Source organism: Pan paniscus, chromosome 14 (genome assembly GCF_029289425.2).
Source record: "Pan paniscus chromosome 14, NHGRI_mPanPan1-v2.0_pri, whole genome shotgun sequence".
Taxonomy (NCBI): Eukaryota; Metazoa; Chordata; class Mammalia; order Primates; family Hominidae; genus Pan; species Pan paniscus.
Window position 1 is genome coordinate 55,330,040 of NC_073263.2, and position 144,179 is coordinate 55,474,218.

At 36.4% G+C, this 144,179-nt stretch overlaps 1 long non-coding RNA gene across 1 annotated transcript in view; it reads right to left on the bottom strand.

Moving 5' to 3' along the window:
* Positions 1 to 136,143: 136,143 nt before the first annotated feature.
* Positions 136,144 to 144,179, bottom strand: part of LOC130540751 (uncharacterized) — an 8,509-nt gene continuing 473 nt past the window's right edge. Inside the window, exons 2-4 of the long non-coding RNA XR_008954741.2 lie at positions 142,646 to 142,843; positions 139,092 to 139,237; positions 136,144 to 136,575 (exon numbers count right to left, since the gene is read on the bottom strand). This is a non-coding gene — a long non-coding RNA (uncharacterized LOC130540751). The remainder of the gene's footprint in view (positions 136,576 to 139,091; positions 139,238 to 142,645; positions 142,844 to 144,179) is intronic.

The following is a 144,179-nucleotide window of genomic DNA, read 5'->3' on the forward strand; positions in this document are numbered from 1 at the left end:
GCACTCTCCTGTTACATGAGAGAGAAAAACACTTTTATATCATTTAACCTGCTGCATTTTGTATCGTTTTGCTTTGGTAACCTTTACTATATTAAAATGGGATTTTTTTTTAACCTGAAAGAGCGCTCCATGGTAAAGATCTAAATTATATGGCATTGACATAGAGGGCAAGTAATGGATGGTAAGAAAAAAATATAGCAGGTTGGAGAGCTGCCAGTTCTTGTTATGCCATAGAAATAATCTATTACAATGTTGCCTTCCCTAATGCGGAAAGCAGAATGCATGCCAGAGAAAAAGCCTTCACTAAAGTGAAGTGATTAGAAAAAAAAACAAATAAAAAACAGAATTTTTGGGTGGGTTGGTTCCACCTTTCTTTTCTTGCCAAATATTTATACAATAAACTCAATAAAAACTTGAAGGGTTATATGCAGAAATTGGAAAAAACAGAATCCACATCTTTAGACTGTTTCAAGGCTGAAAGATCCAACTGCTTCTGTTCCCCCGAATAAGTCATGTTCAGCACCTTTCTCAAAGGCTTTAAGACTTTTCAGCCAAATAAAGGGATCTCCCTGGTGCAAATATCAGATTCAGTATATTGTTCCAAATAAGCTTATTATTTTGCAGAGCCAGAAAACAGCGACCACTGCAATGATAAAATGATGGTTTGATGGGTGCAGCAAACCACCATGGCACATGTATACCTATGTAACAAACCTGCATGTTCTGCACATGTATCCCAGAACTTAAAGTATAAAGAAAAAAAAAGAAAGAAAGAAAGAAAGGAGGAGTAAGCTGAGCAAATACAACCGTAAATTAACAGTACAATTCCCTAAGATGGAATTGTGCCCTTAATAATGTATCAAGCCAGGGTGGCCAAAGCCTATGATTACCTTATTCCCCCTGAAAATGCTTAGTTCTTCATGTGTTCTAGTGAGAAAGAGTTTCTCAAAACCCCAGAGCCCCAAGTAAGAGTTATTCAGTGTCAGCCACTGCATAACAAGATGGACAGAACCTGGAATTCAAAGTAGGCATATGGAAGAATTGTTTTGCTAGTGTGGATTACTTAAAACACTGCATTTTTAATTCTCTTTGGGATAGAAACTTAGGCTTTACCTTCACAGGTACACTAGGTTTCAAATTCTGTATGTTAAATCTGTGTACTTTCTTAGTATTTTACTTTCTGAAATGATTTATCATTTGTCTGTTAGCTCCCTGTTTGTGGACATTTTCTACAGGGAATCTTAGACAGGTCTCAGCCTACAGAGCCTTGATTGTGAATGGTTTTGCATTTATTCAATGATTATATATCAGTTTTTATATTTGTTTCTCAGTTCATGAGTTTTGCAACATGAAGATAACGTATTTTAAGATTCCATGAATAATCTGTGCAGTTTTATGTTGGAAACATTCCCTATTTTTACATACATGTTAAATTTAAACTACTGGGAATAAAATTTTCAATACCTACTTTTGGTTAACACAATATTTTACTGACTGCTTGTTTATGTAGGGAGCCACTTTCAATTTTCTACTATTCTTGCAATTGCAACACGATATAGGCATTAAAACCTTAGAAGTAGAATATATAATAGCAGCCTTGTCAATCCTGTGAGATGTGTGGCTGTAACTCCTGCCTATAACTTTATCTAAATGTTTATTCTTGCTTCTGGAATGGGAAGAGTTCTTGTCCTCTTCCATATCTTAAAATATTTTATCTTGCATGTGGTTGAAGAGAAGATTTTCCTATCTGTTTAGTTCACTTTCCAGACCAGGAGCTAAGATAGAAATATAAAACTACAGAGTATAGAGGATACTTTCCAATATTCCAAATCTTTTAGAGATCCAAAGAACTAAAGAGAAAGGATAAAATGCTATATGTGACAAAATAAGTACAAAGAATTGTAGGAATATAAGGAAAACATGAGTTCAAAAGCAGGATCAATAAAAGAAAATCCACACACTAACTACAGCTTGGTGAAACTTGAATGCATCAAAGATAAAGACAAAATGCTAAAAAGCATCAGAGGGCAGTAAATTACCGAAAAAAAATGAGAACAAAATATCAGAAACAATAGATGCAAAAAGACATGTGAAATAGTATCTCCAAAGTACCAAGGAAAAAAATTAGCTGGAAGTTCTTTAGCCACAAATACTATTAGAAAATAAATGTGGAATAAATATGCCCTCAGGCATACAATAATTTATACACTTTACCAACCATAGATTTTAGATGAAAGAACTACTACAATATCTACTTCTTTAAAAACTTAGGAAAAATTAGTTCATGCAAGAATCAATAGATCACACTTGCCAATTTAGCTTATATATATATATACACACACACACATACAAATAATAATTTCATGACATTATTATCAGTAGAAAATAATAGTGTAAAGGGATAGTTTTAAGTAAATAAAAATATGTTAAAATTCTTACATTTGGAAAAATAGAGATGCTGATTAATACATAATTATCAGTATGAGAAAAATAAAATTAATGTTCCATCTTATATCATGATAAAAGTTCCATATAAAAATATAAAAATAAAAATGGTGAAAGGTATATGGTTATCTAACCTGGGTCCACCTGATCCATCCCTGCCATAGACTCCACTCAGCTTTCTGTTACACTGTTATCTGGCTTTCCCTTGCAAACACAGCTTTGCTTATTATTTTAATATTTTCTATTTTAATATTCTGCTAGGTACTAACCAGGATGTAGGTGTTCTTGCTTAAACGATTTTCAATAGGGATCCTTGTGACAGTACTCACAAAGCCTTGAGCTAAAGCCTGAGTTATTAGATCTAATGCTAGTTGTGTTATGTTACAAGACAGGTAAGGGTGCCTATCTCTGGATTTTCAAGGCCCTTTAATATCCCTTGACAATTGTCATTGAAAACAAAAATCCTCTTCTTTCATTTTAAAACCTATCACTGAACAAGAATAGAGCTTTTGACTCTAAGACCTTAAGGTGTAATGCCAAAAGCCTACTATTTGTCTCTCTGTGAACATACTAGGCAGAAAAGTAGATATCCTTTTATTGAAAATGCTATGTTTTTATCTGAAGTAGGACTTCTGCTATGCCTATCTTTTAATGCACATTGGTTTGCACTAATTCAATGTGATGAAACTCTTTTGAGACTGTGACTGTGTCTATAAGAGCGTGGAAAAATCAAATTAGGCCATAAAATTTGGCCCATTCAATTTACATTAAAAGAGAAAAATATGCTAAGCAGGGTTTTCTGTTGTATGTTTTACTGTGTTGAGGCTTTGACATTTTTGGAGGAGTTGTAATTGATAAAGTTCTCCAAGACAGCTCCTTGAATATGACTAAACAAATATGGAATAATTTAGTTTTTTAACCAATTCTGATACAATATAATTAAAGTAAAAAAAATAGAGGGAAAAATAGGTACATACTTTGGACTTAAGCCTGTTCAGCGATGGAGAAACCTGATCACCTGTCAGTTTATTAGGTGATAATCTATTGACTTTCTTTGACCTTGCTGAGGCATTCAAACTTGTCTTTTGAGAGGTTTAGAACTAGTATTTATTTTCACCATATGGTAGCATCAATACATTTTTTGATGTCTGATGGTATATTTTATATCTTGTTTTGCTCTGCTGAACACATTTCTTTGAAAAACTTGTATCTGGCTAATGCATATTTAGGGATTTTTAAAGCCAAGACACAGTGAGGGAGATGATTTCCCTGTGGGTACCCAACAAAGGTCTGGTGAGGCTGTTGTTCAAGATTTGTTGTTAATGCTAGATCCACCAGCCAATAATGTGGTTAAGAGCAATACGTAGTTCTTCCAACAGGAAAAGCTTTAACTACTAAACCTCAGAGTATCCTTAAGTATTTTTTAAGTAATCATTATCCTCTACTAGATTTTAAAATATCATCCTCCAGGATGAATATTCATGTAATAAAGGCAAATAATGTGATAAGCCACACATATGCATTAGATGGCCTATTTCTTTCATTTCCACCCAATTCTGTTATAATTTCTGATTTGTTATTTTAAAAGGTGTATAATTTTCTAGGATGTCAATAAATAATTGGGAGTAGAATATAAAATACATGTTCACAAAAGTATTGAGCTATTCCACTAATACAACTACAAGATCAGTAGAGTCACAATAAAGAAAAGGTAATTTTCAAAATTTATTAGATCCCTTTATCCAATGTATTTATTTAATATAATCAATAATTTTATGCATGTACAATATTAAGTCAGAATATCATGACCATCACATTTTTAGATTCTATAGAGAGAGAATTTGTATACTTTCTCATTCTTACTTTGCTTCCAGATATGTAAAATTGCCCCTAAATATATTGTTTAGAAGACCTTCATAGCTAATTGAGACAAAAATCTTGATATTTTAACATCTGTACACTTAATTCACCTTTACTTTAAATGTTTCAACTTAGTTGTCACAACATTTAATTCAACACACTGTCTTAATATATTTATTCTTCATATAATTTAATGTGACATATAGATATATGTATAAATAATATGGTATGACATAAAAATAAAAAAGGAGAAAAAAATGAGAGTTAACTAAACCAGAATAAGTTAGGACAGAAAGATTCATAACATAATGTTTTATTCAGTCGCTAGAGGTCAATATCAAATTTGATTCTCTGATCCCTGGCAGCTAAGGAAGAAGAAAACTTGAATAGCCACAAGATTCAATGTCAGTAAAAGAAAAATATGCCAGGGACTCATGAGAGGTAAGGCTTTATTTGGCACTAAGAATTAAAGGAATAAAGCCTAGGGCTTTTCATAAAGATTATTCTGGGGAATAACCTCAAAAATATCCTCATCAAAATTTCTATAAATCAATACAACCATAAAACTACAAATCTATATCATGTCTCAATTGTTCTAGGTTTTACTGTACTGGCATCGTAGATGCGGCTCATAATAACCCTGTTGTATAGTAATGCCCCTCAATATTTGCAAATGACTCATTGACAATGTCACTTCAACGATTAATTTTTTTGAAGAAATCATCTACTATTTTTCTGTATAACTACTTATCCAAATAAATTATTTATATTAAAACCAGAATGATTAAAATTAAGAGATGATTAAAAAGGTACTCATCTTCATGCTATAATCTTCTCCAATTATGTAGCTTACATTCTCCAACTATGTAGCTTACATAAATGTAATGCAGTAGTCCATTCTCGCATTGCTATAAAGAAATACCTGAGACTGGGTAACTTATAAAGAAAATATGTTTAACTGGCTCATGGTTCTCCAGATTGCACAGGAAGCATTGTGGTTTCTGTTCCTGGGGAGGCCTCAGGAAGCTTGCAATCATGGCAGAGGGCAAAGGGGGAGTGAGCCACTTCACATGGCCAGACCAGAAGGAAGTGAGAAAGGGGGGAAAGTGCTACACATGTTTAAACAACCAGATCTCATGATAATTCACTCACTCACAATCATGAGTGTAATCACAGCACTACGGGGATGGTGCTAACTCATTCATGAGGACTCTGCCTTCATCCAATTACCTCCTACCAGGCCCCATCTCCAACACCCGGGATTTGACATGAGATTTGGTGGGGACACAGATACAAACCATATTGCTAAATGATTGGGAAACTAGATGAAAACTGCAAACTGATAAAGACAGTATGAAAGCCCAAATGATTATTTTTCCCAAGCATCTTTTTTTTTTCCATCTGCTATGGTTTGAATGATGGTATCCCCTTTGAAATTCATGTTTAAACCATAATCCTCAGTGCAACAGCATTAAGTAGTATGACCTTTGAGAGATGACTAAAATATGAGGGCTCTGCCCTTATAAATGATATTAGGCTAAAGAAAGCACTCTCTTGCCCTGGGTCGTCTTCACCATGTGAGGACACAGATTTCCTCCTGCCTGGAGGATTCAGCAAGAAGGCACCACGGTAGAAAAAGAAGACAGTCCCGATCAGACACCAATCAATCCTACAAACACCTTGATCTTGGACTTCCCAGCCTACAGAATCAAGAGAAATAGATTTCCATTTTTTTAAAATTACCCAGTCTGTGGTGTTTTGTTATAGCAGCACAAAGGAACTAAGACAAAATTTCATACAGAGAGGTGGGATTGTTGCTTTAGCAAATATCTGAAAATGTAGAAGTGGCTTTGTAACTTGGTAATGGGTAGAGGCTGGAAAAGTTTGGAGGTGCATACTGGAAAAAAAACACACAGATTGCCAAGAACAGAGCATTAAAGGCTATTCTGTTAAGGGCTCAGAAAAACACAAGAGCTGTAGAGAGAGCCTCAGTCACCTTAGTGATTATCCAAGTTGTCATGATCAGAATGCTGGTAGAAATATAAATAAAATGAAATAAATAAATAAATAAATAAAAGAGAAATAAATAAAAAATGCTTCTGATGCAGACTTAGACGTAAATACGGAACAAGGTATTGGAAACTGGAGGAAAAGTCATTCTTGTTATAAAGTGGTGAGGAATGTGGATGAATTGTATCTATACCCTGTTGTTTTGTGGAAGGCAGAATTCCACAATATCCTTAGCAATAAACTAGGATATTTGGCAGAAGAAATCTCTCAGCAAAGTGTTCAAGGTTCTGCATGATTTATTTTAACTGTTTACAGTAAACTACTGTAAGATAAAAGATTTAAAGACAGAATTTATAATCAAAAGGGAAACAACATAAAGATTTTAAAATTTTTCAGCTTCGCTATGTAAAGAATTAAAAAGCATGCTTAGGGCTGGGTGTGGTGGTTTATGCTGGTAATCCCAGAACTTCGGGAGGCTGAAGCAGAAGGTTTGCTTGAGCCCAGGAGTTCAAGACCAGCCTGGGCAACACAGAGAGAATCTGTCTTCTAAAAAACAAAAAAAAACAAAAAATTAGCCAGGTGTGGTGGAATGCACCTTTAGTCCCAGCTACTCTGGAGGCTGAGAGGGGAGAATTACTTGAATCTGTGGGGTCAAGATTGCAGTGAGCTGCAGTCATACCACTGTACTACAGCCTGGGTGACAGAGTGAGACCCTGTCTCAGGAAAATAAAAGAAAAGAAAAGGAGAATGGAAAGAAAGAAAAGGAGAAGGGAAGGAAAGGAAAGAAAGAAAGAAAATAAAGAAAAGAAAGGAAAGAAAGAAAAGAAAGAAAAAGAAGGAAAGGAAAGGAAAAGGAAGAGGAAGAGGAAGGAAAGGAAAGGAAAGGAGGCATGCAAGCAAGCTTAGGAGAGAAAAATCAAGGCTGTGGCCAAGTGGTTATTTGATAAGGAAATTATCAATAGAAGGAAGCTAGATCAAGACAATGGGAGATCGACCATGAAGGCATTTGATGAGCTTGCAGGCTTGCCATGTCTATCACATGCCCACAGTGCTAGAGTCTTCAGGGAAGGACAGTTTCAAAAGAGGGGCCTTGGGCACCTAATGGACCTCAGTATTCAATGCTCTATTCTGCCTTAACTCTCTGCTCCCTGCATTATACCTCTTTATTATTACTATTTTATGAATACAGGCAATTTTCATTTAATTCTATAACATTTACTTACTCAAAGAAAACTAAATTTATATAAATTGGAAATGCTTTGTAACTTGGTAAGAAATTAAATGACTTTTTATGTAATTTACACGTAATTACAAATTGGTGAATACATACAATGTATGTTTGTCACGCAGAATAATGACTCCCTAAAGATGCCCATGGCTTAATCTCTGGAACCTGGGAATGTTTAGTTATGTGGCAAAGGGGGATGTTTGTGAATCAGTTGACATTAAGCAGGAAGAATATCCTGTATTATCCAGGTAGGCCCAGTATAATCCCAAGGTTTGTTAAAAGCGTAGAGGGTGACAGAGTCAAAATGAGGCACTAGGAGAAAGGCTCAACCTGCCATTGCTGGCTTTGAACAGAGGAGGAGACCAGGAACCAAGGAAAAGTAGAGTCTCCAGAAACTGGAAAAAGCAAGAAAATGCATGCTTCTTTCTTGTCTCCAGAAAGAAATGCAGTCCTGCTGACACCTTGATTTTAGTTCAGTGAGGTCCTTACTGGACTTCTAACCTGTGGAAATGTAAAATAACAAATATTTGTTTTAAGCTACTCAATTTGTGGTAATTTATTATATCAGCATTAGAAAATTCATTCAATATGCCTTATATAATATAGCATTATGCTTGTGTCTGCAATGTTTATATTTTTCTACATCATGAAGATCTCCATAAATGATAGCATACATTCTCTGCATGAACAGTGTGGCATACAGATAAGCTGTATTAACAGCTTCATTTAATAACTAAATTAACAACTTTTAAAACCAATGTCCTGGCTGGGCGCAGTGGCTCACGCCTGTAATCCCAGCACTTTGGGAGGCCAAAGCAGGTGGATCACGAGGTCAGGAGTTTGAGACCGGCCTGGCCAAGATGGTGAAACCCCGTCTCAACCAAAAATACAAAAATTAGCTGGGCGCAGTGGTATGCGCCTGTAGTCCTAGCTACTAGGGAGGTTGAGGCAGGAGAATTGCTTGAACCCGGGAGGCAGAGGCTGCAGTGAGCCGAGACTGTGCCACTGAACTCCAGCCAGGGTGACAGGAAGAGACTCCATCTCAAAAAAAAAAAAAAATCAATGTCCTTATCTTTGATGGTTTAAAAACTGGTTCTTTCAATTGATTTCCAAATATTCTTCTGTAAAATATAATAAAAATATTTGTTGATCATTCTGTCACCAGATTTAAATTATTCTATTTAAATTTTTGACACTCAAAAGTAGGTTTTTCAGGAAAAAAAAAAAAGTTTAAATATCTATTAGTTCCCGGAAGCCACAATTTTAATATATGAAATATTTAAAAGGAAAATGTAGGTTTTATAAGTATTAATTGATTTAATGATAATTGATATCTTGACAACAGAGGTGTTTTTCTCAGACAAAACATGAATATTTTTGTCTTAATTGTCTAGAGAAATATATCTCACTGAACCATTGTAAATATTTTAATAGTAACTTTACTTCTACTTGGCTCTTGTGTATTAATGCTTGCTCCTACTCATTATTAGCCAAAATGATAATTCAACTCTTTCTAATGATCTCAAATGTGTCTGTAAGAGAATTGAGTGATTTGGTCTAAATAATTTGTCATTATCAGGTAAAACTACAGAAACTCTGAAGAGACTTTTTCTTATCTGCTTGTGCGGTTATTAATCTTAAAATTTGCATAATAAAGAATATAATTAAATGAAAAAATATATCACCCTCTTGCATGATGATTGCTATAAGAAAACAATCAAGGGAAAACAAGTCTGATAAAAACAGAATATCAACAGTAAGGAGACAAAAATGGTGGGGGATAATCATCCATTCACAGATAAATAAAATCAAGAAAGCAATGAGCAGATGGAAAAAAAAGTCCAGCAAACAAGCTAAGAAAGCCTAAGTCCCAGAGATGTGCTCTGCCTCCATGGAGACAAATTATCATAACTTTCCTCTTAGATCTAAATGAAGGCATGATTTAATCTGTGAAGTTGTTTTTCTCTTAGACAACCTTAGGAAAAAAACTCACTTTTTAAATCTATCTTGTGGAACAAAAGGAGCTGACTTAGTGTTTTTCAACATTAAACTTAGAAAAATTTACTCTTGATATAAATGGAGATGGATATGACTTTAAATTCAACCTTTAGAGAGAACAAATTAAAAATGATCTATATTGTTTAAAATTGATCAGAATTGATAAACTGATCCAAAAAATACATTTTGAATATGCAAAAGCAAACCACTTTCTCAAATGACAATTCATTTGTAGGACCAGGAACTTACATTCTGTTAAGGGGATAACTGTACATCTTTACCCTGTTCAAAGAGGGATGGAAATAGTCTATTATGTAGTTAAGTAATCTCTGTCTGTTCTTGAAGATATGATTGTCAAGCCCTCCCAACTCTGCTTTTATATCTGAGTCACTCTCCTTTTTTATAGCTGTGATTGTCTTAGCACATCCTCAACTCTTCTTGTATAAATTAATCTAGTAATTTCCTAATTAATCTTTCTGCCTGCTCTTACCCCCTCTGAAATCCAGTTTCCACACTGATTTCAGAATAATCTTTCCAGAGACAAATCTAAACTTTTATTCGCCATGCTGAGAGTCCAAGGATGGGTCTCATCACCATCAACTTTCACCCAAACACTGTGGCAGACTCATATAAAATCCTGAATCAAATAACTCCTTTCAATATTTCCCATACACTTTCCACACTGGCCTTCCGTGAATCACACTTGTATTTCCATATTACCATTCTATTTAGTGCATTCAGTCACTTAACAAACACTTATTGAACATATTCTCTAGTAGCTCCATATCTTTGACATGCTCTTGGTTCTGAAGCATGTGCTCTTCCTTTTGTTTGACTGGTATGTTCTCCATACTCATTTCTGCCTCCAGGGAGAGGGCCTTCATAAGCTCATGATGGAACTTAAATTTCAGGGTACAGCTGTGCAACTCTATACGACATACTGAACATTTTGTGGTACCTAACGAGCCCACACACCCACCTGCCTTTTCTGAAAACTGCCTGTCAAATTGAGCCATGGCAACCAGCAATTGCATAATACCGGGTCTTGCCTCCAAATTCCTACATTTAATTGGACTAGGGGTAGATTCCTTATCCATGATTTAAACCAATAAAATTTTCTGTCCCCAAAATTGTAATTCTGACTTACTTAATAGGCTTTAATTTCTTCATCTATAAAATGAGAGCACAAATAATGATTTATCAGATTCATTATAGGGCTTAGATAAGAAATGGAAAGTAACTAACACAGAGTAGGTAATACGTAAATAGTCCCTGACTAATGTCTGTTGGTTTTACTTACCTTACTTGTGGTTTCATCTGATGAGAAAATTATGTTTAAGGACTTTGCAAATTAAGTGGTATGCCAGTAGCTACGGTTTTCTAATATATATCCATAATTTCCAAACCAATATATGTTAATTCTTGTGACTAAAGTATACAATATTTTAGGCCACAGGCCAAGAAGAGCCATCAGAAAACCCCAGTACACGTTCTTGTGATGTATATTATAAAACTGTCATAAGAGTTTAACCATGAAACCTCATATATTATAAAAATATAAATATATTTATATATGTATATATTTAAATATATTTATAATATATATTTTCACATATTTAATATATATCTCATATGTATGTGTGTGTGTGTCTGTGTGTGTGTAAAACTGGAATTTTTCTTATATTCCCAAATGTTCTAGGGTATGAATTTGTTCCCTTTGGTTCTAAACAGAACTTTGGTGATAAAAGCTTAAAATAATTATCCAAAATGTTATAAAATGAACTGTTAATACAGTAGTTAGGAAGTTGCCTCAATTTTTTAATTCTTTTATTCTTGCATTAGAAAACATAAAGAGAAGGCTTCGGAAAGCTTGCATCCAGAAAAGGGAAGTCAATTTCCTACACCACACTTATCTTTTTCACTTTCTTATAATTTATATCCCCAGAGACAGCAGGAATTTATTTTTTTCTCATCTTCAACAACATAGAGTTAGCAGTCTTCAAGATGCAGAAGTGGGTCAAACTAGGATAAAGAAAATAAATCACAGTTCAAGGTCTATGAAGACCCTGGCTCTGTTTCTTCAGAAAAGGAAGAAGTTCATAAAACATCAGACCAGAAGGTATAAGTAAATATTAGGAAACTGATATAAAATGTTGATGCAAGTTTAATACTTGAGTTATACATAGCTTCCAGAGGCTTCAGTAGGAAATGTGACATTTTCACTAGGAAGAGCAATTATTACATAATACAATTGTATAGAAATCCTGTAAGACATTGCCATTTACTAAAATATTCGGAAGAAAACTGAGAAAAGAGGCAGCAGCCACAACAACAAAAAAAGATGATGGTTGAAAAAAAGTATAAAAATATCTTTCAGTTTTACTTTAATTTTATTTATTTTTGAATAAGCAGAGCTGTCACATGGTTCAAAATTCAAAAGATTGCATTGAAAAGACTCCATGCCACCCTTGGCCCTCAACCACTCAAGTCCCATCTGCAAAAACAACCAATGTTACCAATTTCTCATGTGCTATTCTAGAAATATTTTCTGTTTATATAAGCAAATATGCTCCTATAATTTTTATTCCCCCTCTTTTAGATAAATAATATTTTATTTTAGCATTTCATAAAACTCGTCTGCTCCTTGCTTTCTTAGCTTGGCAAAAATCACTCCATAATATTACAGTAAGTGTTTCCTCCCACTTTGAAATCTGAAGCATATGCCATTCACAAATGTACAATAATTTTATTTGTCCAATGAATGAAATACTTCTGACTTTTCACTCTAGCCTTTCAACGCACATCTCCTCAAAAAAGATGTGAAACGAATTTGCTGATCGGCCCTAGAAAGCCAGTTTCATGCTCACACTGGGGTCATCTACTCCACCGGACTAGGTTAGGGGAGGTGAGGGGATGCCCAGCCTCCTCCTCTAAGCTCATTGCTTCAGGAATGGCACATTTTCCCCCATCTTACATATTATTTTTTCTGCCTATTCACAAAGTAATTAAGCTCATTAAGATGGTTTGTTGAAGCTCCCCCAAACTCAAATGAAATCTACTCACATGAATTATTAAATTTTTTCTTCCTACAGAAGAGAACAGTAAATGCAGTTTCAACTGGTGGTACAGCTTTTCTGAAAAATAACTGATTCCATTTTGAGACACAAAAAGTTACAGAGATATTTTCATGATGGTATTGGTATTTTAACACTATCTCAAATTAGACATCCTGGTTTTAATTTGGAAGACACACATATATTTCTCCTATTTTCTGATATACTCTAGTTCACAATTGGCAAAAAAAAAAGATTAAATCAATTGCCTATGCAAACGGAAACATAAAAAAACCTATTGGAATAAGACTTTGGGAGAAACCATTTCTTTTTGGTTACTTATAAGCATCTCCTTAAACTACTCTGCTAGATATTATTAAATAGTTATGTTTTATAAGAAAAATATAATTTAATAAGAACATCAATAATAATCATAGCTAACAATTATTGAATGTTTGACATATGCCAGACTGTGCATACTTTTTTGTAACTTTTAGAATAGCCCTATGAGTTACTAATATTACTATTATTATTTTTTTGAGACAGTGTCTTGCTCTGTCACCCAGGCTGGAGTACTGTGGCATGATCTCGGCTCACTGCAATCCCTGCTTCCCGGGTTCAAGTGATTCTCCTGCCTCAGCCTCCTGAGTAGCTGGGATTACAGGCTCACACCACCACACCTGGCTAATTTTTGTATTTTTAGTAGAGATGGGGTTTTGCCATGTTGGCCAGGCTGGTCTCGAACTCCTGACCTCAGGTGATCCACCCGCCTCGGCTTCCCAAAGTGCTGGGGTTACAGGAATGAGTCACTATGCCGGCCCGCCTTACTATTATCATAGTCATCTTACAGATGAGGAATTTTCTCAGGATCACACAATTAGTAAGTATGAATAGCAGAATATGGAAATGGACAGAGAATTGTCGATAGCAGGTCTTGAACCCCAAACTATCATTTTCTCTAACTTAGATTCTAATTTGGCTAATTGAAATTCTTATTATTATGAGGTATAACTAATTATAATGTTGCTACCTCAAATACAGGTATTTCCCATTTTGTAGTATAGATATTAATTTAAATATTTCAAGAGCACTTATTATATGTAAGGTAACTTGCTGGATATTCAGGAGGCAATATATGGACTAAAGTCATGGCCAAATCTTTAAGCGCTCATTATTGGCTTGCTGTCAGGCCTGCTTTCCAACTGTGTACTCCACTAATCAATCAATTCAATTCATTGCATATTGCTTCCACCATGTTTTCAGACTGGGATTAGAGAAATTAATTACCATTAATGATCATGGAATTGGTGAGAGGATTTCTTTTTTTATGTCTATTAAGAATCAAATATCTCAAAATTGCACAGTAATATCCAACAAGGAGTATTTTTAAAAAATACATTGTATTAGAAAGGAGGCATTGGGAAATCAAGAAAAAAGCATCATCTTGGTTAATAATTCACCTGGATTCAGCTCCATCCCTAGGCTCAATGGACTCAGTTTTATCAACCGAATTGGAAACAATATACACCCCCTTCCCTTTTTTCTACCTACTGGTACTGGAAGCCTTGCATGTGCACAGTAAGTAGATGGTACTCTCATGTCCTTTTCTCTAGATGCTGCATAACTGAGCCTTGGTGCACAGCTTGGTAAATATACAGGTTCTCCTGCATATTGCACAGTCTATGCAACTGAACATACTGGCCTTATCTAAATCAAGTTTAAATTCTGATACAAGCTGTATGATCTAGACTTAGGCAGTAAGTATCTCTCGTCCTCACTTTATTCTTCTGCAAAAGAAGTTAGGTAGATTATTTGATTCCCATACTCCTTATATAGCTCTAACTTATGTAAGCTACAAAGTATCTCAAAGCACAAGTGGATTAAATGAGTGCTGACAATAGCTTGAACACTGCCTGTCAAGGAACATAAAAGCAAAATCATATGTATGTTGGGAGGGTATAACTCAAAGTTAAATAGTGACTTTCCCTGTGTGGCGAATTTACAGGTGACTCCAAATTGTGTTTCTGTATGTAGATGATGTATATACTAAATTTACATGCAGTGTATTGGGTTTCTCAATATTATGATTGGAAAAATTAATTACTTTTAACAAAATAGGTGTCAATAAGTATAATGAAAGAGGTAAGAGGACACTGGAAAGGAAGTAACTATCACAGGTGACACTGAGCTTGGTCTTGAAAAAAAAATAGGAGGTAAAGAAATAAAGAAAGGAGCATTTTAGGAAATAAAAGCCTAGGTCAAGATAAAGAGTGAAATGTGCATTATTTAGGCAAGTCAAGAAGTTCAATGTGTAACACACTAGGGAGTGAGATGGCCAATATGGGAGAGGTCACAGCTGAGACTTGATAAGAAATTGCAGTGTGTCTTTGAAAAGCAGTTGCGTTATGGATAGAGAATGTGACAGAAGTTTCGCAAAGATTTTCAGACAGAGTTTTCTGCTTACGTAGTGTTTCCTTCTTGCTTACATCTTCCCTCCTAGCTGTTAGTTTCTTCATCTGGAGAAATCATGAGATGTTTGAGAAGGCAGCAAAGAGAATGGAAAGACAAAAAGTAAACTTTCCTTAACCAATTCACTCTTGCGTGTAGGTGGCTTTGTCACTTTTCTAGGTGTTTTGAAAGAGGAACATGGGGTGAGGGAAGCCTTTAACAAGGAGATCGTTTCATATATTGTGAAATTTTAGTTTCCATTGGTGGTTATGGCAAAATTGCATCATCTAGTCAATCACCTGTTATCATCACCTTGAAAATTGACATTTTATGTAACATTGGCAATGATGTATATATATCTACAAAGAGGATATTTCAGTATTTAATCTTAATGACTAGGATAAGCTAACTTTGTTAGAAGTACAATGATGATATTTTTATTTTAATGTTTAACATCACTGTAGGAATTCTAGGCAGCTATTAACAGGAAGTATGGCATGACCCTAAGAGACACTGACCCATGTTATTTCTGTTTTAAAACTTTCACATTTATTGGGGTGGCCTCAGGGGTCTCCAATAATTTAAATCCTACACATTCCATTTATGTGACAAACACCTACTGTTTTAGAGAATCTCAAGCACAGTTGTGACAGGTGGCCATGTAATTCAAACAAGCTATGGTAGTTTTTAGGTCAAACAATGCAGATTTAACTTTTTTAGAGTCTCTCTTAACACAGATGTTGCTTTCTTTTTATTGCCTAAGCTTTACCTGTGGAAACTATTTTTGTTTATTTTATGCAAGTGCACCTTGAGGCAACAGCAACAGGGAGGGTTAAATCTTTACTTTTCACTGTCAAAACTGATAGCCTGTATAACACCCAGTTTTTTTTTTTTCAAGTGACATTCAATCCATAACTTCTCCACCATGCAGTTAGGAACTTCATAGAGTGGACAAAGATGGCCAACCTGGATTGTGATGCATAGAGTTGACACAGGTGGCCAACCTGGATCGAGGGCAGGTGGAACGGAGTTCAAATTTAAACAATATCAACTAGAATGTTCTTCACATACTTAACAATTTTATTTGAAATAGTTATTTTGAGAGTATTTAGATGTTAAAAAGGGACAAGCAGGTTATAACAGTGTTTGCTAATTAGCAGAACTGACAGAAGAGATATATTATTTTAATTCATTTTGAGCAGTTTATTTGCTAAAGGGTCAAATGATAATTTTTTTCTGTAAGTGAACTCTACATTGTAAGGATAGAGATAACCAGGATGGCACTTAAGAATTAGGGTAACCAGCTCATTTTGGTTCTCTAGGACTTTTCTAGTTTTATCACAATCCCACATTTAGGGACACCCACTGAGTCCTAAACAAACTGGGGTACTCATTCCTTTTTTCCTTTCTCTTCCCTGTTTTTACCTTCTTCTACATAGTTCATCACAGTCTAACCAATGCACAATACATTTAATCAATTAATAAGTAACTGAGTTGTATTTTGTTTTTGAACATCTGCATTAAGCATAGGTTCAGGGTACACTGTGATACCCATCCACCAAGACCCTTTGAAGTATCAGTTCAAAGAGTTGTTGGCCTTTTTCTGCTAAATGTAGAAGCTATTTTTCACCCTGAGAAACTCAAATCTGCAAATGAGTAACTTCGAGCATAAACTAATGAATCTGCAAGATGATAACTGCCAAATTGCTCGGCAGCATGCTAGAAGGCTACTTAACAAGAAACTACTATGAGTTCTTGCTGAGCCGACTTATCAGGGCTTTTAAAAATGGAAGTGCCTAAAGACAACCTTTCTGGACCTGTTATAGCAAAGCCTTATTACTACAATATTTGTGTGCTATTTTTCATGCTGGGTTCCAGGAAGGGTGCTCTGAAGACGGTGAGGAAATCTCTCTCTGTCAGTGGACGAAGGCATGTAACTTTCCTAAATCCTACCTCCAGGTTGAAGTTGACAGGAAAATCTGCAGAAAAGTTACCATTTTATCTGGGGAGCTGCAGCATTTCAGGAGACTATAATAGTTTTCAGTACGAATTTACAGCACAGCAGCCATCAGATATAGATAACCTGGTAGGGGTCCAGGAAGTTCAGTTATTCTGAATATCTAGGGTGCTGAAAAACTATAAGCAAGACAAGCACAGATATTGTTCCTTGGGTGACTTATGCTGACAGAATTTGCTTTTTTTATTTCCAGTGTCAAATCAGTAAAAGGGCATTTATTGCAGTGTGCGGAGAAAAAATCAAAACAGTTCTAGAGTCAACAAACTTGAAAGCCTTCATTTTTTAGACTCATCTGTTACAGCTCATAAAAAAGTACGGTTTCTTTGAAGAGTAATAAGCCATATTAATGCTATAGGGGGATGCTTTTGCATATGTAAAGCAAATGTTCCCGTGAAAACAAATCTAGGAGACTAAGGTAAACTTTGCTTCAATATATTTAAAGTAAAAAATAATAATAATAACAAAGGCAAATGGTGCATTATTCAGGGCTCCTCTCCTTTGCTGTAGAAAACTTTCAGTTCAAACAATTGGGCTCTAAAATGAGCAAACTATTTTAAGTAGTTAATTACCAAGCTGAATGAGAAACATACTCTCACCTCTCACACCCCAAAAAGTTCTCACACTTTGTGATTTCAACTGTGCAAAACGATTTCAAAACAAACTCGTGTTTTGCTTTGACCCTTAAAAAATTCTTTTAAACTCTTCTCCTTTTAAAAAATTCTACAAAATCAGCTCTCAAAAAGATTGTTTTGGTAGTTGTTGGGATGGGATTATACCAATCCCAGCAAGGTAATATAGTAGGTTTCAGTTGTAGAAGATGATTAGAACTAGTCTGTATTAATCCTGGACTATAATTTGGAGGGTGTTTTCCCCCTTCTTAATCCTCCACTTTAGTTTGTTTTCTAGTAGCTTGCTTCTAATTCTTAGAAGCAGATTGTAGAAAAAATTAGTGTTAATTAAATGTCTCATATTAGTTAATCAATGTTTCACTGAAAAGACCTTTAAAAGAACTGACAGGATTCCATATTTTTATTGTTGTAAAAATTGCTTTAAAAAAAAACAGGGAGTAGTATCATTTTCTTTAGGTAAATTTTTTCCTTTTATTATGGCATTGATATCTCTTATATTTCTGATATACATTTTTAAATATTGTAAGAAATATATTTTTGTTTGTTTATTTGTTTATTGAGACTTTGTCTTGCTTTGTCGCCCAGCCTCCCAAGTAGCTGGGATTACAGGAGCATGCCACCATGCCCGGCTTTTTTTAATTTAATTTTATTTTTTATTTTTTATTTTTAGTAGAGACAGAGTTTCACCATGTTGCTTGGACTGGTCTCAAACTCCTGACCTCAGGTGATCCACCTGCCTTGGCCTCCCAAAATGCTGGGATTACAGGGTTGAGTCACCATGCCCAGCCAGAAATATCTTTTATAGTTTAGGATTGTTAAGGGATAATGTTGAGAACTGCATTAAAAGTTACTCTGCATTATTGTATCTTAATAATGGTTGAAAATGTAAAATAGTTATAAATGCAACATTAATGACTTATAACCATTAGCTAGAAGATATCCAGAGAAACATGGAGAACTTAAATTTGAAGTTAGAATAAAAAGTATCACTCAGACAACTTTAAACAATTACACATATGAACTCTGTAGCCACGTTGTGCTCTCTGATCTTGAATGGTTTCATGGTCTATGATTTACTTTGTAAACTGTGTGATCAAAGTATAAAGCATTAGCCATCCATCTGTCAGAAATATTGTAGAAGGCAGCACAGTAGATTAGCATACATATAATATATTTTAAAACACCCTATGATAACAAATTGAGATAGTATAAAAAGTTAACACACAGTTGAGGACATACAGGTATTGAGAAATTCAGAGGCTGTGGCAAGTAGCAAATAAGTAAGCTCCAAATTTTCCTTAAAATGAAAGTATTCCATGTACATTATAAAAATACACCACACACACACAGTTAAATAATTTTTCTCATTCCTGAAGGTATACATGTGTTCAATCTTATTGTTACTATTGCAAAGTGCTTTTTATTTTGCTATTCCTTCTGTAAATATTAGCTTTAAATATTTTATTTTTATACTTCTGTTTTGGATTGTATTTTCATTTTTATCAGCCTAATTTATTTTACTTACATTTGGATTTTCAAGTTTTAAATTAAATGCATTTATCCTGTTTTGGTACCAAAACAGAGACATCCACCAACAGAACAGAACAGAGTCCTCAGAAATAATACCACACATCTACAACCATCTGATCTATGACAAACCCAACAAAAACAAGAAATGGGGAAAGGATTCCCTATTTAATAAATGGAGCTGGGAAAACTGGCTAACCATATGTAGAAAGCTGAAACTGGATTCCTTCCTTACACCTTATACAAAAATTAACTCAAGATGGATTAAAGACTTAAATGTTAGACCTAAAACCATAAAAACCCTAGAAGAAAACCTAGGCAATACCATTCAGGACATAGGCATGGGAAAGGACTTCATGTCTAAAACACCAAAAGCAATGGCAACAAAAGCAAAAATTGACAAATGGGATCTAATTAAACTAAAGAGCTTCTGCACAGCAAAAGAAACTACCATCAGAGTGAACAAGCAACCTACAGAATGGGAGAAAATTTTTGCAATCTACTCATCTGACAAAGGGCTAATATCCAGAATCTACAAAGAACTCAAGCAAATTTACAAGAAAAAAACAAACAACCCCATCAAAAAGTGGGCAAAGGATATGAACAGACACTTCTCAAAAGAAGACATTTATGCAGCCAAAAAACACATGAAAAAATGCTCATCATCACTGGCCATCAGAGAAATGCAAATCAAAACCACAATTAGATACCATCTCACACCAGTTAAAATGGCAATCATTAAAAAGTCAGGAAACAACAAGTGCTGGAGAGGATGTGGAGAAATAGGAACACTTTTACACTGTTGGTGGGACTGTAAACCAGTTCAACCATTGTGGAAGACAGTGTGGCGATTCCTCAAGGATCTAGAACTAGAAATACCATTTGACTCAGCCATCCCATTACTGGGTATATACCCAAAGGATTATAAATCATGCTGCTATAAAGACACATGCATACATATGTTTATTGCGGCACTATTCACAATAGCAAAGACTTGGAACCAACACAAATGTCCATCAATGATAGACAGGATTAAGAAAATGTGGCACATATACACTATGGAATACTATGCAGCCATAAAAAACGATGAGTTCATGTCCTTTGTAGGGACATGGATGAAGCTGGAAACCATCATTCTCAGCAAACTATCGCAAGGACAAAAAACCAAACACTGCATATTCTCACTCATAGGTGGGAATTGAACAATGAGAACACTTGGACACAGGAAGGGGAACATCACACACCAGGGCCTGTTGTGGGGTTGGGGGAGGGGGGAGGGATAGCATTAGGAGATATACATAATGTAAATGACGAGTTAATGGGTGCAGCACACCAACATGGCACATGTATACATGTGTAACAAACCTGCACATTGTGCACATGTGCCCTAGAACTTAAAGTACAATAAATAAATAAATAAATGCATTTATCCTCATTCTTTTATGTTTAACAATTAAAATCATTTAAAATTACACATGTTATTCTAACTACACCTTTCTCCACTACCCAGATAAGTTTTGATAAGTCATTTTCTAAATGATTTGTTATGATTTTTTTCCTGAAAAAACCCTTTTTAAAAATTGACCATAACTTCCTCTTTTAAAAAATTTTCTTGGCTGCATAAATGTCTTCTTTTGAGAAGTGTCTGTTCATGTCCTTCGCCCACTTTTTGATGGGGTTGTTTGTTTTTTTCTTGTAAATTTGTTTGAGTTCATTGCAGATTCTGGATATTAACCCTTTGTCAGATGAGTAGGTTGCAAAAATTTTCTCCCATTTTGTAGGTTGCCTGTTCACTCTGATGGTAGTTTCTTTTGCTGTGCAGAAGCTCTTTAGTTCAAAAAACACATGAAAAATGCTCATCATCACTGGCCATCAGAGAAATGCAAATCAAAACCACAATGAGATACCATCTCACACCAGTTAGAATGGCAATCATTAAAAAGTCAGGAAACAACAGGTGCTGGAGAGGATGTGGAGAATTAGGAACACTTTACACTGTTGGTGGGACTGTAAACTAGTTCAACCATTGTGGAAGTCAGTGTGGCGATTCCTCAGGGATCTAGAACTGGAAATACCATTTGACCCAGCCATCCCATTACTGGGTATATACCCAAAGGACTATGAATCATGCTGCTATAAAGACACATGCACACGTATGTTTATTGCGGCATTATTCACAATAGCAAAGACTTGGAACCAACCCAAATGTCCAACAATGATAGACTGGATTAAGAAAATGTGGCACATATACACCATGGAATACTATGCAGCCATAAAAAATGATGAGTTCATGTCCTTTGTAGGGACATGGATGAAATTGGAAATCATCATTCTCAGTAAACTATCACAAGAACAAAAAACCAAACACCGCATATTCTCACTCATAGGTGGGAATTGAACAATGAGATCACATGGACACAGGAAGGGGAATATCACACTCTGGGGACTGTTGTGGGGTGGGGGGAAGGGGAAGGGATAGCATTGTGAGATATACCTAATGCTAGATGACGAGTTAGTGGGTGCAGCGCACCAGCATGGCTCATGTATACATATGTAACTAACCTGCACAATGTGCACATGTACCCTAAAACTTAAAGTATAATAAAAAAAAAATTTTCTTGATAAAAATTTTATAGCAATGAGGCTTTTTGAAAAAAAATATGACTTCAAATGACTCAAGAGGATATAGAAAACCCTAATGACTCTCTATACCTAAAGACATTAAGGAAGTATCAAAATTGTTCAGAATTGTACCTGGTGCAGAAAAATTAAAATATTTCATAGATGTGCTCATTCAAACCCTCCAAACCTGACATTTGTTTGTCATTGAAGTGTCCTGGCATTCAAAAAGAAAGAAAGAAACCCCTTTGCCAAATCCCTCTAACTTTGAACAAAATCTAACAAAATGAGAATAGAATTATGAGAAAATGCTAGAGACAAATATCTCTGTGAATGAAGTTGCAGAATTTCATAGTAATATATTACTGAAAAAATCTATGCATACATGAAAATCCTAAGTGAAACATGAAAAGGAGAGTTAGCCTTTGAATGTTACTGTCATCAGAGAGCAAGTGTGACCAATATCATTATATTGATAAAAGTATGAAAAACAAAAATAAACAATTTAAAAATGAGATAGAATAATAGGGCTGATTAATTCAACATCAAGCTCTAAAAATCAGTTGTGTTCTTATAACATACCAGTGACTACTTAGACAATACAAAAATAAAATATTTTACTCAACAGCACAAAAAACGTAGAACACTCTAGGATAAACAAACCAAGGTATACATAAAAACTATATAAAAACAAGCAAATTATGAAACAAAAAGGGTTCACTCAATCTCTCACAAGATATAAAATAGTCTAGAATAAATGGACCAAGATATACATGAAAACTCTACAAGAACAAGCAAACTATAAAATATTCCAAGAAGAAGAAAATTTACATCAAATAAATGGAGGTTGATTCATATTTTTCTGGGAAAATATGTATTGATTACATTTTTCAATATTGAACATACGTCTCCACCTTTATTGCAATATTATCACATTTATTTCAGTATACGCTAAGGTGCTCTAACAAATATCAACATCTAGTGACTTGAGGGAGAAAGTTTATTTCTCCTTAATCTATCAGTTGGGAGATGAGAGACTCAGAGATGTTAAGGTGATTCTGTTAACTTTAGCAGGTAGCTTCCAAATTTGCTGTAGTTTTTGTAATTTCCTAGTAAGCCAGAAGGAGGAAATAGGCTTACTAGGAAGCCTATTTCCTAGTAAGAAATATGTAATGAGTTGCATTAGAATTTGCACACATCTCATTGGCAGGAACTTAGTCGCATTAACACATCTGGGTGCCAGGGAGGCCAGGAAATGAAATCTGTAGCTATTCAAAAACAGGGTGGAATGCTTAAAAGCAAATCAACTCAAAACTTAGTGACTCAAAACATCAGCAATCATATTATTCATTTCCAATCTTTCAGAGGATCAGGGATTTAGGAAGGGTTCTTACTGGGTGATTTTGGCTCAGCCTCTCTCAAGTTGTGGTTAGAAGGTCTCTGGAGGTAGCATAGAGCTGTAGGTTAGTGGAGCAGCTGGTGGCTGGCCAGACATTTCTCTTGTTATCCTTCAACTTTTCCATGTGGTCTCTTCACATGAACCAGTTGGTGTTTTCTTCCTGCAAGGCAGTTCCTGGGGAATTGGACTGCTTACAAAGCAAGTCCAGGCTCCTTAGGACTGACTCCCTAGGAATGGAGTTGTGTTCATTACAGGGAGTGAGATACAAACTTCATTGCCTTAAGATGGTACCGTAAGGAGGCTTACAGAAGTCACCGAGTGTCATTTCCATTGTATTCTACCAGTCAATATAGAAAAAGCCCACCAGATTCAAGAGAAGGCATAGAATGCACCTTTTAATGGAAGAGTATACAAAAAAATTGGGTTGTATTTGAAAATTGCCATGCTTACTAAAAGGAAGAATGAGAAAACAAAAGTTGAGAAATGTCTATCAGTCTCTGTCCATGCACCTCTGACTTTCTAAGTCTGTAAACATATACCCTGGTCCCCATACAAAGAAAACACCACACACACACACACACACACACACACACACACACACACACACACTGTCTCTGTCTCTCTTTCTCTTTCTCTCTTTTCAGAAAGGTAATTCAAGGTTCCACTCATCTTTTGCATTCCGTTCAAAGACAAAAATCCATGGGTAAGGCTGCTTTCTTTGCATTAATTTCAAGAATGAGTTTTAGGGATTGGGAAAATAATAATATCAAAGAAAAACACAGTCTGTTCAGGGAAGATTAAGAATTAAAAAGCTTAAATAATAAGCAAACTATTGTTTGAAAAAGAGAAGCTTTGAAAACACTCAGTTGTCCATCACAGGTATCAAATCTTACTTGGCAGAAGACTCCTTACCCCAGAGGAGGTAAGTTCATTGGTTAATCCTGTGTTGCCATCAACCCTGATCGTTCTCTCAAGAAGCAACTTCCTTTTCACTGTCCTTCATGGCTCTTGTTTGAGCCATGTCCTTCGCAAGTCCTTCCTTGACCATTATACTAATGGTCACTCTTTCAGTGAAAAATGGAGAAATTCAAGACTATGGAAGTTTGACAATCCAGAGCTGCCTTGGAGGTGGAACAATCATAGGCTTCTCTTATTAGGTTTGTAATTTATTGACCAACATTACTCCTGCCAAAATTCAGTACTCTCTGGTCAACTTACTTCCAGCTAGTTGTATGTGAAATAAATAATCCCAAAGAGCTCTTTTGCCTAAACTTGTTCAATCTCTTCTTAGATAGGATAGCTTCCGAGCTCAGTTTATTATCCCGCTATGTCCTATAATGGGGACTCCCTTCAGGCATCTGGAACCATAAATTTATGTGGTAAGGCAACACTCTTAATCTCTTCTTTGCTTCTGGCCTGCCTTTTGGCAGTAATCTTAATTCCTGCTGTTTGAATTCAGAAGCATTTGTAACTTTTAACCTATTAATGCCTCAAATTTCTGGCTATTCAATCAGTTAGAATTCCAGTTCATTTCCAGGGACAGGATCTCCCCTAAGCACAGCTAATTTCCTTTCCATTTTTGCTTACAAACTGGCCAATCTGTGGCTGAATGTCTCTTCACTATATATTACTAAAAGCAGTGAGGAGCAGCCATCACAAATTAACATTCTGCATTTTCTCAATCAATTTCCTTCAGGCTACAGCCATAGTAAGTAATGAATCTAACTTCTAGGTGATTGCCAGCAAGTGTTCTGCAGATAGGTTCCCTGGTCATAAAATGGGTGACCAAGTTTCAGGACTATAATAATGTCTGTGTCCTTTCTAGTTTTTAAGCTATTCTTGAGACAACTCCTTTTATTCCAGGTTTTTTGTCAGTATATTATATTCCAGAATGCAATTCTATTTGTAAGGTTTGGGGCTAAGATGGTAGAAAAATATTCAATCATATACTATCTTAAATGAAAGAGAAGTTTGTATTTCTGTCAAGTATCAGTACAAAGATGAATGATCTAGGGAAATATATTTTTTAAAAATGACTTAGGAGTGGTACCCACCAGTTACACTCACTTTCCTTGTCACTAATTTAATCACATAGCCACAATAAGTTGCAAGGGTAGGCAGCTAAGATTCAGCTAACATTCTGGGGCTTCTATTGAAAATGGAAGAAGAGAAAAAATGAGTAATGAGAGATATCTAGAGGTTTTCATGACATCCAGATACATAAGTAACATCCTTTTTTGTTTGTTTTTTGTTTTGTTTTGAGAACTTAAATCATCCTGACATTGACCTGGAATAAGCAACATATGAAAATAATTATAGAATTCCTAAAAACAAAAAGAGCAGAGTTGGAGACAGTATTGGAAAAGGAATTTACCATAAAAGATATTTCAATGTATGAAAAAATTAAAACGGTATGTTCCTAGTGCAGGAATAAACAAAAAGGTTAAAGGTTATAAGGCAGAAACATATTTCATCATTTGTAAAAAGCATAGCATATGATAAACATGTTTCAAATCATTAGTGGATTTATTAGTAAATGATATATATTAGAATATTTTCCATACAGAGCAAACTAAAAAAGTTGCTTTTTGTTGTTGTTGTTGTTGTTTTTTTCCCAACACGGAGTCTTGCTCTGTCACCCAGGCTGGAGTGCAGTGGCACTGTCTCGACTCACTGCAACCTCTGCCTCACGAGTTCAAGCAATTCTCCTGCCGGAGCCTCTGCAGTAGCTGGGATTACAGGCGTGCACCACCGCACCTGGCTAATTTTTTGTGTTTTTAGTAGAGAGGGGGCTTTACCACATTGGCCAGGCTGGTCTCGAACTCCTGACCTCAGGTGATCCACCTGCCTTGGCCTTCCGAAGTGCTGGAATTACAGGCCTGAGTCACGGGGCCTGGCCTCCAAAAGTTCTAATCGAATATATAGTTGAATATCTGAATAATCATAGAGTAGAGAGAAATTTTGTAAAGGTGATAACAAAGATAAAAACCATAAAGGATAATATTGATATAAATAATTAACAATCTTTGCAAGTAAAATAGTCACCATAAGCCTTATTAAAATGCAAGTGGAAATCTGGGAAATCCATGTAATTTGTATCATATAAAAATGATTTACATTGTTAAAGAATGTACAGTTATTACCAATGAATGATGAAAGGCTGAACACTATGTATTAGTCCATTTTCATATTGCTATGAAGAAGTGCCTGAGACTGGGTAATTTATAAAGAAAAAATATTTAATGGATTCACAGTTCCATAAGGCTGCCATACGGTGATGGCAGAAGGTGAAGGAGCAGCAAAGGCATGTCTTATGTGGCGGCAACCATGTGAGTGGGTGCAGGGGAGCTGCCCTTTATCAAACCATTCGATCTTGTGAGACTTATTCACTATCAGGAGAACAGCATGGGAAAAACCCACCCTCATGATTTAATTACCTTCCACCGGGTTCCTCCAAGGACACGCGGAGATTATGGGAGCTACAATTCAAGATGAGTTTTGGGTGGGAGCACAGGCAAACCATATCACACTGTTATGAAATAATGGCCAAGGATATAAATAACAAAAGGATATACAGAATGTTCTGGAAACTTTTGAAAAATGTAAAATCCTACTAGTTATCAAAGTACCAATTAAAACAATGAGACCCTTTCTCAATTAACAGGAGGTAACCAATTGAAATGTCTACCATTGGAAAGTTATGGCGAAATGAGAGCATTCATGTGCTGCTACAGGAAGTTTAATAATTTTTATACAACATGGCAATATATATCAAAATCCTTCAAATATTTATACTATCTTAATGATCAATCACAACTCTTTGAGAGTTATAAAAATGAACAGAATTATGCACATTTATAAAAACATACATGTAAGAATGTTCGGCCTGGCGCGGTGGCTCACACCTGTAATCCAGCACTTTGGGAGGCCGAGGCAGGCAGATCACCTGAGGTCGGGAGTTGGAGACCAGCCTGATCAACATGAAGAAACCCCATCTCTACTAAAAATACAAAATTAGCCAGGTGTGGTGGTGCATGCTTGTAATCCCAGCTACTTGGGAGGCTAAGGCAGGAGAATCGCTTGAACCCGGGAGGCGGAGGTTGCGGTGAGCCGAGATCATGCCATTGCAATCCAACCTGGGCAACAAGAGTGAAACTCCATCCCCCCAAAAAAAATAAAAAGGAAAAGAAGAATGTTCATCAGACAGTTTTTTGTAATAGCAAAACAATACAACTTCAAAAAGGTTACCCATATGGTACATGCATAGAATTAAATTCTTGACACCATTAAAATTTGTGCATGTGCATATTTGTTTACACAAAATGATGCTAACATTTTTAAGTGAAAAAATTACATTATGTGAAATGTACATATATACACACCTGTATACATATTCATGAAAAATATATATATTTATATATTTTTTCTCTAAGATAATCAATGTTTGAGAAAGTTTATGGATTAGGGAAAAATAATCAAATTAACTAGCTGAATTAGGTTAAAAATGGTCTCGTTTTTATATATATTTATGTTTATATATGTTTGTTTTTACATATGTATGTGCATATATATTAGTATATGTGTGTAATGTACCCATAAAAATTAAAAATCACAAAATTTTAAAAAAGTATATATTTACCTATTTAAAACAAATATGAATGCCTTTATTTTTAGATATAAGCCAATGCTACTTTTTTTTTTTTTTTTTTTTTAAAGACAGAGTCTTTCTGTCGCCCAGGCTGGAGTGCAATGGCGCGATCTTGGCTCACTGCAATCTCTGCCTCCCGAATTCAAGCAATTCTCCTGCCTCAGCCTCCCCAGTAGCTGGGAGTACAGCCGCCCACCACCACACCTGGCTAATTTTTGTATTTTTAGTAGAGATGGGGTTTCACCATATTGGCCAGGCTGGTCTCAAATTCCTGAACTTGTGATCCGCCCATCTAGGCCTGCCAAAGGGCTGGGATTATAGACATGAGCCACTGTGCCTGGCTCAATGCTACATTTTTTACCATTTTATAGTTTGGCTAAGGTTAATGCATGTCATTGCATTCTATTGTATCCATCTTCGATTTGAAATGTGAAAAGTATGCCATCTAGTTAAATGAAAGCTTGATACGCTAATGTAACAAGCTTGAACATCAGAAATCAGCTAAAATCTTTTATGTGACAATTGGCTCACAAATGTCTGTCTGGGCAGATGGTGTTGGTTTTAAAAGAAAGACATAATTTGCCTGGAGAATTTCAGAGAAATCTGGGCATCATTTTCAGATTCTGGTAAAGGAGAAAGGTGTCATTTTCTTGACAGCCCCAGCGGTTTCCCTGTTACTGTTTGCATGACAGATGCCATGAACAGATTGATGTGTAAAGAAAGGCAAAGTACAAGAAAAGCATACATTAAAACTCATTAGCTAGAGATACATATTTTCTGCAGGGAGCCACTCAGCATTTTTTTGATGTATAGAGAATGTTTAACATTCTTAATATATGTGCTTTTAAATGTGCTGGGACTAGATTTACATATGTGGTGCTTGCCTAAATGGGAAGGGAAACATGTGGCTCGATGACAAATAGACTTCTATGAACACATAGCAGAAATGAATCAGTCTAAAATACAGCTTCCAATATAAAATGCACTTTATTATTTCATTTATTTATTCTCTTTGCCTAGGATTGTGGAACTAAACCTAATCATGGGACTATCCACTATTATAAAAAAGAAAGAAACAAAAACAGAAAATGCAAGCATCCACAAACATATAACATTTTGAAGAAAAAGAATTGAAAGCCACATTACTTTTGTGTTCTCATAAACTCTTACGTTTTATTATTTTTCCAGAATGTGAAACCTAAGAATGTCTGATCAATTTATGAAAGTAAAAGAGTACTTTTTGCTAAGGTTATTGTGTCATTGACTGAAGATATTGTTAAGGATATTTTCTTTGCTGGGTAAAGAACTGGAGAAATAATTCTTACCTATTAAGCTGAAGAACAGTTGTTCACATTTACAAATTTATAGATTTCTGGTACCTACACAGTACTTGAATGGGTATTTCAGTCACGATATGAATCAATTTCCTCGATGCTAATAGTGATATTCCCATGTCAGTCAACATAAGCACTGTTCAGAAGCCTAGTGCCCTGCTTAAAGTCAGCTTGTCACTCCATAATAAAGGTAGTCACAAGTGCTAGGTCTGCAAAGGGCCATGAGACTGTAGCCCTGGCAAGTCAGGGAGGGAGAAATGTTAAAAATGCTGGGCTTCATTCACCACACACAAAACAAGGAAGGAGGGAAGGAAGGAAGGAAAGGAGGGAGGGAGGGAGGGAAGAAAAGGAGGGAAGGGAGGGAAGGGGAGGGAAAGGGAGGGAGGAAGGAAGGGAGGGAAGGGTGGGAAAGGGAGGGAAAGGGAGGGAGGAAGGAAGGAAGGAAGGAAGGGATGGAGGGAGGGAGGGAGGAAGGAAGGAAAAGGAAGGAAGGAAAGAAAAGGAAGGAAGGAAGTCAAGGAAGGAAGAGAGGAAGGGAGAAGAAAAGGAAGGAAGGAAGAAAAGGAAGGAAGGGAGGAAGGGAGGGACGGAGGGAGGAAGGGAGGGAGGAAGGAAGGGAGGGAGGGAAGAAAAGGAAGGAAAAAAGGAAAGAAGGAAGGATGGAAAGAAGGGAAGAAGGGGAAAAGAAAAGGAAAGAAAACAAAGAAAAGAAAAAAGAAAAGAATATAAGATTAAAAAAGAAAATAAGAAAGCTCCTGTGAAGAATTTCTACAAATTATTTATAGAAATAGATCAGCTACAATCTTAGATTGTCTAAGGTAAATATTAATGCACAATAACAGAGAGTAAAATGATCTTCATCTTCTTTGCTCCCATTCTGAATATTATTCTCCTTAGTGAAAAAAACGGAAGCTAAGTAATGCATGCTTATTTCTGCTTCTTCTCTGTCTTTTAACATCACACCACTTTATCCAGGCAATGAATGCATCATTCTTTGTAAGCATTTCAAGATACCGCCTCCAAGTCTGTGCCTTCATGGAAAACTGCCAGTCTTCCTCTAAGTATTGCTTCTCTTAGTTCTACTAGGCAGGGGAGGTCTGTAATCCTGCATCCTATGCACCATGTCCCACAGATCACATTATAGTTCTCATAACTGTCCGTGTGATTTCTCAGTCACAACTTCCCAGTCATGCATAACAGCTTCCATTTATGAGGCTCATTTCACCTAGGTGCGACATCCTAAAATACCTCAGTGCTCCCACTTAACACTATTTTGACTATTTCCTTGTTCATTATGGAATTTGGCACATGGCCAAATTCTTGTGGATGTGCATGAGTTTGATTCAGGAATCCAAAATTGTTTAACCTTCTCAACACCAACAACCTTCACCATCAATCAGTTTCAGTCATTTGTTCCTATGTCCTCACCTTGAACATTTAGTCCTAATGACTGATCTAATTTGAATATTTATATGAAAATGACCACAGTCACCTGTTTTTTGTGTGTTTGTTTTGTTTTTTGTGCCTTACTCTCCTACACACATCCTTGGATGTTATTCTACTATCTTGACCCAGGAGTTCACCTTATAACTTCATTGGTCACTTCCTTTATTGCTTCATTTCCTTCCTGAACTTTCAGCTAAAGTTCTACTAACTTGCTCTTGTTTTTCTGAAATTACCTCCCTGAAAACCCACAGCACTTGCCAACTCTAGTACTTTTGGACAACTTAAAGTAGACCTATGAGATCAAATAATCATATATTTTGGGTGTCACTAAAAAATAATTTCAACCTCCTTTGGGTCCACAATACTTATCAGCAATCTCTAGCCAATCTACTCTATTTAGCAGCTATTTTATTGAGGGCCTTCTAATGAAAAGAAATAGAAATAAGATATCTAATGGCTCATGTATTTGAAAAGTATGGGCAATAATTGTCAACCTTTAGCATTCATGAGAATATCCCCTTCAGGGCTTATTAAAATTAAAACAAAATGTTGGGCTCCATTCCAGAGTTTCTTATTCAGTAGGTCCAGGATAGGGACTGGAAATTTGAATTTCCAATAAGTTTCCAGAGGTGGGGACCACACTTTAAGAACCACTGGTCTAGGCATAGAATTCTCTTCAAACATGATTGGATACAGTTGTTCAGAGAAATCATAAGAATACATCTTTATATTCTTTTATATTCTCTGTGTGTGTGTATTTGTGTGTCCTGTGTGTATATGTAATTCATTTTCTAGGCAATGTCTTGTCTCATGACAGAAAAAATAAGTGGTTCCAACAGTTCTAGGATTAAATGTTCTTTTTAACTCATGCTCCTAGAGGAAAAAGACTGTCGTTTACCATACTTTTATAAGACTTCTGGGAAAGAAGCTGGAAGGAGTTAGTCAAACCAGTTGACTTATATCCCTAGGGATCAGGACAGGAGAGGGCCCACAAAAAAGATGTTGATTAAATTGATATCTTCTGCAGTATGTTTGATTTCCTTATGATGCTCCTAAAACACTCTCACACTGATGCCTCTCCTTCTCTTAGTAAAGGATCTTACCAATGATTTAACAAAAATTGTTCTGATTATAAAGCAAGCCATCACTCACATCTTGACTCAAATGTAATAAAAACATATGTTTAGGACCTGCAGAGTATGTCTAGCAAAACAAACAAATTAAGAAAATATTTGAGAGGAAATGAAAAAGAGTTGAGAAGTATGGACTGAATACCAAAAATAAATAAATGAATAAATAAATAAATAAATTGAGGTTGTTTACTCTGGATTCAGAAAATTATCGGGACACATGATCTATCCTCACCCCTTTTAATTTGTGAGGAAAATGTTTTATTTTCATAACACTAATGCCGCAAAAGGAGCTTTTGTTTGCAAAGAGAATTTTATTAATCAATTTCCCTTCATAGTTCTCTATTTGTAACCCTTATGTTCTTTAACAACTTTTAATATGCCTATAACTTCAGTCACATCTATTAAATTTATCATATGGAATTAGGTGTTTATGACTTCAATCAAAAATTAGCTTACACCAAACTGCTCTTTTTAAAAATTAAATGCCATGTTGACATTTACACAGCAATATTCATTTATTTTATCTTTTTAAAGGCTGAGTACCATTTTATTCTATAAATTACAGCTTAAATTATTTAAGCATTTCCTAGTGGTTGAATATTTATATTGTTTCCACTATTGTGTCACCACCAATGTCACAAATGACATCTTTATTTATATTTTCACATTTATCTGTTTATTTCCACAGTATACTAAATATGGAATTGCTGTGTCAGAGGACGTGCTTTTTAAGGCCTTTGACTAATGAGCCTTCTAGAATGACCACACAGTTTTACTGGAAGCTTGAGTGCTCATGGTATCACCTATCTGTCCACACTGGGTATTACCCTTCTATTAATGTTGGCTAATTTGCTAGGCGTAAATTATCCCTTGGTGTTAATTTATTTTACATATCTTTTCACATATGTGTGGCTGAAACATTTTTCAAATGCTGCTTGCAATTTGTGATTGTACTTGGCCCTTTTGTTCACTTGGGGTGTTCCTAATAACCAAAATTGATAACACTTATTGAGGCTTATAATATATCAGGTTTGTCCTAGTATTTTACAAGCATTATTTATTTTTATTTATTTATTTATTTTTTGAGACGGAGTCTCTGTTGCCCAGGCTGGAGTTCAGTGGCGCGATCTCGGCTCACTGCAAGCTCCGCCTCCCAGGTTCACGCCATTCTCCTGCCTCAGCCTCCCAAGTAGCTGGGACTACAGACGCACGCCACCACGCCTGGCTAATTTTTTTTTTTTTTTTTTTTTGTATTTTTAGTAGAGACGGGGTTTCACCGTGTTAGCCAGGATGGTCTCGATCTGCTGACCTCGTGATCTGCCCACCTTGGCCTCCCAAAGCGCTGGGATTACAGGCATGAGCCACCGCCCCCAGCCTTTACAAGCATTATTAATATTTCATTGACTCATCACAACAACCTTATGTATATGTACTGTGATTATTCAAATTTTTGGCAATCCAAGAGTAGACACATTAACTTATTTTCCAAATGTCATACTGTAAGTTTCAAATAAAGCCAGAACTCAAGCATAGATCTTCCTAAGAACAAAAGCATCTGCCCCTTATCATTCTGTTGACTTTTAAATTCCATATCCTTATTTCCCACTACTTCTGCATTTCTGTAGGCATTCTTTATATTTCACAGGCAGTATTAAGGAAATCTTCTTTGATTCTCGTCTTACAGGACTCAGCACTATCATGCATGATACATCTAGATAGATCTTTTTATAACAGAAATTTAATTCTGATTCTCCTTGAGTTAAAATCCCTTCAACTGCTCCACATTCCCACACAGAAAAACCCAAACTCTTTAACAAGTTTACAAGTTCTTCCATGGTCTGGCACCCAGTTAGCTACTTCTCTAGCCTTGTCAACTGCAGGAAACTGCTTTCTCAATATTACTCATTCTATTCTCCAACATAATAAAGCAGCTTACATTCATGTTTTATGGCTCTCAGTGCAAATGTTCAAACTTGCTTTGATTAAAAGACTCATAACCCTGACCTAACCCACCAACCAACCCCAACACATATACTCCTAATTCTACTGATATCTCTTTCATCAAACATGCCAACAACCTGCTCTCTAAAGCTTTTCATGTATTATCCTCTCTGTTGACCCCCAAGCTCACTTCCTCTTACTACTGTCTGACTCTACTACTTCATATCTAAAACACTTAATTTCATTTAATATTTTTGTCAGTCTCACTATATTTGACTTTGATTTTAAATAAAAGAGATACTGTTCTATTCATTCCATATCCTGCATTCCTAGAAAAATGTCTGTGCATATTAGTACTTTTCTTTTTTTTCGTTATTTTGCCAATGAGTAGTTACACACTCGTTAGAGGATTCTGACTTCCAAGACTACCATCTTGCATTTTAACGCTTTTTTAAAAAAAGAAATTAAAGAATGATTATATTTTGAGTCCACTGCCCAAAGGCCAAAAGGCCACAGTCCAAAGATCAAAAGATTAAACAAAATTATCACTTTAATGAATTCATCATTCAGATTTATTATGTTGATGTATTTATAGGTTAGCACTTCATAGGTCATTCTATCATTTAAACAAATTCAAAATAAGCAGCAATTGTTATCATTTCTAAATAACTTAGCACTCCAAAATGAAATACGTCAGAAGAACCCTCCGAAAATTAAACATCATCACACCAGAATGAAGAAAAGGACTTCTATTAATCATCAAGTAAAGCTGCTTTTTTCTTTTCTTGTATTTTGTTTTAGTATCAACTTATTAATAATTTAACAATTCAAAAAGTCCAAGTATATGCATTGGAATTCTTCAAGAAAACAGCTTGGGCCATGGACAATGGGGAAAAGCAAGGCAGGATGACTGCTCACGTAGGAACACTTCTCTGCTCAGGGAAGTGGTGAGTGAGTGAGTGACACCAGGGAACCATGCTTCTCCCATGGATCTGTGCAACCCTCGGGTAAAGTGATCCCTAGTGAACCCACTCCACCAGGGCTTTCAATCTGACGTGCAGAGCTATGTGGAGTCTTGGCAGAGCAGCCGTTTAGGCACACGCAGAGCCCCAGGAACTTTAGATACCCAGGCGTTCCGGCAAAAGCAGCTGCAACTCTGGCAAAGCAGGAGGTCAGACCCCCGTACATAGCTCTAGGAAAGGAGTTGAATCTAGCGGACTGAGAAGCAATGGTCTGCAGGCCATGCTTCCATGGCACCTGGCGGGATAAGACCCACTGGCTTGGAACTCTAGCCAGCCATGGGTAGCAGTGTTACATCTCCCTGAGATAGAACTCCCAGAGGGAGGGTTGGGCTGCCATCTTTGCTATTTTGCGGGCTTAGTCATTGATGTCTTTGGCCTTTAGGGACTCTGAGGTGACTAGGGACAGGAGTGGTCCCCTAGCACAGCACAGCAGCTCTACAAAGAGGCAGTTAGACTGCTTTTTCACATGAGTCGTGGATCCCATTTATCTTCACTGGGTGGAATCTCCTGACCAAGGCCTGCAACCACCCTTGTTGGTGCTTTCCAGCTGGCAGCCATTCCAAACCTCCCTGGGATGAAGCTCCCAGAGGGGACGGGTGGGCCACCATCTTTAAGTATTTCACAGCCTTAGATGTTGTCACCTTCAGGGTTTGGAGAGTCTCAGGTGACTGTGAGCTGGATCGGACCCCCAACATAGCACAGCAGTTCTATGAAAAAGCAACCAGACTGCGTTTTTTATGGAGGTCCCCAATCTTGTTCCTCCTCACTAGTCAGAACCTCCTGACTAGGGTCCCCAGCCACCCTCACCAGTGTGTTCAGGCCAGGAACAGGTCTGGAATTTCCTGGGTTGGAGCTCCTAGAGGAAGGGGCAGGCCACCACCTTTGTTGTTTTGCAGTTTTCACTATTGATATCTCTAGATATTAGAAAATCCAACGTAACTAGCCACTGGAGCAGACCTCTTAACCCTATAGAAAACTGGTCAGACTCTTTGTTATGTAGGTCCTCAATCCCATATCTCCCCACTTGGTGTGTCCTCCTGGCCTGAGTCTCCATCTCCAGCCACCCCCTATTGTGACTGTTGAGCCAGTAGCTTATCTGCAACTCTCTGGGACACAGCTCCCAGTGGAAGGGGCAGTTTGCCATCTTTGCTATCTCATAGGCCTTGATCTTGTTGTCTCCAGGCTTTGGAGAGTCTGTGGAAGCATGGGCTGGTACAGACCCACAGGAGAGAACACCCACCTCATAGAAAAGTGGCTGGACTGTTCTCCATGCAGGTCCTGGTCCTCACTTCTCCTCACTGGGAAGGGCTGCTCGACCTGGGCCTCCAGCACAACCACCATGCCCCTGCCTGACCAATTCAATGAGAGGCAGCCCAGCAGTTAAAGGAATACCCACACTCCAATATGAGAAAGAACCAATGCAAGAACTCCAGCAGCTTAAATGGCCAGAGTGTCTTATGTCCTCGAAACAACTGCTCTAGTTCTCCAACAAGGGTTCTTCATGAGGCTGAGTTGGCTAAAATAACCGAAATAGAATTCAGGATATGGATAGGAATGAAGATTATCGAGATTCAGGAGAACGGCAAAACCCAATCCAAGAAAGCTGAGAATCACAATTAAATGGCAAAGATTTCATAAGGAAAACACTAAAAGCAATCACAACAACAGCAAAACTTGACAAATGGAATCTAATCAAATTAAAGAGCTTGTGCACAGCAAAAAGAAAAGAAACTAACAATGGAGTAAATGGACAACATACAGAATGGGACAAATTATATGTTTTCATATTGGCTGCTGCTAGTCTTTCTTTTCCATATTTAGTGCTTCTTCAAAGATCTCTTGTAAAGGAGTTCTGGTGGTAACAAACTTTCTCAGCATCTGCTTCGAAAAGGATCTTATTTCTCCTTCACTGATTTTATATCTAGAAAACTCCATAGCCTCAGCCCTAAAGCTCCTCAGCTGTCCCATTTACAATTGCCACAGAAAGAGTAAAATACCTAGGAATACAGCTAACCATGGAGGCAAAAGATTTCCACAAGGAGAATTACAAACCACCGCTCAATGAAATCAGAGATGCCACAAATAAATGGAAAAATATTCCATACCCATGGTTAGGAAGAATCAGTATTTTTAAAATGACCATATTGCTCAAAGCAATTTGCAGACTCAATGCTATTACTATCAAACTGCCAATGACATTCTTCAGAGAACTAGGAAGAAGTATTTTAAAATTGATATGAAACCAAAAAAGAGCCCTAATAGACAAAGCAATCCCAGGCAAACAGAACAAAGCTGGAGGCATCATGTTACCCAGTTTCAACTATACTACAGAGCTACAGTGACCAAAACAGCATGGTACTGGTACAAACAGACACATAGACTAATGGAACAGAATAGAGAGCCCAGAAATAAGGCTGCACACCTAAAAACACTGGATCTTCAACAAAGCTGACAAAAATAAGCAATGGGGAAATTATTCCCTATTGAATAAATGATGCTGGGATAACTGGCTAGCCATATGCAGAAGACTGAAACTGGACCCATTCGTTATACCATATATAAAAATCAACTCAAGGTGGTTTAAAGACTTAAATGTTGGCCAGGTGCTGTGGTTCATCCCTGTAATCCCAACATTCTGGGAGGCTGAGGCAGGCGGATTGCTTGAGTCCAGAAGTTTGAGATCAGCCTGGCCAACATAGTGAAACCCCATCTCTACTAAAAATACAAAAAAGTAGCCAGGGTGGTGGCACATGCCTGTAATCCCAGCTACTCTGGAGGCTAAGATGGGAGAACCACCTGAGCCCAGGAGGTCAAGGCTGCAGTGAGCTGAGGTTGCCCCACTGTGCTCCAGCCTGGGCAACTAGAGTGAGACCCTGTCTCAAATTTATTTTTAAAAAAATTTTTTAAGATTTAAATGTAAAACCCAAAACTATAAGAAACACTGGAAGACAACCTAGGCAAAATGACACAGGAGCTGACACACAAAATTTTCAGTAAAAAAAAGAAACTAACTGATGTGTTAGAGCTGAAAAACATGCTATAAGAACTTCAAAATGCCACAGCAAGTATTAACAGCATAATAGACCAAGCTGAGGAAAGAATCTCAGAACTTGAAGAATGGCTTTCTGAAATAAGACAGTCAGACAAAAATAAGGATAAAAGAATGAAAAGTAATGAACAAAACCTCTGAGAAATACAGGATTATGATAAGACAACAAATCTACAAATCATTGACATCCCTGAAAAGGACATATGGAAGGCAAAAAAACGTGGAAAACATATTTCAGAATATTGTCTCTGAAAATTTCCCTAACCTTGCTAGAGAAGCCTATAGGCAAATTCAGGAAATATAGAAAACACCTGAAAGATTCTCCATAAAAAGATCATCCCAAGACACATAATTATCAGATTTTCTAAGGTTGAAACGAAAGAAAGAATGTTAAAGACAGATAGAAAGGGCAGGTCATCTGCAAAGGGAACTCAGTCAGGCTAACAGTAAACCTTTCAACGGAAATCTTGCAAAGCAGAAGAGATTGGGGGCCTACAGTCAACATTCTTAAAGAAAAGAATATTCAACCAAAAATTTCGTATTCAACCAAAATAAGCTTCCTCAGCATTCCTGATTTGGCTCTCGGCTTGGCAATTGTTGATGTATAGGAATACTAGTATTTTTGTAAATTGAATTTGTATCCTGAGACTTTGTGAAAGTTATTTAACACCTGAAGGAGCTTTTCGAAGAAAATTTTTGCCAACTATGCATCTGACAAAGGTCTAATATCTAGCATCCATAGGGAGCTTAAACAAATTTATAAGCAAAAAACAAACAAAACATTAAAAAGTGGGCAAAGAACATGAACACTTTTCAAAAGAACACATACATGTGGCCAAATAGCATATTTAAAAAAGCTCAGAATCATTAATCATTAGAGAAATACAAATCAAAACCACAATATGCCATCTCACACCAGTCAGAATGGCCATGATTTAAAAGTCAAAAAATGACAGAGCAAGACTCTGTCTCAAAAAAAAAAAAAAAAAAAAAAAAAAAGTCAAAAAATAACAGATACTGGTGAGGTTGCAGAGAAAAGGAAATGCTTATACGCTGTTGGTGGGAGTGTAAATTAGTTTAACCATTGTGGAAAGCAGTGTGTTGATTCCTCATTAGTTTAATCATTGTGGAAAGCAGTGTGGTGATTCCTCAAAGTGCTAAAAATAGAACTACTGTTCAACTCAGCAATCCCATTACTACCCATTACATACCCAAATGAACATTAATCATTCTATCATAAAGACACATGCACATGTACGTTCATCACAGTGCTATTCACAATAGCGAAGACATGGAGTCCACCTAAATGCCCCTCAGTGGTAGACTGGATAAGGAAAATGTGGTACATACACTCTATGGAACACTATGCAACCATAAAATGGAATGAGATCATGTCATTTGCAGGAACATGGGTTGAACTGGAGGCCATCATTCTTAACAAACTAATGCAGGAACAGAAAACCAAGTACTGCATGTTCTCACTTATAAGTAGGCACTAAATGATGACAAAACATGGACACCTAAAGGGGAACAACTGACACTGGGGCCTATTTGAGGGTGGCAGGTGGGAGGGAGAGGAACAGAAAAAATAACTATTGCATACTTGGCTTAATACCTGGGCACCAAAATAATCTGTACAAGAAACCCCCATGACATGAGTTTACCTGTGCACATGTACCTCTGCACCTAAAGTACAAGTTTTCTAAAAAGCCTATTACTTAAACATAATTTCTCATCTAATGTATAATAGTAAAGATACATATGTACATGTCCTAAATTTTCTTCAAAGTTTTTAAATGTAAAAAGGTAATTTTAAGATATTATTTGCAGAAATGATTGTTTCATCTATTTACTTGTTATTTAGAATTCATATAGAATTTTTTAAAAGATACACTGAAAGAAATTGTTTTAGTAAAAATACATAAACATTGAATTATTTAGCTATCCATGCATAATTTAGATAATTGCTTTTAGAAGATATCCTGTTTTATGAAAGTCTGTAAAAGGGAGATTAAATACTGTGTTTTCTTAGAAGATTTCCTTTTCAAACATTTTTGGCATGTTATGATAATTTTCCTAAAACTATGAATATTTGGCCAATTTACTGGTGCCACTGTGAAAACTCTATGAGATGCTTTATGAAAATCGTATCATTTGTACTTGATATTCCCGGAGAAATTTAATTATAATTAGTTAATTTGTACATTAAAAGATATTGTGTTCAACTTTAAATATAAATGGAAGCACAGAAAGCAGTGACAGCAGAAACTTAATTCCATGTTAAATGATATCAAAATAATTGGTCAAGAGGAAAAAATTTAGGGAAGAAGAAGGAGTTGAGAGCAAGCAGAAGGTGTCAGAGTGGTGTCTGCATACTGCAGGTGGCATCAGTTAGGACATGAAATGAGTTTTCAGGTGAATAAGCACGGAGTTAATCAATTTGAAAAGAAAACTGATTTTACACCTACATATCCACAATTCTTTATACAAAACAGTTGGGGCAAGATGCATATGGAAAATGGAATCTTTTGGATTTTAGCAAGGTAACAAGGAAAATGTACTTTATGATATAAAACATCTCAGTAGGGTTTGGACAGCATCTTACCATTAAACACATTACTATTTCTTTATATAAAATATGTCTTTTCAAATACCACAGAATAAATAAAGACCGTAACTATTCACATATCAGTTTTGGTTTGGTTTTGCCAGCAAATGAGTTCCAGTGACATTACAGTGTGCTGCCAAATGAGAGTTAACAAAAAATAAAAGCAACAACAACAAAAATAATCAAAAACAAAGCAAAACAAACTTTTTTTTATATTTTCAGAGTTCAGATTTTAGAACTGTAGATAAAGGACTGAGGCCCTGTAGTGTATGTGTGTTTTTATAGTGTCCGGCTTATCCTCAAATTGTTTTAGGAGAGAAAAAATTTATTCACCTGAAAATATTAGAGACTGTGTTACTATAACATGTAATCCAGAGATTCAATTTTGCAGTTCAGGTAGCACAGCAGCAAGGGAAAAATATTAAACCAATATATGTGCAAAGGGCAGTTAACAGACAAATTTGTGTGTAGGATTAAGTAGGAGGTCTTAGCAGGCAAAATTCAGAAAGACCAAGAAAAAAAGTTCTTGTTACAGTTGTGCAGGTGTTTTTAGCATGATTATCGTCCATTCACCTCCAACTGAGGTCCTATGGACGAGATTCATCAGTGTGAAGACAATGACAATAGTATGTGATAGATGTCGTGTTAGTGGTATGTCTCAGCTTCCGTAGACCCTGAGGCAGAAGCACTTACTTTTGCTGAAGACTAGAGGAGGCCTTACTGAGGAAGTTCTGCTTAAGTTGAGTCTTGGTAGATGAGTCATCTTTCAGTCAGACTGCCGGAACTTCAGTGTGCTTTCATGCATGGAATAAGGAACTGTGGCTGTAGACATGTTGCTATTGCATATATTGAATACTGGTGACTCACTAGCAACAGTTGGGTCTGTTCACAAAGGAGACCGAACAGACCAGTGTAAGAACCACACCTTTCCTGGTCACAGCTGTGGCTATTTCACTGAGTATGGCCATTTTGTTAATTACCTAGATTTTATTCCAGCACTTTCTTAGTATGCTAACTCTGCTCTTATAGCTTAAGTTTCCCCCATTTGTATTCACCTGCGTGTTTCAATCCTGTTAAGTGGAGTTAGATGTGAAATGTGACTTGGAATCCATGGAAATTACTTTAAAAATTGTGATATTCTTCTATTTAACACAGTAACAGCCATGTAAAAACTATTGGAAAGCACTGTAGTCAAAGTTTGTTTTACCCCGACAAAAAAAGACTGAGTAAACAGACACTGTGAGCCTTGTATTTCAGCTGTGCATGATGCAACAGCTTCTTGCCAGCGAAATAGAGGAACCCTAAATAGGCAACAGTTGCAGTTACAATATTTGCTGAATCCAATACACATGAAATAATGAGGCAGTCGTCTCTAAAGGCTGGCAGACCAGCTGAGACAAAGCAGAGAAAGGAAAAAAAAATTCAAAAACAGAAAGAAATTGGGAACTAGCCAACCCACTGGTTAAGAATAAAAGGCTCAGTTGGGAGCTAAACGGGGCACATAGTAGCCTAGTCCGATGGCCTGAGCAAAGTAAAAGCTGAAAAACCAAAAACGAAAAACAAAACACTTAAGTCAGAAAAAGAGAGAGAGAAAGGAAAAAGAGAGAGAGAGAAAAGAGAGTAAGAGACTCTAAGACTCTTAAACATGACTATAGCTCCTAAGACGTAAAGGACTTTTTTAACTGAAGAGGTTAAGGAATTTTACCATGTTTCCATATTAGTACAATTTACAGGAAAAAAGCTAACATCTACCAGAGGCAGTCTGATTTTTCTTTCTTAAATGAACTACTGAAAATTTGTCTAGGCATATGTCCCAAAGATCATAGCTTATGAACCTAAACCGTTTGACAAACAAAGCACTGATGACTGGTCTTGTGATTAGATTCAATGAGCCTTCATTTAATATTGAGAAAAGAATAGTTAAAAATTTAGTATGTTATATTTTAAAAAGCTTCAGACATTGAGTTAATTAATAACTTCAGACTTCATAGCCATAGCTCCATTTATTTAACTCTTTCATTCCTTCTCTCTCTTTTTCTTTTTCCTTCTCTTTTTTCCTTCCTTCCTTCCTTCCTTCCTTCTCTCTCGCCCCATACCCACTCTCTCTCCTTTTCATTCTTTCCTTTGTTACATTGCTATAGTTTAAGCAAGTACTGAGTAAAGTACTAGTAATTATTTTTTATTGTTGCTTAATCCAAGTAAAGACTATAGTGCTTGGGCATAATTGACTCAGTGGAGGTATAAAAATATAAATTATGTCTAGAGTTTTCACATTTCATTTGGTGTAAATTTTATATTTTGACTTTTAATATTTAGATTCATGTTTATTTTTTCTCTCAAAAATCACAGTCATGTATGGAAGCAACAGTCAAGAAGTTCCTAAATAATATTTATTAGTAAATTTATATATTTTTCAAAACAAACCTGGTTATGTTTTTCTTAAATGTATTCCTAAAAGTTTCACTGAACTGTATTCATTACAAAATTTAATGATTTCTGTAAATTAGAAACACTCTTTTATTTCCTAGGAAAATTTGAGGAAAGTAGGCAATGATTTTGACTTCAATTTTTTCTCTATTTAAAATTAAAGTGTTGAGTATTCTGTGAACAAATTGCAGAATAGAAGATCACAGATTTCCTTCACCAAATTCTGACGAATATGAACACAATAACGGAGTTCTGCAAAATTTTTCTCATTGAAGTGCAGTCACATTCTCTAAAATGGTGGGTAAGCAAAGAACAAGAAAACTCTTAATGATAAAAGAGTGGACCCCAACTTTATGTCCCAATTCCCAGAGGAGATACTGGGGAAAGGAGGTAGGTAGAAAAAAATTGACATTCTTCCCTAATGCACACCCTTCCCAACACACATTTAATTCATTAGAAGAGAAGTTGACTGAATAAATAAACAGAAAAGTACTCAAAATAATCCCCTACCAATCATTAAGGATGTTAGTGTTTAAATATTTCAGTGCTTCAAAAGTAGATGCAGGAGAAAGTACCGAAGATTGCTACTTTCAGGGTTCTAAGTAGAAAATTTTCCAGGTTAGGAGTTATTTTCCTTAGAATTAAAATATGTTTCTGTTGATAAGGGTGTTTGGCTAAGTCCCCAAAGGAATTGCAACAAAAACAAAAACTGACATGTGAGACCAAATTAAACTAAAGAGCTTCTGCATAGTAAGAGAAACTATCATTAGAGTAAGTAGACAACCTACAGATTGGGAGAAAATATTTGCAAACTGTGCATTCATCAAAGGTCCAATATCCAGAATCAATAAGGAACTTAAACAAATCAACAAGCAAGAAACAACCCCGTTAAATAATGAGCAAATGACATGAACAGGCGCTTCTCAAAAGAAGTACAAGTAGTCAAACATATGAAAATATGCTCATCATCTCTAATTATCAGAGAAATGCAAATCAAAAACCACAATGAGATACTATCTCACACCAGTTAGAATGGCTACTATTGAAAAGTTGAAAACCAAAAGCAACAGATGCTGGTAAGGCTACAGAAAAAAAAAAAAAAAAGGAAAGAAACACTTAAAAATTCCTAGTGGGAATGCAAAGTAGTTCAGCCACTGTGGAGAGCAGTTTGGAGATTTCTCAAAAACTAAAAACAAAGCTACCATTCAACCCAGCAATCCATTACTGGGTAAATACCCAAAGGAAAAGAGATGATTATGCCAAAAAGACACATTAGTTCATATGTTCTTTGCCACACTATTCAGAACAGCAAAAACATTTTATCAGTCCCTTCTTATGCTGCTAATAAAGACATACCCAAGACTGGGTAGCTTATAAAGGAAACAGGTTTTATTGACTCACAGTTCAGCATGGGGAGGCCTCAGGAAACTTACAATTATGGTGGAAGGGGAATCAAACACATCTTTCTTCACATGGCAGGAGCAAGAAGTTCAGAGTGAAGGAGGAGATAGCCCCTTATAAAACCATCAGATCTCATAAGAATTCAGTCACTATCAGGAGAACAGCATGGAGGTAACCACCTCCATGATTGAATTACCTCCTACTGGGTCCCTCTTAAGACTCATGGGGATTGTGGGAACTAAAGTTCAAGATGAGATTTGTGTGAGGACAGCCAAACCGTATCATTATGCCCTTGCCCCTCCCAAATCTCATGTCCTCACATTTGAAAACACAATCATGCCTTTCAAACAGTTCCCTAAAGTCTTAGCTCATTCCAGCATTAACCCAAAAGTTCAAGCCCAAAATCACATCTAAGACAAGGCAACTCCCTTCTACCTATGAGTTTGTAAAATCCAAAGCAAGTTAGTTACTTCTTAGATACAATGAGGGCACAGGCATTGGGTAAAGGCACCCATTCCAAATGGGAGACATTAGCCAAAATAAAGGGGATCTAGGCCCCATGCAAGTCCTAAATCCAATAAGGCAGTTATTAAACCTTAAAGTTTCAAAATGATCTCCTTCCACTCCATGTCTCACATCCAGGTCACGTTGAAGCAAGAGGTGGGCTCCCATGGCTTTGGGCAGCTCTGCCCCTATGGCTATGCAGGGTACAGCCTCCCACCTGGCTGCTTTCATAGGCTGGTGTTGAGTGCCTGGGCCTTTCCAGGTGCACGTTGCAAAAGCTGTCAGTGGGTCTACAATTCTGGGGTCTGAAGAATGGCAGCCCTCTTCTCACAGCTTCATTAGGCAGTGCCCCATTGGGGACTCTGTGTGGGGGTTCCCGCCCCACATTTTCCTTCCGCACTGCCCTAGCAGAGATTCTCTATGAGGGCTCTGCTCCTGCAGCACACCTCTGCCTGGATATTCAGGCACTTCCATACATCCTGTGAAAGCTAGGCAGAGGTTCCCAAACATCAGTTCTTGACTTCTGTGCACCTGCAGGCTCAACACCACGTGGAAGGTGCCAAGGCTTGGGGCTTGCACCCTCCGAAGCAATGACCTAAGCTGTAGCTTAGCCCCTTTTAGCCATGGTTGGGATTGCTGGGACACAGGTCACCAAATCCCTAGACTGCACACAGCAGGGGAGCCCTGGGCCCTGCCCAGGAAATCATTTTTTCCTCCTAGGCCTTAGGGCCTTTGATGGGAGGGGCTACTGCAAAGGCCTCTGAAATGTCTCAGAGACATTTTCCCCATTGTCTTGTTGATAAACATTTGGCTCTTCGTTACTTATACAAATTACTGCAGCTGCCTGAATTTCCCCCAGAAAAGGGGTTTTTCTTTTCTACTTGTTTGTTTCCCTTTGGAAAAATGGTTAATTTAGTATTCTTGCCAACTTTATAGAGTATAACTACCTGAATAACAAGAACCTACCATTTGTAGCTATTAAGATTACAGAAATTTGAGGGTTTGTGATAAATTACCTCCTTCAGTATTCTTGTGGTGACACAAACTAAACCACTGTCCAATCAAAAAGCATAAGTTCATGAGCTGCAAATAACTATCGAGTCATTCAAAATATAAGATGGATGAAATCTATTATGACCAACAATATATTTATTGGGACATCAATCAAAGTCCCTGATGGCCTTCTTGTAAACCTTCTGTAGGTAAGTCAACTGGCTTAGCAGGGCAAAACAGATGCCAGTCTTCCTTCCGGTAGATCAAGAATGCTAATTGGAATAGCATGACTCAGCAATAATCCTCTCTAAATAAAAATTACTGCACCAGGAAACTGGCTGATCCCCAAATAATAGAAATTTAAAGATTCTCAAAAAGCCATGGGAAAAGTGAGAAGCAGGGAATTAAAATTTTTAAATAATAGCTTTATGACTGGTAGTGTAGTAAAATTTTATATTATCTCATTTAATCTTATGACTGTCCTTTCATATCAGTGTTATTCTCTTCATTTATAGATGAAGTAAGAGAGAAGTAAAATGCCTACACCCAGCTAATAAATGTAAGCACACAAATTAGCAACTGTTATTGTCTAACTCCAGAGATCATGTGCCTTTAACTTAAAATTCAAGCTTTCTATTCTATTTGCTTCTTTGTCTATATCTGTAAGATTTTCAACCTTCTTTTAGAAATATAACTTAAATCCTTTCAATAAATTCTGAATAGTATTCTAAAACATATAATGAGTTAAAATAAAGCAATAATTACTTTCCAATTGGACTTCCATTTAAAAATTGTGTTGCATTACATAAATCCATTTTTGAGTTACTTGATTGCATTTGGCTTATGATTTCCCTAAGATACAAATTATAATTGATGTTTAGACATTCAAGAACAGAAAACTTCTGTTTAATCAACATTGCACTTCAGTTATAGTTTAGTTAATCCTAGATTATGAAATGTAATCCAGTATATTTCTGCAGAAAGAATGCAGAGTTTGGAGTTACAAGTTGTTATAACAAGAAACATTTACTTAACTCACTGAATTATTAGGAACACCTCCCCACCAACCTGCTGGGCAATATGAAAGGAGGGTCCTCTGCTTATAAGTTCTTGTCAATGCATGCTGAGACTTGGTAGGGATTCTTTCAAGGCCAAGACTCTGGGAGGAAATTGAGGTTTAAACGATGTTGGATGTGAACAGCCCTGAGAGTCTCATTCCCTGCAGTGAACCAGGTTAGCATTTTCTTTAGTCTTGAACCAGCAGCTAATGGCTTGATAAACTATGTGTTGTGACACATAGATGAGTCCTTGATTACTAAAAAAGCATCTAGACATTTAATTGGAAAAATGTACATTACATGCCTCTTCTTTGCCTCTAGCATCAATACCACGATACTTGAAAACATTTACATACCATGGGAATGTGTCCAGAATGTTAACTAAATTCCTACAGTGAATTTCAGAAAAAGGACTGAAGAATCCTGATATCAAATAAGAAACTTTTTTGTAAATATTGTTTTTGTCCTAGATAAAAAATACATATGTTTATTTATCTCCTTTATGCATTACACTTATTCCAAATGTATTTATTGCTTTGTTAAATTATACATGTGAAGTGGCAGTACATTCAGAAATTATGCACACCAATATTTGCAAATTATGGAAATAAAGATTCCGTGTGTGTGTGTGTGTGTATATATATATATATATATATATATATATGAACATGATTTTTAAACACAAAACAGAAAAAGTTTATATTGCTGCCATATGTATGGAAGGTCTAGTGTTATCTTGGTCAAAAACTGTACTTAGAAAGTTTCATAGATGATTCACTTCCTGGCATTTGAATAGATTAAAAACAATAGAAATTAAATGACCTCTCTGTCCACAATTTAGCTTGAAATATTGACTAGTATATCTGATGTATGATATTCCCATTGAGAGAGGCAAAGAGTTCTTGTCTGGAAGATAATGAAAGCCAACTTTGGAAGAAACTAGAAAGTTCTTCCCTATTTTTTTTTCTTGGCTTGCCTTTTTATAACGTTACAAATGTCCATTATTTAAAGGAGATAGTTGTCAGGGTTTAGTCTTACAAAGAGCAGTTCAAGAACAGCTGAACTCTCAGTGTGTTGGTTTTTAGACACACCGAGTAGTTTTTTATCTCATATATCATTTACAATTTTCTAACATTCCATGCAGGATTGCACATATTTATTTTTCAACTTTTTGTGTGTGGAACTAACAGAATATAATAAAAGAGGTACAACTAACTAAAAAGTTACTCTCCAGACTTTGACCCACAACTGTACGGCTTCCAGTTTTACTCTTTGAAATCCTTACTGGGTGGAGCAATAAATGGATAGTGAGGCAAAGGCATACTGAAGTATGTTAGTAGCAACCTACTCATTCGAAAAGCATTTAGATTTGTATTATGGCTACAGTTTCCTATTATCATTTTTGGCGTTAACAATTACTAACAACATATAGTTTTAGATAACTAAAAACTTTACATATTTATTGTTATTTAGGTAATTCTCTATCACTTTGCAATATCCAGGAAAAGAATGATTATTCCACAAAAGCATTACTTTTGATACATGGATTACTTGGATAGACAATGTTTGCAGAGTTCACTCTCCAGTGAAGAAATGAAACTAATAATTGTAGCATCATCAGATGGGATTAAAATAAAGATATATACTAAAAGCAAAAGGATTATAGGACAGTGGCATAAATTTGGAAGACTATGCCTTGGAAAGAGACATACAGCTTCCTTACTTTTAAGGAATGTACATGGAATTTCTTATATATTCCCTATAATTAATATTATTTCTAAATTTATTAATATGACAATTTTGTTTTCTTTTCAGAATTATTGAGCTCTTGGGTAACAAATTCAGTAGATAATTTTTCAATTAGTTATTTAAAACTCTGGATATACAAACTCTCTATGGTGTTTTATATATAATTTAGGTAAAAACAAGTAAAAGTTTAGGAAATAGGTCATTTTGAAAATCTAATTATATTTTCTTATCTAAGAAGTCCTTGTTACCAGCAATTTGGAGTATTCTCACAGTCAAACTGTACCCAATATATTAGCAATAAAAATTTTGTTGACTATAGGTTTTTGGTTTTGTTTTATAAGGAACCACTATCCACTCGAAATATGTTTAGTTGCAGTGTGGGCCCATGCCTAATTTACTTTGATTTCTCAATTACTATCATCTCTCGTCTTCACTTTGTGCTTAGCAAAGTTTAACTTTGTGGCAAGCAGATACATTTAAAAACATATTTCAGGAGTGAATTTTGAGCCATTACTGAATTAAAAAAGTTGGCAAATACTGTCCCCCCAACATCAACTATAAAGTGGATCAAAAATGACACCAAAAAACCTTATTTCAGCACTCTTGAAATTTATATGTGCTCTCTCCATGTCTATTCAACATGATCTTTGGAAGTTATAGCTAGTATAGTAAGAAGAGCAAAAAAAAAAAAAAACTGTATGTAGAAAGTCCTGAGTACACGCACATTACACACACACATACACACATACACACACAGCTAGAAGTAATAAATGAATTTAGCAAGGTCCCTGTATGCAAGGTCAATATATGAAAATCTGCTTTAATTTTTTGTAATAAAGAATCTAAAAGACGAAAATTTGAAAAGAATCTATTCATAATAGCATTAAAAAGAATAAAATTTTAAGAAAACACTAACTGAAGTAGGGCAAGATTTGTACACCAAAAACTACAAGACATTTCTATGATAAATTAATACATGTCCTTCACATCCCTTGTAAGTTGGATTCCTAGGTATTTTATTCTCTTTGAAGCAATTGTGAATGGGAGTTCACTCATGATTTGGCTCTCTGTTTGTCTCTTATTGGTGTATAAGAATGCTTGTGATTTTTGCACATTGATTTTGTATCCTGAGACTTTCCTGAAGTTGCTTATCAGCTTAAGAAGATTTCTAGCTTAGGAAGCTAGAAAACGATGGGGGTTTTCTAGATATACAATCATGTCATCTGCAAATAGGAACAATTTGACTTCCTCTATTCCTAATTGAATACCCTTTATTTCTTTCTCTTGCCTGATTGCCCTGGCCAGAACTTCCAACACTATGTTGAATAGGAGTGGTGAGAGAGGGCATCCCTGTCTTGTGCCAGTTTTCAAAGGGAATGCTTCCAGTTTTTGCCCATTCAGTATGATATTGGCTGTGGGTTTGTCATAAATAGCTCTCATTATTTTGAGATATGTCCCATCGATACCTAATTTATTGAGAGTTTTTAGCATGAAGGGTTGTTGAATTTTGTCAAAGGCCTTTTCTGCATCTATTGAGATAATCATGTGGTTTTTGTCGTTGGTTCTGTTTATATGCTGGATTACATTTATTGATTTGTGTATGTTGAACAAGCGTTGCATCCCAGGGATGAAGCCCACTTGATCATGGTGGATAAGCTTTTTGATGTGCTGCTGAATTTGGTTTGCCAGTATTTTATTGAGGATTTTTGCATCGATGTTCATCAGGGATATTGGTCTAAAATTCTCTTTTTTGGTTGTGTCTCTGTAAGGCTTTGGTATCAGGATGATGCTGGCCTAATAAAATGAGTTAGGGAGGATTCCCTCTTTTTCTATTGATTGGAATAGTTTCAGAAGGAATGGTGCCAGCTCCTTCTTGTACCTCTGGTAGAATTCGGTTGTGAATCCATCTGGTCCTGGACTTTTTTGGTTAGTAAGCTATTAATTATTGCCTCAATTTCAGAGCCTGTTATTGGTGTATTCAGAGATTCAACTTCTTCCTGGTTTAGCCTTGGGAGAGTGTGTGTGTCGAGGAATTTATCCATTTCTTCCAGATTTTCTAGTTTATTTGCATAGAGATGTTTATAGTATTCTCTGATGGTAGTTTGTATTTCTGTGGGATCAATGGTGATATCCCCTTTATCATTTTTTATTGAGTCTATTTGATTCTTCTCTCTTTTCTTCTTTATTTGTCTTGCTAGTGGTCTATCAGTTTTGTTGATCCAGGGATCTAGAACTAGAAATACCATTTGATTCAGCCATCCCATTACTGGGTATATACCCAAAGGATTACAAATCATGCTGCTACAAAGACACATGCACACATAAATTTATTGCGGCACTATTCACAATCGCAAAGACTTGGAACCAACACAAATGTCCATCAATGATAGACTGGATTAAGAAAATGTGGCACATATACACCATGGAATACTATGCAGCCATAAAAAATGATGAATTCATGTCCTTTGTAGGGACATGAATGAAGCTGGAAACCATCATTCTCAGCAAACTATCACAAGGACAAAAAACCAAACACCGCATGTTCTCACTCATAGGTGGGAATTGAACAATGAGAACACATGGACACAGGAATGGGAACATCACACACTGGGGCCTGTTGTGGGGTGGGGGGAGGGGGGAGGAGTAGCATTAGGAGATATACCTAATGTAAATGACGAGTTAATGGGTGCAGCACACCAACATGGCACATGTATATATATTTAACAATCCTGCACTTTGTGCACATGTACCCTAAAACTTAAAGTGTAATAAAAAAAATTAATACATGTCTAAACAAATGAAGAGTGACCTATGTTTATGGATTGGAAGACTAAATATTTTCAAGATTACAATTCTTCCCAAAGTGATATACAGATTCAACACAACCCCCACCAAAATTTCAGAAAACTTTTTTTTTTTTTAGATACTGGCAAGGTGATACTAAAATGCAAATGGAAGGGAGAGTAACTACAATAGCCAAAACAATTCTGAAAAAGAATGAACAGTGGATTCACACTCCCTGATTTCATGACTTATTTACTAGTCAAGATATTTGACACTTGTATTGAAAAAATGATAGAAAAAAGAGCAATGGGACAGGATAGAAAAACCCAAAAATAAGCTCACACAAAAATATAGTAAACTGATGTTTGACAATGGTACAGAGGCAAATGGAAAAAAAATATTATTTTCTGCAAATGGTGTTGGAAAAATTCAATGTCTGTGCAAAATATGAAACTTAACAAATACTTTGTATTTATTAAAATTAACTCAAAATATATCAGAGAACTCAATTTAAAACACAAAACTATAATAAATTTTGAAGAAAAGAAAAATTTTTGTTTTCTTGGGTTAGGTAAATTGCCAGATATGACATCATCAGTAGGATCAATATAAGAAACAAAATAAATTGGGCATTATCATTTAAAACTTTTGTACTTCAAGGGACACCTTTAAGAACATAGAAACAGAAGCCACAGAATGGGAAAAATTTCATATAACATATTCTATGAAGGACATGTTTCCAGAATATACAAATAACTCTTAATACTCACCAATAATAAAATCAACCAAATTAAAAAATGAGCAAAAAACTTAATATTTTACCAAAGAAAATAAACAAATGGCTAATAAGTACATAAACTGTTGGTTGGTATCATTACTTCTTAAGGACATACAAATTAATTTCCATGTCACACCTACTAGAACAGTTATAATAAAAAATACATAACATCAAGTATTAGCAAAGATGTGGGCAAAGGAAATGTCACACATTGCTGGTGGGAATATAAATGTTTCAGGCACTTTGAAAACAGTTTGACAGTTTCTTTTTTTATTATTATTATTATACTTTAAGTTTTAGGGTACATGTGCACAATGTTCAGGTTCGTTACATATGTACACATGTGCCATGTTGGTGTGCTGCACCCATGACAGTTTCTTAAAGTGTTAAACATACATTTACTATATGATCCAGTAATTTCACTCCTAGGAATCTCCCCAAGAGAAATAGATACATAGAAATTAATTTTTAAAAGCTTGCACGTGAATGTTCATGGCAGCATTATTTATAAGAGCCAAAAAGTGGCAACAATCCAAATAAATATCCTTCAACTTGTGAATGGATAAACAAAATGTGGAACTCCATACAAGAAATTACTTTTGATAATAGGAGGAATGAATCACTTATATACAGCATAAATGCAAACCCACTCACAATACTATAAATTACATGATTTAATTTGCTTATAAGAACTCCAGAAAAGGCAAACATATTGAGACTAATGGCAGATCATTGTTTGCCTGGAGTTAGGGGTAGATAGGAATAGTAACTGCAAATAAGCAGGAGGAATTTTTTGGAGTAATATAAATTTTCTAAAATTGGATTACCAAGGTAGTGGTCCAACTATGTAAATTTACTATAAATCATTGCATTACACATGTACAATGGTTAAATTTTATGACATATAAATGATACCTCACTTAAGCTGTTAAAAAGCAGCAATCTTATGAAGAAAGAATAGGAAAAAGCAGGGGAGTGAAAAATATAAGCACATAATTTCCAAGCCTAGCTAAATTATCTTTGTTTTTGTCGTTTGAATGGATCTGAGTTAGACCCCTATCTCTCATTCTGCCTTCTCAAGCAGGCAGTTTTGCCTTTTGTTAAGGGCTTTGTCTTAGACGCCAGAAGAAATAGATTGGAGTAGTTGCTTGCTACTTGTGAGCTGAGTAATTTTGCAAATATTTCCTAAGGTTCAATTTCTTTATATGATAGTAATTATTTTAAAGAAGATGTTTAAGGAAAAATTAGTAAGTGCATGTAAGGAATCTAGCACAATTTGCCCCGGTTATGTTTGCCCCCTTATTGTTTTCCCTTACTATTAACCAAAGGCAGAGTAGAATGTTACACCATGCATAAAGTGTGCATGGGAGGCTCCCTTAAATATGCTCATGTGTCTATTAAAGCATCTAAATTTCTTCATTTCCTTTTGTTTCCCCTCTGGCTCCAAAAATACAGGAGGTCACTATTAAATGGAAAAGTTTAGCTGAATCTAAACTCTAGGAATACAATCTAGGATAGTCAACAAATAATGAGAGAGATCTATAGTAATGTGGGAAGAAATAATGACCATTTTTTTGTTACTGAGAATTACACAGTTCTTGCATGAAATTAGCCATTTCTGCAATGACAGTAATGTCTGCATTCTGGCTCACCATGGCTGTGAGTACACACAGTTTTGCCTCCTCTTCTGCCACAAACATCAATGAATGAATGACAAATATATGTAAGACAATATTCACAGTAGCACTGAGAATAGAAGCAGAATCAAGAATGTTTCAGAAATTATGATAAATTTTGGAGACAAAACCCAATTTTTTCATATTGTTGAAAAACCAGAGAAAAATGTTTCTGTTAAAACAGAAGATGTCCTTTTTCCATCACAGCTGTAGAGACATCAAGCTTGAAATGGGAGCGTTTTCTTCATAACCCCTAGGTTAGCTTATATAACATACTCCTGAGCACTTCTCCTTCCAACACACACACACACACACACACACACACACACACACACACACAGGGGTTAGGGGGTGGCTGAGAAGCAGCAGTGGTCTTTGCTCTTAATTATACAGAAAAACAACAACAACAGGCCCTTTATAGAAATTGAATAATCTCCCAGGGGAGAACCAAGGTTTTTAGTGTACATGCTGGTACCACCAAAAAGTTTTTACTTTGGCATTTGAATGAATGTGAGGATAGCTGGGCTGTGTATACCCAATATAGGCAAACTTCCCATTCTACCCTCAAAAAGCCTGACAATCAATAGTTCCCTGCTCTCCACACAGAAGTGTCAATCCTCCTCTTCCAGGTAAAGGTGATCATGAAAAGAAGGCCTGTTCAAAGCAGAAAACCTTGTGTCACTGACTTTTGTAAATATGGCTTAACACTTATAAAAATAAACAGCAATTAAGGACTGCTGGACATTTACATAAACTGTTATCACACAAGAAAATGGCCCAAAGAAATACAACAAAGAAAAAAACTGACCTCATGAACATCAAACGGGCTTTTGGTTAAACAAAGAGAAAATTTTTTAATTAAAAAATTGTAATTAGAGGAGCTACTGAGGAACATTCTGTGGAACTCATATACATGTTTTAAGTGAAGCAGCCAGATGCAAAACAGCTATATGCTGTATGATTCCACTTATATTCTGTTCTGAGAAAAAGTTCAGAGAAGATAACCATAGGGTTCAGGGATTTGGGGTGAGATGAGGGAAACCCCACAAAGGAACAGCAAAAGGGAATTTTTAGGGAGTGATGGAGCTGTTCTGTATCATGATTATAGTAACGGTTGTAAAGCTCTATCAGATTTCAGAACACATGGAAATATAAATTGCTAACAACATTTTTCTGTATGAAAATATACAAATAATTTATAAAATTTCTAATTAGCATTCTCACAAAGACTAGGGAAGGTAGCATTTTTTTTAAAGAAGAAACAAGAAGCTTCTGGGAAGAAGAAACATTCAGAAAACAGGAGCCAAATATAAATTTCTCAAAATATTACTGTTGAATTGTTTTTTAAAAAAACAACTAAGAAGCCCTCCGTTTCCCTCTGTGTGTGTGTGTGCATGTGTGCATGCATGTGTGCATGTGTGCATGCATGTGTGCATGTGTGCATGCATGTGTGCATGTATGTTGGTGGGAGAAGGACATTTTGAGAAAGAAGTCTTTTAGGTGACTTATTATAGTGGTTGTGGGAGAAGTTTAAAATGTACATAGGAAAATAAAGACAAAGACAAAAATTGGAAAATCTGAATGCAAAATTAAGAGAAATGTATAGTCCTCGCACTTGTAATCCCCTCACTTTGGGAGTCCTAGGTGGGAGGATCCTTTGAGGCTGGGATTTCAAGACCAGCATGAGCAATATAGCGAAACCCTGTCTCTACAAACAATAAAAATACTTGCTGGGTGTAGTGGTGTGCACCTGTAGGTCCAGCTACTTAGGAGGCTGAGGCAGGAGGACAGTTTAAGCCCAGGAGGTCAAGACTGCAGTGAGCCATGATCACATCACTGCATTCCAACCTGGGTGATAGAGGGAAGTCTCTTTAAAAAAAAAAAAAAAAAAAGAGGGGGGTCACTTCCATGATGGTGGAATGGGAACAGCTCCAGTCTGTGGCTCCCAGCAAGATCGGCGCAGAAGATGGGTGATTTCTGCATTTCCAATTGAAGTACCTGGTTCATCTCACTGGGACTGGTTGGACAGTGGGTGCAGCCCACAGAGGGCAAGCTGAAGCAGGGCAGGGCTTTGTCTCACCCGGGAAGTAAAAGGGATCAGGGGATTTCCCTTTTCTAGCCAAGGGAAGCCATGTTAGACTGTACCTGAGGAAACGGTACACTTCTGAACAAATAATGGGCTTTTCCCATGGTCTTAGCAACTGGCAGACTAGGAGATACCCTCCCGTGCCTGGCCTGGCGGGTCCCACACCCACAGAGCCTTGCTCACTGCTAGCACAGCAGTCTGAAATCAACCTGCGACACTGCAGCTTGACGGGGAGAGGGGCATCTGCCATTGTTGAGGCTTGAGGAGCTCACAGTGTGAACAAAGTGGCCAGGAAACTCGAACTGGGCAGAGCCCACCACAGCTCAGCAAGGACTATTGCCTCTCTAGATTCTACCTCTGGGGGCAGGGCATAGCAGAAAAAAAGGCAGCTGACAGCTTCTGCAGACTTAAATGTCCCGGTCTAACAGCTCTGAAGAGAGCAGTGGCTCTCTCAACACAGCGTTTGAGCTCTGAGAATGGACACACTGCCTCCTCAAGTGGGTCCCTGACCTCCGTGTAGCCTGACTGGGAGATATCTCTCAGTAGGGGCCAACAGAACCTCAAACAGGTGGGTGCCCCTCTGGGATGAAGCTCCAAGAGGAAGGATCAGGCAGCAATATTTGCTGTTCTGCAGCCTCTGCTGGTGATACACAGGCAAACAGGGTCTGGAGTGGACCTCCAGCAAACTCCAACAGACCTGCAGATGAGGGTCCTGACTATTAGAAGGAAAACTAACAAACAGAAAGGAATAGCATCAATATCAACAAAAAGGACATCCACTCCAAACTCCATCTGTAGGTCACCAACATCAAAGACCAAAGGTAGATAAAACCACAAAGATGGGGAGAAACCAGAGCAGAAAAGCTGAAAATTCTAAAAGCCAGAGCACCTCTTCTCCTCCAAAGGATCACAGCTCCTTGCCAGCAAGGAAACAAAACTGAACAAAGAATGAGCTTGACGAGTTGACAGAAGTAGGCTTCAGAAGGTCGGTAATAACAAACTTATCTAAGCTAAAGAAGCATGTTCTAACCCATCACAAGGAAGCTAAAAACCTTGAAAAACGGTTAGATGAATGGCTAACTAGAATAAACAGTCTAGAGAAGAACTTAAATGACCTGATGGAGCTGAAAACCAAAGCACGAGAACTTCATAACACATGCACAAGCTTCAATAGCACATTCGATCAAGTGGAAGAAAGGGTATCAGTGATTGAAGATCAAATTAATGAAATAAAGCAAGAAGACAAGATTAGAGAAATGAGAGTGAAAATAAATGAACAAGGCCTCCAAGAAACATGGGACTATGTGAAAAGACCAAATATATGTTTGATTGGTGTACCGGAAAATGACAGGGAGAATGGAACCAAGTTAGAAAACACTCTTCAGGATATTATCCAGGAGAACTTCCCTCACCTAGAAAGGCAGGCCAATATTCAAATTCAGGAAATACAGAGAATACCACAAAGATACTCCTCGAGAAGAGCAACCCAAAGACACATAATTGTCAGATTCGCCAAGGTTGAAATGAAGGAAAAAATGTTACGGGCAGCCAGAGAGAAAGGTTGGCTTACCTACAAAGGGAAGCCTGTCAGACTAACAGCAGATCTCTCAGCAGAAACCCTACAAGACAGAAGAGAGTGGGGGCCAATATTCAACATTCTTTAAGGAAAGACTTTTCAACCCAGAATCTCATATCCAGACAAACTAATCTTCATAAGTGAAGGAGAAATAAAATCCTGTACAGACAAGAAAATACTGAGAGATTTTGTCACCACAAGGCCTGCCTTACGAGAAAGAGCTCCTGAAGGAAGCACTAAACATGGAAAGGAACAACCAGTACCAGCCACTGCAAAAACATGCCAAATTGTAAAGACCATTGATGCTGTGAAGAAACCGCATCAATTAACAGGGAAAATAACCAGCTAACATCATAATGACAGGATCAAATTCAAACATAACAATATTGATCTTAAATGTAAGTGGGCTAAATGCTCCAATTAAAAGACACAGACTGGCAAACTGGATAAAGAGTCAAGACTCATTGGTGTTCTGTATTCAGGAGAACCATCTCACATGCAAAGAGGCACATAGTCTCAAAATAAAGGGATGGAGGAAGATCTACCAAGCAAATGGAAAGCAAAAAAATAAATAAATAAATAACAGGGGTTGCAATCCTAGTCTCTGATAAAACAGACTTTAAACCAACAAAGAGATCAAAAGAGACAAAGAAGGCCACTACATAATGGTAAAGGGATCAATTCAACAAGAAGAGCTAACTATCCTAAATATATATGCACCCAATACCGGAGCACCCAGATTCATAAAGCAAGTCCTTAGAGACCTACAAAGAGACTTAGATTCCCACACAATGATAATGGGAGACTTTAACACCCTACTGTCAATATTAGATAGATCAATGAGACAGAAGGCTAACAAGGATATCCAGGACTTGAACTCAGCTCTGGACCAAGCGGACCTATTAGACATCTATAGAACTCTACACCCCAAATCAACAATTCTAAAATTGACCACATAATTGGAAGTAAAACACTCCTCAGCAAATGTAAAAGAACAGAAATCACAACAAACTGTCTCTTAGACTACAGTGTAATCAAATTAGAACTCAGGATTAAGAGACTCACACAAAACCACACAACTACATGGAAACCGAAAAACAAGCTCCTGAATGACTACTCAGTAAATAACAAAATGAAGGCAGAAATAAAGACTTTCTTTGAAACCAATGGGAACAAAGACACAACATACTGGAATCTCTGGGACACATTCAAAGCAGTGTGTAGAGGGAAATTTATAGCACTAAATGCCCACAAGAGAAAGCAGGAAAGATCCAAAATTGGCAACCTAACATCACAATTAAAAGAACTAGAAAAGCAAGAGCAAACACATTCAAAAGCTAGCAGAAGGCAAGAAATAACTAAAATCAGAGCAGAACTGAAGGAAATAGAGACCCTTCAAAAAATTAATGAATCCAGGAGCTGGTTTTTTGAAAGGATCAACAAAATTGATAGACCGCTAGCAACACTAATAAAGAAGAAAAGAGAGAAGAATCAAACAGATGCAATAAAAAATGATAAAGGGGATATCACCACCGATCCCACAGAAATACAAACTACCATAAGAGAATACTACAAACACCTCTATGCAAGTAAACTAGAAAATCTAGAAGAAATGGATAAATTCCTCGACACATACACTCTCCCAAGACTAAACTAGGAAGAAGTTGAATCTCTGAATAGACCAATAACAGGCTCTGAAATTGAGGCAATAACCAATAGTTTACCAACCAAAAAGAGTCCAGGACCAGATGGATTCACAGCCGAATTCTACCAGAGGTACAAGGAAGAACTGGTACCATTCCTTCTGAAACTATTCCAATCAATAGAAAAAAAGGAAATCCTCCCTAACTCATTTTATGGGCCAGCATCATCCTGATACCAAAGCCTTACAGAGACACAACCAAAAAAGAGAATTTTAGACCAATATCCCTGATGAACATCGATGCGAAAATCCTCAATAAAATACTGGCAAACCAAATCCAGCAGCACATCAAAAAGCTTATCCACTATGATCAAGTGGGCTTCATCCCTGGGATGCAACGCTTGTTCAACATACACAAATCAATAAATGTAATCCAGCATATAAACAGAACCAACGACAAAAACCACATGATTATCTCAACAGATGCAGAAAAGGCCTTTGACAAAATTCAACAACTCTTCATGCTAAAAACTCTCAATAAATTAGGTATTGATGGGACGTATCTCAAAATAATAAGAGCTATCTATGACAAACCCACAGCCAATATCATACTGAGTGGGCAAAAACTGGAAGCATTCCCTTTGAAAACTGGCACAAGACAGGGATGCCCTCTCTCACCACTCCTATTCAACATAGTGTTGGAAGTTCTGGCCAGGGCAATTAGGCAGGAGAAGGAAATAAAGGGTATTCAGTTAGGAAAAGAGGAAGTCAAATTGTCTCTGTTTGCAGATGACATGATTGTATATCTAGAAAACCCCATTGTCTCAGTCCAAAATCTCCTTAAGCTGATAAGCAACTTCAGCAAAGTCTCAGGGTACAAAATCAATGTACAAAAATCACAAGCATTCTTATACACCAATAAGAGACAAACAGAGAGCCAAATCATGAGTGAACTCCCATTCACAATTGCTTCAAAGAGAATAAAATACCTAGGAATCCACCTTACAAGGGACGTGAAGGACCTCTTCAAGGAGAACTACAAACCACTGCTCAATGAAATAAAAGAGGATACAAACAAATGGAAGAACATTCCATACTCATGGGTAGGAAGAATCAATATCGTGAAAATGGCCATACTGCCCAAGGTAATTTATAGATTCAATGCCATCCCCATCAAGCTACCAATGACTTTCTTCACAGAATTGGAAAAAACTACTTTAAAGTTCATATGGAACCAAAAAAGAGCCCGCATCGCCAAGTCAATCCTAAGCCAAAAGAAAAAAGCTGGAGGCATCATGCTACCTGACTTCAAACTATACTACAAGGCTACAGTAACCAAAACAGCAAGGTACTGGTACCAAAACAGAGATATAGATCAATGGAACAGAACGGAGCCCTCAGAAATAATGCCGCTTATCTACAACTATCTGATCTTTGACAAACCTGACAAAAACAAGCAACGGGGAAAGGATTCCCTATTTAATAAACGGTGCTGGGAAAACTGGCTAGCTATATGTAGAAAGTTGAAACTGGATCCCATCCTTACACCTTATACAAAAATTAATTCAAGATGGATTAAAGACTTAAACGTTAGACCTAAAACCATAAAAACCCTAGAAGAAAACCTAGGCATTACCATTCAGGACATAGACATGGGCAAGGACTTCATGTCTAAAACACCAAAAGCAATGGCAACAAAAGCCAAAATTGACAAATGGAATCTAATTAAACTAAAGAGCTTCTGCACAGCAAAAGAAACTACCATCAGAGTGAACAGGCAACCTACAGAATGGGAGAAAATTTTTGCAACCTACTCATCTGACAAAGGGCTAATATCCAGAATCTACAATGAACTCAAACAAATTTACAAGAAAAAACAAACAACCCCATCAAAAAGTAGGCGAATGACATGAACAGACACTTCTCAAAAGAAGACATTTATGCAGCCAAAAAACACATGAAAAAATGCTCACCATCACTGGCCATCAAAGAAATGCAAATCAAAACCACAATTAGATACCATCTCACACCAGTTAGAATGGCAATCATTAAAAAGTCAGGAAACAACAGGTGCTGGAGAGGATGTGGAGAAATAGGAACACTTTTTCACTGTTGGTGGGACTGTAAACTAGTTCAACCATTGTGGAAGTCAGTGTGGCGATTCCTCAGGGATCTAGAACTAGAAATACCATTTGACCCAGTCATCCCATTACTGGGTATATACCCAAAGGACTATAAATCATGCTGCTATAAAGACACATGCACACATATGTTTATTGCGGCACTATTCACAATAGCAAAGACTTGGAACCAACCCAAATGTCCAACAATGATAGACTGGATTAAGAAAATGTGGCACATATACACCATGGAATAATATGCAGCCATAAAAAAATGATGAGTTCATGTCCTTTGTAGGGACATGGATGAAATTGGAAATCATCATTCTCAGTAAACTATCGCAAGGACAAAAAACCAAACACTGCATGTTCTCACTCATAGGTGGGAATTGAACAATGAGAATACATGGACACAGGAAGGGGAACATCACACTCTGGGGACTGTTGTGGGGTGGGGGGAGGGGGGAGGGATAGCATTAGGAGATTTACCTAATGCTAAATGACGAGTTAATGGGTGCAGCACACCAGCATGGCACATGTATACATATGTAACTAACCTGCACATTGTGCACATGTACCCTAAAACTTAAAGTATAATAATAAAAAAAAAAATTAGCTGGCTGTGGTGGCGTATGTGTATAATCCCTACTACTTGGGAGGCTGAGGCAAGAGAATAGCTTGAACCTGGGAGGCGGAGTTTGCAGTGAGCCAAGATCATGCCATTGCGCTCCAGCCTGGGCAATAAGAGCAAAACTCTGTTTCAAAATAAATAAATTAATTAAATTAAATAAAAACCAAATTGCACAGTTTTCTAATTGAAGTTTCAATTAAATTCTGAGTAGGGAGGAAAAGAAGACTGCAAACAAACACATATCCTTGTGAAAATGTTAACACAAAGGATAGCAATGCTTCTAGAGTATAAAGTGATTTCTAGGGAAAAAAAGGCAGTTAAGAGTGGTTTAGATGGCTGTTTTGTTTTGAATTTTGTAGGTGAATTAGCTCCTTTTTTGGTGTGAGCACCATGACTGCATAGAAGATAACCTATAGTCCCTGTGTCCAGGGCTAATAATCTTTTCTAGAAACTAAAGAAATACCTAGATATAGAAATATATTTTTAGAAACTGCTTTCTGAAGTAAATTAGATATTCTGAAAAAGTAAAACAGAGAAACCTATTTTTTCATCGAAATTCCATATAAAGCGTTACTTCTGTGCCAACTAAAACCTTTCCCAATGTGATGTCTTAGTGACTAACAATTTAGAATTGTCACTGAGATCAAGCACTTTGTGTGAGTGTCTTTGTTATTATTTGATGTCATCATATAAGCAACACTATGTTTTAGCGTAATTCCCTTAAAAACACCATAATCAATACAAATGATAATAATTAGATCAAAAAGCTATTTTTCCTAACAAAGAGACTGTAGGCAAAGCCTTTGGTAGAGGCTGCCATTATTAGCAGGTGCTTTTAGCTCCACACTTGTCATTGAATTATAATACTAGACATTAGTATGAGTAATAATGCATTTTTTCAGGAGCTTTTTCTCTGAAGGCAAAATATGGAACATGGAACAGTATGTGGCTTGTTCAACTTACACCTAGCATATTTCAAATTGTACTGATACTCACAAGGCTGTAAAAACAAATGGCATGAAATATTAAAAGAAAATAATGAAAATAAACAATGACTTTAGGTACCAAATAGTACCAAATGACTCAGGTGCCAACTATGCAACCAAATAGTTAAGAATCCTCATTAAAAATATAAGTAATATTTTACTGAGTTTTTGGCATTAATTAACTGGCTTTTCCACAGCCTTTAGCATGATAGCCTTAAAGTCCTTGGATGTTTTTGAATCATAAAAGGGATGTGAAGTCATGCTCAGTATACTTCCAATTAGGGCTTTCTAGCATCCAAAGTGGAAATTCTTTAGCCCATAGGTTGCTGGCTGGCAGCCTATAAGCCAAAAATAGGATGCTGATTATGTCACATTGTGATGTATAGTGTTCAAAAAACGGATTAAATTGTCAATATTTAACAATTATAATATAGTACCTAAAAACCAGAGTTTGCTGCTGTTTTGACAAGTTTAGAAATCTGCAATACTCAGTCTGCCTTTCTATAATAACCTGCAGCTAAGTAGCAGCTGACCTTGTCAAGAAGGATGTATGCTTCCTAATTTCCCGGAGGTTGGCCCCACATTTTCTTCCACCTGACCCTCTTCCCACCTTTACGTTATGTTTGGCTCCCAAAGCACTTGAGTGAGGGACCACTTAACTATCAGTCTATCAAATGACATGGGGTTATCAATCAGTTAATCAATTAATAACTAATTATTGAATAACTGATAAGTAACCCCTTATAAATCAATTAACAGATAGATAAACACAGAGAGGAAAAGTGATTGCATAACTGAATTAATGCTCTGCAGCATGGACATATTTCTGTACCAAGGTCTTTCCATTCCTGGTTCTATCTTATTCCTGTTTAATTTTTTTAAATTAAGAATTGCTGCATTGTGTATACACAAAATAGCAAGCTATGTCATTAGTCATCCTGAAGTTATTATAAACAAGATTTCTTAATAAGGCACTGCAAAGATCGAGAGGTAGAAATAAGCCTTGTCAAGAAATTGATATATGATATAGTTAAATACTTCATTATCTGAACATTCATAATAAGTATAATAATTTTGTGTTGCCAGGGTTTATACAGGACCTTTACTATATCCCATGAAGATGTTCAGTCCTCTGTAAAATATTTGGTCTCGATTAAATGTAAGAAGAAAAGAGGAAAACGTCTTTCTGAATCTGTTTTTTTACAAAGAATCTGATTTCTCCAAACCAAATTCAAAACTTATGAGAATTAAGTCGGTTTGTTTTTCATGTAGAATTCCTTTATTCATAGACAATGGAATAATCAATATATTCTCCCAAATTGAACAAAATTTCCAAATGAGCTCATTCCCAGGATAAATGAAAAGACATAGGGACATTCAGATGTAAATGTTTGTGTATGAAGAAATTAGAGTTAGTGTTAATTTTTTAGTGGAGAAACAATTGGGAAAAAGCCCATGGGAGTAAACCAGAGACAACTTGTTTTAAAAACTGATAGAAGACATTTGAAAAACACAAACAACCAAGTGAACCCTACAAATCACAGATGACATATTTTCACATGTAAATTTATAGTTTAACTCTTCCAACTCATTCTACTGTATAAGCTTGAAAGATGGTTTATTGGTTCTACGCCTGAGTGTAGAAATAAGCAGTGAGGATCTTCAGTTATAGAGCCCCAAATGCTCTGTTATGGTTGGAGTTTAAAGGGGTGTATGTAGTGGACGCAGAATGGAAGAGGGGAGAAGGAAGTAAATTTTATTTACCATTTATTATAGCCACATAGTCCTACATTATCCAGCCATCAAGGGTCAAGCCACATGGCAACAGCCAGGTAACAATAACATTAGCTGATATTTTGAATATGAAAGCAGGAATCTAAAAGTACAGGGTTCCTTTCCCTAACCACTTCTGGAGGTGCCAAAGGAATAGATACCAGTTCCAAAAATCTATGTCAGTTATTGCTGGTTATATCAGCCAGTCTTCGCACTCTGAACATCTGTTTCAGGTTTCTTAGGACACCCACTGCCAACCTGTGATGGACTTCTCTAAGTTTGCTGCTGCTTTGCACATACGGTTTTGGTTTAGTGATAGATACAACCATTCACTTAATTTTTCTAGGTACAAAAAAATAATAATAATGAGCAAAACTTTCTTGAACAAAGGACAAAGGTAATTACTTTGAAAACATGAAGTATCATTGTTTCTACTATCCACATACTACGGGAATTCTCTAAGGTTGGTTTCTTCTTATCTCTCAGCCTGTCTGTCATCTGTGACAAGGGCCAGCTCACCTTTCACTGAGAGAAGGGCTGTGGAACATAATCCCAATCGACAACTCCAACTAACTTGCCCAACAGTATTTTTCATCACTCATTCAATGAAGGTATGTCTCCTTTCCTGTTCCAGATGATAGGCTGAAAGAAAGAAAAACTGTTTACCGTGACTCACAAGCTGTGTTATGACCCACATGGTTTCACAAAAATAATCAAAATACTGTGATTGCCAATGTATTTCCAAAGTCTGGATTATGTAACGTGTGAGGGAGTGTCAATAGTCTGAGGAAATATGCAGTAATCTAGTCCATGTGCTACTCACGACATTCCTTCTAGTACACAACAACGAGAAGATCAGTCTTCTGGATTGCCAGATCACTTGTGAAAAGTACTTGAATTAAACACACACACACACACACACTTGCTGGTATATATCTGCAGTAGAATACTATTCACTCAGTGAAAGAAAATGAAATCTTGTCATTTGCAACAACATGAATGACCCTGGATGACATTATGGTGAGTGAAGTAATCCAGGCTCAGAAAGATACACGCCGCATGATCTCATTCATATGGGGGATCTAAAAATTTTGATCTCGTAGAAGATAGGGAAGGTCGAGCTGAAAGGGGAATAGGAAGAGGCTGGTTAACAGATACACAATTATAGCTATATAGGAGGGATAATTGCTAGTGTTCTATAGCACCGTACGGTGAATATAGTTAACAATTTATTGTGTATTTTAAAATAGCAGCAAGAGAGGATTTTGAATGTTTCCAAAGCAAAGATACAATATATGTTTGAGGTAACTGATGTGCTAGTTACCCTGATTTGATCATTTTATGTTGTATGCATGTATTAAAATATTATACTGTACCCCATAAATATGTACAATTATTATGTGCCAATTAAAAATAATAATAAAATAACATTTTAATGAGCATTAGTGTTTCTATCCTTCCTTAGGAAACTTATTTTTTTTAACTTTGTTATACTGCAGTCTGACTAAATATAAACACAACTTACATTGCTAAGCAACACACCTAACATCTCAGCTTGAGCCTCTGTGTGGTGTTGTCTTGACATTTTTCTCCAGAAAGGAAGAGGTGAATAAAAACACTTGCTCTGCTTTCCTGTTACTTAAAACCCCATTGCGGCGATTTATTTATTGAATTGGTGCCACTACTCCAAAGAATAGAAAAAAAATGTATGTTTCCTGGAAACTTTCTTTCAAAATTGGAACCCCCATAATGCTCTATTACATCATATACAAAATAGAGCCTAGTAAAAAATATTATGAAAAGTTTGTTGTACTTCCCCAAAACAGAGACTTATCGAATCCATATATTTTGTGTCCTAATCTTTAGGACAGGAATAGATTTCTTGAGTACTAAATCTTCATTCATTCTATCAAGAGATATTGACTTGACACCTATAGAATATTAGGTTCTGAAGGACATGGAGCTAGAGCTATAAACATATCAGAAGTTATCACTGCTTTTCTGAAGCTTCCAGGATAGACATTAAGATTGTGATTGTGATGTTGAGTGATTTAGAAAATATTATCAAGAAGCCTTTTATTTTCAATTCTCAAAATTTAGGATAAGGGTAATTATAGAAGTGATAAAAAAGAATGTTGACTTACACTGAACTTAATAATAAACTATACCTATTTAAGTGTTGAAAAATATTGCAAATAAATTATTCTCACAATAGTAGTATTGTAGGTAGGTCAGAAATTCTCATTCTCATTATTGCATTAATAAAATGATAGCTTAGAATAATTGATTATAAAACTTGCCTAGTGTAAGCTATTTGTCCACTCTGAGTGATATCAGTAGTGCTAGGTACTAGGGTTTGTAGTTTGTAGTATAGTTTATATAAGATGAAGTATGAACTTTGGAACTTTAATTTTCTGATTTTATGGATGATGTTTTTTCTCTCTGCAGCATGCTAAGAAGGGAATTGTATATCATCACCATTATGATACTATTACTGTGGAGTTGCTTTACTGCTCTTGACTCAAGTCTCTCTTTAAGAATGTGTAAAATACTTATGGCCATCACAGGGCTATTTGTGCTCTTAAATTACCAAATAATATATGTTTCAAAAATCATGGCTCATGTAACAATACCTTTGTTTTTACTAAGGAAAATGTATGTTTTATGGAACCCTCCTTAATTTCAAAATTAGAATGCCCATAACATTCTATTACATTATATACAGAATAGAGCCTAGTAAAAAATATTGCGAGAAGCTTGTACTTCTCCAAAACAGAGACTTCTTGAATCCGCATATTTTGTGATCTAATCTTTAGGATACGAATATATTTCTTGAGCACTAAATCTTCATTCATTCTATCAATGAATGTTCACTTTCTTTCTCATTTTGAGAGCTAAATGTAAGGTGTAAAGGAAATAAATAAGTTGGGGAATTATTATAGGAGAGAATAAGATTGGCAGAATAAGTCACTTACTGCATTAGTGGCATCTGCCTAAAATCATTCACCACTTCAAATACTACAAACCACAAACCATAGTACCTAGCACTGCTGATATCACTCAGAGTGGACAAATAGCTCACACTAGGCAAACCAAATTCTTTCTTCCAACAATTTGAACCCAAGACCTAGATTTTCAGCTTTGTTTTGATCCTATGAACTATGCAGGGTCTATTTTTCTTATTTGCATAATTTATAATCTATTTCTGTTTCTTGCATACAGATAACAATAACTAAGACAGTCTCAAAATTCTGTCACATTATGGAGAGCAAAGAATGCCATGTATGGTCTAGTTTACAGAGAATTTAAGGAAAGCAAGCCTCAAGTTGCTTTTCATGAACTTTTCAGTTTCCACTTGAATCTGGAAAAAAAAAGTGAATATCATGAGAAACTTCTACCTTTTACCTAATCTTTTCTGTCTCCTTGATGAAACTGGGTTGTAATAAATGAGGCAAGATGTCAGGAAAAATATTTCATTAAAAATGTTATGTTAAGAAAGAATAGCCAAAGGATAGTCCAGTGGATTTTCATCAGTTATGTTTTAGAAGAGTAGAAATTAAAATCATCTACTCTTGACTGTGTAGAAGCCGATAACACTGCTCCTGGTGAATCATTACAATTTCAATAAGATATCCTTATGGGAATCAGCAATGGACATATGGTGACTGAGATCCTAGTAGTAAACTAATACTTCTCTTTGACAGAGATAAAAATGAGCTTCCTCTTTTAATATATCACAATATCTGAATATATTTTCTTTACTATACATACACTACTCTCAGACAAGCAACAGACTTGCTCCTGGTTTAAAGACATGTCATGTAACTGCTCCAAAAATTTTTGCTCAATCAGTGGACCTGCCTGAAAAATATTGCCTAATTGTTCCATATGTGAGGTTTGAATGTAATTTCAGCTAATGAGTTATATTTTATCGAGGATAGCATTGCATAATTGGTTTTAATTTGTTTTGAATTGTAGTGCTGCAGTACCCCATAGAGTATACTCAATTGTCTGGCAAGAGTTCTGGGTTAGAATAAGATCAGTGGTGACAGCCCCACCTCCCCAAATAAACAAACAAACCAGAATCCATTTTTTTCATACCATAAGATGACTTTGATGTTTTGCTTGCTGTCAATTTACTGTCTGTATCATTATTGCCTTTATTCGTATATGTTGTTAGTATTCTCGTGATTTTCTGTTCATTGCCTCAAAAGAATGTGCTGGTGTGGCAGAATCTATAAAGGAGACAAATCCCCACCCTGTGCATTTGAATGTCCAAGTAGATTGAAAAAAGAAGTCCAGCTATAAAGACACACGCACACGTATGTTTATTGCGGCACTATTCACAATAGCAAAGACTTGGAATCAACCCAAATGTCCAACAATGATAGACTGGATTAAGAAAATGTGGCACATATACACCATGGAATACTATGCAGCCATAAAAAATGATGAGTTCATGTCCTTTGTAGGGACATGGATGAAATTGGAAATCATCGTTCTCAGTAAACTATCGCAAGAACAAAAAACCAAACACCGCATATTCTCACTCATAGGTGGGAATTGAACAATGAGAACACATGGACACAGGAAGGGGAACATCACACTCTGGGGACTGTTGTGGGGTGGGGGGAGGGGGGAGGGATAGCATTGGGAGATATACCTAATGCTAGATGACGAGTTAGTGGGTGCAGCGCAACAGCATGGCACGTGTATACATATGTAACTAACCTGCACATTGTGCACATGTACCCTAAAACTTAAAGTATAATAATAATAATAATAATAATAATAATAATAATAAAGAAAAAAGAAGTCCAACTTCAAGGCAGGAGACATGCACGTAGTGCCAGAGGGCAAAGGAAATTCTCTCAAGGAAGTGAGGATGACAGTCATGCAATAAAGGAGGTCATTCATAAAACTTACGGGCCAGAAAAATTCAAACTGAAGTTTAATTGTTGTGTTATGAGAATTATATTTTTACTCAAGTGTTTTCCACTCATTTCCATGTTTTGAAAAATGTGAAATAATTTGCAATTTTCACAGTTATTTATATTACAGCTTTTAAAAAATAAACAGCGGTTTTTGTTCAGGCTAGCAAGACTCCAGAATTACAATGAAACTGTATGGGAGAACACAGCAGTTTAACAAGCCTATGTTGGGGAAAATGCACCTTAAAATGTTCATGCACACTTTTAACCTTTCAGTACATATAACCCGTGCAGTTACTTGAATACTTTGGGAATGTTAATGTATGCTACATGTGATTAAAGTGTTTTCTTAATTCTAAGAAATTCTGGTCAAGTAAAAAGATATGCAGCTGTAGAGTTACAGACCCTTTGTGATTTTTGTCAAATCCCTTTGCCTCTCCAGGTTTCTTCATCTATAAAATAGGAATAATAATAACCACATCAAAATTGCTGTTAGTCTAGAATATAAAAACAATTCTAAATGCAAGGGTTTGCTCATGAATTACCTATTGCAGTTCATCTGTACAGACATTTACTAAGAATCTGAAAGGAAAATATTCTACACATTGTACTTCAAAGATGTTGCTACTGATGTATTGATAGATTGTCATGTATCTACTGTCAAGCACTTTATTAGAATTTAAAGATATAAATATAAAAATTATATAATCATTTGCCTCCAAAGAGCTCATAGTCAAGCAGAAAGCATATCTACAAAGCAAATACAAAGTGTTAAATTCCATATTATTGTTAATATAAAACTATATGGGAGCACAGAGATTCGAAATTATTTCTGACTGAATTATCAAGTAAGGTTTTACTAAGACGGTCTCTTAATCTGTTTCGGTAAGATGAAGTTAATTTTCCTAGAATTAGAATAAGAAAGGACATTTGTGGCAGAAGGAGCATCTTGAGCAAAGAAAATTTAAGGGACATGCAGTGTTTAGAATGAGGAGGGGAATGTAAATAAAAGGAGTCAATACTGAAAGCTCAAAGGCATATGAACTTTAATATCTATGCAATGAAGAACTGGATTTCACTCATACCATGCAATTTGTTAACTTGGCTATTCTTGTTTTGTAATATGTCAAAGTAGAAATAACAGTTTTTAAAATGGCTCATAAAGTTACTATCTATATAAACTCTTTTGAAAATAAAAGCTAATTTTACTACAATGAATATTACTTTATGTTGGGGGCTTTGTATATTTACTATACATGGAAAAACAAGAATACACTTGCTAATACAAAGGGTATGTGTATTTAAATTTTCCATAAACATCTTTTTAAAGAAAAAAGACATGCAAAATTAGATATGTATTATACAAAATAACTCTGGTGGGATTGTCTGAAAGGAGAGAGACTTGAGGCCAGGTGATTAATTCAGGACAGAGATGATATCATTTGTAACATGGTAGTAACTAGTAAATGAATAGTTGGGAGCATACTTAATCAATATTTAAATGGAAAATCCATTGGCTGTGGTAAATAATTGCATGGAGAAAACTAGTAAATGTGGAAAGAAATACATTTTCTTATCTTGAGTAGAGTGATCAAACAGAATTTGGAAGAAAAAAATAGTTTTGAAGTAACATACTATTTTTTGGACACCTTCAGTTCAAGTACCACTAGGACATTTAGATTGAGTTCTTTGGCTAGTAAAGGGAATTTATATTGGTTATGTTACTTTGAAGTGCTTTCTATTTAGTTAAGTAAGTGTATACAAAATGCATTGTGTCAGTGAGCCATTGTCTTGTAACAAACTATTCCAATCTTAATGTCTTAAATCAATAAGCATTTATTATTATTCAGCATTCCTTATTATTCTGTGGATCAGCTAGGTAGTTTTGCTGATCTGAGCCAAGCTCAGTTGATACCTGAGCTGGGTGGATTTACTCATAGATTTTTGGTTAGCCATTAGATCAGCCAGAGGATGGCTTTTCCAGGCTGACCTCCTTCATGTCTGGCATTCAACCTTCAACAGAGGTAACTGGGATGTCTTAGTCATGCATCTCATTATTCAGCAGATTAGCCCATACTTGTGCTCATGGTAGCTGAGCAGAGTTCCAGAGTTCCAAGAAAGTAAGCAAAAGTGTGAAAGACCCCTTGAAGCCTTTGATCTGGCAAATTACTACTACTTAATCTGTTAGATAAAACAAGTCACAAATCTAGCCCAGGTACAAAAGAAGAGAACTTAGAATCTACTACTTTATGGGAAGTGCTGCAAAGCCACATTACAAAGAATGAGATATAAGAAAAGATGGAGAATTGAAACCATTTTTGTAACTAAAGAATGGCAGTCATCAAATGCATATTTAATTATACAGTTATTTGATTTAAAAAAAAGGTAAATAATCCTTCCCTTTAAGAAAAAAATCCCTAACGAATTAATCACATCTATAAAGCTCTCAGAGCACAGAAAGCTTGCTTAAAGGCCACATATAATTATTTGATGAGAACCATGTGATAAAGTAATTATGTAATTATGCATTAATTACTCAACAGAGAAAATGATTTAAGTGTACTTTTAAAATTCAAAGTTGATCACCTCTCTTTTAGAAATCTTTTAACTGAAGAAATGCTAATGTTGAACAGTACTTCAAGTAATGTCACAGTTATTTTTTTAACTAGTGTAAAATGACAAGAGATATATCCAGTGCTGTTAGGGAATATACCAGATATATAATTAAGGGTGAACCACACCAATTCATCAAATGAGGGTAGCACCAGACTTTTAACACATTGAATGTTCCCTACTGTTCATATGTGAACACATTCATACAGAATGAACACAATAGATGTGTTCCTAACGGGCACAGGGCAGCGTACTGAGCAAACACAATTATGTGAAAAAACATATAAACTATAAAAAATAAGCTTAAAAGAAAGAAATACTCCACAATTATTGAAAGTATGATTAAGATTACTATGATGGTCCAAATGGAATACTTTTGAAAGTGAAACTGGACTACTAATAATTGGAGAGTAAAAGGGGGAATTTTCTAAGCAAATTGGGATATACAGTTAGCCAAACAATGCAGAACCCTTTAAGAAAGTATCAGTGGGGTTTACTGAGAAACTAATATACATTTTTGCTAATTGAGTCATCTTAAGCCAACTGTTTAATCTTTTCTACCTCAGTTTCATCTAAGTGTTAATCTAATTATTTTTTGTGCACTGTCTCACCTTTTTTTCTCATTTGTATTCCAAGAATCATTTACCCCCTCCTGTCTCATAGTGAAGCCTTAATATTTAAGACAACTAAAAGAAAGTTCTCTTTTCTTAAGTATGGTGAAATAATGCTTTTCCCTTCTTTCTTCCTCCCTTCCTTTCCCTCCGTCCCTCCCTCCCTCCCATTCTTCCTTCCTTCCTTCCTTCCTTCCCTTCCCTTCCAAATGTCTAGATGACAGAGGCTCAAGGTAAGAAAAGAAAAAACAGTGTAATGACAAATCAAGAGAAAGGACAAAATGAAAGTTAGAGAGCTTAGGAGGAGAGCGAAAAGAACACTAAAGGCTCTTCACTCTGCTTTTGTTGGCTCCACATCTGTAGATGAACTGCTGGACTCTGAACGTCTAAGCCCGGATGAAGAGCATCCAGTGAGTTCAGACACTGCCTGGAAAAAACGAGCCTGAAGGAAATGAATGGAGCTGGTGAGCAAATTTCACCATGAGTTTGGCAGTGATGTACCTACTCTCACAGTTACTATTGCAAATGAAATAATTCCCTGGAAAATAACCAGGAACAAATGACACAAATCCAATCATTGAGCATTCACGCACACACACACACACACACACACACACACACACACACACACATTATAAGGATGGTGATTGTCATTGGTCTGGTGGATGTGAAGGATATGGGCCTTTTTGAACAGGAGCTCACAGTAAAGAGTTGCTGCCTGGGGAAAGTGCTGGCCACCAAGACAGAACTCCACTGATTTTGCTCTTCCTTGGCCTTGAAGCCTCAAAGACATGAACTCTAGTTTCTCAGAAGAGATTGGACTCAAGATGCTGACTATAACCTAGAAACCTAAATAATTATTTATTTTAAAATAATCAGAAAAGAATATCAGACTGGACCTTAGCAAACACCCAGAACAACAATGTGAATTACTATGAAATTTTAATCTATAATCATTGGAACTCTAAAAAAGTTGAGGTATTAATCTCCATAATAATCATACACCTTTAAAGATAGCTGTACCAAGAACTTGTAACAGCCTTAGAAGATACTCGCCACCTAGAGCATTTCTTGAGGAGGCATCTGTGGTTCTTGCTTTGCCTTGGTTTGAAGACTGGCAAACACCTTGTAATACTCCTCGTGTGCTTTTTCTGAAGGACAAAGATTTCCTTTAAATTGTTAGTATGTTCAATCAGATAACAGGCTTGCTCTCCCACATTCCACTCTTTCTGTCACTTTAAAATAAGTGTTGGTTCCATACAGTATGTGTCAATTGCATAGTTTAATTTTCAAAACATAGCTTATTTTTGTAACGCCCAAGTTCTTCAGACAGGGATATTGGGAACACTTCTCTGTTGACTCCACAAATAGCCTATACCCACAAGCAGCTGTGAGCTATAACCACAAAAAAAGGAGTCTGAGTGGAAGTGAGACCCAGCTAATAGCTTTTCTGTCATAATCTTTTCGTTATTCCCTCCTCTATTTTTTTATTACTCTATGTCTGCATGAGAAACAAGGGAATGAGGAAAAAATACATTAAAAGGAAGTCCAAGAATACTTGCACGATTACTGAAATAGTTTGAGAGATTATCACAAAAAGAGCTGAACTATCACAAAAGGAGCTGATTACATACCGCATATATATGTGATGTGTAAGCTATAGAAGACAGGGATGTTTTTCTGTGGCACTCATTATTTCCATCCCCAGTGCCTAGAATAGTACCTATAAAGTACTCAGTAAATATTTATGAAGATAATTCTTAATCAATTAACTAATAGAATACCATATTTAGTTTTGAGCGTTATATTTTATTTGAATATTAGCAAACTGGAACACATTAGAAAACTAATTATCATGAAATCCAGAAAAGTTGAAGCTGTTTTAAGAATGCTTGAATATTTAAATTAAAAAACCAGAATATTTGGGATGGAGCAACATATACTTTGTCTTCAAATATGCATAAGGCCAGTAAGCATGGAAGAAATAAACAGACTCTTCTGTTACCCTAGAGGATGATGAGTAGAAGTTACAGGAGATTTCAGATTTTCATGAGAAAGAGCTAATTTATACCCATGTATCATGTTTTAGTGATGAGCAATGTTTCACCATAATCAGATGAATTTGTAGCTTTCTTGTAAGCCTGACCTCAACATTTTATGTAAGAATTTTATTTATTTAGCTTTTAACTTGTTTTTCATCATTAAGGGTTTAAATATTTTCTTGTCATAGTGTAAGATTATATGCTTGCTTTTAGGGCGAGAAATCGGATTCCTTTTGTTTCTGTACTAAAAACCATTAAGAAATGTGCCTAGTGAGTTTGAGTATAAGGACATTAATAATACTTAACACCTTTAGACTACCTTTATCAGAGAAGTTCAATTATACAGATGTAATTGAACGTCTCTGATAAAGGTAGTCTAAAGGTGTTAAGTATTATTCCAGATGTAGGGGATCCAAGTCTTCTTTATTTGAAAATATTACTTGAATAGCCCTTAGCTGGGATATGAAAACATGATATTAGTCAATTATAGGACCGGCTCAAATTTAAAAGCAAATAAATTCAGATAATAGTAGAATTTGTGAGATGGTATTAAAAGTTATGGGCATTAAGCAAGGCTAAGTAACTAGTGTACATGAATGTAAATGAGTGTAACTGATTTAAATAAAGCCAGACAAGTAGGAAGATAAAGTGCTCAAATAATCACAGAAATAATGTGAAAAGTTGCTCAAAAGTAATAATTGATTTGCAAGATATTATTTCTAAATTATTTTCCTATTGTATTTAAAACACTTCAACAAAATTTAGATTCATATATCACTTTTGAAGAATATAGTTATGTAACATGAGATGTAACTAATTTGGAAAGTGGATATACAATTTTTATTTTAGTAAACTCTGTGTCTCTCTCTTTCTCTCTCTCTCTCTCTCTCACACACACACACACACAGATGCATATATGCCCTAACACCTATGTTTAAAGACTTCCTGTAGGTGTTTCGTATTTTGCTTCTTTTCTTACATCTTCTTTTGTACATGAAATAATTTTATTTATATCCATCCCTTTTTCTGTACTTTATATTCACTCCTTTACCCACCTCAATCTGGTTTCCATTCCTATTAGTCACATAAAAAATATCACTGATAAATGTATCTGTGCCTGTAAGTCCAAAGGTCAATTTTGCTACTCAGTATTTTTTTATTTCTATTGCCTATTCCTTTCTGAATGGACACCCTCTTCCATTTCAATAGCCATACTTTACTACTGATTATTGCAGTTTCAGACCCCTCCAACTGGACAACAAATACTGGAGTGCCTAACATCTTAGACCTTGGTCCATTTAAATCCTCCTGGAAAATCTCGTACCCAGATATTTAATCCAAATCCATGCTCTTAATTAACATCACAAATTGACTTCCCTAGCACCAAAATGTATGTCCACTTTCCTATCTAATGCCTTTCTTTGGCTGTGTTAAAGTATTTCAAATGCAATGTGCCTAAAATGTAATTTATGATCTTTTTCCTCATCTTCTTCTATCCTAACCTCTAAGTTGATGAATGTACCAACAGCTATTTAATCACAAAAGAAATCCAGAACTCTAGTTGTTATTCTTGACTCTTCCCCAACTCTGTTAATTTTTTATCTCAAATAGATTTTAGTAGGCTTTATTCTCTCCATCATCACCACCACCACCATCAAAGACCAGGCTATCATCATCTTTTCTAGACTATTATCTGTAACCACTATTTTTTTCACCTACATCTTTTGGTTTCTCTATTATCTGTGGCAGCCTCAATCAAACCATGTCACATTTCTCTACTCCATTTAAAACATTCAAATCATTTTCCATTGTTTTGGGGCTAAATGCAAAACCATGCAATGGTGCATAAAGCACCCTGCCTATTTCTCCAGTCTCATTTCACATCACTGTTTTACCTACTGTCTCTGCTGCAGTAATTCTATTCTTCATTCAGTGTTGCATTCTAGGTATGCTCCTTCTCATCACAGCCTTTTAAGAAAAATGTCAATAGTTTTGGGGGTACAAGTGGTTTTTGGTTATATGGATAAATTCTTTAGAAGTTACTTCTCGGATTTCAGTTCACCCATCACGCAAACAGTGTACACTGTACCCAATATGTAGTCCTTTATTCCTCACCCCATTCCCACCATTCCCCCCAGTCCCCAAAGTCCATTATGTCACTCTATATGTCTTTGTGTCCTCATAGCTTAGCTACCACTTATAAGTGAGATCATACAATCTTTGGTTTTTCATTCCTGAGTTATCACACTTAGAATAATGGCCTCCAGCTCTATCCAAGTTGCTGCAAAAGACATTATTTTGTTCCTCTTTATGGATGAGGAGTATTCCATGGTGTATATATACCAAGTTTTCTTTATCCACTCTTTGGTTGATGGGCAATTAGGTTGGTTCTGTATTTTTGCAATTGTAAATTGTTTCATCATGTGGTCCTCTCTTCCAGTCACACTTGACATTTGTCTATCAATGCTTCACCCAGTTAATGGTCACTCCTTTTTAGGTCTTAGATCAATTGTTATTTATTTAGGAAAAGATTTCCTGACTTATCAGACAATGATATTTCTTTCAAATATAAGCAATTTTAGTTCCACATACCTCTCCTTAGACAAATTCCTTAGTAGCATTTATCACAGCTAAAACTTCACATTTTGAATGATATTCTTTGGTTTATGTGTCTCTGCCAGTACATAATAAACGTCATGAGGGTAAGGACTGTTTTTTTCTTGTATGTGACACTATTGCTAACACCTAGAATGGTTGTTGAATGAATGATTTATGTTACCTTGCAGAAATTAGACATTTACTGTCACATGAGGATTTTATACTTGATTTTTTAATTCTTGGTAGAAAAGACAAAACCTTGAGAAATGGTATAGAGAAAAAGCTGGAGGAGTCTTGGACCTAAGTAGTCTCTTCAGAATGGTATGGGGTGTATGATAAAAGTATAAAAAATCAGGCTGGGTGCGGTGGCTCACGCCTGTAATCCCAGCACTTTGGGAGGCAGAGGCGGGCGAATCACAAGATCAGGAGTTCAAGACCAGCCTGGCCAACATGGTGAAACCCCGTCTCTGCTAAAAATACAAAAAATTAGCTGGGTGTGGTGGCAGACATCTGTAATCCCAGCTACTTGGGAGGCTGAGGCAGGAGAATCACTTGAACCTGGGAGGCAGAGATTGCAGTGAGCTGAGATGGTGCCACTGCACTCCAGCCTGGGCGACAGAATGAGACTCTGTCTCAAAAAAAAAGAGTATAAAAAATAATAATAAAATAACAAACTTTTTTCTAAATAAAAACTATTAAAATATATTGAATTATTTTAAAAATAAGACAAACTAATAAAATATAATTTTATTTTGACATTCATTGAACACTTACCATGGACACTGCATTATAATAAAACTTCAAAAATATCTTACTTAAGCCTCATAACTCTGGCATAAAGAAGATGTTATAATATAAATTTTACAGAAAAGAAAAAAGTGAGGTTTCAAAATGTTATAAATTATATCCTAGCTTATACAGTTGGTAATTATACAGTTTAGAATATACTTCAGGCCTATCGAATTCCAAAATTGCTGAATTCAAACTTAAAACCAGTGCTTGTCAAATTTCAGAAATATGTGGAACCTCATTAAAAGACAAAAGTATTTCCAAAGATTCCTAACATAGAATTAAATTGGTATTATGATAATGTTACTTAAATATGCAAACATGATAATTATGAAATTCTTGTACCTACATATTTTAGGACCATAAAAATACAACAACATATGATTTTTAAAATGTTATAATCAAATGCAAATAAAGTAAAAAAGAAAAATTTGAATTATCATTATTGGGACACATTATTATTTTCTGAAATGAAATGACTAAATGTGAATTCCACATTGATAGTTACAGCCCAGGTTCTGTATTAGTCTGCATAAGTTCAATTTTGTTGCAGTGACAACAGACCACAAATCTCACTGGCTTAACATATAAAGTTCTAATAGGAACAAGAGGCAGAGAAATACTGGGTAGAAGAAGGCAGTCCCCAGAAAGATCCACACCCTCAAGCCTAGACCCATGGCTCAAAGTGAGAACATGCAATCCTGTTTCCCACTTGAATGTTCCCTTTCCAAAACCACCCTGACCCCCACCTGCCCCCAATCCTGTACCCATTAAAAACTCCAGACCCCACCAGCAGAGCAGAGTGGCAGAGAAGAGAGAAGAGAAGCAGTAGCCAGACATCAGAGAGAAGCAGCTTGACTTCAGAGGGACGTCTTGATGGTGGGACTTCAGGGAAGAGTCAGGCCATGGACTGCCAAACTCCAGTGGAAGACCACCTTCTGGCTCTGTCCCCTTTCTAGCTCTCCATCCTGCTGAGAGTCACTTTTATTGGCAATAAAATCCCCTGCATTTACCATCTTCAATTTGTTTGTGTGACCCAATTCTTCTTGGATGCGGAACAAGAGCTCAGGATACAGAGGGCTGTCACACTGAGCTGTTAAATACTTAGCCATCCACAAATGGCAAAGCTAAGAGAGTGCACTGTAACACACCCTTTGGGATGTCAGGGGTGGCGGGCACCCCCCTAGATGCTGCTGTGGGGGCCAGTACAAGGTTTCCTCCTGCTGGCACCCAAAGGCCCTCGCCCCAGCTCCTGCGCTCACTCACCTGTGTGTTCCCCCTCCCATGAGGGGTTGAGAGCTGCAGCCTTAGTAAAGGAGCCACCTGCTTCGTGAAACCCATGAAGGGGTCAAGGGAGCTATCCCTTTTCAGTTTGATCACATGTTTCACCCCAGTTGACTCTCTAGGGGAGGTTTCACTGTCTCTCATTTCAATGTCTTCATGTTAGTACCAAAGGAGAGAAATAACTGGAATCAGATGCAGAAAGATTTTTGCTGCCTTAGTCTGAAATATTGATTAAAACTAATTGTGGCCTCATCTAATTGTAAGAGGTCTGGAAGGTGTGAACGAGAAAGTGTCCACAAAGGAAATGACAACTGATATTGGTGAGTATAAGTAATAACTACCAAAATTCCAAAACTAAAATCTTACATTCTAAAATCCTTAAATGTATGAGTTGCCACTTATATAAACATATTTAGTTTCCATTACAGGTAAATAATTAATCACAAATACAAGAGTGGGTATAGATGAGTGTTGTTATTTTGATACGGAAACTATGGGCCGTAAGATATGCCTCTCAAAATATTGAAAGTTATGTAATGATTCCCATTTTAATAGATGTTCTCTTCCCCTCCCCAAAATTATAAATACAAGTGCAAGTATGAGCCATCAACTTGTAGACAATATTTTATTATAAAGCGGCCACTGAGATGATTCATATTAAGATTTTTTATTATCATCAAAGTAAAAACTCAGAATAAAATTTTATAGACAAGTCATGGCCACCTGAGACAATATATTGCAACCCCACAGTTCAAGAAACAATGTACACAGCTTTCTCTCTGTAGAGCTGAGTGCCAAAATGAGTGAAAAGCATATATAAAGCATTTCAAGAACAAGATTATGTGGTATTGTTAGGACACATAGGCAGAAAGAACAAGCTCAGCCTTGAAAAAAATGATAAATCTTAAATAGGTACAAAAGAGGAGTGAATTGAACTTTCAGCAGTTTCAAAATTATAAACAGAATTAGAGTTAGGGGAGAGCAAGTTTTGTTTATGGGTTAAGAATGTGAATTATTTGCAATAAACAGTTTGTTCTGAGGAGTATTTTGTATTCATATTTTATTATGTGTATAATGATAATCTAGAAAACAATTCTGAGTAAAAAACTGTGCCTCATGTGAAATAGTGTTTTTCAAACAAATAATATAATTAGTTTAGTGATTGGTGGTTAAGACCATATGAATCATAATGATTGCCACATATTAAACACCTATGGTGTATGAGGCAATGTATCAGCATGTGGATAAAATATCAATTTTCCTGATAACTTGAACCCTAAAAGTTTGACAATACTATTCTTATTTTACAGCTAAGAGAAGAGAATCTCAGAAATGCTAGGTAACTTATCTATTAACAATAAGATTCTGCAAAAGAAGAGATTTGAGGCTAGTTTGACACCGAAATTCAGATTCTTTCTACTACCTCACACTAAGTGAAACTTGGCTATAGTCTGGACCTCTCTAAAGTAACTTTTATTCATTAAGTCAAACGCAATGTAGTCATCTTTACTGAGGTAGGTTAATTTTGTTTTTTCTTCATAAGACTAGATACATAAAATTTGCAAGTGATCAACATTGCTACTAATGATGTATTTTTATGATTGGCAAAAACATAATAAGCTAGAAAATTTGGAAACATTTCTATTATGACCATAAACTCTCAAGTATTAAGTAGAATTTCTGTTTGACAAGAATCTATTGGGCCACATATTATTTTTATCAGAATTAAGAAATTATGTGATATGACCATAAAAGACATCTCTCAATTTTAGAGTGCATTTACTATCTTAGGCTTTTTGCATTTTCTTAGAGGTAGACAAGAGTTTGCAATCTTAATGGGAGAAAGGTCCCTGTCTTAAATACATATATGTCTCAGTTCCCAGGCCAAGGATGTGGGGAGATTAAAATGTAGTCAGGTTTTTTCCTATTTCTTTTTGTCAGTTTTTCTAAGATAGTGTAGTAGCTATAATATATTCTAACAGCCTGGAAAGAACCTGAGACTTTGGTGGTAGATAACAAGAGCAATCAGCGAGGAGATACTACTTGTCATCCAGTATCGGGGAAACCAGCCCCCAGTATTTCAACATAGGTTCTTTTCTATTTTCCCTCAGTGTTGGTCAGTCTAAGAAATAAAGAGAAAGAGTACAAAGAGAAAAATTTTACAGCTGGGCCTCTGGGGGTGACATCACATGTCAGTAGGTTCCGTGATGCCCCTTGAGCCGTAAAACCAACAAGTTTGTATTAGGGATTTCAAAAGGGAAGGGGGTATGAATAGAGAGTGGGTCACAGAGATTACATGCTTCAAAAGGCAATAAAAGCTCACAAGGCAAATGGCAGAGCAAGATCACAAGGCCAGGGTGAAATTAGAATTACTGATGAGGTTCCATGTCCCGCTGGGTACGCATTGTCATTGATAAACATCTTAACAGGAAACAGGGTTCGAGAGCAGACAACTGGTCTGACTAGAATTCACCAGGCTGGAATTTCCTAATCCTAGCAAGCCAGAGGGCACTGCAGGAGACCAGGGCATATTTCATCCCTTATCTTCAACCGCATAAGACAGACACTCCCAGAGCGGCCATTTTAGAGGCCTCCCCTGGGAATGCATTCCTTTCCCAGGGTTATTCCTTGCTGGGAAAAGAATTCAGAGATATTTCTCCTATTCGCTTTCTGCAAGAAGAGAAATACGACTCTGTTCTGCCCGACCCTGCAGGTGTTCAGACCTTATGGTTATCTCCCTTGTTCCCTGAAAATCACTGTTATCCTATTCTTTTTTAGGATGCCCAGATTTCATATTGTTCAAACACACATGTTTTACAAACAATTTGTGCAGTTAATGCAATCATCACAGGGTCCTGAAGCAACATAGATCCCCAGTTTAGGAAGATGATGGGATTAAGAGATTAAAGTAAAGACAGGCATAGGGAATTATAAGAGTATTGATTGGGGAAGTGATAAATGTCCATGAAATCTTCACTATTTATGTTCAGAGATTGCAGTAAAGGCAGGCATAAGAAATTATAAAAGTATTAATTTGGGGAACTAATAAATGTCCATGAAATCTTCACAATTTATGTTCTGCTGCTGCTGCTTCAGCCAGTCCCTCTGTTCTGGCTCCCTGACTTCCCGCAACAATCAAGAGACTTCAGCAATAAACTGGGAAATAATAGAAGTCATCCTTAGGTGAAGTGGAATCAACATCCCAATTTAGCAGACAAAGGCATCACAGAACCTTGATTGAAATGTGGGGTATGGGGAAGAATCACCAAGTAAAACAAACAAACAAACAAACAAAAAAACTTCAGAGCAGAATGCATTTAATTTAAATACCTCAGCAGAAACAGAGATAGGAAATTGCTGGGTTGCTTTTCCTTATCTTTGGCTGGGAATGTTTTAGGGTGTACTGAGGGGTGGGGGAAGAATTTGTAACTTGACCATTTTCTCCATTTATGTTAGATGTCAGACTTTTAGGATGTCCTCCTGGAGACATAGCAATCTGTGTGACTCTAATATGTCACCTACTGGTTCTTACAAAGTACTTAGTAATTATGTATTCCAGTAATGAATGAATGAATGAAAAAAGAAAAAAATGAAGCACTAGTAATTTCCACTGTTGAAAAGTGGCTGTCTTTCCTTGAATCTAGTGAAAGATTACTTAGTGCATGAAAGGTACCTGCAGAAAGATACCAATTTATGTGGATACAGTGACAGGCACTCTATATAGAATAGTATTCAAAATGTGTTTCATCCAATGTTTTGTTATTTTCTAAATGCAGAGCACTGGGACCTGAAGGCTCACCTATACTTCTCACATTGTTTTAAGAATAAAGCCTAACAAGTTGTGGCTTTGCCTAATATCTAGCCTTTGCCAATGGAGCTCTCCATCAGTGTTTTCCTGACAGCCTGGCAGTTTCTAGGACACTTGCAAGAGAACTTTCTGAAAGATAGCATAGCATCGCAGTTAAGAGCAGGAACTCTAGAGCCAAAGTGCAGGGGTTAGAATCTTCCTTCAGCAATTTATTTACTGGGCTAGTTACTTAACATGCTTCACTTTTCTCATCTTCAAAATGGGAATAATAATACCTCCACATGGTGTTGTAATGAGAATTAAATAAAGTGAATATAAAGACATTAGAAGTATACTTGGCCTCTAATCTATACTTAATGGTATGAAATTAATTGTAACTACATATGCATTTATAAAATAAATAAAATAATGCAAGTAAACAGGGCATTAGTCCAGTCTGGAAGTTTTAGATAGACTACAAGTAAGTAGTGACAACAGAAAGTCATGGAATTCAAAGGGTAGAAAAGGGAAGGTGGAATGCAGTGTGAAAAGAAAATTGTTCTGTTGTATTTGGTTGAAGTATGGGATAGACTTGAGAATGTTTACAGGAGACCGAAAAGACCCAGAAGCAAGAGGGATCCTGAAGATAAAGATGACAAAACCCAGGGAAGGTAGCAGAAGATGAGATCAATGACATAGATGAAATAATTCAAACAGAAGCAGGGACAGATTATTGATGTAGTTCTTTTGTGCTCCATTATCCCACATATATGTTTGGAAACTATGAACTATATTGGGTATCAAAACAGCACTGCTTATTGAAAGATGCCCTATATCACAAATGTTCACAAATTTCCCCTACTTCGTATGCTATTAACTTGATGTTTAATCCATATGCCTGCTGTTTTGTGTGCTTGGAATGCCTTTTCTTTTCAATTTTGTCTTTCCCAAACAGATTTCTCAATTAAGTGACTATTCAGTCATTGAAACAATTTCTAAGTCCAGGAGACTTCTTTTGCATTTCCAGAAACATAGTAAGCACAATAAAGTCTTCATTGTTCTCATTGTACTTATTCTCACTTCCTCAGTGCTATGTCATCACTTGATCCACACTACTAGCTAATAGCATCCCAAGGAAATGAAAATCCTAACAGAACAGGCACTATGTCCATTTAGTCTACCTCTCAGATTATAGTGTAGTTTCATGAATTATAAATGAACTTACATTCAATTTGATAATGGTGATGGCCAATCATCTTTATGTAGGAAAGCTCTTAAAACTGCCTTAAAGTAAGCAGGGCACAATTTAGCATGAACTAAATTGGCAGAATATCTAGAAACTTCCACCGAAAGAGATATTAATTTAGGAAATCTTCTATGATCTTTGAATCCTACATTCAAATGCCCAGACTGCTATTTGAAATCATTCTGGATATTTAGGTAATCTGGCTTTAGAACCAACAAACTAAAACTGTGGTAAATAGAGTCTCTTGGTATATATAAGAAAATTAAAGTACCTGGCCAAAATCAAAGTACCTGGTCACCCTCAGGGCAAGCTCATGGTTTTGTAATAACATGAGTTTCACTTTAAAAGAGAAAAAAAACTTCCAAGGCATGTGTGGGTGTTTAGTTACTGTCACAAGTTTGTGTATCTCTTTTTCAGGAAGATGAGAAAATGAGTTTGAAAAACTACTTTGGGTATGGTATTATCAAAGAGGAACTTTAGTTGAGCTTTGAGGTTCCCATTAAGCCTACAAGAGAGAATGAGTAAAACCATGTTCTGACTTTGTGACTTTAACCATTACTAATCATCAAAACACGGTGAAAAATGATTTCAAGATCAAAGCAAAACACAGCAACTTCAAAGACAGATGGAGAGCTCGGTGCTGAGAAAGCAGGGTCCTCAAAATGTAACCCCCATTAGAAGGCTGTAGAAAGTCAGGTAAACAAGACCTGGATCTGAAATAGACCTCTCTGAGAACATCTGCAGCAATCTACCAAGTTTGTAAGTGTTTCTCATAATTTTTAGTTACTTTCACAATCACTTTCTGCTCCATTCCATAGATGAAATCCAAGGGTGCTTTGTGAATTGAGTAAGCTAGCTACACTTCTCTAAACAGAATGATAAGGTGATCATATAATTCACCATTTAAACTTGAAAATTTTAAGAGAGAAAGAAGTTGCTATTAATTACACCTTGAAATAGTGTTAATTTGGTAATTCCCAAGCAAATGCAAAAGTGTGCTCATCCTACCATAACACTGTTCCAAAACCTCATTTAAGATAAAATGTTGTTCCCTTGGTCTTTAATTAACATCTCTTTCTTTTGAAATCTCACTCATGCCTCAGCCATTTCCTTTCATGTGTCTCTCATTGGCCAGTCCTAATAATCACAAATATAAATGGTCTAGTGATTTCATATTATGAAAACACTTCATATCAACCTCAAGATATACTTTATTTTCAACAACAACAAAAAATAATTTTCAAATGTTAACACTCTTACCATATTTAAAAAAAAATCCTGATGGAAAAATTAGTGTGTCTCATTTCATTACTCATTCAATAATATTTTGGAGACTTGCCTATGGAGACCATTTTATTCACCATACCTTAATTCTAATATCAATTTTTTAAAATGCCCAATAAAGAATAATAAATAACTATAAAAATGGCTATAATTTTAGCTATTTTTAACATTATTTAAATATCACAGAGATGCTAAAAAATAGAAAAAATCTTTAATCTACCATTTTAAACATAACTTTTGTATATTTTTGTTTTTTATAGTTCTATAGGATTGTGCATATCTATTCATCTTTAATCCATTTATCTATTCATTTTCTATAGCAAAATATGTATATAATTGTAACCAAAGTGTATATCAAAAGTTTACCCAGTTTGAATTTATTTCTGTGCTGTTACCCAATCTATATAATTATAACTTGAGAATATGAGGATAAATTTAGTTTGAATTGTGCCCTAATTTAATTAAACATACTCCTCAACAGTAATTTAAATTTTTACTGTGTTATTACAGAAATAAATGTTTTAATACTTACAGCTTTTTCTGAAAAGAAAGATTTAAAATGTATGTACCCAATTGCAAGCTTGCTGGGCCACTTGGTAAAAGTGAAAAAAGTAAAAGAAACAGTTGTCTTTGAAGAAGAGGTATATGAACCAATAGTGTCCAAGCAAATTTAATTGTACCCTAAGTGACTTAGAAAAACACCTACTTTATATATATTTAACATGGATTAGTGTGGTTTAAATATATGTAATTCGGTTGTAAAGTCTGACTAATGAAAGATCATCTAATCTAATACTGAGTATCCTAGTTCAGCTGTCTTTATTACAAACATAAGTATTTGATTTAGGAATCCTACAGCTTTAAGGTCTGGTTTGGTTCAATAGAAATAAATGGATACAGAGCAAAGCCATAGGTAAAATGGATAAGTTAGCAAATGAAAAGTGACAGTATTACTTGAGCATAAAATATGTAGCACATTTTTAACCACAGTTCAGCATTAAGAAAGACAAACTGTTTATTCCAACTAAAATAAAACATATTAATGTCAGTGAGATGGTAAACTTGCTCCTCCTTTATATGCAAATAATTTTCTATTGCAATATTTGCATGTAAGCAATTTTATCAATATTTTGTTGAAAATGGTGATTTATTATTTTGTTCTGGCTCTGATGCAGAGATAATTATATTTAAATCTATTTTTTTAGCCCACAGTGTTTCTCCCCCCTCCCCAGCTTGTCTTCCTGTCTGTCACCTATTCATCTCTGGAGAGGTGCGCAAACAGCTGAAAAAGAAAGTAGAGAACCTTACTCTGTGACAATTGCTTACAAAAGGATTTTGCCTATAAATCTCCCCTTATATGTTGAAATAATTCATTTAAACAAAAAGCAAAGTATAAAATAGACTTAAATTTGTTTCTAAGTAAAATGTTTTGTGGTTACCTTAAGGGTACCATTCACAAAATCATAAATATTGTGTTACTAGTATTACTATTCACATTTTATTCACCAAGAGGAATCAAAGAAATATGGAAAGCAGAAGAGATATATTCAAGCTTATAAAGGCACATTGAAATGAGAAACATGGAACAGTAATGTTTAGTCATCTCTATCAAAAATTAATGAAAGCATTTAGCAGTACAGAATAGTTTTCTAGATAACAAAACATGAAAAAAATTTAGTTGATTGAATTTATTTAGGAATGTTATCACAAAAGCCAAACACATGCTCAAATATATTGTCATCAAATCCTGACCTTAATAAGCATTTCCAGTCTGCTCTTCAATCCAAATCCTATGTTATTTGCTTTACTGATCTGGCCATCTTTCCCTGAACAAATGTGAACTATCTTACTCATGAACAACTGGAAGTTCATGAAATCAATTAACATGTCTGCTCAAATATCTCCCTCTTCGAATTCTTCTCTGTTTATGAAAATTCCCAGAATTCAAGGAAGAATCTCCCTCAAACATAATTAACTGTTTCATTATAAACATAATCCACACAAAATTTTCTCAGCACCCTTGCCTTGCCTGCAAACCAGGATTCTGTGATTCAAGTCTACAGTAGCACAAAATAATGTTCATCCTGAGTAGTACGAGGAAGATTTCTGAAGAAATTATATTAGCTAATATTTGTATTAAGGTTAAATTTTACTAAATAACTAATATTTTAAGAAAAATGCGATAAGCTAGATTAGCTATATCTCTTTAAGTATGTGTTGGAGTCCTAACATTTTTTTCAATAGAGAGAATGAATTCAATTCAATTCACAATATATCTTTTAAGTAATTATTATATTCATAGTTTTATGCTAGACCTATTATTACAAAGATGAATGCATATATTGTAAAATAACCCACTTCAATGCAATAATGTTTCTTATATTTAAATTACGTGTTTTAAATATAACCAGATGATGAGGCAATTCTTTGATAAGGAAATTAAGTACATTTCTTACAGAAGAGGTGACACAAAGTTGAACCTTACACTAATGAGTAAATAAATTTGGTGTGCATGCATAGAAAATACATAGAAGAGCCACAGTAACTGGGTAGATTTAACAACATCCAACTACAGATCCTTCCACTAGAAGAATACCACTAAGACAACCCCGTTTCAAACATAATGCGGTATATCTGTTTACAGTATTTCTGCGTTTTTTTAAGAGAGACTGAGTCTCACTGTCACACAGGCTGGAGTGCAAGGGTGTGATCATGTCTCACTAGAGCCTCCAACTCCTGAGATCTGCTTTTTATCAAATTAAAACATTGTCACTCATTTTTTTTCTGTTTAAATATCTCATTTTGAAAGAATTATTGTGTTCTCATTTATATTTCTTACATATTAGGACCATCTGCTGACTATATGAATATAGTTCCAATTTTACAAGTAGTCAATAAAAGTGATTGAAGTTTCAAAATTTATATCTTGAGAAAACATCTAATATTTTTATTGATAAAAACCATTGTGAAATGGAAGTTTCAAACTCTCAATCTAATCCATGGTAAGAATTTTTTAAGAGCAGTTGCACTTGGAAGTTTTTAACAAAATTTGTAACACCTATTAGAAATAAAAATAATCTGCTGGGTGCGGTGGCTCATGCCTGTAATCCCAGCAATTTGAGAGGCTGAGACAGGCGGATCATGAGATCAGGAGTTCGAGATCAGCCTGACCAACATGGAGAAACCCCGTCTCTACTGAAAATACAAAAAAATTAGCTGGGCGTGGTGGCGGGCGCCTGTAATCCTAGCTACTCAGGAGGCTGACGCAGGGGAATCATTTGAACCCAAGAGGTGGAGGTTGCAGTGAGCCAAGATCGCACCACTGCACTCCAGCCAGAGCGAGACTCCGTCTCAAAAAATAAATAAATAAATAAATAAATAAATAAATAAATAAAAGTAATCAATAAGTATTTTAAAGATTTTACTTGTTTCCAAGGCTTAGAAAAAATAGAACCAACACTAATAATATGAAGTTATGCCTAAATTGTTTTAACATCAGATACAGGCAGATTCGGAGCAAGTGTGTTTTAACACGTAATCACTAAATAACAAGGCAATGAAGTCAATTTATCATTTGCATAGTTTAGAGAATATCATAGATCGAAATATATTGCAATTGAAAATAAATCAAGAACCAGAAAAGAATTGAAAAATGGTTAAATTGAATTTAAATTTTGGCAAGGAATTGGACTCAAATCCTCAGAGAAATACCCTTCTTTAAATGTAAAACATAGCCTATAAAAGGCACATTCCCCAATGACATCATCTTAATTGAAGAGATAGCATTCAAGCCCTCAGAGCTATAGCTTTCAGAGCTCTGCAACAGGCAAGAATGACCTTAAATGAATGGGATTTTTTTTTTTCAGTTACTACAGCTGAATGCATCTGAAATAGGGAATTCATGCATTTCACTCCACTATGGAAATCATCATATAAATGAGATAGTGAAATTTTCAGCTTATATATAGCAAGAAATTATGTCATTTACAATGATGGTATAATTTACATCTTGTATATTTTTTCATCTTGATTTACATTTTCCAAAAAGATTTTAGTGGTTATAATATTATAACTCTTTTAAAAAATAAAAGTCTGTTGGAACATCATTTAAAATATGCATTAAAAATAGGGTTTGAAATGGCTTAAAATAGCAGTAAAGCCAAGATATCAAAATACAGGTGTAGAAGGAATAGCCCAGCATTTATTTGCTAAATTCAGGGCAAGTCAGCCCCAGGCTAAAGTCATTCTGTGCCAAATTCTACATCATTAAAATAATAATAATAGCAGATATTATTGTTTATATCATTTTAAGTGCCACTACTTGTAGGGTAATCCTCTGGCAGTGGATAAAATATAAAGCTATTAAAACAAAACACAATTCATTCTGAGGCACCTAAAGGTCAAAGGAAAAGATGCAGTATGCAAGAGAATCTTAGCTTAATGTTAGAGAACCTCAGCCCCATCATAGCTAATATTGCTGCTTCTCTTTCTTAAACTGTCTAAGTGGGCTTTTTCTTTATCATTTGGTTACTTAAATAACCCATGATCCTTGTTTGTATTAATTTGTTTTATGAGTGACTGCCTTTTCTTTTCAAGTGAATTGTAAGTTTCCAAGAAACAATGTCCACAGCTCATATTTCGTTTGATCCATCGTCGAGTCCAGCACATGCACAAATGCCTCTGCCTCCTCAATGCTTCTTGCATAAAATTCAGTTGGTTCATTTACTGGCGACAGAACTTGCCTCCTAACTGGGCAATGCATTACAGAAAACACAGGTGCTGGTCCTTGTTTAATACCTACACTTAGCTCATTCCCTGGTACAGAAAATGTTTAATAGATAAATGAATTAATCTGGCACTCTCTTCACTGCTCATCTGAGTTAAAATTATCAGTGAAAGGAAACGGTTTATTTCACAAGGCAGCGTACATTTTGTTTCACTGTTAAAATTTTATTAACCTTTAGCCCAAATCTTTTGTCCTGTTTATTGTACACATTTTTTTCTTGCTTTGTACGCTCAGTTTAAAGGAAATAGTCTAATTTCCCCTAATGTTTAGGTAGCATTTTACCACCTATAGGACTCCTGGCTGTTCCAAGAATTGGGATTTACCCCAAATGTTTTTCATGTTTTAGAAAACACATTTATCACAATTATCTTTTTTGTTATAATTACATTATTTCAAAAATGCATACAGCACATGGTTGCCTATGTGTGCCAATCTATATAATTTAATGGTTCGTCATGATAAACAAACCCACACACAGACTGTTCAACAAAATGCTTTCATTAGTTATTAAAATTTTTAAGAGACTTAAAAACATACAATTCAGATTCTCTAATGAAGTAATGTAAGTAGAGGAAGCTGAGGTCTGACAAATTAACTGGGTAATTGCTTCTTTTTTTGTAATTTATATTAATATGGATAAAACATTACAAAAGAACTATTTGTTCAAAATATTATAATACAAAAACTTTTAATATCAATTATTAATAAATAGCATGACTTATGTGTTCTATTTCATATATAGAATTATTTAATTTCAGAGTATTTCAGAGAAGAATAAACCTCATTTTGTTTTTAAAAGTATATTATAGATGAGTTGAATGGAGATTCCAAATGGCTAAAGGGAAATAGAGCCAAAGATGTGAGGGATAATATGCGGGGTTTTTTGTGTTGTACTTAGCCATTGCATGTTTATTTGCGCATTCACAGACTCTCTGACAATCCTGGAGATTAGGAAGGTGGCAAAAACCTAGTCCAGGTGTCACTGTAAGTCTCAAACTTTCTTTTTTATGGGACTACTTCCAGTTCTTTTTATATGCAAAGACTTATGCAGCAATTTGCCGCTGAACTCTATTGGTGTTTGCCCATGAGAGGGTATGTCTAAGATGTGGCATCAATTTTGGTCATGAAAGAGTCAGGTATACATCTGGTCAGGTGAAGTACTTATGCTTACAACTTCTCATGTAGTCAATTCTTTATGATCCTTCAGCTGCAGGCTTGACTTGTTTAAGGTTATTTTTGGTAAAACCAATATTTTAAAACTTAACCTCAAAAAATGAAAATGCCTATAATATACTGACAATATAATTATTCTTTAAAGAAATCTATACATGAGAATTTAAAATTGGATAAATTAGAAGATGGATTCACTGCACATGGGTCATAGGAAGCTTTTCTTATTTATTGTTTTGTAATACTGAGAAACATAATAAAAGTATTTTTGTAGCACATTTTATTGCAAAAACTTTTGAATTTTTACATAACAGCAAAAAGGGCCCTATTGGTAGGTTAACATTCCCCTTTGTAGTTGTGCTGATATTATAATAGCATACCTACACTTGGATATGGAACCAAAAAACTTAGCTATAGAACCAAACATAGCTATGCTCTATCCTTGATTTTTTGAGTAATAATAAATATATAAATGTGTTTGTGGTAAATAAAGTTAGAGCTCTTATTTTATGAGATAAACAAACTTGATTTGGCTATTGGTATTTGTTTTCACATAGTTTCTGTTCAATTCAAGTAACCCACATTTTCATTGGAAAATCTATTGAGAAGGTATTGGGAAATCGATTCCATTGTACCTGGATTTTTCTGAATTTATGAGACTTATTAGCACTTTGCATAATGCACTAAGCTTTGGTGATTACCCTATAATAGACAAAGGTCATGTCCAAGATAGTCTTTGTTTTTTTGTATCTTTGGGCACCATTCAATATTTTTAGGTACACATTGATAATACTTCTGGGAAAAGCTCATAATATTTAGTTATTTTACAATATCTTCAATCATTCATATCAAGGAGATATATTGTGGCTATGAAGCTCAGTTCTTACATGGTTTTTAATTTGTCAGTAATTGTTTATGACCTCTGGGAAGGAAACTTCTATCCTTGTCTAATTCAAAAGACTAATCATAGTCAGGACTGTAGAATGAGAAAAGTAAATAGATTCAGAGCAATTCACAGAAGTCCAGAATTTCCAAATATATTCAGTGTAGCTTACACAGTTTGTGGGAAGTGTAAAGTTTATTACTGTAAAGTGCTTTATCTAAGAAACGTGGCTCAAAAGCAGGTAAAGTTACTTGGTTCTGAGTCAAGATTCCCCCCCACCCTGCCAACCTTAATGTTATTACTTGATTTGTTTAATATATTGGCTCATGCACATATTTTTGAAAATAGTGTCCTGCTGCTAATGACATATGAAAGCTACCATTAACATTTCCTTCTCATTTAATTGGTCACCAAACTCAGACTCACTAAGACCACCCAAGATTATATATATGTAACTAGAGATTTCAGAGATGGGAAACACTGTGGTCTCTTTACTTTGTTTCCGTCCTCCTACTTTGTCTTTAATTAGTCAGAGAACATTCTTACAAGTGAGATTTCAGCCTATATATGATATGGAGAGGAGTCAGGGAAACACTGGGCAAAGGAGGGTGGTTCCCCAGCAAAGGCTCCACCCTCAACCCTGGAAACCTGCGGCCCTAAATGAGAATAGGCATTCCTGTTTTCATGCCTAAAAGTTGCCTTCTGGCTCACCACCCCCTACTATCCTGTGCTCATATAAACCCCAGACTCCAGAAGCAGATGAAGAGTCAAACAGAAGGGTAGAAGAATGGCAGAATGGCACAGCAGAGAAGGAGAGAAGAGGAGTTTCTGAACACCGAGAGGAATTCAGCTGGGGGCGGTCGAAGAGGACCACTGGACGGCCGTACTCCAGGGGAAGATCATATTCCCACTCCATCCCCTTTCCAGCTCCCCATCCACTCTGCTGAGAGCCACCTCCACCCTGCATTCAAAAATCCTCAAGTCTCTGTGTGACCCAATTCTTTCTGGATGCTGGACAAGGACCTGGGTACCAAGGGGGCACTAAGGTGGTTAACACTTAAGTGATCCATGGATGGCAAGGCTAAAAGAGCAAACTGTAACACATGCCCCCTTTGGACTTTGGGAGTCACAGGATCCCACCCCTGGACACTGCCGTGAAGCTGGAGCCCAAGGGCACTCACCCTGGCTCCTCCTATACCTGCCCATCCGCATGCTTCCACTCCCATAGGGGTTTGAGAGTGCACAGTGGCCGAATAGACAAGCCATACCTCTTGTTGCATGTCCTGCAAGGGGGTTCAGGGAACTCTCCTATTTCATATGCAGTATTCATTAATTTGACAGACATAAACTATTGACCTAACACCAGTACCAATGCCATTTTATAGTGTGATCCAATTCAACTTAGAGACATCTTTTTTTTTTTTTTTTTTTGAGATGGAGTCTTACTCTGTAGCCCAGGCTGGAGTACAGTGGCACGATCTAGGCTCACTGCAAGCTCCGCTTCCCAGGTTCACACCATTCTCCTGCCTCAGCCTCCGGAGTAGCTGGGATTACAGGCGCCTGCCACCACGCCCGGCTAATTTTTTTTTTGTATTTTTAGTAGAGACGGGATTTCACCGTGTTAGCCAGGATGGTCTCGATCTCCTGACCTCATGATCTGCCCTCCTTGGCCTCCGAAAGTGCTGGGGTCACAGGCGTGAGCCACCGCGCCCAGCCAGAGACATCTTACTAAATGTATTGCAGTGTATATATTTTACAAAACTTAACTTGTCTTCAATAAATACTCCCAGTCCCTTGTTCCTGGGTACTTTGGCATCAAAATATAGGAAAAAGCATAATAACGAATTATTGTGTGAGTGAGGGCTGACTGTGGAGTGTAATTCCCAGATCAAGTATTATCACATTTTGCTATGTGACCTTGGGGAAGTTATGCAACCTTTTTATGCTTCAGTTTCTTTGTCCATAAACTGGATATAAGGAACAGATGATTAATGTCTGTCAAGTACTTAGAATAATGCCTGGCACATAATAAGCCTTATTAAAGTCTTTGTAAAATAAATAAGTTTGCTCTTAAAAAGATAACACCGCTCTTAAAAATGGAAGCACAAGACACCACAATGCACACATTAAAAAAATGGCTACATAGCAATCGTATTTGTTGCTTGGGAGGATTCGAAGTAAAGATTCTTAATGGATCTTTCAGAGCTTTTGTGCATAAAAGTGAAATGCTCTGCCTCTACAGTCAATAATGTTCAAGAGTGTATCTTCTTTCTCAGTTATGCATCTTGCTACAGTTAGTCTGGCTTCCTGCTCTGGGCTCCTGTGAAGTAATCTATTTGGGACCTTCCCAGAAGATTCATTAAGTTGTATTGAACGTGTCTGCTTTCCTCATGGGCAAGGCAAGGCATACCTAACACAAAACGCCTGTGCTCTCAAGTTTGCACCAATTCTGTTTCTTTAGCCAATTCAAGGTTTCATTTATTATTTATAACATTCTGAATGTGTTGGGACCTAATTATTTCTGAAAGTACTTCATCCCCCACTCCATGTCATGTCAGTTGCAGCTGGCTGGAATCTTATCTATTCTTAGATTCGAATTTGAAGCAGGATATTCTCGGTGGAGAGCCCTTGCCTCCTGAACACACTCCCCTTAGTAATCTATCAACGTGCAAATATGAGAGTGTTTAGGTCATGATTTATGATGCCCACAATCTTCTCAAAATTTGATTAATTTTGTTCATTTTTTATAGGACAGAAAACAATAGTATATTTAATATCACTTAATATTAAATTGCAGAGAAGTTAATATATTGCACACTAATCATTTATTTTGAACCATATAAGAGTATAACATTAATAATGAAAGGGGTATTTATACATGAAAACAGAGTATGTCTACTCAGATACATTTCAATCCAGTTTCACAAGATTTTCTCAGCTCCTACTATCTGGAGCAATTTTTTGAAAATGTGTTCAAAGGACAATCTGGCATCAGAAATACCCATGAGCTTTTTCAGGAATGCAGAGACCTGGCTCAGTGCAGACCCATTGATCAGTAATTCTGGAAGTGAGGCCCTAGAAATTAAAATTGTATCATATATCATAGGTGATTTCAATGTATTCCAATGTTTGAGCATCTCTGGTTCTCACGTACTGAAACCATTTATTTTCCCAGCTTCTTTATTTACTTTTTATTTTAGCTTTCAGGCAGCTGCTGACCAGGCAGGGTGTGACTGGCAAATAGGACGGAACTGCTTCAATCCATATGTGTGTATTAATTTATCATCCCGACCACCTGCCAGTCACACAGTTGGCCTCTTTGCTAGGACTGAATACCACAGGGAGCAAAGGTGCAGACTTTGCTTAGGATTTAACTTGAAACACCAAAACAGCTGCCTAGGGAACTGATAATTCAGGGGTTCTTTCTTGGCAGTCAGCACAGCATACCCCAGAGACCACTGGTGGCCTACATTCAATTTAAAACCAAGAACATCTCCTTATTTTCAGCTTACTCCTTGACTCCATTTGGACTAATGAGTCTAACTTGACACATCTATTCCTTGACAAACTCTGGTGGCCTGAACCACAGGTCTTCTGGCAGCACCACTGCTAATTGAGAAGCAGGGCTGCATCTGTTAACTACGCCAACTTTGTGTGCTCTGCTGGCTCCATTTTCTCTTCCATCCTCTCCCAGTAGCTTTTTTTAAAGTGTTGTTCTCAACTCCCTTCTCCCTCTACACTCCCTGCCAAAGAGAATCAATCCCTTTTTATTGTTTCAACCAACAACTCCATGTTGGTGATCCTTAAATATTTATCTTTAACTCTAGTAGTTTTTTTTAACGCCTTTACCTACTTTCATTCGCTATTGACATTTTCCATTTCCACGTTCAATTGTAACCTCAACGAATGCTTTCCTTTACCTTCAAAAAATGGGATCAGAAATCTAGCCTCTTCCATCAATGGCATTTCCACCTTCCTAGTTCCACAATTTAAGTTCATTAATCAATTTTCACTTCTTTAGTCTCAAATTAATCATGGAATTGATTCACTGCTACTTATAATACATTCTTTATAGGAATTTCAGAAATCCTGAGACCTTCTGGACAGAGAAAGTGCTTCACTCCAAAAGAGGTAACACACTGTGGTGGTGATAAGCAGGACTTGCGAATGAGAAAGTTTGCTTCTCCAACATGTAATTGCTACAAAAATACAGGTGTATTTCTTGTTTTCTCTGATCCTCTGTTTTTCATAACAATATTAATTTGTTTATTTTTTCTAATAAATATTGTTAGAATCTTACAAGTTCCATCAGCGTATTAGAATCTCAATCTACAATGGTGGCCATAGTCTCTTCACTGAGGAGGAATATAGATGAGCGGTTTATTATGATGAAAAATAATTTATTTTAAACAGTTGGCACAAAGTAAATGTTCTGAAAGTATCAATAACTTCTGTTTCCTCTAGAATCTGTTTTCTGATCTTTGGCTAATATCTCATATTTCAGTGGGCACTACTGTGTTTTTTCTTTCCTCATGGAAGCTTCTATATGCAACTTTCTTCATCTTGTTCGCTATATTCCACAAAGATGGACTGTAGAATGTGATTAGATTCCCTGGGTTCCCTGGTTCCTGATTTTCTTAGAGAAAATTTCTCAATTTATTTTATTCTAATTCTTTTTCCTGAGAATTTATTAAATAATCTTGGTTAAAATGTGTATATATCTAAGGGGTGTAAGTGCAGTTTTGTTACATGGATATATTCCTTAAGGTTGAAGTATGAGTTTTTAGTGTAAACATCAAACAAATGATGTACATTGTACCCATTATGTAATTTTCATCCCTCTCCCCAAAACCCACCATCCCACCTTTCTGAGTCTTTATTGTCTATTTTCCACGTTCTATGTTCATGTGTACACATTCTTTAGCTCCCACTTATAAGTGAGAGCATGTAATATTTGACTTTCTGTTTCTGAACTGTTTCACTTAAAATAATGGCCTCCAGTTCCATCCATGTTGCTGCAAAAGACATGATTTCTTTTTCATTGCTGAATAATAGTATTCCATTGTATATTATTAGTATTCTGTGTGTGTGTATACATATATACACACACATACACACATGTATATATGCATATATATACAAGTGTATACATACATATGTGCATATACATATATACGTGTGTATATACATACATACATATGCATGTATGTGTGTATGCATATATGTGTGTGTATATATGTATGTATGTGTATCCATACCTTCACACACACCTCATTTCCTTTATCCAGTCATCCGTTGAGGGCACTTAGGTTGATCCTATCTTTACTATTGCAAATTGTACTGCAATAAACATACAAGTGCTAGGTATCTTTCCTTTTCTTTCTAACTTTTATTTTAGGTTTAAGGAATACACATGCAGGTTTGTTACGTGGGTAAATTATGTGTCATGAGGGTTTGATATACAGATAATTTTGTCACCCAATTAATGAGCATATTACTCAATAGGTAGTATTGAGTAATACTAACTCACCCTCAATACTCACTCTTCTCCCACCTCAAGTAGGCCTCAGTGTCTTTTTTTCCCTTCTTGGTGTCCATATATATTCAATGTTTAGCTCCCACTTATTAGTGAGAACAGGCAGTATTAGGTTTTCTGTTTCTATGTTAATTCGCTTAAGATAATGGCCTCCAACTCCATCCATGTTGCTGCAAAGGACATGATTTCATTCCTTTTATGGCTTCATAGTATTCCATGGTGTATATGCACCACATTATCCTTATGCAGTCCACCATTGGTGGCCATCTAAATTGATTCCATGTCTTTGCCACTGTGTATAATGCTGTGATGAACATATATGTGCATGTGTCTTTATGGTAGTACAATTTATATTCATTTGGGTATATACCCAGTAATAAGATTGCTGGGTCAAATGGTAGTTCAATTTGAAGTTCTTTGAGAAATCTCCAGACTGCTTTCCACAGTAGCTGAACTAATTTACATTCTCACCAGCAGTCTATATGTGTTCCCTTTTCCCTGCAACCTTGCCAGCATCAGTTATGTCTTTGGCTTTTTAGCACTAGCCATTCTACTGCTGTCAGATGATATTTTGTTGTGATTTTGATTTACATTTCCCTGATGATTAGTGGAATTGAACTTTTTTATCCTTTTGCTGGATGCATGTATTTATTCTGTTGAAAAGTGTCTATTCATATCCTTTACTAATTTTTTAATGCAGTTGTTTATTTTTTTGCTTGTTTGCTTAAGTTCCTTACAGATTCTAAATGTTAGACCTTTGTCGGATGCCCTGTTTGCAAATATTTTCTCCCAATCTGTAGGTTGTCTGTTTACTCTGTTGATAGTTTTTTTGTTGTGCAGAAGCTCTTTATTTTAATTAGGTCCCATTTTTCAATTTTTGTCTTTGTTGCAATAGCTTTTGGAATCTTTGTCATAAAGTCTTTATCAGGGTTGATGTCCAGAATGGTATTTTCTAGGTTTTCTACTAGGGTATTTATAGTTATAGGCTTTACAATAGTTAATCTGTAGTGGGTTGATTTTTGTATATGGTGAAAGATAGAAATCCAATTTCAATTTTCTTCATATAGCTAGTCAGCTATCCCAGCACCTTTTATTGAATAGGGAGTCTTTTCCCCTAGCTTGTTATTGTCAGCTTTGTCAAAGATCAAATGGTTGGAGATGTGCAGCTTTATTTCTCAGATCTCTAGCCCATTCTGTTGACCTATGGGTCGGTTTTTCTACCAGTACCAGATTGTTTTGGCTATTTGGGATTGCTTTTGTTTCCAAATTTTAGAATTTTTTTTTCTAACTCTGTGAAAAATATCTTTGGTAGTTTGATAGGAATAGCATTGAATCTGCAAATTGTTTTGGGCAATATGGTCATTTTAATATTGAATCTTCTTATCCATGAGCATGGAAAGTTTTCCTGTCTGTTTGTGTAGTCTCTGATTTCTTTCAACAGTGTTTTCTCATTCTCATGGTAGAGATCTTTCACTTCCCTGATTAGCTGTCTTCCTTGATATTTTATTCTTTTTGTGGATATTCTAAATAGAATTGCATTTTTGGATTGGCTCTCAGCTTGGATGTTATGGGTGTACAGAAAGGCTACTAATTTTTGTAGATTTTTTTTATATCCTGAAACTTTGCTGGAGTCGTTTATGAGATCTAGAGCCTTTGGGCAGTAACTGGAATTTTCTAGGTATTGTGTCATATTGTCTGGAAAGAGAGATAGTTTGTTTCTCTCTTCCTATTTAGAAGGTTTTTTTTTTCTCTTGCTTGATTACTCTATCTAGGACATCCAGTATTATGTTGAAAAGGAGTGGTAAGAGTGGGCATTCTTGTCTTGTTCTGGTTCTAAAGATGAATGCTTCCAGCATTTGCCAGTTCAGTAGAATGTTGGCTGTGAGTTTGTCATACATGGCTCTTCTTATTTTGAGGAATGTACCCTCAATACCTAGTTTATTGAGAGTGTTTAACATGAAGAAATGTTGAATTTTACCAAAAACCTTTTCTGCATCAATTAAGACTAACGTGTTTTTTTTGTTTTTAGTTCCATTTATGTGATAAATCATATTTATTGAATTGTATATATTGCATCAACCTTGTATCCCAGGGATAAAGCCTACTTGATCATTGTGAATTGTCTTTTTGATGTGCTGCTGGATTTGATTTGCTAGTATTTTGTTGAGAATTTTTGTGTCTGTGTTCATGAGGGACATTGGTCTGAAGTTTGTTTGTTTTTCTTTCATTGTGTCTCTGCCAGGTTTTGATATCAAAATGATTCTGACCTCATAGAATGAGTTAGGGAGGTGTCCCTCATCCTCAATTTTTGGTAATAGTTTCAGTAAGATTGGTACCCACTTTTCTTTATACATCTGATAGAATTCAGCTGTGAATTCTTCTGATCCTGGGCTTTTCTGGTTGGTAGGGGTTTTTCTGTATTATTACTACTGACTTTGTTTTGGAACTTTTTATTTGTCTGTTCAGGATTTCAATTTGCTCCTCGTTCAATCTTGAGAGGTTGTATATTTCCAAGAATGTATCAGTTTCTTCTAGGTTTTCTAGCTTGTGTATGTAGTGGTGTTCATAATAGTCTCTGAGAGTTTGTCGTATTTCTGTGGGGTCAGTGGTAATGTCCCCTTTGTCATTTCTGATTGTGTTTCTTTGGACCTTTTTCCTTTTTTCTTTATTAGTCTAGCTAGTGTTCTATCAATCTTATTTGAGCTTTCAAATAATCAACTTCTGGCTTCATTGATGTTTTGCATGGTTTTCCTCATCTCCATTTTGTTCAGTTCAGTTCTAATTTTTTCTTTTTTCTTCTGCTAGCTTTGGTGTTGGTTTGCTCTTGTTTGTCAAGTTCCTCCAGATTTGATGTAAGGTTATTAATTTAAGATCTTTCTAACTTTCTGATATGATCATTTAGCATTATAAACTTTCCTCTTAACACTGCTTTAGATCTGTCCTAGGGATTCTGATATGCTGTATTTTTGTTTTTATTACTTTCAAATAATTTCTTTATTTCTGCCTTAATTTCAGTGTGTACTCAAAAGTCATTCAGGAGCAGAATGTTTAATATCCATTTAATTGTATAGGTTTGAGAGATCCTCTTGGTATTGATTTCTTCTTTTTTGATATGTGGTCTGAGAGTGTGGATGGTATAATTTCAATTTTTTTTGAATTTTTTGAGAATTGCCTATGGCTAAGGCTGTGGTCAATTTTGGAGTATGTGCCATGTGCAGATGAGAATATATGTTCAGTTGTTGTTGGGTGAAATGTTCTGTAGATATCTGTTAGGTTCATTTGGTCAAGCGTCAAGTTTAGGTCCCAAATATCTTTGTTAGTATTCTGCTTCCACGGTCTGTCCAATACTGTCAATGGACTGTTGAAGTCTCCCACTGTGATTGTATGGTTATCTGTCTCTTCATAAGTCTCTAAAAACTTGCTTTATGAATGTGAGTGATCCAGTGTTTGGTGCATATATATTTAGAATACAAGTCTTCCTTGTTGAATCGAATGCTTTATCATTATGTAATGATGCTCTTCTTTGTCCTTTTTGATTGTTGTTGATTTAAAGTCTATTTTGTCTGAGATAAGTATAGCAGCCCTTGTTCTTTTGATCCTATGGGTGGCCTTGCATGTGAGACGGATTTTTTTTTTTTTTTGAGACAAAAGTCATGCTCTGTCACCCAGGCTAGAGTGCAGTGGTATGATCTTGACTCATTGCAGACTCCATATCCTAGGTTCAAGCTATTCTCATGCCTCAGCCTCCCAAGCAGCTGGGATCACAGACATGTACCACCATGCTCAGCCATGATGGATCCCTTGAAAACAGCATAAAGTTGGGTCTTGCTTCTTTATCCAACTTGCCACTTTGTGCCTTTTAAGTGGGGCATTTAGCCTATTTACATTCAAGATTAATATTGATATATCCAGACTTGATCTTGTTGTGATGTTGTTAGCTGGTTTTTATGTACACTTGATTATGAATTTGCTTTATAGTGTAGATGGTGTATGTACTTGAGCGTGTTTTTGTGGTGGCTGGTAACAGTCTTTTGTTTCCATGTTTAGAACTCCCTTAAGGGCCTCTTGTAAGGCAGGTCTGGTGGTAACAAATTCCCTTAACACTTGCTGGTCTGGAAATGATTTTATTTCTCCTCTTATGAAGCTTAGTTTGGCTTGATATGAAATTCTTGGTTGGAATTTATTTTCTTTAAGGATTCTGAATATAGGTTCCCAATCTTTTCTAGCTTGGAGGTTTTCTGCTGAAAGGTCTGCTGTTAACCTGATGGTTCCTTCTGTAGGTGACCAGCCCCTTCTTTCTAGCTGTCTTTAATATTTTTCTTTCACTTTGGCCTTGGAGAATCTGCTATTTGTCTTGGGGATGATCATCTTGTATAGTATCTTGCAGGGGTTCTCTGAATTCCCTGAATTTCATGTCAACCTCTCTAGCAAGTTTGGGAAAATTTTCATGGACAATATCCTTGAATATGTTTTCCAAGTTCCTTGGTCTCTCTCCTTCTCTTTCAGGGATGATAATTAGTAGATTTGGTCTCATTATAGAATTCCTGAGAAATTATATTTCTCAGAGGTTTTGTTCATTTTTGTAAAGTTATTTTTTCTTTATTTTTTGTCTGACTGAGTTAATTTGAATAACTGGTTTTCCAACTCTGAGATTCTTTCCTTAGCTTGAACTCTTCTATTGCTAATAATTCTGATTATGTTATCAAACTCTTATAGTGAGCTTTCCAGCTCTATCAGCTCAGTCTGGTTCCTTCTTAAAAGGGCTATTTTGTCTTTCATCTTTTGAATCATTTTATTGGATACCTTAGATTCTTTGGAATCCGTATCAACTTTTCTCCTGAATCTCAATGATCTTCATTGTTGCCCAGATTTTTAATTCTTTGTCTGCCATTTCAGCCATTTCATTCTGGTTAAGAACCATTGCTGGGGTGCTAGTGCAGTCATTTGGAGTTAAGAAGACACTGGCTTTTAGAGTTGCCAGAGTTCTTGCACTGGTGCTTTCTCATTGTGTGGGCTAATATCCCTTTAACTGTGGTGTATTTTGAGTATAGTCAGTTGGCTTTATTCTTGGGTTTGTGCAGGATTTTTATTTGTAGCTGAACTCTTGTCCTTGGTTTCACAGAAGACTATGTTAGAAAAGTATTATTGGTGTTGATGTTAGGCTGCAATCTAGGAGATGGTGCTTACTTGTAATGGCTGGTAGGTAGGCTCTTGCTCAGCCATAGGATTCCTCTGTATTTCCTGGCATTGGCCACTGTGCTACCTCCCATTCCTCTGAGAGTGTGAACTTCTCTCCTACTGGAGTCCTGGCTACCTACAGATCTCTGCTTACATCTTCTAGGTTGCTGACTGCAGCCCTGCGTCACGATCCAGCTTTTTGTTTCCTCCCTAGCTTGGAGTAGCAGAGGTGGGGACCTTGGCAATGGCAATGGCAGAGGGCTTTTCACTTGTCTCTTGGGGCTTCACCCCAGATAAACACAGAGCTGCTGCTAATTGGAGCCACTGGCCCAGGGTTGGATAGCTGTGTTGCAGGCTCAAGCCAAGGGCCCCTGCCTGGTGACAAGGAGGGAGGAGCAGGGGGATTGCAAGAAAGACATTCTGGCCTCTTCTCTATAGGGCATCTACAGCATGCTAGAAATGTGAATAAAGCACTCAGACTCTTTGTTCCTTCCCCAGCCTGGTGGCAGCAAGGACAGGTATGGCTGCAGCAGCTGTGTCAGAGGAGCTGTCAGATGCCCCTGGGAGCTCCACCCCAGAGAGACAAAGAGCTGCTATGGGAGAGATGCTGCACTGTGGGCCCAAGCTGGGGGCTCTGCCTGGTGAAGAGAACAGATTCAGGGGTTCGCAGGGAAAAGAGACTGGACTCCTCTCCATATGGCAGCTGTGGTGTGTTGGAGGTGCCAGCAAACCAATTAGGGTCTATATTCTTCCTGCAGTGTGAGGGCAGCAAGGGAAGTACTGCTACTGCAGCAATGGTAGAGGACCTGTGGGTTGTCTCTGGGATTTCCTCCCCATAGAAACAGAACTGCCACCAACTGAAGTGCTCAGGCTGGGGGCAGCATGACTTGCTGGGGGCCCAGATTGGGAAGCCCTGCTCAGTGAGGAGTAGCGGGAGCAGGGGCCCCCATGGAAAATAGTCTGAATTCTTTTCCTTAAGGCACCTGTGGTGTGCTGGAAGCCCACAGTAGTTTTTAGGCTCTTTGCTCCCTCCTCAGCCTGAGGGCAGTAGGGGTGGGGAATGCAGAAGCAGCAAAAAGAGCAGCCTGTTACCTCTGGGAGCTCCATCTCAGAGAAGTGCAGAGTTGCTACCAGTCTGAGAGTTCAGGTCGGGGTTTGGTGGCTGTGCTGGGGCCCATGTCCTGCCCAGTGAGGAATAGCAGGAGCAGGGACCTGCATAGAAAACAGCCTGGCCACTTTTCCAATTGCTGTGTGCTGGAGGCCCCATGATAATCCTTAGGCTCTTCACTCCCTCCCCAGCCTGAGGGCAGCAGGGGCAGAGGCTAAAATGGCTGACTGTCTGTTATCTCAGAGAAGTGCCGAGCTGGCAGGGGTGGGCTGGATGCGCGGGGGTCCCAAGGCACTGGGCTTTGCCTGGTGGGGTGTAGCCGAGGTAAGGCTTGCAGATTGTAGGCTCCTCGGCACAACGGATGCAGCCCGTATCCTAGAAGTATGTGAGAGAGCCTGGACTCTTTTGTTGGCAACGAAACAGCAGCTAGTGCTGGGGTGCTCAGGAATGCAAGGCCCTTGGGGATCCATATGGGCCTGAGCAGAAGCTTTGCACAGACTCCATGAAGCTCTCTGTGTCAGTGCAGAGGCCCAAGGGGAAGGTGGTCGGGGGGATTCCCTTTGCCCAGGATTGCAAAGGTCTGTGACAGAAATATGGATCCCTGGGGGTTCTCTCTCACTCATTTTCTGCAATGGGGAACCTCACTTGCCTCCGTGCCAATCCCGGCTGAGTGGTTGTGCTGTCTCACTCTTCTCTGGTCTCTGTAGGTTTCCTTGCTTCCTTGATGAATCCCAATGTGTCTTCCTGGATAATCCAGGTGAACAGTTAGTGTTTACTTGCCACTCCATCTCCTTTCTGTGAGAGCAGCCCACACTAGCTGCTTCTAGTCAGCTATCTTGACACTGATATTTCCCTCCTAGAATCTTTTTGATTCAATGATAACTTTTCCTTTACGTAGATACTCAGTACTGAAATTGCTGGATAGAACAGCAGTTCTATTTTGATTTCTTTGGGAAGTCTCCATACTGTTTTTCATACTAACTTACATGATACTTACATTAGGTGATACTAACTTACATGCTCACCAACAGTGCATTCCCTTTTCTCTGCATCCTCACCAACATTTTTTTTCCTTTTCCTTTTTCATAGTAGCCATTCTGACTGATGTAACATGATATCTCATGGTTCTAACGTGCATTTCTCTGATGATTAGGAATGTTGAACATTTTTTTCATGGCTTCTTGGCTACTTGTACCTCTTCATTTGAAAAGTGTCTACTCATGTCCCTTGCCCACTTTTTAATGGAGTTATTGTTGGTTGAGTCTTTGAGTCTCTTATAAATGGATATTATTTCCCTGCTTCATGCACAGTTTGCAAATATTTTCTCCAATTCTTCAGGTTTTCTGTTCACTCTATTAATTATTTCTTTTACTTTTCAGAATCTTTTTAGTTTAATTAAGTCTCATTTGTCTACTTTTGTTTTTATTGTTTGTTCTTTTGAGGTCAGAGTCAGGAAGTTTTTGCCCAGACCAATGTTAAGAGGCATTTTCCCTAGGCTTTCCTCTGGTATATTTATAATTCCAGGTCTACATGTAGGTCTTTAATTCATCTGGAGTTGATTTTTGTATATGTTGAGAAATAGGGATCCTGTTTCATTCTTCTGCATATGACCATCCTATTTTCCCAGCTCATTTATTGAGTAGGGTATCCTTTCCCCAGTGTATATTTGTTGACTGTGTCAATGATCAGTTGGCTGTAGATATGTGGCTTATTTCTGAGTTTTCTCTTATGTTGCATTGATCTGTGTTTCTATTTTTATACTAATACCATGCTGTTTTGTTTACTATAGCCTTGTAGTATAATTTGAAGTCACTGATGCCTCTAGCTTTATTCTTTTAGCTTAGAATTGCTTTGGCTATTCTAGCTCTTTTTTGATTATATGTAAATTTTAGGATTGTTTTTCCTAATTTTGTTAAAAATGACATTGGTATTTTGATAGTAATTTCATTGAATCTGTAGATTGCATTGGGTGGTATGTTCATTTTATGATATTAGTTTTTCTTACTCATGAGCATGGGATATTCTTTCATTTGTTTGTGTCCTCAGCAGTTTCTTTCATCAGTCTTCCATAGTTTACATAGATCTTTCACTTCCTTGGCTAAATACATTCCTAGGTCGTTTATTTTTCCATTAAATAAACTTATTTAGCAGAGTGATATGATCAAATACACAAGATTGGTCATTTTTTTTTTTTTTAATGAGTGGTGAGAGAAGCAGGTAAAAATGCCTAGTAGGTATTCTTCTTGGCTGATTGGTTTGATAGTACCACTAACTGAAATTCATATAGGATAAAGAGAAGAGAAAAAAGAAATAACTATACATTATTTAGAAATGTTACATTTGAGGTTCTTGCTGAACTTTTAGTGAGGAGTTTAGCAGAAATTCAGATAAACAAATATTAAGTTTGGGAGAAAGGCCTGGGTTTGAGCTAAAGCTTTAAAGTCAACTTGTAGTTGATACTAAAATCTATGGTAGTAGATTAATTTGTTTAAAAATATTATATAATATATAATTATTGTGTACTAGGTATCCTTTAGCTAAGGATAAAAAAGGGAATCAAACTCATATTACCCCTGCCATAAGTGTGCTGTTACTCTGTTAAGGACAAAAACACAAAGTAAATAAATATAAATTGGGAAGTGTGATAAATCATATGATGTATTAGAAGTTTAAAAAAATGCTTATGACAGGATCGCATTCCTATTTATGGATAAATAGTTCCCCGTTGTAAATATGTACCACTTTTTTTTATCCATTTGTCTGTTGATGGACACTTAGATTGATTCCATATCTCAGCTATTGTGAATAGTGCTGCAATAAACATGGGAGTGCAGATGTCTCTTCAGTATACTGATTTCACTTCTTTGCATATTTACCTAGCCATGGAATTGCTGGATCATATAAATTACACTTTTAGTTTTTTGAGGAACTTTTATACTGTTCTCCATAATAGCTGTCCTAATTTACATTCCCACTAACAGTGTATGATGGTACCCCTTTCTCCACATCCTTGCCAGCATTCTTATTTCCTTTAAATTGTGTGAACTGAGAGAAATCAAGCACAGTCGCGTGGGGGTGGAAGAAGCCGTGACACCTAGCACCTTATACACCACCAGAGACATTTGGATTTCAAATGAAAGCAATGAGAAATCATTACAAATTTTAGTTTTTAAGTTTTAAGTGACATGGTAACATGCTGAAAAGTGATATATTACTCTTGTTATTAAATGGAAAAGTGGATCAGCAGAGAGCAGGAACGTTGTCCTAACATCATTCCTGAACTCTTGATCAACATTTTCATAACTTATGAAAAACTCACTAATCATAGCAGAGGTATCTTATATGGAAGAAATTGGGGCTCAGATAATCTTAATTACTTAATAGGCAAGTTATTGATCTGGCATAAAAATTCAGGACTTCTGATCTGTATTTCAGTGATTTTAATGCAGGATGTATTACCTTTGGTTCTCTGAAAAATGCCTTTACTTCTGTGCATTTCCATAGTTTATGTCTGTTGTTCCACACCAAAAAACCTTCCTCCACCAGAACATTTTGCTGGAATTTTCTAAGACAAAGATCAACTGCCAAGAAACATTTTGAACTCAGGTCCTGTGGAACAAGGGTTGTGGGCAAGGTAAAGCTTGAACTTCAGCAGCAAAGCCAGACTGTCAGCAAGACTTCAAAATAATTTTCAAAATTTACAATCATGAGTACTAATCACCATAGGGTAGAGTTGTCATTAACTATATGGACATTGACAGATATTGAATATTAGCTGGGCACATCAACTTAGGTGCAATCAACTAAGGTGAAAAATCATAATATTTTAAGTCAAGAACATTCATAGAAGTAAAACCAATAGCAACAATATTGTCTTCAAAGAACCATATACGTTCAAATATAATAATTGTAGCAAATATAAATTGGCTGCTTCATATGTTATAGCACTTTACATACTTTATATGGATCTCTCTTTAATAGGCACTATTATCCTTATTTTGTAGATTTAAAAAAATCTAGGACACACAGTGATCGAGTAATTTGCTAAATGTTCACATTGCTTGAAATCACCAGGTCTAGGATTTGAACCACAGCTGCCTGGCTTCTCTCTGTCCTTGTATACTTCAAAACAATATTATTGAAGCATAACATTATAAATGGTGTTTGTCTTTATATTTTAATTATTAAAAGTTATTAAAATTCAGAGCAACCAAGTTTAAATAGCTACAGCTTATTTTTTTAATTTTGCCATCAAAACAAATGGTTTTTTATTTATTTGTACAGAGATTTATAAGACATAAAACATTTAGTTTGAGAACATAGGACAGTGTTTTTTATCTTCATATACAGTTAAAACTGTTGTTCAGTTATAAGTACTAAATAATCCCTTACCTTAAAAAATGAATGTCAGTGTTCAAGGACACAAAAATATTGTGTCCGTATTGTCTACAATTTTAGATTGATTTCCTGTCATTTTATTGTTGGCTTGGTTTATAATCTGTTGCATGAGTTAGTAAGTATGACAGCTGCCTGATTTGATCTAGGGGGAAAAACAGCATTCTGATAAAACTATACTAGTGAGAGAAAATAAAATATTATAATAAACTTCTTACATCAGAAGGATATAAAGATCCTAAGGTACTGTAAGGACCTAAATAAACATATTACTCATAAATTAGATACATTTTATTTATAACTTTATTTAAATAATTAAAACAGATGTATCAAAAAGCTCCAGTAAGAGCCCTAAGGAAAAAATCATTTCCATTTGCTGCCTTATTACCAAATTTACGTGAATTCTCTAAAAGGTGAGATACTTTACTTTGCATGTTGGTTTGTACACATATTTTAAACATATTAATAAGTATTTTCCAAGGAGGTAGTTCTTTTATAGTATCATAAAGGAGAAAATAATCTTTTTATAGTTTACTTTTTATTTAAATATAGTTAAGTTTATCAATTCCATTTTGGTAGAGAAAATAATTGCTGACATTTAATAATGAGTTAACTTTCTCTAGGCCATTGCTTTACATGTGTTAAATCATTTAATATTCACAATAACTTTATGAAATAAGGGTCATTATTAACTCATTATATAATGAGGAAACTGAGATATGGAGAACAGAGACAAATTTCTCAAGGTTATACATTTAGTAAGTAGATGAGTTGAGATCTGATTATAGGCTGTTTCCTGAGTCAGATATTTTAACTACATTAAACTGAAGTATATATATTTCTCCAGGAGTTAATGGAAACCTGCTTTGGAGAGGCTAATATTTAAGTTATATAAGGAGAATTCTTTTTTAAACAATAAGTACATATTTTTATGCAGCAATGCTTTTATCACATTTTGGAATATGTTCTGTCTTAGTCCATTTGTACTGCTTTAAAAAATACTCAAAACTGGATAACTTATAAAGAATAGAAATTTATTTCTTACAGTTCTGGAGGCTAGAAGTCCAGAATCAGGATGCTGGCATCTGGTGTCTGGTGAGGGCCTTCTTGCTGCATCTTCACAGGGTGGAAAAGGCAGAAATTACAAAAGGAAGATCACCAAGTCCTCACATGGCAGAAGAGTGGAAGAGTAAGAGAGCTTCAACCTCAAGCCATTTACTAAGAGTGCTAATTCTATTAATAAGTTGGAGCCCTCATGACTTAATCATTTTTAAAATGCTACACCTCAAGTGTCAATGTGAATTTTGGAGGGGACACCATCATTCAAACCATAGCATGTGCCATAGTTAAAGGTTTTTGTTTTTCTATGTTGAAGAAAAATTCTAGTAAGTGAAAAATTCTGTAAGGAAGACATATTCTTCAGTTCTTGTCAATCTAGAGGTTAATCTTTTAAATAAAGGTGAATATACACTAATCTGTTAGTCAAAGTTAATTCCAAGGGGTAGAATTATATTGCATGACAACAGTGAGGGAGACCTTTACATGTGAATGTTTTTATTTTGTACCATTTGCATTTTTACAGTAGCCATTTTAATTTTGTATTTAAAATAAGACAAAAAGGTAAAAATTCCAGGCAGGGACTGGGAAGAAGTGCCGTAAGTGTCAGTTTTATTTTATGGATAGGAAAATGGCTATTAAGAGAAGGTAGGTAAAATACTCAGCATCATCTAACTCCAAAGTCCACAGACTTTTCATGTAAATTGAACAACAGGAAAGCAAGCAAGCAAGCAATTTAGATTTAGAAATTCAGCCTTGGGCTCTATTAGCTGCATAACTTGTGTTAAAACCTATGATTCAATCAGGATTCCTGCCATAAATTTTTAACAGGCAGGAACTCTGTCATATTTACCTCTATCCTAAAATGTTTGGCCCATAGTTAGAATTCAGTAGCCATTGAATTTGAATGAATTGAACAGAATGTTTATTTATATTCAAGGCAATAATGATTTTCCATGAAAATGTATTTACATATCTCGTAGTTCCATCTCACATTTTTAGGTTAAGAATCAAATTTTTCCTTGAAAGGTAAATAGGTCATCCAGTAATCCATTATTCAAAATGAAAATAAACAAATAATTGTCATTGACATACAGCCAGCCACTTTTTAAATTAGTGGGAATGAGCAGTGGCCCTCTTATTCTGTAGCATCTGGAATTCTTATAAACTTTCAAAGGAGTCAAATGTTTCAGAGTATTATTTTCTTCTTATTTTTCTCTCTTCCCACCTCTTTTCAGCTTTTCGTTTATCTCCAGTGCTCATCCATAAAACTCAATATGAAAATAAAGTTTTAAATAAAGGAATGAGGATTACTATGCAGCATAATATATTTCAGTTCTCTTTCCCTATACTCAAAATCTGAGCATTGGTAGCAACTTCAAGTGTCTTGGGCTTAAGGAATATGTCATATTAACTCCCTTAATGTGACTTAACAACAGAACAATAGTTTATTCTTAAGTAATTATATTTGAAGTAAAGAAACTATAATTAAATAAACAGAGAAACCCTTGATCTGTTATTAATGATTTTTAAAGAATATTTTGAAAGCCATGGCAACTCCTACCCTAAAACTAATTTTAAAATCAGGCAGTTTCATATATTGTGTAAGAAAATTTATATAATACTATTTTTAAAGCTACTTCAGCATCCTAATTTTCCTATAATTATCTTCCTCTTTCAATATCCATTATCTTTGTATGCCTAGGGTTCATGCTTAACGAATCAAGCTATAGTCATAAAAATAGAAACACATTTTAGTAACTATTGCTATTACACTAAAAATACATTTGGATCTATAAGATTTCACAAATTCAGGACTCTTTCCCAATACCAAATGTCTTGAATTTCCTACAGTTGAGCAAAATAATAGTTCTGCATTGCTTTTCTAATTAAAGAGCAGAAAGTTAATAGCTTTGGACATCTCTGCAAAATGAGTAAATGTGTCCTCCTGCCTTGACATTTCCTCCAGCATTGATTTGAAAACACTAAATGTATTTTATTTTGTGGAACCAGAGCACAAAAATCCACCCAGTAATTATTTTCCATTGATATTCCCTCAGTGAGTTTGCATTTGTAGGATAAGAATTGGCATTTATAATTTAGAGCCAGCCAAATTATAGAATTTGTAGAATGAAGCTCTTTATTTTTATTAGTATAACCTTACAAAGTGATGGGATGATTTTGTACAGTCTATTCATTTGTCTCTTATTTCAAAATTAATTAAATAAGAGCCACTTTGCCTATAGAACAGAGCAGAAGAAGTTTCTTGAGCACATTTTTTAAAAATACATTTCTTAGAAAACTTATTTTGACACTTTAAGACCAAGGCACAACTAAGAAATCAAGTTTACATTAAATATTTTAAGGGAAGATTGTCTAAATGCAGGCTTCAGGTCTGGTCAGCAGGACACCTCCCCCAGATTTGTAGTGAACTTAGGAAATTTTGCCTTCACATAGGTGTTGGAAACATGAATAATGCCCTTTATATTGATTATATGCCATCAAGAAAAAAGTCAGGGTAGTGCAGGTGTGGGCAATGAGATGAAGCAGTGGCGGAGGTCAAACTGCAGATAAATGAAATATCAGTCAGCAGTCATATGCTCTGTCTTTCTGAGATTTAGAGTATAGACCTTCCCTGTGGGATGCTGAAATCAGAGAAATTCACACTGCGTCGGTCTTTCAACATTCTCCACAAATTATAATTAATATACAGATAAAACCAGGCTTAAAGAAACATAGAGTTATTTACCCTTAAAGAAAAGAAAAGTTATAAAAAGTCAAGCCAAAATGCTATATGGAAGTTGGCAAAGAATAATTTCATGAACATTGCTCTGATGCTTGGCTTGTTGATCGTATGTGGTTTTGGGGATCCTTCCCCTTCCCCCCTTTTTTTCCTCATTCTGTGAGATTCATGTAGAATTTGGAACAGGAATAATTACTTCCTTAATTAAAGGCACCTAATATATGGGACAAAATATTCTGGTGTGGTAATTGATGGACTTCTCTTCATTGACTATAATATCTATGCATAGTCAGTGACTCACAATCTTAGTCTTCAACCATGACCTGTATATTGAGACCAGACAAAATACTGTCAACACACTCTGAAGGAAAGTCTTTATTATCCATCAGGGCTTTTTTCCTTGTCTTCCTATCTCTGTTGACATCACTATCTATTTTTATTTTGGTCTAAGCTACAAGAGATTGTTGTTCTTCACTTTGTGCTGCCATCTCCCCATTACCTTCCACAACCATTGGAACAGTGGTCTATTTGTGATGAGTCTCTAACTTCTCCTCCTTTTCTTCTTTTGGGTTGCTATTATCACACTCTATCTTGTGACAATCTCCATAACAGACTACTGCAGTCATCTCCAAAACCATGGAGGAAAAAAGAGTCAACAAGGAGAGTAATGAGATTATGTCTTTCACAAAGATAATTCTTTTTATTATTATTATTATTATACTTTAAGTTCTGGGATACATGTCTTGAATGTGCAGGTTTGTTACATAGGTATACACATGCCATGGTGGTTTGCTGCACCCATCAACTCATCATTGACATTAGGTATTTCTCCTAATGCTATCCCTCCCCTAGCCCCCAACCCCCTGACAGGCCCCGGTGTGTGATGTTCCCCTCCCTGTGTCCATGTGTTCTCATTGTTCAACTCCCACTTATGAGTGAGAACATGCGGTGTTTGGTTTTCTGTTCCTGTGTTAGTTTGCTGAGAATAATAATTCTTTCAAAGGATAACACTTTGTTCAGAGTGGAAAGAAAGACAAAAATATTTTTGTAAGTCTTGTGACTTCAACTTAAGGATATGTAAGATAGAGGATATTACAGATTCCATCATTGTTTTCACAAAGGTCTCTTGGAGGACCCAGACACTGGTGTACCTATTCTTTTTTAACAATATAGGCATACCTTGGAGATATGTGTTCAGTTCCAGACCAATGAAATAAAATGAATATTGCAACAAAGCAAGTAACAGAATTTTTTTTGTTTCCGAGTGCATATCAAACTTATGTTTACACTATACTTTAAGTGTGCAATAGCATTATGTCTAAAAAATGTACAGACATTAATTTTAAAAATACTTTATTGCTAAAAAATGCTAATGATCACCTGAACCTTCAATGAGTTATAACCTTTTTGGTTTTGGAGTGTCTTGCCTCAATGTTGATGGTTGCTGAGTGATTGGAGTGGTGGTTGCTGAAGGCTGGGGTTGCTGACATAATTTCTTAAAATAAGGCAACAATGAAGTTTTCCACATAGACTGCTTTTCCTTTGATAAGGGGTTTCTCTAGCATGTAATGTTGTTTGGTAGCATTTTACCCACAGTAAAATTGCTTTCAAAATTGGTGTCAATTCTCTCAAACCCTGGTGTTGCTATATCAATTAGGTTTTACATATTTGAAATCTTTTGTTATTTCAACAACATTCACAGAATCTTCACCAGGATCAAATTCTATCTCAAATAAGTACTTTTCTTTGCCCATTCCTAGGAAGTAATTTGTCATTTGTTCAAGTTTTATCCTGAGATTGCAATAACTCAGTCACATTTTCAGGCTCCACTTCTAACTCTAGTTCTCTTGCTATTTACACCACAACTGCAGTTACTTCTTCCACCAAAGTCTTGAAACCCCTCAAAGTCATCCATGAGGGTTGAAATGAACTTTTTACAAACTCCTGTTAATGTTGATATTTTGATCTCCCATGAATCAAGAATATTCTTAATGACATCTAAAATGGTGAATCCTTTCTGGGAGGTGTTTCATTTACTTTTCCCAGATCCATCTGCAGAATCACAATGACAGCTATAGCCTTATGAAATATATTTCTTAAATAATAAAATTTGAAAGTAGAAATGACTCCTTGAATCATAGGCTGCAGAATGGATATTTTGTTAGCAGACATGAAAACATTAATCTCCTTATACATCTCCATCAGAGCTCTTGGGTAACTAGGCGCATTGTCAATGTAATGTTTTGAAAGAAACCTTTTCTTTCTGAGCAGTAGATTTTAACAGTGAACTTAAAATATTCAGTAAACAATGCAAACTGTGCTGTAAACAGATGTGCTGTAATTTGGTCTTTGTTGTTTCATTTATAGAGGACAGGCAGAGAAGATTTAGCATAATTCTTAAGGACTGTAAATTTTCTGACTGGTAAATGATTATTGGCTTCAACTTAAAAGTCACCAGCTTCCTTATCCCTTAATGAGAGGGTCAGCCTGTCTTTAGAAGCTTTAAAGCCAAGTATTGACTTCTCCTCTTTAGCTATGGAAGCCCTAGACAGCATCTTCTTCCAACAGAAGGCTATTTTGTCTACATTAAAAATTTTTTGTTTAGCGTAGAGAATTTTTGTTTAGTGTAGAAGTTCAGATAGTTCAGATGATTGATGAACAGTGGATAACTTGCTGCAGCTTCTACATTAGCATTTGATACTTCATCTTGCACTTTTATGTTATAGAGATAGCTTTTTTCTTTAATCCTCAAGAAACAACTTCTGCTAGCTTCACATTTTCTTCTGAAGCTTCCTCACCTCTCTCAGCCTTCATATATTTAAAGCATTAGGGCCTTGTTCTGGCTTTGGCATAATGGAATGTTGTGACTGATGTGATCTTCTATCCAGACCACTAAAACTTTCTCCATATCAGCAAGAAAGCACTTTCATTTATTTAAAAATCATTCATGTGTCCACTAGAGTATCACTTTTAATTTCCTTCAAGAACGTCTTCTTTGCATTCACAACTTGGCTAACTATTTGGCATACGAGGCCTAGTTTTCAGTCTGTCTCAGCTTTTGACATGCTTTCATCACTAAGCTTAAATAATAGTATTCGAAAGTCAGAATGACTCCCCAATCCATAGGCTACAGAGTGGATGTTATGTTAGCAGACATGAAAACCACATTAATTTCTTTATACATCTCCATCAGAGCTTTGGGTGACTAGGTGTATTGTCAATGTAATAGAATGCAGTGAGAACAGTCGCTTTAGAATATAGTGAGAACTCTATGTCATGTGACTCTTCCTGTCACTTGAACACTTAAAGATCATTGTTTGGTTACCTATTGGCCTACTTTCAATATTGCTGTTTATCAGGGACTGGGAGGACCTAGGAGAGGGGGAGAGATAGGGGAACAGCCAGTTGGTGGAACAGACTGATAATACACAATGTTTATTAATTAAGTGTGCCATCTTATATGGGTGTTGTTCGTAGTGCCCCAAAACAATTACAATAGTTACATCTGATCACAGATTACCATAACAGATATAATAATAGTAAAAATTTGAAATATTGTCAAAATGTGACACAGAAACAAGAAGTGAGCACATGATGTCATAAAAATGGCATTGATAGCAGGATTGCAATGAGCTGATAGCTCAAAGCAGGATTGCCATAAACATTTGATTTGTAGAAACTGCAGTAGCTGGGAAGTGCAGTAAAGTATGAAGCAAGATAAAAAGAGGTGTGGCTGGGCATGGTGACTCATGCCTGTAATCCCAGCACTTTGGGAGGCTGAAGCGGGTGGATCACAAGGGCAAGAGTTTGAGACCAGCCTGGCCAATATGGTAAAACCCCGTCTCTACTAAAAATACAAAAAATTAGCCAGACGTGGTGGCGGGCACCTGTAGTTCCAGCTACTCAGGAGGCTGAGGCAGGAGAATGGCATGAACCTGGGAGGCAGAGCTTGCAGTGAGCCGAGATTATGCTACTGCACTCCAGCTGGGGGGACAGAGTGAGACTCCATCTCAAAAAACAACAAAAACAACAACAACAACAAAACAAAATTAAAAAAAGAAATAAAAAAGAGATGTGCATGTATGATAACAATGATTGTAAGTGTCAACCACTGAGAGAGCGTTCTCTGTGTATCACCCACAATGCTAAGTAAGGTGTTTTATGTAGGTTACCACAATCTCAATCCTTGCAGTATCCCTATGAGGTGTTGTTAATCTCATTTTACAGGTAAGAAATTGATTTTAAGGGAGGATAAATAAATTATCCAAGGTATCACAGTTGGTAAATTTTAGAGTCCAGGTCTGAAAGCAGGCTGATTCCAAAGATAACTTATAGTAGGCATAGCCTCTGGAACCATCCGCTTTAGTTCTAGTACCTCATAATTTATAGGCCTTGGGCTAATTTTATTAATATCTTTGTGCATCACTTTTCTCATCAATAATGTAAAGATAATAATTTTCCCTTTATAGCGTTTATATGCAGATTAAAATAACATATGTTTAGCACCAAGAACAAGGCCTAGCACATAGTGAGAGCTGTATAAAGTGTTAAGGACTTTCATTCGACTGTCTCCCCTTCATCCATACCATATTTAGAAGTGGGGTTGAGTAGAATTGGATATGTTTAGCTTTAGAATCCCTGTCTACTATGCCTGAATCCAGGAACAGGCAGAGTAAATGGCTAAAGGGATAGGTCTTGTCATATCCCAGGTTAGATAAAACTTATGTCAAAATCACATGGTATTGATGGTCATTCTTTTTAGTTCATTGATTTAAAGACTCCACTTGATCGGCCTAAGAAATCCTCAGGCAGAAATGGGAGTGCAAGACTAGGGAAATTGCTTTTGGGAATCTAATACTAATAATTATTACCATAGTCTCTCCTCCTCGTCATGTTTGGTCCTCTAAGTGGACATAGATAGAAGAGACATTCTGACCTCTTGAAAACAATACATTTTGGATGTTCCCATGTTTTAAAGAAAAATAAACATGTTATCCAAAGTCACAGCAAAGGAAAATTAACAAACTCATTAATCACAGTTCTTTTTAGTAAAATAGTTAATATGCTCATTGAAGCACAAACTCCCTATTGCTTCTGCTTTTGGAATTTGTGTCCAAATTCAAATTTTATTAATTAAAGAAAAGGTATAACATACTATTATATCAGATGACAAATAGTCATTTTATTAAAAGTATATCTTATTTAAAACAAACAAATGATTTAATTAGTTGAAGAAAGTAGAAATGGATTCTAACTAGTGGATTCTCTGATTATTCTTTCCCATGGCCTTTAGCTGTGACGAATTAGGAAAGACTGAATAAAACAGTGAAAGGAAATCAAATTATCCCTGCTCATTTAATTTTTAAGTATTTAATAAATCTGTAAATGTTAATCTACAAAAAATATTGTATTTATATGATTGAATTATAAATAGATGGTAAAAACATTTGACAGTGAAAAGAATTTCATTTTAGAAGCCAGATGATCTAAATTTTCTTTATCTATTAACTGTAGTGTCAGCTCCTGCAGACCTCATTTTCTCATCAGGAAATGGTGACTGCCCCAAAAACCCTTCTCCTGATCCATGAATTCTTCAAGCTTTGGCTTATGTGTCACTTTCCTAGTTTAAATCCTATTGTTAAAACTTCAAATTGCAAATGTAATTTATTTGAGGTATTTAACATCAATTTAAATTTGTAATTATTTCTCTGCTATCTATTCTTCTAATGGACTGTCAATGTTATATGATGATAAGATGAATGGCTGTCTTTTATATCATCTTTGCACATAATACTTTCAATTAATGTATAGACTGAAATCAAGGCTATCAAACCCAAATGCCTTTAGTCTGAATATGAGACATCATAGAGTTTAGAAACCAGATAAACTGGAGACTGTAGGTACCATTCAAAATTATTAAAGTTTTAAAATACCATTCATGCAAAATAATAAAGCTCTGTGGAATCATATTTTTGTGACTTCAAGTATCTGCCAGTAGGTCATTCAAACACCCTAATGACAGTAAAACAAAAGAAAACAAAACAATAGGAACTAATGGACAGTGTTCCATCAGACAAATAAGGAAAATTTTTCTGTATTGTATTTCTTATTGCCCTCTATTATTTAATACATAATCAGTTCTTTTTTCAGTAATCTCAAATCTTCCTCCATGGAACTCTTCTTGATGAATTTGACCTTATACTACTATCTCAAAGTATTCTTGTATCTCTATCAGTAAATGTACATAAATAACCATTAGGTTAAACATACTTAATAAATTAAAAATGCATTGAGAAAATATTTATTAAAAATTATCACCTCCTTACAAATTAACACATTTGTAATTCAGTATGGGCACCCTTTAAATAATAAACTCTTATTACGTATTTAAATATGCAGTTATATTTACAACTTGTTTTACATGGGACTTTTAAAAAGTCTATCTCATTTCAAAGCAAGATTCAGCTGCATTGATAAAAAATTGTGCTTCTGCAGGAGACAGAACTTTGCTTTTATTTATTCTGTTTCATATTACAGACACATATGCTCACTGTACACTGCGGACACTCAATAAATCTAGTTGACCAAAATTGCAATACTTCTAACCTGACTCTCAACTGTCCTTCAAAATTTAAATAACATGAAATGTAAATTAAAGCTATCAACAGGAAACTAAAACTGGAAAATATTTATCAAAAGAAAAAAAACTAGGCAAAAAGAATTTAGTCATTTAATGCCCTTGGCTATGTAAATTCTTCATTTCTTATTACAAAACTGGAGACAGAATACAAAACTATAAGTATAAAATCTGAACCTATGACATACTCTTCTCCAAGCTGTAGATATTCTTTATAATACTAGATTTTCTCAAACTTCATTCAATACCACATTCATTTCTACCATAGATAATTAAAATGATTATGAAAATAACAGAAATGCATTGACTTAAGTATAAATGTATTTTTCATTTCACAATCTTGATCCACTATGGAAAACTAAATGTGTTTATAGTACTTGTTCCCCACGTCTACTAGAAGTTTGTACTCCATACTAGTCTTGTCACAGAAAAAAAAAAAAAAAAAAAAAAGAAATAAAAAAGAATACATTATAGCTAAAGTTTATGTTTAATTTAGGGCTTTTTAAAATAATTTATGATACCATAAATATAATTATCATCAAAACAAATCCTGTCACTTGCAGAAAAGATGAAGAAATTCTGCAAATCATCATCTAAAATAAAGAAAAATTTTGTCAGAGATGATATCGTGAAAAATTAGAATTAAATATAAAATATCTAAATAAGATACAAACACCTAGTTTCAAAATGTGTCTTAAAACAACTGAGGCTAAAATATTTTTGTGAGCAATTTCTTAAATTATTTCTAATACTAAGAGATGACTTTTAGACATAACAGAGAAAATTCAAAATTACCTAAATATTTGAGAAGTATTGTAAGTTTTATCTAAATGTAGAGCTAAATATACTATGAAAACAATAATGACACAATTACAGAACTCTTCATCTCTCTTACACATTCAATGACAATGGCAATTGTTTACTGCATAAAGTTAATTCTTCCTGAAATAGATTTTCAGCTAATAATTTTTTCTTCAGGGATGTTGGTATTAATCTGTTGGATAAATATTAAGAAAAATTCTTTTGAAAAAGAACTGTTTAAATTTGTTTGTTTTGAGACAGAGTCTCACTCTGTCACCTGGCTGGAGTGCACTCACCACTGCAACCTCCATCTGCCACCCCCACCCGCCCCCCACCCCCGATTTCAAGATATTGTCATGCTTCAGCCTCCCAAGGAGCTGGGATTATAGGTAAACGCCAGTACGCCCGGCTAATTTTTGTATTTTTAGTAGAGAGGGGGTTTCACCATGTTGGCCAGGCTTGTCCTGAACTCCTTACCTCAAGTGATTCGCCCACCTTGGCCTCCCAAAGTGCTGTGATTACAGGTGTAAGCCACTGTGCCTGGCCTAAAATTATAAGAATTTTGAACTTAAAACTCCTCTAAAAAATAAATCCACTAAAAAAAAGAATTCCATACACCAGTGAACTATGCCATACTGTATTTGTTTTTGAAACTTTATTTCTATGTTAAATACATATCTTTAATCAATTATTCAGTGATTTTTGAAAGGAACTATGCATCTGAAGAGTCCCTAGATTATCATCTCATAGTTAATGACAATGAAAAAGATGAGGAAGATGGGGGATAAGGAGGAGGAGGTAGAGGAGACAATGATGACAACAAAAAGGATAAAAGAAATGGTACAGAAGAAAAGGAGGAAGAAAGACAAGGAAAAGGAAAGAGGAAACTAACTGAAAGAAGAGAAAGTCTATTACTAAAGAAAACTACTCAGAAAAATAGGTTTCTTCTTCTCTTTTATTTACTTACTGCCCTGTCTGAGTCACATATCTACTATACACTATTCTTTGTTGGGCAATGAGAATAATATTGCTAATTAGCTCATAGAAATGTTTCTGTTCTGTCTCTCATATCTACATAGGTTCTTTGCTAGCACTATATTTCTTAGAGAAGCAATGATCTAAAATCAATGTCTGTGTTATTCTTGAATAAAATCTAACAATAAATTCAATTCACAACATTGTTAGTATAGCCTTGACTAGTGAGAGCGTTACTATAAAAGCAGGAAGAGTTTCTCTATGGAATTGTAGCTCCCCATCTTGTCTATCTTTCTGTCCTTTACTGCTCTCAGTTAACTCACTGTATCAGATTACCCCAGCAATGTTATAGTCTGTTTCTTTCCATTAAAAATCAGTCTTATTTCAATTGACTATAATTGAAAAATCCCAACACAATTACATTATGGGACAAATAATTATCAGTATTAATCTATTGCTCCTCTAGATGGATTTGCAGTTTCAAAAAAATTATTTTAACCCCAATAAATGTATATGAAATTGAAATGTAAGCATTATATAGCATAAATACTTATAGAGTGGAGCCCTTCTGGAAACTTACAAATCATATAACATATTTGAGTTAATCCACCAATAACTAAATTCAGGCATATTTGGCCAAATATTCTTTCACTTAAATAGGCAGGTTAAGTTCCTTTCTCTTTCTACTTTCCGACTTATTCTAACCATTAAAGAGAGAACATTCATTCACCTGTCTTCAAATCTGTGCTCATGTCTTTTATTTGCTTATGTTTCAGTTCTAAATGAATTCTACCTTCTCTTAGAAGAGACCATGTCTGTGTTCTCACTTGTATCTAATAAAATAGCTGACAAATAATAGGCACTCATTAAATGTCTGTTGAATGAATGAACAATGTGTGGTTAGATTCCAATGATAAAGGAATGCTAGAGCTAACATACTTTTGTAGGAAAATGTCCTTAGTTTGGTCAATAAAATTATGTTTTGATATGAGCAAAATAAATATGAAATTCAAACGTTTGCATAGTAAACACGACAAAATTGAAGTTAATTGATGCTCATATCCTGTGAGGTTAACAGAAGACATCTGCACCTAAAAATGAATAAATAACCAGTATAAACATAACTGTCGATCTCAACCTTTTAATGACTAAATTATTATTTACTCTTTTGATGTAAACAAAAATTCATCTTTGGAAACTCAAGCACAAAAGTGACATCTGAATAGTTTATAATTTTAATTCAGACATGACACATACTGGTCTTTAGCATCCCCTGATAAGATAACTTTATTCTTTTCAGTAATTTGGATTTCTGCTGCAGGTATTTTTTTCCCCTCATGTTATTGCCAACTCACCTATTTTCATAAACAAAGTAAGTAGCCCATGTATGCTACTACATTTCCAATCTCACAGAATCCTAGGCAGTATTATTGCAATTCCTTTCTCTACCTCAGACATTGCGAAAGGCATTAGTTGTAAAGTATTGTTGAGTTGACAGGTCTAGAGTTGCTGCTGACACTATAGAAAAAGACTTCCCAAAAGGTTAAAACCTACATTTTATCAAAGAAAACAGCAATGAAAGATTTGAACTATTGTGTCTTGAATTATGGCTGGCTGAGATACTCTACTGAATCACTTAATCCTTTTAATACCCACCTATTTTAGCTTTTATATAAGCATCTGTTCATACAAAGCCTGCATCAAGCTCTGCATCAAATTCCAAATCCAGGAACTATTAGAACTGCTTGTAAGATTGATGGACTGTGCTGTGAGCTGTGAAAAGATTGAGAAAATGAGGGAATCAGCATTATTAGAACCCAGGAGGTGCAAGCACTTAGTTACCCGGACTCAATCTTTCTGCTTCTAACTTATTGGATTTCTTCTAATACCAGACTGTTTCTAACACCTAGGAACAAAATGGTGTCAGGAAAGCACATATGTTGATGTAATTATTTTTGTTAAGCTGCTAGGCCTATTGATTTAGACTATCATAGAAAAAATTCTATAAGGGCTGTTGTACCACATGACTTTGAAATCAATTAGAGTTGAGTTCATGTCTCATGTGACAATCTAATGGAAAAGATTGATCTGTTTGGTGCAAAGTAAGTACTTACTATTAAGATTTGATTTTGTTATGTTCTGAATAGGAAACGTGAAAAAAATAAAGAGGCAAGTCATTCTCATGTTGCTTTCCATCTCAAACCTTGAGCACCAATGAAATATTATAACACTTCCCTTTCACCACTGTTCCCATCATGGAGAAAGGTAGGTAAGAAACAGAAGTAAAGAAGATTGAATCAGTTAAACAGAAAACCTGTTTCCTACTGAATAAAAGTTTAAAAAAAATCTATGAACAATGTAAAAGTAGCCATCTAGGAAAATATGAAATTTTAAAAATGTGTATACATATAAAAACATCACATGCTGGGCATGGTGGCTCACCCTTGTAATCCCAGCACTTTGGGAGTTAAAGGTGAGTAGATTGCTTGAGCCCAGGAGTTCCAGACCAGCTTGAGCAACATAATAAGATCCCATCTCTACTAAAAATAAAAATTAAAAAAAAAGAATTTAGCCAAGCATGGTGGTGCACCCCTGTGGTCCCAGCTAGTATGGAGGCTGACAAGGGAGTATCGCTTGAGCCTGGGAGGTTGAGGCTCCAGCAAGCCATGATTGTGCCACTGTACTCCAGCCTGGGAGACAAAGAGAAACTCTGTCTCAAAAACAAAAAGCAATAAAACAAATTTTAAAAAACCCATCACATTGTACATCTTGAATATATACAAATTCTATTTGTCAATTATATTCAATAAATCTGAAAAATCCAAATAAAACAAAAAAAGTTATGCAGCTCAATAGTTGAACATTTTTTTCCAAAACACACACACAACCAATAAAAATCTCCTCACCAATGTATTTTCTTATAACCCAAAGTGTTATTATTATAGAGAATTAATTAGATTGAGAAGAAATACTAAAATGCATAATACGTCAGGATTCTCTGTATACAGTTGTCCACAAATTTAAATCCAGAGTTACAAAAATGAACATGGGTATGTGAAATCAGCAGCCTACTTATAGGTGAACAAATTCTGTCAATAATTTGTTTTAGAATTAAAGAACCATGTCTGTTTTAAAAATGTACTTCTGATAATATATATCTAATATATAACATATACCTCTGCTTTCAAGTGTTAGTACTTGATCAGAGGATGTCATCTAAAATTTATGAATTGCATATTCTTTATGGGATTGTGACCTAAATATTTTGTTTACTATTTTTGCTGTCTTTTAATGATTGACATTATTAGCCTTCCCTTGTCATGTTTCTATTAATACTTCCCATGATACCCCACTGTTTGAATCTTGAGGAGTTTTACAAACAAGCGATAGTTTTATCCTTTCTAGTTATTCCTGTATTTCGCTCTACAAAGTTTTACATGAAAAGAATTTTCACACTGTATTACTTTATTTAGAGAACGGCATTTTTCTTAGCTAAAACTTCCAAACTTTTATTTGTAGATAGCCACATTGACATATTGTTTGCATGAACAAGATAAAAATGTGCAGAACAAACATGTGAAGAGTTTGCTCTTCACCATACTTTCTTCTAATTTGTTGAGTTGTCAAAATCCTTGATTAAAAGAATCTGAACACAAATATCAAGTAGAAATGCTTGTGGGCACCTTCATCACCCATTTCTTCATGAATAAGCCAAGGAGACATTCGCTACTAACACGTAAGAAATGGCATCAAACTGTACACATAAAATAAATATCTTGCTACTTAGAAAGAATCATATACTGGGTAATGAAAATACAATTTGGATATTCATGAGGAATCCATGAGTCATAAAAATTCAAATAGCCACACATGATTCATTCTGAAATAAAAGTAGACACAGCTCTATAAGAAAAAAAATATGGAAACACTAGGTGAAAGTGAGTAGTGGTAACCAGTTAACCTAAGATGAATACAGGTTTACCTGCAAATGAAATGTGACAATGTCTGAGCTTTTCCTCTAGTGTTCCAGAAAAGATAAAAATGGAATAATCTTCTTTCAACTGAAGTGCTACCTACTCACGGAACACTGGATAATAGAAGCTCTATTGAGACTTATTATTCTTGATAAAGTTAATGTCAAATTGGACAACCATTTAAGCATGAAAGTGACAGATAAGGAAGCACTGTTTAAGTGCAAAGGCTTTTTCTGAAATTTAAAGTCTTTTTAAAGAAAAGACTTTAAATGCAAAGGTGGTCCATTGCCTAATGCCAGCACAAAAAAATTAGATACAATTGAAAAAGAGGTTTGTGAGTGATCTCTCTGAATGATGAAATAGTAGGTGCTGTTTTCATAATTCAAGGTATGTTGACTGGTGGTGGTCTGAATTCCTTTACCACAGAAGGAACAAAGACACACTGCTTTCTCTTCTTTTCTAGTTGAGTTTGCATTTACCAATTATCCCCTCAAAATGTGCAATTTACAAGTATTGATTGAACTACTCTGTTACAACTGAGTATCTTTTTAATGGATAAAACATTTTTTAGCATGAACAATACTATATTAATTGAAAGATTTATCTTTCCTACAATGAAAATAATTTAACAATTAATGACAATTTTTGTGCATGTGTATGTGTGTGTGCGTGTGAGAGAGAGAGAGAGAGAAAGAGAGGAAAACAGAGAGAGAGAAAATGTGCTTTTTAATCTGTGTATTTTGGGGAAATTTTTGCAAAGGCTTTGTGCTAGTGTGACAGCGTTCACAGTATTTGCAGCTTTCTGAGGTATTAGCCCAGTCTGAAGTGTAGATGATTAAAGTCAGCTCAGGTTTTCAGTGAAAACAGATATTATTGAAATGCTAGAATGGACCTTTCTCTCTTTGCATCTTTATAGCTTTTATGATCAAACAGAAGACTTGCTTTTTTTCCCCCTACATTTGAATTTTAAAGAATCCAGAAATCATAATTCTCTTTTACCAGAATGTCATGAGTCCCTTTAAAAATTGTCCAAATGGACTCTGTAACATATCGAAGGGATGATATCATTGATAAGGCAGCTGGAAGGATGCACAGTTGCTAGGAAGGGGACCTTTCTTGGATTTGTTATGGTTGTTCCTCCCTAGAGGATCTTAAAGCAGGTTAAGTAATATCCATCTGGACTAGTCAGGATATAGTTTCTTTCAAGTACAAGGTATAGCGCATAATTCAAGCTCTAGACCCAAAGGGCTATTAACATAGGACTGCTTAGTAATAATGATGATGATATCTTATGCAGTAGGGTGTTTACAGTTTTCAGAATGCTTTCAGGAAAAAAAAAAAAAGTTCTACCCTGATCTCTGCAAAATTCCTTTGCTCACTTTCATCAAGAACATCCTAATTCCCTAGTCTCGCAAATCAGTAACACTGATGTCCTGATTGATGCAGCTCCTCTCCTAATTTCCCACATTTTTCAAAATGTCTCTGGAGTCTTTAGCCTTTAACTTTCTTTCCATTTCCATTATGACTGCCTTTGTTTGTGCTCTAATCTCTCTCACAGAGTTTTATTAAACCATAATGTTCTTGTGGACCCAAAGCTCTACCTTCTATATGTATGCTCTGCAGCCACTAGACTTAACTTTCTAAAATGCAGTTCTAATCATGATATTCTTCTAGCAGATCACAGATGAGGACTCCTGATAGCCAGCAGAGAAGTCCCAGCTCATTACCACAACTCAAGCCTCCTACAATCTGGACTGTGGTTTTGTGGTCTCCTTTTCTTTCTTGTTATCCTTTTATCCATGCCTCCTAGTCATTCTGAGGCATCACTAATGAGATCTCTGACTCACACTCACCTAAATTATTATCTGCAACTTTGCCTATGCTCTTCCTTATATCTGGAACAACTGTCTCTGTTCTTAAACTGATAAAAATGGCTTTTGATTAGGAAAGATTTGGGTATGACTGGAGAAGACAGAAGCCTTTTGTTCATGAAGAGACTCTTAAACCATGCTAAGGAAATTTGGCTCCATGTTAGGGCAATTTGGACTTCATGTTAAGGGAGCTAGGCAGCTGAATGTTTTTGGGAGATAACTCATACAATATAATTTGCATTTCAAGTCACAATCACTCTGTTGTAGGAAGTGATCAGGAGAAAGGCAAGGCAGGAGACCAGTTAGGAACATTTTGGATTAGGAGAGGAGGTGAGCTGGTGGCTGCAATCCCCTGGGATGCAGGAATGGAAAGACGTACACATGACTTAGATATTTCTAAAAAGTAGATTCAGCAAGACTTTGAAATTAACTTGATTTGGAGAATGTGTATAGCATTAGTACAGCATTTAGAAGAGTGCAATCTAGTTAGGAGGCAGGATTTCCATACAGCAGCCTTGAGAGTTAGTTTCTTGAAGGCAGGTATTACCTATCTTTGAATCTCAAGAATCTAATTTTTAGAAATAATTTATAAGTAGAGGAAGTTGCTATTTTTATTCAAATTTGAGGGAGTAACGTAAGATCAGAGTGACTGCTTAACTTAGTCAAGATCACAGTTAATAAGTCAGAGCAGAGGCCACGCCATTTCAAGCAGTCCAATAGTTATTTTATGTGATTTTTCAGCAGATAAAACAGGATTTTTTTTTTTTTTAGCTAAAAATAAGCTCTTTCTCTAGATAGAATTTTAGCAAAAATGGGAGACAGGATGTGATCATGCCTAGAAAATAATGAAGCTGGTAAAGCCCACTGGGTCCCTGCTAAGAAGGGGCATCGTGGTGCTTGCAGCATCATTGACAATGGCAGGCACTTGTCACTCATGGGTTGGTGTTCTCCTCTCTCCATGGCCTCATCTATCCATCTGGGAGTTGCAGGTGATGTCCTCACTAAGGCACCCTTGCCAGGCTTCAGGAGGCTGAGGACTGTCCTCTTCTCTCTCAGAAGGCAAGGTGTAGGACTGCTCAGCGTGCTTGAGACTAGAAAAGGCCCCTGCCAGACTGGCGCTAGTATCTTTTCTGTAAAGAAACAGGTGTTTTAGTGTAAATTCCTCAGGTCCCAAAGAGGTAATTCAAGCAAACAACCAGAAATGCAAACAGTACAGAAAAGCCTATGGCAAAAATCCCAGGAGATGCAATGGAGAACAAAACACTTCCGCCTTCCAGGAGCTGACTTGCACCAACCAAGAAAACAACTAAATAAGATAATTCGGGTCACAAGAGTAATACTGAAGTCCAGGTAGCTTGAGAAAGATGAGTCCGGCCATGTCTCCATTTTTAGATGGCAACGTTAGGCTGGGTTTGTCATAAACCAAGTCAAGACAATTGAGACCTGTTGGCATCTTCAAGCTAGCCAGTCATGGGGACTGTATCTTCTTTATCCACGTGGCACACAAGGACTGGGGAGATGCTGGGGAGTGACTCCTGTTCAGCTTCAGACATTGCTTCAGGAAGGGGACAAATTTGGCCCAGGAATGACTGCTAGCCTTGTTGACATTAGGGAGACTTGGCAGTATGCTGAAAACCAACCTGAAGTAAAAGTGCCTGGTTGCTATTTGAAATTCAAGGTGATTACTAGAGTCAATACCCATGAAAAGGGGAAAGGATATACACCAAGTAGATATCACAGAGGATCTAATCACTTTGGGACAGAAGGCATGATGGAGTCCTGAGTGTAACATGGCAGAGAAACAGTAAATGTCTTTCCCAATCATGCCACATATATAAATCATATTAAAGCTAAACTGCCGCTGTTTTTGATAATGCTATCCAGTAAGTACTTTTGATGTAAACCTATTTCTCCACTCAGATGAAGGAATGGGAGTAGGGGAAGGCTTTCTTTGTTAGATATGCCTCTAGGCTTAGGAAAATGTTTTAAGCATTTTGATGATTACCAAAAAGGAAAAGTTGCCAGTTTATAAGAAGATGGTAAGGGGCCAGTTGTGGTGGCTCATAGCTGTAATCCCAGCACTTTGGGAGGCCAAGGTGGGGGATCGCTTGGGCCCAAGAGAGGGAGATTGCAGTGAGCTGTGATTGTGCCACTGCACTCCATCCTGGGTGACAGAGCGAGACACTGTCTCAAAACAAAAACAAAACAAAAACAAACAAACAAAAAACAGTGAGGGTTGGGGAGGGAAGAAGAAAAGAAAGAACAAGAGAAAAGACCAATGGTGTAATTGGGGGGAAAGGGGGACGATTCCTGAGTGTGTGCCATAATATATGTAAAGTGTTAATTCATTCTTTCAACAAATTCTCATTCACCTAAAAATATGTATGAATCAGTTAACTTCACTGTTTCACGTAATTTGAATCTGTCTTTTTCTCACAACTTTCCAATGCTTATTAGACATTTACAAATGAGAGATATCCTTCATCCTTCTTTCCCATCTCACATGCTGTTGTATTAAGAAATTACATATCTATCCTAAACCCTTAAAGGCATTCGAGTTTACTGTTATTTTCTTACCCTTTTTAAAATAAATATCATGATGATGATAATTATAGGATTGTCTTCTGACTGATGAAAAAATACTAAAAACTCCTGAAATGTTTTTGCATAAATGCCTTTTATTTTTCAATATACCTCTGATAATACAAAATTAAATACCAAAGGACACTCATTTAACAGTATAATTAGAAGTGAGCATGACCTGAGTTGCTGCTGAAAATGGGGTTTCTGACATGAACCTCTTTCCTTAGATGAACTTTGAATCATGCAGAATCTCAAAGAAATGTGGGTTGTGTCAGACAGTGAGTTCAGAATCACTGAGGCAGTGGGACAGTATGAATCAAGATGGGCAGTGGGAGGAAATTCTGACAAGTGGTGACAGGTAAGCTATTGATATCAGGTTAATTCAGCAGAAGAGAGGCAGCTTGACTTGGCAGAGACAAAGAATAGAGGCAGGGAGTTGGGGAGAAGGGACAACATACATATATGCAAGAAGAGAGTAGATAAGAGCTCAGATCTGGGATTTAGGTTTCAAATCAGTACTGCTGGGTTATTCTATAGACAGACTCATCACAAGTTTGGGTGTAGAAAATGACTGAGAAATGAAAATTTTAATATTTGCTGCTATAAGAACAACAGTGGCTGAATGATCATCATGCACATAATCAGAATTCACTGGACTTCCTTAAACTTCCTTTGCTGTTTATTACTATTTTTATTTTGAATTACACATGTGGAGGGCACGATAATCTTTTCACTACTCAAGTTTTCTAAAGGTCTTAAGCAGTTCCTAGTTAGAACTGTGGCACATGTTTTCAAAGCAGGGCAGTTGGAAGGTCAATGATGCAGAGTTACTGGGAAAGAGCTAATTAAATTATCCAGCAAACGTCAGGATTTAGCCTGGTGTTTATTTGAGCTGAAGATGGAGTTAGACAGTACAGTTTTGGGGATTTGAATGATGGGGGCAAATAAATCTTTGCAAGAGTTTATGAAGACTATACATATCAATGTCAAGAAATGTGAAGGGTCTGGGAATTTACAATTCTTGCAATCTAACTAGTTAGCCTGCTGCAGTTTCATGGATGCCGGCAAAAGACAAGAAGTCTCCTGGGTCGGAGACAAAGGATTTCAATACTCACAGTAATATCAATAGCTGGAGCATCAATATTATCTTGTGACAGTTCACTGAGCCCCAGTTCCCACAGAGTAACATGAAAAGGGCCAGATGATATCTGTTCACACAGTAGGTTGCACTATCAAAATGAAACCCTGAGCTTAGGGAACCCAAAAGCTATTAATGGGCAAGAAGCATGCCTGACCGTTGCTCTGGAGGGAGACGCTATTTCTATTTTCCAAGGCTGTTCACTATACAAACATAATTGAATAGATAGTCTGAAACAAAGGCTGTTAGTATCTGCTCACAAGATGTGAAAAAACATGAGAGACCTATGAAGAATTGATCCCCAGTCATCAACACTTCATTTTTCTGTTTAAAAAATGTGAGGCTCTAAAAGATCAAGTGACACTTCAAAAAAACACAATCAGTTAACATATGATTTTTAGGCTAGACCTAGATGCTCAGGCCTGAATAGCAAAGCCCGCTATGTAACATCCAAGGTTCCATAAGCTTTCCCGACAGAGTTCCTAATGTTAGGATGCATAATGTTCGGATGCATAATATACACATTTTAAATTAATTTGAAAAGTAGTGCTGATTTATACTCAGTAATCCCTTCTGTTCCAGACTTACAGTATTACTAATGCCATTGTCTGGAGTATTTTGTGAGAGGCTATTCCAACTGAACCATATCTTCCCTAACAGTTACAGAGAAATAGACAGATTTCCTCTCTATCGAAGCACAAGTTTATTTACACAGCAACTGTAGTTTGTGTAGTAACGTTGGAGACATTACTTGGTGCTGCTGTACCACCCGAAAGGGCACCTTAGAGGAAGCACTCTAGGTGTCAATGACAGTGAAGAAGTAGCTGACAGGTGGTAGAAAGTGAGCAGCACCTGGAGTCATACAAAAAATTTACCGATTATTGGCAATTAACTTAGCATCACAATGTCAAACAATCACCCTGTAAAAGGAGAATATCCATACCTCACTCAAAGTGTTATAGTGAAAATTAAATAGAATGAATATGCCAGTGCTCTATTTTTGAAACATTCATTAGAGATTGTGCTCTGGTGAAAATTGTAAATGGCTGTATTCTTCACAAGAGTTGTCAGTGACAATCATGAGAACAGTAAGCTGATTAACAAGACAAAGTTGACATTTTGCTTTCTAGAAGATAAAATTTCTGATTGTGTGAACTCCAAAAAAAATTAACTCAAACAAAAATACAGAAAACTCCCAAATTTTTTTAAAAAACCCTTGAGGTCATAGGGAGACAATTTTTTAAAAATTGTACGTTTCATGACAGGCCTCATTTTTAGGGAAAAACAAGTAGTTTTCAAAATAAATAAGCTTTTGTTTTTGTAGAATATGGGCATATTTTATTAACTTATCACTAATTTGTAATTTTCTTAAAATGTTGAATATATAACGGTGATGAAAGATGTTTTCATTCTTTCATTAAAGTTGCCATTTTTGTTGGGCGCCGTGGCTCACACCTGTAATCCCAGAACTTTAACAGGCCAAGGTGGGCAGATCACCTGAGATCAGAAGTTTGAGACCAGCCTAGCCAACATGGTAAAAGCCCACCTCTATGAAAAATTAAAAAAAAAAAAAAATTAGCCAGGCGTGGTGGCAGGTGCCTGTAATCCCAGTTACTCAGGAGGCTGAGGCAGGAGCAGCATCGCTTTAACCCAGAGGCGGAGGTTGCAGTGAGCCGAGATGGTGCCACTGCACTCCAGCCTGGGTGACAAGAGGGAGGGTCAGAATCAAAACAAAAATAAACAAAAATATTGCCATTTTCTTTACCTGTGATTTACATGAAATTTTCTAATTCTGTTTTCTGATTAGTCACATGTTTAAATGGAGTGTGTTTAAAAATTCATTATATATGTACAAACCATGTTAAATGTTTTCCAAAGTCAGGACTTGTATTTAATTGATAAATCAGCATAAACTTTGAAAATTTTAACACTTAGAATTTAGAATAGGATTGCCTATGACATTGCAAGAACATATTATCATCTTCCTAATGCTCAGATAATAATTCTCTTATTATGCTTACTAACAACCTTTTCATTCTTCCAATCACACAGGTTTTGAAGCCTGTATTAGTTCGTTCTTGCACTGCTGTAAAGACATACCTGAGACTGGGAAATTTATAAAGAAAAGAAGCTTAATTGGCTTATGGTTTCACAGGTCGTACAGGTAGCATGGCTGGGGAGGCCTCAGGAAACTTTCAATAATGGCGGAAGGCAAAGGGAAAGCAGCACACCTTTACATGGCTGGAGCAGGAGAGAGAGAGAAGGGGGAGGTGCTACACACTTTTAAACAACCAGGTCTTGTGAGAACTCACCCACTATCATGAGAACAGCAAGGGGAAAATCTGCCCCCATGATCCATTTACCTCCCACCAGGCCCCTCCTCCAACACTGGGGATTACAAGTGAATATGGATTTGGGTGGGGACACAAATCCAAACCATATCAAAGCCTCATCTATGATTCTATCCCACTGCCTCTTCCCTTGCCATATTACCAGGGATCACATCCTTTCTATTCTGCATTCAACCAACATTTACTATTGTAGAAACTGAGGCCCTAGGATGTTATTATGATATAGTATTTAGGAAGAGATAGTATCATGTTTGAGGATTCTTCTCCATTCTGACCAGTGAGGTCTGGTCTCCATATCTCTAATCCAGACTGCTCATCTTCTTCATCTGTCTACTCTGGTCTATTCCACATGTCATTACCAAAGTATCACCCTAAAGCGCATTTATGGTCATAGTCAAATATCATGAAAGGACTCCTCCCATTTACTAAATAAATCCATGTGTGTAAGCATAGAATTCAAAGACTTCCATGACCTGGTCTCAATATACCTCTGCAATTCTTATTCTATCTTTTTCATAATATATCTTTATCCTTTGTGCAACCTGACAACTTGACATTGCCTATACTTTCCCATCTCTGAGATACTATTCCCTTCACATGAAATGCTCTTCTACTTCATATTGAGCTGTCAAAATGCTACCAAGACTTTAGGGTAAGCTCAGAGCCTTATTTGAATTCCCAATTATATTCTCACATTTCCTTGGAACTTTTTGTTACACTTTTGTGTATCTCTCACTGCAATGAATAACTTCTGTTTTTAATTGTACTTACATGTGCCCCTGTTATGTTCTATTATCTGGCACCTCAAAGAGAATTAAAATCCTGAATATTTTAATATTCCATTCATTCACACTACGTATATAGCTATAAGTTTCTTCATCAACTTTTCAACAGGATTTCTTTTCCTTCAAATTAGTCCTACCAAGTCTTGGGTTAGATTGCCCCCTTTCCTCACCTTTCTTTGTGTATTTGTAACATATTGCACATTGAAACAGAAAATGAGCACAGCTGAGAAATCATTCTATAAGAAATGCTGCTTATCCACTCTCGGTATCTGAAGAATACATCTTTAAAAAGAAAACAGAAATAATATGTAATAGCATACTGAAATGCATGGGATACATTTCAGATGGGAATTGGGCAACAAACAAATGCTTGCATAGAGTTTAAACTGAAAAATCGTAACTGCAAATGAGAAATAGGTCATGATCAGTATCAATAACAGAATTTCATACGTACATTTTAATTTATTTATTTTTTTGAGATGGAGTCTTGCTCTGTCACCAGGCTGGAGTGCAGTGGCACGATCTCGGCTCACTGCAACATCTCCTCCTGGGTTCAAGCGATTTTCGTGCCTCAGCCTCCTGAATAGCTGGGATTACAGGCATGCGCCACCATACCCAGCTAATTTTTGTATTTTTAGCAGAGATGGGGTTTCACCATGTTGGCCAGGATAGTCTCGATTTCCTGACCTCATGATCTGCCCACCTGCAGTGCTGGGATTGGGATTACAGGCGTGAGACACCGTGCTCGGCCCATATATACATTTTAAGACTGCACTAAGAAAGTTCAGAAAACTTCAGCCTACATAAGATAGTATATCTAGACAGACAGGTAAGTGTTGGAAGACACTGATCATGGCCTGAGTCTTAAAGGAGATTGGCAGAGATCCCAGGACACCTCAGCTTTACCCTGCCTGCTTACTACCTCATGTGCACAAACCGAAGCGTGTCAAAACTTTGACTACTTCAAATATTAATTTAAGTATAAGTATGTACATCAATTACAAAAAATTGATAGCCATCACTGAGAGTAGGTTTTAGGGTAATTTTCACTCTCCACTTTTCAGGGCATCAGAGAAAGTGATAACTAGGAATAACTTAGGGAAATCTCTGACCTGGTACTCATCAAGATTTTCTTCTCCTGTCTTTGAATATGTGTGATGTGCGGGTCCCATTCTGTGCCTCTCATCAGTCTACAATTCACATTAATTTGTAGCAAATCTTGTGTGAGCGCAGAGAATTCACACATCTTCTCTGTGTTTAACATAAGTCAGACTCAAAAGAAGCTTCTCATTAATCTACGGCTCTTAAGAGTTGGTTCTATGCCTGTTTACTTATGCAAAAATCCATGAAAATACAGGAAATGATTCCTTTGACCCAAAAAGTAGTGTGTGTGTGAGGGGATGGGGAGATTACATGATTAGAAGAGTTTCATATATTAAGATTTTGTTGAAAAACAACTTTTATTCCGGATGCCACCTGGGAAAATATCCCTCATGTGACTAAAAGTCCTTTATCCTATGGCTACAGCCTGTGACTCATGAGTAAATGAGTAAATCCAGGGGATGCAGCTGTGGATTAAATTGTCTGTTTGTTACCTCTTGGTCTTTTGCTGTTTGTTCCAGCAGGATAACCTAGGAGGATGTGTAACTAACTGTTCTATGTGTTGATACAGCCCCTTCAAGTATCCATGCCTACATGAGAAAATCCTTTCCTTTGCAACTGCTAAATGCAACTGCAACTTTTGGATGGGAGCGATACATGTGGACAGCAAAGATGAAAAGAACTTCACTAAATAGTGTTTCTCATTACTCTGAAAAATGTCAGCCATGTCCAGCATGCAAGAAGAAACAGTGAAGAATGTTAACATGCTCAGCATGGGAAACCGAGTCATAGCTTTACATCTTCACTTGATTATTTCCAACATTATTTTACACCCTTCTGATCAAAGACTTCAATTATCTCAATTTTTCAGAGCATTTTTGGCACTGGAACATCATTAGACAAGTTCTTGGAACAGTACTTTGCCCTATTATTAGTTTGACCTACTACCTTTCTTATATTAAGCTCCTCACAAATGGACTATAGAATAAGAAAATAAAGGTTTTCTACCAATCCTAGTTAATTGCTGATATTAGATATTAGTTAACTGTGTGCTTCCTTAAGTATGTTTTTAGGAGTCATAAACAGAACCTCTGTATTAAATATATTTTTACATTTCAACTGATTCTTGGCATTTATGTCATTCATGTTGTTTTTCTCAACATTTATACCATTTAATCAGTCAGAAAAAAAGTAGTGGGTGGTTAATAAGTTATTTACAGGAAAAGTGAGGCATATAAGAATTAATGAAAGACACTTCACTGACATCACCAAAGAGAACCTGACAAAACTTAAACACTCAAATAGTTTTAATAGTCATCAACTTCATACAATGTTATACTTTATCATTCAATAAATGTAATTAATTTTGTACTTTTTAATGTTTAAAACTTTCTGGTGGAAACTAACCAAGAAATTTCAGGCCATATTTCATCTTGTGCTACTTATTTTTAAAAATATATTTTGTGCAATAAATCTGACCACTTCAGTAGCAGTCGGCTAAAAAGACCACAGAATTTGTCATCCAAACCGGACACTATTGAGAGTCTAAGAGGATACCATTAATATTATGTTGGGATAACCAGTGTAAAATCAAATTTTCCCAGGAAAGCCACAACTTATGGACATCCTAAAGTTACGCCAACTAAGCAGACGTAGAGAAAGATCAGATTTCTTCTCCTCTTTGAAGATATTTTTCGTCTTTTTCTCTCCCCCTTTGAGTTCTTATAGAGGAAAAAGCCATAAGAAAAGAAAGAAATAGAATAAGGTTTAGACACTAAGTATAGTCATAATGAGATTTTAGTCAATGACAGACCACATCTCATATACAGCTGTGGTCGCCTATGATGATAATGGACCTAAAAAATTCTCTGGCCTAGTGATGTCATGGTTGTCAGAATATCATGGTGTGCCATATTACTCACGTGTTTGTGGTGATGCTGGTATAAACAAACCTACTGTGCTGCCAGTCACATAAAATTGTAGCACATATAATTTTGTACAGTATGTAATACTTGATAATGATAATAAACCATTATGTTACTGGTTTATACATTTACTATACTACACTTATTATTTTAGAGTGTAATCCTTCTACTTATTAAAAAAAAACTAACAGTGAAAGAGCCTCAGGCAGGTCCTTCAGGAGGTATCCAGAAGAAGGCATTGTTATCATAGGAGATGACAGCTCCATTATGTATTATTGTCTCTGAAGACCATCCAGTGGGACAAGATGCAGCTCTGGAAGACAATGATATTGATGATCCTGACTCTATGTAGGCTTAGGCAAATGTATGTGTTTGTGTCTTTGTTTTTAACAAAAACGTTTAAAAAGTAAAAAAATGAAAATTAAAAAAATTTCAAATGGGTAAAAGCTCATAGTATAAGGCTATGAAGAAAGAACACATATTTGAACAGCTGTACAATATATGCTAAATATTACAAAAAAGTCAAAAAGAAATTTAAAAGTTTATAAAGTAAAATAGAGCAAGCTTAGCTTATTATTAAAGAAAAATTATTTGTTTATAAATTTAGTGGTGGCCTAAGTGTATAGCGTTTATAAAGCCTGCCATAGTGTATGGTAATGTTCTAGGCCTTCACATTCACTCACGACTCACTCACTCACTGACTCGCCCAGAACAACACCCAGTTCTGCAAGCTCCATTCATGGTAAGTGCCCCATACATGTGCACCATTTTTTATCTTGTACACCATGTTTTTACTATACCTTTTCTATGTTTGGATATGTTTAGATAGTACAAATGTCATTGTGTTACAAATGTCCACAGTATTCAGTACATTTACATGATATAGATTTGTAACCTAGGAACAGTATGCTATACCATATAGCCTAGGTGTGTAGTAGGTGATATCATTTAAGTTTGTGTAAGTATGGCCTATGATGTTTGCACAACTACGAAATCACCTAAAGATGCATTTCTCAGAACACATTGCCATTGATAAGTGAAGCATGACTGTAATTTAGATTCAAATTTGGGCTCTTCCAGATAGTACCTGAGTGATATTTCTCATGTTATCTCTGTTTTCATTTCCATTTTGAATGACAGCGTCTTGTCCATATTGCCATGTATTGAAATCATTTAATATACCAAACTCTAATCCTATTGAGCAGAGCTGTACAATATATTAGCCATTAGCTACATGTGGCTTTTTTTTAACCTGTGGCTTTTTCTATGTAAATTTGGAATAACTAGTATTAAAAAAACATAAAATTCAATTGCTCAGTCACTCTAGCTACATTTAAGTGTTGAATAGTCACATGTAGCTACTGGTGACTACAGTAGAATACAGATTAGATTTCCATCATTGCAAAATGTTCTTTTGGACAACACTTGGAGGGTCAAAATCATTATTTCTTGCTTAGACACTTTCAAATCTTCCTAAAATGTCAATGTATATTCACTTTGGCATTCCTGAACCTGTTCTCCATTCAGCAGCCAGAGCAATTCCCTCCAAAGGCAAACTTTGCCAATTTACTTACCTATTTAAAACCATTTAATGGTGCCCCGTGGCTCCAGCCCTCCCTGTATGGTCTCCCTGCTTCTTTCATCCCAACGTTATTAAACTATGCTTGCTCCTGCTTTCTGTTTCCAGCCACCTTGATCTTGTTATTCCCCTTGCATTTGCTTCCTTCCTCCATGGGTCCTTCGACTGTATCGTTTTCACTGCCTTGATTGCTCTTTCTGTTATTCATCACATATGTCCTCCTACAGATCAGCTCAAGTGTCACTTCCCAGGGGAATCTCCCCAAGCTTCTCTGAAAGATTAAATCTTCCATGATAACTCTAAAACACCATATAATTTCCCTTCAAATGGCAAACACGTTTTTATTTGTTTATCTTCCTCAAAATCTGTCTTTGTGGCAGGCAAATAGTGATAATAAATGAGTGAATGTTTGTTTTTCATTACATTTGAATTTCTACCACAGTGGCTTCTGCAGAATTGGCATTCATGGAACAAAAGAATGAGTCCAATCCTTGAGTAGGCTCTATCAGCATCACTATGAAAAACTATAGCACCTGATAACAGAAGCGAACTCTGTCAGAACACTGGGATCAATCTCCAGAGGTCATCGATCTCACCCCCTGCCCCAATGACTCATGTTGCTTCTCTTTTATTTAAGCTAGAATTCATTAATAGAATAATTATATATGTAAATATAAAATGGAAATCTGAGTTCCAGCTTCAATAGTTTTAATAATTAATAATCAATTATTACCTCACAGTACTTGCTGTAGGAAGGTTGTGAGATGTCCATCCTTTGAGATTTAAATATAGTTCAGTCCAGAAGAAAAAGTCCTTTTTTTTGTTTTTTTATTCTGCTACCAAAAGAAATTTTTTTGTTTGTTTTTTTCATGCGCGTTCCTGTGAAGAGACCAGCAAACAGGCTTTGTGTGAGCAACGAGGCTGTTTATTTCACCTGGGTGCAGGCGGGCTGAGTCCGAAAAGAGAGTCAGCCAAGGGAGACAGGGATAGGGCCATTTTATAAGATTTGGGTAGGTAAAGGAAAATTACAGTCAAAGGAGGGGCAGGTGTGGGGGTCACAAGGCACTCAGTAGGGGAGCTTTTGAGCCAGGATGAACCAGGAGAAGGAATTTCACAAGATAATGTCATCAGTTAAGGCAGGAACAGGCCATTTTCACTTCTTTTGTGGTGGAATGTCATCAGTTAAGGCAGGAACTGGCCATCTGGATGTGTACGTGCAGGTCACAGGGGATATGATGGCTTAGCTTGGGCTCAGAGGCCTGACATTCCTGTCTTCTTATATTAATAAGAAAAATAAAACGAAATAGTGGTAAAATGTTGTGACGGCAAAAATTTTTGGGGGTGGTATGGAGAGATAATGGGCCATGTTTCTCAGGGCTGCTTCGAGCGGGATTAGGGGCAGTGTGGAAACTTAGAGTGGGAGAGATTAAGCTGAAGGAAGATTTTGTGGTAAGGGGTGATATTGTGGGGTTGTTAGAAGAAACATTTGTCATTTAGAATTATTGGTGATGGCCTGGATATGGTTTTGTATGAATTGAAAAACTAAACGGAATAAAAGAAGGACAAAAACAGGTATTAAAGGTCTAAGAATTGGGAGGACCTAGGACATCTATTTAGAGAGTACCTAAGGAGATTCAGCACAGTCCTGCCAGCAAAGATTATTTATTTACTTTAAGAGTTAAGAGTGGCAGTTTGGGGATAGCACCAGGAGATATCAGCTGTGATGGCTTGGAGAAACAGTGTAAACTGGCAGTGTAAACAAGAGCAGGGCATGTGTAAGTAGTTGAGAACAATGAATAGGAGTATGACTAGACAGAAGATAGTAGGGATGACAAGTTTTTTGGGGCACAGTCCAAGTTGGTCTGGTGTCTGGAATGAGACTGGGGCCTAATAAAAAGGAGCGTCCATACAGGAGCTCAAATGGGCTGTACCCTGTAGCTTTCCGAGGACAGGCCTGAATTCTGAGAAGGGAAAGTGGTAAAAGTATTGTCCAGTCCTTTTTAAGTTGGTGGCTGAGCTTGGTGAGGTGTGTTTGTAAAAGACCATTAGTCTGTTCTACCTTTCCTGAAGACTGAGGACCGTAAGGGATATAAAGGTTTCACTGAATACTAAGAGCCTGAAAAAATACTTGGCTGATTTGACTAATAAAGGCTGGTCTGCTATCGGACTGTATAGAGGTGGGAAGTCTAAACCGAGGAATTATGTCTGACAGAAGGGAAGAAATGACCGCAGTGGCCTTCTCAGACCCTATAGGAAAGGCCTCTACCTATCCAGTGAAAGTGTCTACCTAGACTAAGAGGTATTTTAGTTTTCTGACTCGGGGCATGTGAGTAAAGTCAATTTGCCAGTCCTGGGCAGGGGCAAATCCCTGAGCAGGTGGGAGTGACCAATGTGAAGGAGAAAAACTGGCCATGAGGGACAGAAGTTGGAAAGCTAGCTGCTTGTCTAGCCACCTTATCAGCATAAGCGTTGCCTAGAGCAATGGAATCTGATGCCTTTTGATGGCCTTTGCAGTGAATGACTCCAGCTTCCTTTGGAAGTAAAGCAGCCTTGAGCAGAGTTTTTATTAAGAGGCATTAATGATGAAGGACCCTTGCATAGTGAGGAAACTTCTTTCTGCCTATGTAACAGCATGGTGGTGCAGAATATGGAAGGCATATTTAGAGTCAGTATAAATATTGACACGTAGTCGTTTTGCAAGAGTGAGGGCCCGAGTTAAGTCAACTAGTTCGGCTTGCTGAGAGGTAGTGGAGAGGGGCAGAGCGGTAGCCTCAATGATAGATGTGGAAGATACTATAGCATAGCCTGCCTTTGCTGGTGAGTGGCGATTAGATCTGGTGGAACTGCCATCAATAAACCAAATGTGATCAGAGTGAGGAACAGGAAATAAGGAAATATGGGGAAATGGGGTGAATGTCAGGTGGATCAGAGAGATACAGTCATGAGGGTCAGATGTGGTATCCAGAATAATGTGGGAGGCTGGATTGAAGCCTGTGCCAGGAACAATGGTAATTGTGGGAGACTCGACAGAGAGTGAGTATAGCTGAAGGAGCCGGGAAGCAGAAAGTATATGCATCAGGTATGAGGAAGAAAATAGATTTTGGAAGTTATAAGAACTATAGAGAGTGACTTGAGCATAGTTTGTGATTTTTAGGGCCTCTAAAAGTATTAAAGCAGCAGCAGCCACTGCACACAGACATGAGGGCTAGGCTAAAACAGTAAGGTCAAGTTGTTTGGACAGAAAGGCTACAGGGTGTGGTCCTAGCTCTTATGTAACAATTCTGACCGCACTAACCATGCCTAGGAAGGAAAGGAGTTGTTTTGTAGAAGGGATTGAGGTTTGGGAGATCAGTGGAACACGATCAGCAGGGAGAGCACGTGTGTTTTTATGAGAATTATCCCGAGATAGGTAACAGATGAGGATGAAATTTGGGCTTAACTGAAGTAATGGGGGCTATCTGTGAAGCCTTGTGGCAGTACAGCCCAGGTGATTTGCTGAGCCTGATGGGTGTCAGGGTCAGTCCAAGTGAAAGTGAAGAGAGGCTGGGATGAAGGGTGCAAAGGAATAGTAACGAAAGAATGTTTGAGATCCAGAACAGAATAATGGGTTGTGGAGGGAGGTATTGAGGATAGGAGTGTATATGGGTTTGGCACCATGGGGTGGATAGGCAAAACAATTTGGTTGACAAGGCGCAGATCCTGAACTAACTTGTAAGGCTTGTCTGGTTTTAGGACAGGTAAAATGGGGGAATTGTAAGGAGAGCTTATAGGCTCTAAAAGGCCATGCTGTAGCAGGCGAGTGATAACAGGCTTTAATCTCTTTAAAGCGAGCTGTGGGATGGGATATTGGCCTTAAGCGGGGTAAGGGTGATTAGGTTTTAATGAGATGGTAAGGGGTGCATGATCGGTTGCCAAGGAGGGAGTAGAGGTATCCTATACTTGTGGGTTAAGGTGGGGGGATACAAGAGGAGGACGCAAAGGAGGCTTTGGATTGGGAAGAAGGGCGGCAATGAGATACAGCTGTAGCCCAGGAATAGTCAGGGCAGCAGATAATTTAGTTAAAGTGTCTCGGCCTAATAAGGGAACTGGGCAGGTGGGGATAACTAAAAAGGAGTGCTTAAAAAAGTATTGTCTAAGTTGGCACCAGAGTTGGGGAGTTTTAAGAGGTTTAGAAGCCTGGCCATCAATACCCACAACAGTTATGGAGGCAAGGGAAACAGGCCCTTGAAAAGAAAGTAATGTGGAGTGAGTAGCCTCCATATTGATTAAGAAGGGGACGGGACTTACCCTCCACTGTGAGAGTTACTCGAAGCTCGGCGTCCGTGATGGTCTAGGGGGCTTCCAAGGCGATTGGGCAGTGTCAGTCTTCAGCTGCTAAGCCGAGAAGATCTGGGAAGGAGTCAGTCAGAGAGGCTTGGGCCAGAGTTCCAGGGGCTCTGGGAGTGGCTGCCAGATGAGTTGAACAGTCCGATTTTCAGTGGGGTCCTGCACAGATGGGACGCGGCTTAGGACGAATCCCGGGCTGCAGGCATTCCTTGGCCTCGTGGCCAGATTTCTGGCACTTGTAGCAAGCCCCTGGGGGAGGCAGGCCTGGAGGAATGCCTGGCCACTGCGATTTAGGCGTTTGGAAGTTCTTGTGTGCTGGAGATGTGGGTGGGGTTTGTCTCACAGTGGAGGCAAGGAAGTGCAACTCAGAAATATGTTGCTACTTGGCTGTCTCTACTCTATTATTGTACACCTTGAAGGCAAGGTTAATTGAGTCCTATTGTGGGGTTTGAGGGCCGGAATTTAATTTTTGGAGTTTTATTTAATGTCGGGAGTGGATTGGGTAATAAAATGTATATTGAGAATAAGACGGCCTTTTGACCTTTTAGGGTCTAGGGCTGTAAAGCATCTCAGGGTGCTGCCAAACAAGCCATGAACTGGGCTGGGTTTTTATATTTAATGAAAAAGAGCCTAAGCCCTATCTGATTTGGGATACAGAAAAAGGAGCATTAACCTTGACTATGCCTTTAGCTCCAGCCACCTTTTTAAGAGGAAATTGCTGGGCAGGTGGGGGAGGGCTAGTCACAGAAGGAAAGTGTAAGCCGGACCAGGTGTGAGGAGGGGAGGTGATAAAAGGATTATAGGATGGAGGAGCGGACGCTGAGGAAGAATTGGGACCTAGCTCAGCCTGGTGAGGAGGGGAGAGGTCAGATGGGTCTGTAGAGAAGGAAGATTAGAAAGACTCAGTGACGCTTGGGGGTGGTACTGAGGGGATAGGCGGGAGGGAAAGAAGGAAGATTTGAGATGAGTTGTGCTGGGAACAGAGACCAGGAAGGGACTGATGTGTAAAAGAATGCCTGGACATCAGGCACCTCAGACCGTTTGCCCATTTTACAACAAGAGTTATTTAGATTTTGTAGAATGGAAAAATTCAAAGTGCCATTTTCTGGCTGTTTGGAACTACTGTCAAGTTTGTATTGGGGTCAAATGGCATTGCAGAAAATAAGACGCTTAGATTTTAGGTCAGGCGAGAGTTGAAGAGGTTTTAAGTTCTTAACAACACAGGCTAAGGGAGAAGAAGGAGGAATGGAGGGTGGAAGGTTGCCCATAGTGAAGGAGGCAAGTTTAAAGAGAAGGGTAGGGACACGGAGAAGGGGGGTGGGGAGCAGCCCTGGGCTGCAACGTGGGTGAGCAGCCAAAGCAGGAGTCCCTGCAATTGACTTGCCACCAAGGGAACGTGGGTGAATGATCAAAGGCAGGCGTCCCCGCAGAGATCAGACACCAATGGAACGTGGGTGAATAATCAGAGAGGCACCCCCGCAATTATTAAACACCA